The 125,689-nt window shown below is 38.0% G+C and overlaps 7 protein-coding genes across 10 annotated transcripts; 3 read left to right on the top strand and 4 right to left on the bottom strand.

The window, feature by feature from the left end:
• Window positions 1-11,731: 11,731 nt before the first annotated feature.
• On the bottom strand, window positions 11,732-32,212 carry qtrt2 (queuine tRNA-ribosyltransferase accessory subunit 2). 2 transcript variants are annotated; one of them, XM_079805476.1, is made up of 9 exons: window positions 32,116-32,212; window positions 31,592-31,836; window positions 31,169-31,224; window positions 27,997-28,073; window positions 27,562-27,771; window positions 26,469-26,668; window positions 22,844-22,995; window positions 13,951-14,047; window positions 11,732-12,589 (listed from the first exon to the last, which is right to left on the bottom strand). In XM_079805476.1, exons 2-9 carry the CDS (start codon window positions 31,789-31,791, stop codon window positions 12,352-12,354), a joined length of 1,230 nt encoding a protein of 409 aa, XP_079661602.1. In that variant the 5' UTR covers window positions 31,792-31,836; window positions 32,116-32,212; the 3' UTR covers window positions 11,732-12,351. The 2 variants fall into 2 exon arrangements, with proteins under 2 accessions (XP_079661602.1, XP_079661601.1); XM_079805475.1 differs by having other exon boundaries at window positions 22,826-22,995.
• A 748-nt stretch (window positions 32,213-32,960) lies between these two features.
• On the top strand, window positions 32,961-46,313 carry ccdc191 (coiled-coil domain containing 191). The gene is made up of 16 exons (XM_079805486.1): window positions 32,961-33,164; window positions 33,599-33,637; window positions 34,064-34,193; window positions 34,275-34,433; window positions 35,063-35,465; window positions 36,055-36,199; window positions 37,502-37,692; window positions 37,897-38,140; window positions 38,215-38,645; window positions 41,424-41,515; window positions 42,911-42,993; window positions 43,068-43,169; window positions 43,531-43,674; window positions 44,223-44,375; window positions 45,691-45,845; window positions 45,933-46,313. The coding sequence occupies exons 1-16, from the start codon at window positions 33,090-33,092 to the stop codon at window positions 46,102-46,104; spliced, it is 2,718 nt and encodes a 905-aa protein (XP_079661612.1). The 5' UTR covers window positions 32,961-33,089; the 3' UTR covers window positions 46,105-46,313.
• A 929-nt stretch (window positions 46,314-47,242) lies between these two features.
• On the bottom strand, window positions 47,243-55,841 carry zdhhc23b (zDHHC palmitoyltransferase 23b). Its single transcript, XM_079805704.1, has 5 exons — window positions 55,607-55,841; window positions 53,384-53,561; window positions 52,441-53,133; window positions 50,909-51,076; window positions 47,243-47,636 (listed from the first exon to the last, which is right to left on the bottom strand). Exons 2-5 carry the CDS (start codon window positions 53,518-53,520, stop codon window positions 47,363-47,365), a joined length of 1,272 nt encoding a protein of 423 aa, XP_079661830.1. The 5' UTR covers window positions 53,521-53,561; window positions 55,607-55,841; the 3' UTR covers window positions 47,243-47,362.
• Window positions 55,842-57,540: 1,699 nt separating this feature from the next.
• gramd1c (GRAM domain containing 1c) lies at window positions 57,541-74,804 on the bottom strand. The gene is made up of 18 exons (XM_079805549.1): window positions 74,621-74,804; window positions 74,096-74,194; window positions 73,602-73,737; window positions 73,362-73,462; window positions 73,126-73,221; window positions 72,931-73,011; window positions 71,396-71,520; window positions 71,114-71,273; window positions 69,655-69,814; window positions 69,435-69,572; window positions 68,440-68,558; window positions 67,332-67,474; window positions 67,118-67,221; window positions 63,702-63,872; window positions 63,484-63,553; window positions 60,118-60,237; window positions 59,010-59,115; window positions 57,541-58,733 (listed from the first exon to the last, which is right to left on the bottom strand). The coding sequence occupies exons 2-18, from the start codon at window positions 74,183-74,185 to the stop codon at window positions 58,665-58,667; spliced, it is 1,989 nt and encodes a 662-aa protein (XP_079661675.1). The 5' UTR covers window positions 74,186-74,194; window positions 74,621-74,804; the 3' UTR covers window positions 57,541-58,664.
• Window positions 74,805-75,577: 773 nt separating this feature from the next.
• On the bottom strand, window positions 75,578-105,718 carry atp6v1ab (ATPase H+ transporting V1 subunit Ab). The gene is made up of 15 exons (XM_079806620.1): window positions 105,602-105,718; window positions 103,863-103,953; window positions 103,554-103,682; window positions 103,247-103,461; window positions 102,299-102,436; window positions 102,062-102,213; window positions 101,616-101,778; window positions 101,418-101,526; window positions 101,212-101,334; window positions 101,004-101,118; window positions 100,338-100,401; window positions 99,990-100,193; window positions 77,856-77,950; window positions 77,572-77,743; window positions 75,578-77,109 (listed from the first exon to the last, which is right to left on the bottom strand). The coding sequence occupies exons 2-15, from the start codon at window positions 103,942-103,944 to the stop codon at window positions 77,017-77,019; spliced, it is 1,854 nt and encodes a 617-aa protein (XP_079662746.1). The 5' UTR covers window positions 103,945-103,953; window positions 105,602-105,718; the 3' UTR covers window positions 75,578-77,016.
• Window positions 105,719-108,223: 2,505 nt separating this feature from the next.
• On the top strand, window positions 108,224-113,543 carry naa50 (N-alpha-acetyltransferase 50, NatE catalytic subunit). 2 transcript variants are annotated; one of them, XM_079806621.1, is made up of 5 exons: window positions 108,224-108,641; window positions 110,760-110,896; window positions 111,415-111,534; window positions 111,767-111,833; window positions 111,982-113,543. In XM_079806621.1, the coding sequence occupies exons 1-5, from the start codon at window positions 108,634-108,636 to the stop codon at window positions 112,157-112,159; spliced, it is 510 nt and encodes a 169-aa protein (XP_079662747.1). In that variant the 5' UTR covers window positions 108,224-108,633; the 3' UTR covers window positions 112,160-113,543. The 2 variants fall into 2 exon arrangements, with proteins under 2 accessions (XP_079662747.1, XP_079662748.1); XM_079806622.1 differs by having other exon boundaries at window positions 110,763-110,896; window positions 111,982-113,540.
• Window positions 113,544-113,853: 310 nt separating this feature from the next.
• usf3 (upstream transcription factor family member 3) lies at window positions 113,854-123,871 on the top strand. 2 transcript variants are annotated; one of them, XM_079806663.1, is made up of 7 exons: window positions 113,854-113,955; window positions 114,628-114,711; window positions 114,817-114,881; window positions 115,382-115,413; window positions 115,532-115,614; window positions 115,718-115,814; window positions 116,012-123,871. In XM_079806663.1, the coding sequence occupies exons 3-7, from the start codon at window positions 114,835-114,837 to the stop codon at window positions 122,890-122,892; spliced, it is 7,140 nt and encodes a 2,379-aa protein (XP_079662789.1). In that variant the 5' UTR covers window positions 113,854-113,955; window positions 114,628-114,711; window positions 114,817-114,834; the 3' UTR covers window positions 122,893-123,871. The 2 variants fall into 2 exon arrangements, with proteins under 2 accessions (XP_079662789.1, XP_079662790.1); XM_079806664.1 differs by having other exon boundaries at window positions 113,871-113,955; window positions 114,788-114,881.
• The last annotated feature ends 1,818 nt before the right edge of the window (window positions 123,872-125,689 follow it).

Consider the following 125,689-nt stretch of genomic DNA (forward strand, 5'->3'; position numbering starts at 1 on the left):
AGCGCCTACTACCTGTCCTGAAGTCCTACTGCCCAGACCGTCCAAGCTGGCCACTCAAAGCCAGCTGGCTCCTATGCCCGCACCTGGGGCTGGCTCCATCCCAGAGGCAGCTAGGGACAACCTGCTTCGCCGTGTCCTAGGGCCCCCAGGACGGCGCAGTCTCTTGGGCAGTGCCTACAAACATGGACCTAATCACATTGCCAACAGCAGTGTACTCAGCGGAAGTGCTTAAACAAAGACCCTCTAAAGCGAGGGGAGTACAACTTACGTCACCTGCATCGGGGCGGCTGTCTTACTTTCCATGCAGCGGCCAACCTTGATTGCGAGGGCGTCAGCCATTGGCAATGCTCGGGCCTCAGGGGAGCATCCGACCAAACCGTATTGACAGAGGATTATCCGATGTTCAGCTCGACCCGGGCCCTAAAGGAGTTGGAGCAGAGACATAAAGCAAGGGAACAATATCACAGAAATGTGAAATCCACCGGCCGTACCATCCTCCAGGAAAAGGCCGGGGGCCGCCAGCAGATGGCGGCCACCAAGCTCCGAAAGGCGGAAACAGCGGATAAAGTCTAATCGCCACTGGCGCAAAGACGCTTAGTTCCACCCCACGACCACTGGCGAAGTCGCTGTCTCCTGCACCACCTCGTCTGCATTACTTGTGACCCCAGAACGCAGAGAAGGGGGCGGGCCTTGGCCGGACGACTCTGTAACAGAGGAGGCTGAAACAAGGATGCATAAACAACGCCATGTTCTTAAATAAAAAGACAGGCCAGGGGCGAACATCTTCATTAAAAGGGAACGCCCCCATCCTTGACAAAGCCTAGGCCAAGTGGTGCGACATAAGTCCGCACTAGATCTACTCAGGGCCCGGGAAAAAAATATTATCACCTCTAATATTACACAATGAGGCCCCAAAAACCCTTTTCCCAAAGCCCCGCAGAGCTGGGCGCAGATCTCACTACAGCTCGTGCGTTAGTGCATACCCGGTCTTCAGCTACTTCCCACTTTTACGCTAGGAAAAAACACAGCTCACCTCTTACACTACAAGCCCTCTGGCAAGAGCGCGATTCAGTTACCCACATAGTGGGGGAAAACATAGCACGGAGAGGCAGCAGACTCTACTAGCAGAAAGTGAGGTATTCACACACAACCACATAATGTTGCAAAGAAGATCGTTCTTAGCTTACTCACGGGGAGCTGCAGGCCCTGCGAAGATCCAGCGGGGATCCAAATTTCCCCAGAAAAACCTCTCAGGCGAGCGAAGGTATAGGAGTTCTGAAAAACATAGTTTTGAAAATGTTTCACCCTCAGAGAGGGGGACTCACCGATCGCTCCCAGCGGTGCTTCCAGCCAGCCATAAGGCTAGTATCCGCCCGCCATCCTGAGGGGGGCGCTTTCACCAAACAAGCCAGGCGAGCCGGCAGAATCTTACATTTTCTGCTCATCATAGGCCACCGGCCTGATGTAAAAGCGCCCGGGGGAAAAACCAGAGGAAGGGAAAAAAGGCAGCGTTCATCTCCGCGCTCCTCGGGGGGTGGAGTCTGCTGCCTGCGCTGGTTCCGGTTACCAGCCCCGGCTTCCTTCCTCTTCCTGTCGCGGGTGTCCCGCCTCCCCTGCGCCCCAGTCCTCCGCGGCGGGGCGCTCGAGAGGCGACGCTGGCTCGCTATTCCCGTCTCCAGCCCTCAGACTGGGACGGGCCGGGGACACCCGACTGCCTGGGCGCGGTCCCGGACCTCAGCGGAATGCATGTCCTGAATGCCGCCGAGCGCGCCTTCGCCTCTCCGAACTTTCCCACCACCGCCTCTACGGAGGTGCCGAAAAGTTCAGATGGCGAAACCGGGGCATCAGGGAGAAAGGATTTTTTCCTTCTCCCTGATGTCCAAACGGTTTAACCACAGATGTCTCTCCGTGGCCACCCTCGCCGCCATCGGCGCTATCTGTACGGTGGCCCGGAGAGCGAAATCCGCGGTCCGGCGCGACTCGACTACCGCCTCAGGGGGTCCCTCCCCCCTGATCGAGGTCCCTCAGCAGGTCCGCCTGCAACACAGCCTGCAACACAGCTGTGGTGTGCAAAGCCGCTGCAGCGCGACCCACTGACATGTACGCCCTGCCATTCAGGCGTTTAGACCGGCAGGGTGGGAGCCACAGTGTCACCGGCCGCCCAGAGGCGAGATAAACATAACATCTCGTCCACGGGCGGCATCGACACATACCCAGCCAGGCAGTCCCTCGACATCAGCGACATCTAGCTCGCCGATGTCGACAGATGCGGGGCTGAGTATGGTTTCTTCCATTCCCTCGAGATCTGCTGATGGAGATCTGGAAGGAATGGAAGACTCCCAGGAGTTGGGAGGTCATGGGCGGAGAGAAACCGATCGTCCGAACTGTTTGGACGCTCAGCCTTTCTCCTCACGCGCCGCAAAGGCAGCTGCAGTCTACCCGCAGCGTGTTCCATGACTTCCAGCAACTCCCGTACATGGGACAGGATGGTAAGAAAAGCTTCAGCATTTTTAACTGACTCACCCATCCTCTGCTCGAGTGGAAGAGCAGCAGACGAGGAGGAGGAACATAAATCCAGCTCCTTCCTCCGAGGTCCGCCTCTCGCGATCTGGATCATCCTCAAGAACCATAACTGTCTCCAAGCGACGAGCCAGATCCATCTGGGAAGCGCTTTTGGTATTTAGACGCCGCTCAGCCTCAGCTCGAGCGTGGCCGTTCCCAGATGCTGAAACCTCTCCCCTCGAGAAGAGGTCCCACTGAGAGCGGAGCGTTTCCAGAGGACAACGCTCACAAATACTTTCACAAGAGGTTCGCAAACCTCTCATGCATGCTCTTCTCCCAGACAGTAAACGCAAAGTGTGTGTGTATCCAAAGCGCAAGATACACATTCAAAACACACCTGCAGAAGTGGCGTTCTCAGCACACTTCATTGTTATCCTTCTTGTAGACGTTTCACGTGAAGACAGGCAAAACAGTCCCTGAAGACGAAAAGATACTGTCATGTTGGCAAGGTGCCCTTATATACTTCCTGGTCGCACCTTGATGACATCATAGGCTGTCGCCGGTCAATAGGATTGACGTGATTCAATGTGATTTCAGGCACCAGTCACGCTGGAGGCGTTCCCCGTAGCGTCAAACTGACGCAGCGCGAGTTCCCTTTCGAAAGGGAACTAAAGGTGATGATACATGGGGCAACTTTTTTGAGCAATGTTGCTGGGCAATGTTACAAAACAATGTTGCTTGGCCACTTTCCCATTGGGAATGGGCAACAAATTTCTATCTGGATACTTTAGATTGGTCATGGATCCTGTTTCTTACCTGGTTGCCTGCTGACGGCAACAATGCCTAGTAACATGGCAACAATGTACTAAAAACAGACAATCTTCATTCACACGAATCTGCGAAAATGACTAAAAAAAGGCTGTATTATGCATGCCAGGCCAGTAGTTGGAGATGTCGCTTTGTCCACAAACACCCCGCGAACATGTAATACGCATGTGTGAACATGTATGCATGTGCATTATATCACTATTTTCATAGATTTGCGTTTTTGTAGTTTACACGAAGATGATAAGGGTGTGGTTAAAAAAAAGCACTTTGAAACCCGTTTTCAAAAGTCTGCATTTTCCCCAAAACGCTGTTGTCGTGTAAATGAACGGCCAAAGGCAATGTTTCTGGCTTTGTGAAGATGAAATTTACCCAGAAGACAAAGTATTAATACAGTATTATCAAGATTAACATCCTTAGAATGAAAATCGGACCAAAAAAAAGTATACATTATGTAATTTGTGTTTATAGGCATGTGCGTTTGGCTCGAGTGCACTGTAGTAAAGGATCATTTTGATAACATTGTCATCTGTACAAAGAAAAAACATTTCAGTTTTTTTGCACATTGTTGTTGCGTAAACATACTCTAAAGGCCTGTTCACACCAGGACAATTTTCGCGCGCGTTTATCGCTTACGTTTAACGCCTTTTGACTAAACAAAGGGCGCCAATGTGAGTGTGCTCACCATAGACTGTAAAAAAATATGGACGTAGTGTCCGTGACGTCACCCATAGGATTCTGAAGAGCAGTTTTGAAGCACAAAGTAGGGACGAGCTGGCTGTTGCCATCTTGTCAGCGTGTCATCGCGCATCACTCCCGGATAATAGAAAATGGGCAAAAGAGGCGGGACGTGGGTGGAGCTGAGGTGACGCGATGACTAACAGACAGCAGATAAATGACTATCCACCTGTCACTTAAAGTGGCCACGCCCTTAATCATGCAGGACTTTAAGGCTTTATATAATGTAAATGAATGAGTTATAAAAAAAAATTCACCCCCTCACAGTTGTCATGAAGGGCAAAATTAGCCGTATAGAACAAAACCACAATTTGTACCAGGCTGTAAAGGTTTTTTTCTGCAGTAAAGTAGGGCATTTTAACATGGGGCTCAATGAGATTCTGCTCCCTTCTGGAGCCTGTGGAGGCTTCTGTGGAGCCCCTAGTGGCCAGTCGATGAATTGCAGTTTAAGTCACTTCCATATTGGCTTCAACACAAACTGCGGGAGGTTGCCGCTTGGTGTCCACCGACGCGCAAAACGTCATGCGTAAAAGCATAATTTTTTTTGAAAATGCCTTGGGTTCGTTTTTTTGTTTTGACGCAGCGCGTTAAAAACTGGCTGACCAATGAGATCGGTGCTTTAGTTCACGTGTCTGGAGCTGCTGAAGTTAAAACACGACTTGGTGGCGCTCAAGCACAAAACAGTCTTGCCGAGCACACATTGATACGACGAAGAGGAAGAAAGTAGACAAAGAAGAAGATGAACTGCTAATGCTGCCATAGACAGTAAAAGAAATGGACACAGCGACCCCATAGACTTCAACGCAGTAAAGTGAAGTCAATTAGAAGCACTCACTTCCTGATGGCTGAGCGTACTGCAGCCTCAGACTGAGCTTGATGACATAGATGTGACGTGAGCAACCTGTCTGACAGTTGTATGTCTTCTAGTAGCTGTGCAAAATGAAATCTGAATCACCGAATCTTGCAGAAACGGAGAGCGTGATCAGGAGCAACTTTTGGTAAGTATTCTGATTCATTATTTTGTCATTTTGCATAGTATTTATTTATTTAAAAATGTAACGCCAGTACGCAGTAAAAGATTGCCTGCGAGCTTCTCCTCCTGTCTATACGGTAATTTATCTACTGTGCGACAGAGAGTCGCATGGTTATGATGCAATCGTTAGCCTATTTTTACAAAAACGGCTTCTACGGGGCAATAGTGTAAGATACAAGGTAATGGAGCCTTTACATTGCCGTGTTTCTTTAAAAATAAACAATGGTCAAATGGAGTCTTTAAACGCCTCAGATGTCAAGTTATTCGCTGTCAAAGTGACGCCAAAATGAATGGAAGTCAATGGAAGCGCCATCTACTGAATTTGCACGTTCACTCGGCAACTCGCCAGTGAAAATCGCTTGGGTGTGAACACAAAGACGCGACGATAAACGTCTCGAAAAACGCTGGCGATAAGCGCGGTTATTAGGGTTTTTTGCGCACAAAAACTATTCTCGTCACTTTATAAAGTTATTGTAGAACCACTGTAGTGAGATGGACTTTGTAACGACGTCTTTACTACCTTTTATGGGTCTTGAGAGTGTAAAGAGCATTGTGCCAATGGAGGCCTTTCTGAGCCATCGGATTTCAACTAAAATATCTTCATTTGTGTTCCGAAGATGAACGGAGGTCTTACAGGTGTCGAACGACATGAGGGTAAGTAATTAATGACAGAATTTAAATTTTTGGGTGAACTAACCCTTTAAGGGTGCATCTCAATCAGCTACCTTGAGTATTCAGGGCACTGTTCATGGAGTCAGCCACATTCATGTACACAATATACTGATACACAACCTAGGAAGCTGATTGAGACACACCTTAAGTAAACAACTCGGCCACTTAGATATCACCACTTTATGTCAACTTGAAATGGCCTGGAAACATGACCACGGTGGGGGTTTTTAGTGAGCTAGGGGAAATTTCATTTGGGGAAGATTCATCTTGTGTCTGTGACCAGTGTGTACAAGCTTGATGACCGATGAAAATAAGTTGACTATTAAAAAGAAAAGCTGAACATTAGTTCACAAATAATATATATATTGCTTATATTGTTACTGCCTTTAGTTATTTTGGTATAAATGTAAAAATGCATAAAAACACTAACTTGATTAAATTTATACTTGTTTTTAATAAATAGAACATTACATAGTTTGTGCAAAAATACAAAATAGAATAGTATTTGGTCTCTCTTTTTATGTAATGTTCATTTAACCAGGAACATTAAGTATATCAGGGACATAAATTAACATTTGATGTAAAAAAAAAGAGGGAACTTTGCCGCCTCATTTCAAAACACCACCGTATACACCACTGCCCATAATGTAGCGTTTACCAGGACCACACACACACAGTCTTGATTTAATTTTCACTGCTCCCTGTAGTCAATAAGTCTCTCTTGTCTCCCCTCACCCCACTTTACTCTCGCTCTAGATGCGTTAGAGAGGGTTAATGATGCTGGAGCTGAAAATCTCTCCCCTCTTCTGTCCAGGTAATGGAATCTTAGAATTCCAGGCCAGTAAAGGAAATTTACATTAATCTTTCTGTAATACAGGGCTGCAATCTCAGCTGCCAAAGGATATGGAGGTCAGAATGCCTGAGTGAAGCATTCCAAGGATGAAATTACTAGAGCAGGAGGAGGAGATATTGCAGGTATTTAGAAAAAGAAATACTCAAAAGAGAGATTCATAAAGGTTTGTTTACAATGACACTAAATGAATGTGTCACGTTAACACGGCATATTTAATTTGACACAAATGAAAATGTCACTTTGAGGAACCGCTGTGCACCGTTCAATTATATTCAGCCAAAGAATTATTTTGGAATGAAGATGAGAGAGTGCAGAAACGCATACAAAAAGATGCTAATGCAGCAACAAGTCCAACCATACAATGCAATTTTTTCCCACTATATTTCCAACTCGCAACCAAACATTCACCTGCGGCTTTCATTTCAGATTCAGCTCTTGCCTGTCCTTATAAGATTAAGGTAATGAGGTGAGCATCAGCCTGTAGGCAATAAAAGATTTGAGTCTGTCTATCAGCCCGACTCCAAAACAGAACCAATAGTCTGACCTGCTCCAGCTCCAGCTAAGTAACCCCATATAGGCCTACATCACTCATTTCCAAGTTCATGAAAAAGGACAAATCCAACAATAGTGATGAATGAGGAAAATGTTCAGCCCTTCAACCACCAGGGAGACATTCATTAACTAGCAGACTAAACTTAAGACACAGACACGCCACGCTTCACTAGAGGTTTTGCAAAACAATGTATATTTTATATGTCATGTGTGATGAGTGATGAGTGTGAGTGAAATAAGGGACATTAATGCATATTTTCAAATATTAATAAAATTACAGACTCAAGTAATTTAGCAGTTTTCAACTGGACAGTCCACTCCTTTATAGCAAACATATCTTTAAATATGTCTATGTAATCCTGTTTCTGCCACAGAATGAAAAAAAGTTAATTGCGACTCTTTATATCTCACAATTCTGACTTTTTCCTCAAAATTGCAAATTTATATTACAAGATATAAACTCAATTTGAAAAAAGGCAAGAGTTTATATCTCGCAATTCTAACTTTTTGCAGAATTGTGAGACAAACTCGCAATTGAGAGAAAAGGTGTCATAATTGTGAGATAAAAAGTCAAAAAAATGTCTCAAATAAAACATTAAACACACTATAAGCTGAGAGCAACTTGATATATAGCATTTTCTACCAATTTTTTATAAATTAATCAAATGATAAAAAATAAAAAAACATTTCATTATTGAAAATTGTCCAATAAAATTTAAGTTTATAATATAAATTATTTTAATTTTCACACTGCATCATCCCAGTCTCCCAATAAATTATTTGAAATGTATTTTTTACTACAATCTCAAGATATTAAGATTAATATTCAAATGTGAGGGGGGGGGGGAGTCCAAAGCTTTTCCATTATGATACCACAATAGCAGTGACAGAAAGTTACAAGTTTAAACTTTAATTTTCAAAGTCAACCAACCTGTTCGAAAGGTTGGTTGAAATCAGGAAGGAAGAAATGGAAGAAACCAGGAAGATCAGGAAGAAATGTCATAATGGATATTCTCGCGCATGCGTCGTGGAGGCGCACACGGAAGTCGAGAACAAGTTGGATAAAGGTGTTATTTTGATTTTTTTTTGCGCACAAAAACTATTGTCGTCGCATTGTATGATTATTGTAGAGCCACTGTGGTGAGATAGACTTTGTAACGACGTTTTAAGTGCCTTTCATGGATCTTGGAAGTGTCAATGTACTGAATGCCAATGGAGGCCTGTGTGAAGCCTTTCTCAGCCATCAGCTTTCAACTAAAATATCTTCATTTGTGTTCCGAATATGAACGGAGGACTTACGGGTGTCCAACGACATGAGGGTGAGTAATTAATGACAGAATTTTCATTTTTGGGTGAACTAACCCTTTAAATATACATATAGAATTGAATTCCCTCTGACACCACTCCTGATAAAATATGTAGGAATATTTGACAACATATGCGGTGAAGGGAGAACCTGAGCAGTGCTTTAGTAACTGAATTTGCTCTGTGCCATCAATTTGACATATACATGTAACATCATAAGACTTCATATATCATTTAAGAAACAAGCCATGTGGTGAGCCAGGATTTGCACTTAACCGAGCTGTTAAGGAGATCGAAAGGTCAAGTTTTCCCACAAGAATAACCCTTCAGTTTCATTTCAGTCTCTTTGCTATTGAAGAAAATTTGACAAGGAGCTCAACTGCCATTGAACTAAATAAAAATTCATATTATACAGCACAGAGCAAGATTATATATTGAGGCAAACTCTATTCGAACAATGCATTAGATCACGGATACTTGAAAACCGAGTAGGCGCACAGTGAAATTCTCGACTGGAAAGAAGCTCTAACACTCTCACAACCTCTTCATTTATACATTGTACATACTTGAGTGACCCTTAAAAGGGCACAATTTTTCAGGAAATATCACCTTGGGTTCCAACAAAGCCATAGAGAATCCATCGCAATCAAGCAGTAAATCTAAAAAGAAATTGTGTAGGGATTCTCAAGTAAGGTTTCCCAAAGTCATACTAAATGGGTCACAAAGATTATATAAAAAGCATTATTAAAAAAATATCAAAAGGTACAAGTAGACAAGTTTCATCAGGGAGAATGCTAAAAGCAAATCTTAATTTAATGGTTACAATGGTCTAATAAGAGCTAATTACGCAAAGCTTAAAAAGCTGGCTGTCAAGTTTATGATTAATAGGGGAGACTAGTTGTCACACTTTTTACTCCAGTGAGTACTTCCCCATTATCGAAAGTCAATTTTAATATCTTGGCTACATTTTCTTGAACTTTTCCACCATTTTTGCTTATAAAAACACATTTGTGTAATTGACTATTGGCTCAAAACCTGAGTTACTGAGATAAAGCCCTTGTGACGAGTGGAAGCTGGGTTGCTGGGATAAAAGTGAAGTCTAAATCAAGCAGGGACTAGCAGTGGAAAGTAGTCCAGCAGCTCAAACTTTTTTTTAATGATCTCTCCTGACTCTTCGGAAAAGGTAATTGGTTGAAACGTGGGGAGGAACCACCTGCTGGGAAAGTGTCGCTCTGCTTTTAAATGGAAATGCAACATGTTGTCACTCATACGAGCACACACATACACCAGGTTAGATGTTCAAAAGTGAACGCAGGTTGCCAAACATATACAGTGGGTTTTAAAAATATGGAATCATACTGAAAATGTAAATCTGGAAATCAACATTATAAAGTTTTGTAAATAAGACCTTTTGAAATTCATTTTTAAAGAGGATGCCCTTTTACTAAGTCTTGATTTTGTTTTTTGGGGTCTCCTAGAATAGGTTTTCATGCTTGAATGTTCAAAAAATATTATTTACCGGTATATAATTGCAGCATCTCTCTTCCAAGTCTGTCAGTAACGTGCTGGGGTGTGTTTCCGGTACAACGTCATAACTTGCTGCTTAACTACCACAGTGCGGTGCATCGTTGAAGAAATCAACAAGCTCGCAAACTGGTTTCCCGTAACCGTATTGTCACAAATTTGTCGTTCTACCATGTCGTTCTACCAACGATGGCACGCAGGTGGAGGAGTAATAACATTTTTAATTAATCCTTTTAAAGGATTAGCTCACTTTAAAATGAAAATTACCCCATGATTTACTCACCCTCTAGTCTACACATCCTAGGTGTATATGACTTTCTTCTTTCTGAACACAATCAGTTATATTAATAAATATCCTGATGTTTCCCAGCTTTAACAGTGACGGGATCCATTAAGTTTGAAGCTCAAAAAAGTGCATCCATCCCTCATAAACATACTCCACACGGCTCTGGGCGGCTAATAAATGCCTTCTGAAGCAAATCGATGGTTTTTGTAAGAAAAATATCCATATTATTTAAAACTTTATCTATTAAAATATCTAGCTTCCGCCAGACAGCCTTCCATCAACTTATGAAGAAAGTGTAATGCTTCTTGCAGTCATATCATTTTTGATCTTGCAGTTTTTCATTTTAAAGTGAACTAATCCTTTAAGATCGAATAAATGCCAGAAAGCCAGAATATTTTCGCTGTAAAATACAAACATGGCATCTGAGAATTAATTGTAAATTTTCTCTTCTTTTGCTTTTTTTCCCCATATTCAATCATAGACACCTCCTTACGCACTAGAACACTTTAAATTGCACTTTAAATCTCTTGACAAACTAAAAGTAATAAATCTGTTTCTATGAAGACTCTCCTTCCAAAAAGTGCAATGAGCTCTGATTGGTCGGCTGGACCAGTGTGTTGTGATTGGTCAACCGATTCAATTATGTTTGGGAAAAGTTTCAACACGCTACTAAAACATCTCAAACAGGCCTTGTCCCCTTTTTTTATTTTGCTGAAAAAAATGGGGAATATTGTGACATGTTCGTTCCCGGAAGAAAACTCAAGACTACAATTGTAGCGTTTCAGGGAGTTTAAATACAGTTTGCAGACCTTTTTCATTCTCAAACAATAACATTACGCACTAAAGAAAGGTAAAAAATAATAATAGGACCCCTTTAATGCTGATGATATAATTTGCAGTGAGAAAAAAAGTGATCTCAGACTTTTGGGCCCCACTGTTTCTGTATTTGGAGAAAATAGCTTTAACTATATAACATTGCAAACCATTGATTCCCTCTTTGATTTCCAATCTCTGCAGCTTGTACCCAACCCAAGATTTCTCACTTTCGCACTTTAACACACTCTCACACCAACACCCTCTCTCTGAAGTATTTCAAGGAATATCCTGTACTGTTGCTCTTTTACACCTACATCTCAGCACATGACCAACTTCAAAACTTTGTATTGCTCCACTTATGTTACTGTCTCCTTAAGAATCGCTTGTTGCAGAATTCCTTATTAGAAAGGTCTACCAGATGAATAAATGTTACAGTACTCGCTCTCAAAATGCACTTACACATCCTTAATTAGGTCATAAAACTACGATTAAAATCTATAGTTATGAGCCTGGAACCATTTTAGCTGTGCTAAAATATACACAGACATAACATTCAACTTTTATAAAAGCAATAAGGCACTTCAGGATGTGCTCTGTTGTGAATATAGTGACAGCTACAAGGTTTACAGGCACTGCTGTGAATTTATTGCAAAGTTAAAAAAAAATACTTTATGAATAGGAATGTAAAGATTGGAAAAACAAATACAAAAAAGTCAGTAAGCTAGATAAAAAAAAGTTTATAACTTAACAAAAGGGCAAAATGTTAATATGATCTAAACATCACAATTGTATACAACAACAATAATGCATAATAACAAATATTATTATACAATACCATTATTGTAAGAAATGCCGCATTTTCCAATATTAAACGTATAACCCGTCAGAAAAATATGTGCTCGAGTAAACCAGCAGGTGGTCTTTTTCAGGGCTTGTAAAAGTGAGAAACTGAGCAAGTGTTACTCTTTTAAAGAATTAATTTCACCATTATTAATGCTCCTTCTGAGTGAGATTGTTCATTTGATGCAGCAAATAGCAAATTTAAAATCCATACGTGAACTCTGAGATGAGCCATGTGAATTATAAAAGGTTTGCCGTGTTGCTCACAGTAGCCCTTTTTATCTGATATTTTGCATGGCAAGAGCATGTGCATCAGAATCCAGCTTTATATCCATGAAACAACATCAAAGCCCAATGTAGGTGTTCTTTGTTCATTCTTTTTTTGCCTTAAGACCTTCAATCATTTCAATCACCTCCTATGCAATGGAGCACTCTATATTTAAAGTCCTGCAGACGGTCGCTGGCTATTGCCTCCCGCAGTGCTTTGAAAAAGCCTAGGTAATGTGTCATGTTGTGCAGCATGAGTAAAACACCGCCAAGCAGCTCGTTGGTCACCAGTAAATGATGAACATATGCTCTCATATGTTTTTTACAGCAGTAGCAGCCACAGCCCTCCACAAGTGGGCGGAAATCATCGTGATACCTGAAAGTCAAACAAAGTGTTATGGAGATACTTTTCACACCAGGGTATCTGCATGTTAAGGGATTTTAAAGGATCAAAATACATTTAAGGACAAATCTACAATGCAACAAAACATTTTTAAAAAAGTACTGAAATGTACGATTGATGAATATGGCTGGACGATAAAATATTTGTGTCTATTGATGACATTAGATGTTCTTAACACAGAGAGATGTTCTGCCTCTTAAGTGTATTTTTTTATAGGAACCATAATCTGGATGAAACAGCAACTGTTGCAGAGTAGGTTTAAAAATATTTAATGCAAAAACTAAAATGCACCGAAAATCGTATTAAATAATCAAGGCATGCTTTCCACAAAATTAAAGGAAGCGTAAATGTACCAATATACCAATACTTAATTTTTTTTTTTTAAAGTAGTAATATTTATACTTAATACCCGGGGTTCCTTTTATTTAAGACTTGTATGGCTTAATATAACGTAAATGATCTTACTGAAATATGTAGTAGAAAACCCATTAAAGATTTATTTTTATACATACACTATATTGCCAAAAGTATTGGGACACCCCTCCAAATCATTGAATTCAGGTGTTCCAATCACTTCCATTGCCACAGGTGTATAAAATCAAGACTGCAGACTGGTCTTCATGGGATGGGTTTCTATGGCCGAGCAGCTGCATCCAACATTACATCACCAAGTGCAATGCAAAGCGTTGGATGCAGTGGTGTAAAGCACGCCACCACTGGACTCTAGAGCAGTGGAGACGTGTTCTCTGGAGTGATGAATCACCCTTCTCTGGTTTGGCGGTTGTCAGGAAAACGGTTCTTGCCTGACTGCATTGTGCCAAGTGTAAAGTTTGGTGGAGGGTGGATTATGGTGTAGGTTGTTTTTCAGGGGTTGGGCTTGGCCCCTTAGTTCCAGTGAAAGTGAACTCTTATGCCTCAGCATACCAAGACATTTTAGACAATTTCATGCTCCCAACTTTGTGGGAACAGTTTGAGGATGGCCCCTTCCTGTTCCAACATGACTCCGGACCAGTGCACAAAGCAAGGTCCATTAAGACATGGATGAGCGTGCACAACATGCACACTCGCTATAAAGGCAGTGGTTTGAGACACGAGTGTGGGGGTTGGAAAATCCTTTTGTTTAATATCCTTCATCGCTCCTTTGATAATAAAGAGAATAAATTACTGACATATAAAATGTATTTATCCTCATATACAAGCTGAGGAGATTGACATCATGAAAGATGTGAAAGAAAGCATTAGTAGCCTCATCTGATATGAGCAATGAAAACATGCACAGCTGTATGAGGGGTGAAAGGGTATGTCCTTGTCTCCCTACACACACACAGACAGACCTTTTATCTTTGAGGTTCATTTCAAAAGGCGTCATATTTTCATCTCCATTTCCATTCAGATTCTTGACAGCAGGCATCTCTCCATTGACTTCCAGCACTGTGTCAAACATGTACACATGATTAAACATTCATCACAAGACAAAACCCATTACATTTACATTTCATGACCAGATAATGAAAGTAGTGCATTTTTCATGTCTGGTGTGCACATGACAAGGAAACATAATTTTCAAATTGAATGAAATTCTTGAAGTCTAATGGTTTTTATTAAAAGAACACCAGATCTCATTCCCAAAAAATTGCATGGATTATATGCATTTGAATGCACAAGAGCACTTCTCACAAAAAGTTTGGCTAAATTCACAAGTACGTATATGAATTTTGTTCTTAATCTCATTCTGTTAATGAATGTGTTGTATTCTAATTGAGCTATGTTTGTAATTTACATAAAACCCGCCCAAACGTATCCATTTAAGGACTTTCCGCACAACCGTTCATAACTCTCTAAAAACACGCTCTTGCCTAAGAAGCAATGCCAAGTGTGCAATCCTCAAAACATTTTTTAAACAGACAGATAATAGACCGTTCTGCTCCAGTAAGAAGCACATTTTAGTGTTCGTTTACTGTATATATGCATGCATGTATAATGATATATTTATTATGAAAATCTTCTATAAAACTTAATTTTAACATGTTTATAAGGCCACTCAGAGTAGTTTCAGATGTTCCTATAATAAATATATATATATTTGTTTGTTTGTTTTTTATTTATAATTTATTTTAGTATGAAAGATTAATCATGATTTGTTCTTGAAAGCATTTATATGCAGATTTTACAAATTTGTGGATATGCATGGTTAGTGAATTAATTCCATTCGGACCCTGAGTCCATTACAATGTCAGCCCTTTATTTTTTTTACTTCTGGAGCATTTCACCTAGTTTAAAGCCTGCAGTCCATGAGATTGGATGTTTGTCATCCAATCAAATGGCAGTAAAGCTCTGCATTTGGTAATTAAAAAAAGTTTTCTATGATTTATTTAAAAAAATGTGGATATGTTTGCCAGTATTTCATAGTTTTTTATGTAAAATAGAAGGATTGAACTTAAAGTTAAAAATCAATTGTAGAATTGCAAGTTTTAAATCAGGATTTTTTCAAATGTGCATGTACTTTAGAATGTACAGTAGGTTCAAAAGCATGTTACTGAAATAACATGTCCAGTAATGCTGATTGAAAAATCTTTAATAAAAAAAATATACTAATACATTTTTGAAGCTGTTTCATATGCAAAATAACAGTTCTTGAAGTGCTTGAACATGTAGCTGATAAAATATCTAAGATGTTGAATTTATGTGGATTGATGAGGAAGATAGAGTGGAACAATTGGTGAGTGTGTAGAATGAAAATTAGGGATAGTTAATTAAGACTTTTCATACAATTGGATGTCCCTAAATTGATTGAATATTTTTTTATTGGATATACGGTTTCATTTCTTTCATGTAAAAATAAATTACAATATAAAACTTGTATGAAGTTGTTTTATAAGGGACAGTTTTTGCTAATAATTTCAGGGGAGGACCGAGATGAGCCACTACCAGTAGAAGGGGAAGAAATTGAGATTAAGGCAGAGGAAAGTCAAGATCAAGAAGACAGAAGATTATGAGCATGAGGCAGATGTAGAACCAGTACTTGGTGATGATCCTTTTACAAATATCACAAAAAAAAGAGTGATATTCAGTGGCGTCGTCACACCCGCTTTACCCCAGTAGAAACAACTGACGCCCCCAGAGCCACTTACACCATACGGCTACTTCAAACAGTATGTTCCAAGCCAGATGTTTGAGCTAATGAGCACAATGACCAATATATATGCAGAACAAAATGGAGTCGGGGGTATAAACATGCCTCAGCTTCTGAGATTGAAGTCCTTGTCGGTCTGGCAATGGGAGTTCTTGGTCTTCCAAATTATGATACCAAAAAAAAGAAGCAACAAGATGCAAATTGGAAGATTGTTCTGGGAAAACACATGTCTTCTGTGATATGTGCAAGGTGCACTACTGCTTTGTGTCAAAGATGCACAAGAAATGACTCTAACATGACTGCATCGATTGATTCCTAGATTTATTTTGATATGAATAAACAAATGTGTAATCTATAAAGCAAAAACCTTACAATTAAAGTTGAAATGTTATAATGTTCAAGTTTTTGACCTTGAGAAGCTAGAGTATAGATCAACAATTTGTATGTTTATTATTTTAATTTATTTTTTATTATCTGCGCAGTAGCAATCTCAGGACCGGAGTTGCGCAGTAGAGAGCAGGAAGTAGAGGCGCGATTATCAAAAGCCTGCCCACGCTCTCACAGATGCAGAACAAGTCATTATGTTGGTGTGAAATAAACAGTTAAAGAAATGTAGAAATTAAAGCTAAAGCTCCAATCTCCTCCCAAAAATCCAGAAAAGAGTCTGTTAGTGCCTTAGTGACAACTTCACCTGGGGGGGGGGGGGGGGGGGGGATCATCATCCCCCCGTTTTTTTGTATCAAATCACTAACTAAAACTAAACTTATTTAAAAAACGAACACTTGAAATGAAATCATTGTGATAAAAACTGCCTAAAATGACTGCAACCATCTTAGGAAACATGTAATTGAATTGTTTAGTGTGTCTCGCGTCCATTGTAATACATGGAGAAGTGGGGTTTATGAGCTATACTGGGACCAACCACCGTGGGGCGATCGAGGCGCGGAGGCTTCAGTTTCTGAGAGGTGTGCTGCAGGCTTGATCCCGACAGACAAAATCAAGACCCGCTCTACATTTTTTATTGTTCGAGAATCCGTTTCACTTGTATCTACGTCACAATAGGGAAGAAAAAACTAATTGCAACATCCATTTCAAAACTTTTCCAACTTTAAAAAAATCTTATAGTATATCTAAAGCCATACGGCTATACTCATGTGATCTCAACATGGCAGCCCCCATGAGGATACTCGCTTCATGTTTTTAATAGGCTATTAATATGACCAGAATGTGAGTTATTTTAACCATAAGATTTTAACCATTTTTCAGAAGTACTATAGTGCATGAAGTTACTGAGTGCATGTTTAATTGTATATAAAGCAAAGATGTCTTTAATATTCTGTGAACAAATAAAATAATAAAAAATTACCATAAAATATGTAGTGACATGCAAAAAAAATTTATATGTATATATACAGAAGAAAATAAGTGAGTAAAGACACAGGATAGAGAAAAAAGTAAAATGAGGAAAAAGAGACCACAAAGTGGAGGTTTAGAGAACTGTAGAGAGGGTGAGAAAGACAACAAGAGTGGTGTAGATTAAAACTTGTGACCTGCAGTGACAGAAGGTGGCAGATCATGGTGAGGTTATGGACGGTCCCCCTGCAGAGCTCTCTAATTGGCTGAGGGGATATCTCTTTCTTTTCTTCCCTCTGCAAGTTCCTGTCCTGAACTCTATTACCATCCTAACACATCGATTAGGTTCTTCTTAGAACTGACTGCTGCACACCTAACAGCCTAAATCAATTATTTATGCCCTATAGTGAATTTTTTATGTCTCTTTATGTGATCCAGATACTTTTTAGACATACACTTGAGAAGAGATATATTCTCACAGAATATGCTTTTAACTGTAAAAAGCAGCACCAAATTGTGAGAAACCATAATAAAGGTTTGACTTCATGCAGTGAAGGTTTGACACCTGCTGACAATGAGGATGGCAAGACGAATCTCCAGGGCTCCAGTTCTGTTCAAAACGAGCCAAATTTGACTGGAGCCTGAACAAACAAACTCTCTCTCTAAGACTTTATTATGTCAAATCAAACTTAATTATCTGAAACAACTAGCAGAAGCACAGCTCCACTACCAACAAGCCATACTGTGAAAAACAGTTTCTGTTCCTGCTGACACTGATCTGATTCATTATATTGTGCTAAACAGCAGGCACGTGCAGAGGGGGGGGCATTGGGTGCTCGAGCCCCTGCCCTTTTTCAAAATGAATCAAAAGTGCCCCTCTCAGACAAATATCAATGATAATATCGTGGTCAACAAAACTAAATAAATGTGATTATTATAACATGACAATGTATACAATAGTAACGAACGGCTCAAAAGTCGGACAATTTCTGTTGAGGCGTTGCCATAACGCGTTGCTATGGATCGCGTGCGTTTTGATTGACAGCTGATTTTCCTCTGTTCGGAAGCGGCTCTCGAGCCAAATATGGTCCTTTCAGAGAGTGTGTGGCCTTACGGAAAAAAAGTAAACCAATATTTTTTTTCATCCATAATCAGAGCAAATGTGTTGATTTAATTACAAATCTATATATTATATATTTTAAAGTATTACACAATTCACCAATGCCCGTTTGTCATGTATATACACCAACCAATCGTGATCTGGCAAAGCAAGTTCAAATTCCATTGGGCGATGTGAAGTGGAGCGGTAATTTTCTGTTCTTATTCATAAATCGGTTGAAAATTACATGGACAGAAGAACTAACGTTTGTGGAACGATTTCCTGCGGTTTGTCTCATTTTATAAATTGCATCACTGACAAAATGGATTTTAACAGACAACAAACAAATCCCTGCACAAAACCACAGCAGCAGCAGCAGCAAACGTCGCATTAATGGTAAGTGTTAAATTCACTTGTATTTATGTAGCCTATATTGATACACCGTTTACCATTTCATGAAACTATCAAAGTTAACAAAAACCAAGTGCCACCGGCATACAGGCCTATTATGTGAAGATACGTGAAAGGACTTTATTATATTACCATTTTTGAATATTATGCAGCATTATGAAAGTCTCTTATGTTCAACAAGCCTGCATTTATTTGATAAAAAACAGCAATATTGTGAAATATTATTAAAATAATGTTTTTCTATTTTAAAATAATTTAAAATATAATTTATTCCTGTGATCACAGCTGTATTTTCAGCATCATTACTCCACTCTTCAGTGTCACATGATCATTCAGAAATCATTCTAATATGAGGATTTAATGTCAATGATTGAAACTGTGATACTATTTTCAAGATTCTTTGATTAATAAAAAGTTAAAAAGAACATAATGTAATAAAATTTCACAATATTAGGCTACTGTTTTTTTCTGTATTTTTGATTAAATAAATGCAGGCTTGATGAGCATAAGGATATATATATATATATATATATAATATATATTTACATATTGCCCCTTTTTTACATTTGAGCCCCTGCCCCTGAAGAACTCTCTGCACGGCCCTGCTAAACAGCTCCTTTATACATCACAAGAAGAATCTGAAACAGTAGTCTCTTAAAATGTAAGTATCAGTGATAAAATACTTTCTATTCTAGCAACTGGAAAATGCTATAAAATTTGGATTGATTTATTGTCAATTCTCAAACTCAACGTTCTCTAAACCAGAAGTATTTTTGAGAAGTATAATTTCTTATAGATCAGGCTTTTATGCCTCATATAGTATAGATATAGTGATAATATGGATCTCATACTCGAGAATGAAAAAAACACCTACATTTTAATCACTAGCCCAAACAGGGCCAAAATATGCAATTTGGTGCAGTTGGCATTTATATGGCCAAAATGTAAGATGAAATTCTGATAGCTTGTAATGTAAATCAATTGAGATTTTTATAACAGAATAGCAGGCTATTTTCAAAAGTACAAAAATAGGTTGTCACTTTATATCTCCCAAAAATATGTCTTAAACAATTATATGCTAAGGTTTATGCTTTTATACAAAATAGGTTGTCACTCTATATCTCCCAATACTATGTCATGAAATAATATAATTAAAAGCTAATTGCAAAGTTTTATGATCAAAGCTCTGTATTTTTTATTATGGGGGCAAAACATATAATACATACAGTGGGGCAAAAAAAGTATTTAGTCAGCCACCAATTGTGAAAGTTCTCCCACTTAAAAAGATGAGAGAGGCCTGTAATATTCATCATAGGTACACTTCAACTATGAGAGACAGAATGAGAAAAAAAAATCCAGAAAATCATATTGTCTGATTTTTAAAGAATTTATTTGCAAATTATGGTTGAAAATAAGTATTTGGTCAATAACAAAAGTTAATCTCAATACTTTGTTATATACCATTTGTTGGCAATGACAGAGGTCAAACGTTTTCTGCAAGTCTCCACAAGGTTTTTACACACTGTTGCTGGTAGTTTTGGCCCATTCCTCCAAGCAGATCTTCTCTAGAGCAGTGATGTTTTGGGGCTGTCGCTGGGCAACACAGATTTTCAACTCCCTCCAAAGATTTTCTATGGAGTTGAGATCTGGAGACTGGCTTGGCCACTCCAGGACCTTGAAATGCTTCTTACGAAGCCACACCTTTGTTGCCCGGGCGGTGTGTTTGGGATCATTGTCATGCTGAAAGACCCAGCCACGTTTCATCTTCAATGCCCTTGCTGATGGAAGGAGGTTTTTACTCAAAATCTCACGATACATGGCCCCATTCATTCTTTCCTTTACACGGATCAGTCATCCTGGTCCCTTTGCAGAAAAACAGCCCCAAAGCATGATGTTTCCACCCCCATGCTTCACAATAGGTATGGTGTTCTTTGGATGTAACTCAGCATTCTTTCTCCTCCAAACACAACAAGTTGAGTTTTGTACCAAAAGTTATATATTGGTTTCATCTGACCATATGACATTCTCCCAATCCTCTTCTGGATCATCCAAATGCTCTCTAGCAAACTTTAGACGGGCCCGGACATGTACTGTCTTAAGCAGGGCCCCACCTTTGGTCCCAGCTCTCTGCAGGTCATTCACTAGGTCCCCCCGTGTGGTTCTGGGATTTTTGCTCACCGTTCTTGTGATCATTTTGACCCCACGGGGTGAGATCTTGCGTGGAGCCCCAGATCGAGGGAGATTATCAGTGGCCTTGTATGTATTCCATTTTCTAATAATTGCTCCCACAGTTGATTTCTTCACTCCAAGCTGCTTACCTATTGCAGATTCAGTCTTCCCAGCCTGGTGCAGGTCTACAATTTTGTTTCTGGTGTCCTTTGACAGCTCTTTGGTCTTGGCCATAGTGGAGTTTGGAGTCTGACTGTTTGAGGTTGTGGACAGGTCTTTTATACTGATAACGAGTTCAAACAGGTGCCATTAATACAGGTAACAAGTGGAGGACAGAAGAGCCTCTTAAAGAAGTTAAAGGTCTGTGAGAGCCAGAAATCTTGCTTTTTTGTAGGCAACCAAATACTTATTTTCCACAATAATTTGCAAATAAATTCTTTAAAAATCAGACAATGTGATTTTCTGGATTTCTTTTTTCCTCATTCTGTCTCTCATAGTTGAAGTGTGTACCTATGATGAAAATTACAGGCCTCTCTCATCTTTCTAAGTGGGAGAACTTGCACAATTGGTGGCTGAATAAATACTTTTTTGCCCCACTATATAATGCAATGCAATCAGAGCCGGCCCAAGGCATAAGCGAACTAAGCGGCTGCTTAGGGCCCCCTTGGCCACCAGGGGGCCCCCAAGAGCACATGAAATAACTTTTTGCTGCATGTTGTTTTATGATGCTTGAAATCGCGAAATGACTTTAAACAATTATTAAATAAACTGCAAAATGTTAAGTTTTCTAATATATGCACGGATTGATTCTGACAGCACTGCACGAGCTCACGACGCCATCGGCCAGGGTTCAAAGTCCAAAGTGCAAGAAAATCGGCGCTAAAACGTAGGCTAGTACTTGCCAGTTGCCCGGTAACCTTTTTATGAATGAGTGGATTTGAGAATGTGATATGGTTAGGTGCGAATATCTTGTCTGACGTGCTGCATGTTTTGGACGAACTAGCTGTAGCATTGCTTCCAGTTTCTCAGTAAATGTTTTCTACAAGTGCTATATTGTCCCTTTGGAATTATAAGTTGTGTAGCCTACATTTTGGAAGTTTTTATTTAGAAAATAAAAAGGTTCTTTCTACACAGTTGAATGGAATGCATTTTTTTCCCGCCAAAATAAAAGCTCTGTTTAATGTTTGAAAGAAATCAACATTTCTTGTTTTTAAAAGTCTCTTCTGCTCACCAAGGCTGCATTTATTTGATCAAAAATAAAGTAAAACAGCTGTTTTCTATGTGAATATATAGTAAAGTGTAATTTATTCCTGTGATCAAAGCTGAAAAGCAGTGTCATATGACCCTTCACAAATCATTCTCATATGAGGATTTGATGCTCAACAAACATTTCTGATTATCAGTGTTGAAAACAGTTGTGTACAATGTTTATAGGATTTTTTGAAAGCTTTCTATTTCAGAGAAATAGCCTACTGTTCTTTTGAACCTTCTATTCATCAAAGAATCCTGGGGAAAAGTGAGCATATTCAGCATAAGAGACTACTTTAAAAAAAGTACATTTCCCAGTCTGAACTGTAGTACTGTAAGGCTTTAAATATATTAACAACTGACCACTCTTGTGGGTTTGCTATACTGTTACAATTAAAAACCGTATAAGGATAAAAACATGACAGACAGGTGTGCGAATTATCAAGAATTGAATAAAATCCAAATAAAATTCTGCTAAGGGCCCCATAAGGGCTTGGGCCGGCCCTGAATGCAATACAATGATTGCAAGAGACCCGATATATCATATTTGATACTCACATTCGATACAAGTGTATTTCTAAAAATGTATTTATGGATAATTAAGTGAACATCTTGAAATATTACTAACAACATAATAGATTGTGTACAACAGGTTTTTCAGCAAAGTTGATCATGTTGATAATTAAGAGGCCTTAGAAATTAGTGACTCATATGATACAGTAAGCTTTACAGGTTTTAGAAAGTGTAGGAAACCTGTTGTATCTTTTGAACAGTATAACTATGGGCTTCTGCACACCTGTAGGAGCTGATGTACCTGCCGTCTCAGGGTCGGGATCAATGGTGTAGTTGAAGGAGAGAGCGCAGCCACGCTCCGTCACCTGGAAGGGGAAGAAGCTCTCAAACAGGTCGACTCCTGCTTCAGCACAGCTGATGACCTCATCAGGACGGCCAATTCCCAACACAAACCTGAAATGGATGGCAAAAGCTCTTTTTTCCTTTTTTTCAGACTTAAAGTACAATTTATCAGTCAAATACAGTGCTTTTTTGCCTTAATGGGAGTTATTATTAATTAAAGGTTATATAAAGGTTAATTAAAGGTCATAGTTGTCTCTGCATGTTAAGCTGAGATAGGAAAAGGTATTTAAGCATTGAATGCATTACTCACTTCAGCTGTAACAGGTAATTCTAAAGCTTTGGATCTCACAATGCATTGTTTATATTGGTTTGGGAATACTTTTCTCAGTGTTCCTCAGAAGACAGATTATAGTTAACCCCAGTGATAAATCAAAGCCAAGTTCAGCCCAGGGTAAATCATTAAGTATTAATACAAAACATAAAGGTTCAACGGAGATCCAAAAGCTATCTCATAAATACATAGACAAACTCATGCAGTGAAATTATTTTTAGTTTAGTAAGTTTGGGAGTTTGGACAGTTGAACAAACAAATGAGGACCACAAGCGCATCTACAAATAAACACATGCTACCGTTCAGTTTGGGGTCAGTACGTTTTTTTTCTTTTTCTTTTGAAAGAAGTCTCTTAAAATCATCAAGGCTGTATTTATTTGATCAAAAATACAGTAATATTGTGAAATATTTTTTACTTAAATAACTTTAATATTTAAAATGCAATTTTTATTGTGATGACAAAGCTGAATTTTCGCCAGCTATTACTCCAGTCGGTGTCACATGATCTTTCAGAAATCATTATAAAATTATAATATCAGCCTATCATTCTTCTCCGAAATTAATTGCATTTTTGAGGGCCTAAACATGCTCGAAAATTCATTAAACTTTGCACACATGCCAGAAGTGGTGAAAATGTACGTCTGATATGGGTTTCAGAATTAGGTGTGGCAAAATGGCTCAATAGTGCCACCTACAAAATTTCAATTAAGCTCCGTTCGCACTACGTTTCACGTACAAGTATGAAATTTGGTAGACACATGTAATAGCCCAATACCTACAAAAATGTCCCCGGGAGCAAAATCTAAAAACCCAACAGGAAGTGAGATATTTTGAATTTTCTCTGCAAAAATTGTTACCATTTTTTCCATTTCTAGACGTTGTACTTTAACAAACTCCTCCGAGAGATTTAATCAGATCAACATCATATTTGGTCAGTCTAAACTAAAGGCCTTTGCAATGTTAAATTGCGAAGATCTTGAGTTTTCCCTGAAGTACTTGACTGTGGCGGCCTGATAAAGTCTAATGTTTCACCTAATCGCATTTTTGAGGGCCTAAACACGCTCGAAAACTCATGAAACTTTGCAAACGGCAGAAGTGGCGAAAATTTACATTTGATATGGGTTTCAAAATTAGGAGTGGCAAAGTGGCTCTGTAGCGACTGGACCGATCAAACACACAATCTTTACAATTTAATCTCCTTAAGGACCCAGACAGGCTCCGTGATGTCTAGTTGCCCCACTGTGAATTAGCCCCCTGATGCTAATTCACACTTTTCAAAGACACTTGGGCTGAGTTTTCTCAAATGAGAGAACAGTACAACCAACAGACACTCAATCCCCTATAGAAATGGAATTCCATCCACTAATTCTCATTGACAATCTGGTTTAATGAATGAACATGCATTTCCCCAGTACATTTTGTTTATCATTACTGTTTGTATATTGTCTTTTTATATTGTATAGTGTTTTGCATGCTTGATGATAGAATTACTAGTTAATGTTAGCTCATATAGCTAGTGTCTCCTATCAAAACATTCCTCATTTAATGACTCACACTTTGGTGGACATCACTTTCTCATAGAATGCAGTGTGTGTTTATTATATTTATCAGAATATAAATGATCACACGATTTCCAGCTTAGTCCAATCATGCGAATGAGTCAGCCTTTCAAACAAAGGTACTCTCCCGCCTGAGAATTCACATTTCCCATTGGTCAAGCCAAAACTCAAAGGCATGGCCTCCGTGGAACTTAAAAAGCCAACACAAAGTTCCATCCAGTTGTCAGTCGTAGTACAGGCATTCCATTCCCGAACGCTGTTCGTGTGAGACCTCATCCAGCATCGCCGGTCAGCCCCGCACACATAAAGCCATGTGGACCTTCTTCGACCTTAATAGAGTCTCTGCAAGTTCACCATTGTTTCTTCACTCAACAAGGAAGAAACACGATTGCAACTGCAATACCATCAGACTGAACTCCTGCGACTGTATATTTTGAAAAAAAAAAAAAAAAGATCTTGAGTTTTCCCTAAAGGGCGTGTCCGTGGCGGTCTGACAAATGTTGATGTTTCGTCATGAAAGAAGAAGTTGTTGATCTACAATGTCCGATCTACCCCAAACTTCACGTTTTATTACTTCACGAGTCCTGACCTGAAGACATCTACATACCAATATTCAGTTACAGGCATAGCACCACCTGCGGGCAACAGGAAATGGCATGCTTTACACTGTAATTCACTCCCAGAAACACATTTAAATATGCCATGAAGTTCCAAACATGCAACACAATAAATCATGCAACACTCGGCTAAGTGCTAATGTATCCAATTTACACCCCAAAACAGGAAGTTGTTGTAACTCAGGCATACAATGTCCAATCTGCCCCAAACTTCACATGTTTGGTAATAGTCCTGACCTGAAGATATCTCCACAGCAATATTTGGTTATAGTCAAAGCGCCACCTGCTGGCAGCAGGAAGTGTGGCACATCAAAGAGACATTGCCAAATTTCTCCTATATTTACCCACTTAAATGCATGTCACCCACCATTCACTGTTTTCCTGAGGCCACCAGGTGGCAGTGGCCATGGGTGCGAGGGTCCTTTCATCACTGCTTGCAGCTTTAATTATTATTATCACCAATGTTGAAGACAGCTATATCCATGTGTGTGTATGTATGTGTGTGTGTATAAACATCATTGTCCACCAATAGCATAAATACTGCAGCACAGAAACACCTTGTCTTGCTCTAAATCTAAATTATGTATCCTGTCTGCCTCACAACCTTCTCCAGCTCCAGTTATTTGTGACCCAAGATACACCCAAGGGAAATGTAAGTTTCTAACAAGACTGTAAAGCCCAGTGGGAAGCGGCCCTTTTAAGACCCTGCTGAGTTCAAGGATGCTTCCAGATCCACACTGCTTTACTTCCTGCCATTGTCTTGCTGTTTCTGTGTGATTCTGTAACCTCCCAGTTAATCTCCAAGAGAGGGAGATCAGAGAAATCAATCATTACAACACTAGGAACTTAAGATGAAGTTTCTTCCTGAAACCTTTCTAACCCCAGCACTTCCAGCTCCCCAAAATGGATGAGGTGGTTGCTATGGGTTCCTGGTGGGATGGAGTGTTGCTATGGCTGCTGAAAAATCGAGGTGCATAATCAGAGAATGATAAAATGGGGAAGATTTATCCACTCAATCTCCAACTGAAGAAATGTCTGAGCCTGAGAGGCAGAAATTTAAATAGACTCCTTTTTTACCTGGGTTTTTCTTGGGGAAGTTCTGCAGATGTCGTTCTAATCAGCTGAGCCCTCACATCCTGGTCCATGGCAGCAGAATGAAATCCATCCAGGACAAATCCGCCCACAGGACGCTTTGCAGTCTCTCGTGCCGACCGGAGCCTCTCCTCCATGATGTCTCCTCCCTCCACAACCCCAAATATCTCTGCCTGTTTCAATTCCTGTGGACAAAGAGAGCCAGTTTGCAAATAGTTTATATTGTAGTAATTAGCTTTTATTTTTAGTTATGTTCATTTTAGTTTACTTTTTTAGCAATTTCATTATGTGCTTTTGTCACTGTATTATTATTGTTTTAATGCTGCTATTTAGGTTTAATTTATTTTATTTTATTTTATTTCACTTGTACTCTTTACGTTTTTATTTATTTCCAATTAATAATTCTAGTGCTTCAACTTATTTCAGTTTATTAAGGCAAAATTTTGTTTATTAGGTCATTTTTTCAACAAATATTACAATTTTATTTCAGCTTTATTTCAATATATTACATTTTCACAGTTTATTTGCTATAGTTTAGAGAGTAGTAATAAAATATGACAAGATCTCAGAGTTAAACTGTGTCAGAACAAATTCATCTTGATAATATCGGATAACTTTAATAGAAAGGTATGTAATAGATTACAATCAACCAATCAGCTGTTAAATTTATGTACACCATTAGATAATACCAATTTAGGTCAACCAATTACCAAGCAATGCTTAATTTTGTTCTGTGTGTGGTCTAAAAGGTCGCATTAGCAATAAAAAAAAAAAAACACTTAAGCATAACATGGTCAGGTCAAAGTGTCTAAACAATTTTGGTCCCAATTTTATATCAATTTTACTGATGGTCCACTGTTTGAAGAATTTCTGGAACCCCAAAAACGAAGTTTCCCACGGTTGTGTGCCACATATGCAATGTAAAGTCAAATTTAAAATGAATTCTCGTCTGACTTTATTTTGTGGTTCTCTCTGAAATAGTATTGAATATGACTGGTGTAGCATTTGCCAGTTTTATGGCAAACGTATCCTGAAGTCACTGACAGCATTCAGAACTCAGGTGTTTTTGTGTAAAGACCTGAGATTTCTGGTGCAACACCAGACATTCATCCAGATGGGCCAGAGTCCTGTCCACTGCTTTACGGACTCTCTTGCGAGAGGTATTGGCCTGCCAGGTCTCTCCGTCCGCCATGCTCTGATAGCAGTCCGGCTGGACAGCCGCCTGAATCGCCATGAACCGAGCCGCTGTCAGCTCTATCCTTCCACCGCTGCCCCACACAGACACTGTCTGTTAAATAACACAAACCATTAAATCCCTGACAATTAACAATAAAGGGATGGCATAGCTTTAGAGAACACAAAAGCTCTCTCTTTAAGCCAAAATGGGGAAGTTGAAAACCAATGACATTTTACTAAATTGCCCTTTTAGACCATTTATAATGATTTAATGGAAATTCAGTCCATCTCAGTGACAAAAGAGGTTGAAAACAATCATTAGACATAGTTCTCTAACCTTGTTGGTGACGTGGCCGGCAGGGCTGGTGTTAGCAGAATCATGCAGAGAGCAGAAAAGCACAGTATCATGAAGACCTGTGTAGGAAAACCACATTAGAGTAATAGCAGATCAGATGTCTGTTGTAACCAGCACAACTCGAGAAACTACTTCTAATCAAAACAGATGACATGTATCTAAAATTAATCTAAAACGTTTTAACATAAGACTGCAATCTCAAAGATATTATCACTGCCAACACACAAAATATGACGAAATGCAAACTACACTTTTGTTATTCATCCAGTCCTCAGCAGTGATGAAATGCATGAGAACAGTCCATGTAATCAGGCAGAACACTTGTTCATTATGGCAACACTGTTTACTGGCGAAATAAACAACCAAGAGCTCAACTCATTATTCTGAGGAAATAAAAATGCATTTATATGGAGATTAGGACAAATTGGGGCACTGATGAGTGTCATTGATGGCGAAAGTGTACATTTGCATAGCTTGTACAAACTAATTGGCAACTGTAGATTAGGTGAACGTGCACATATACGAAAGGAACATGAGGAGGAATCTAAATTCAGTGGTACTATGTGGAAATGATGGAGGTGAACTTTGGTGACCAATATTATCATGTACAACAATTTTCTTTTTGTAATTATCCAAATGGAGAACTTGCAGCCGCCTCAAGTCACCCTTTGAAATGTCTTCACGGTCACACATCTTAATATTGTGAACGCAATTACCTTTCTCATTTCTGCTTGGATTGCTGAAGGCAGCGACTGAAACAGTGCCCTTCTTTTCGTTACGGTTGCAAAATGAAAACTGAAAACTAATTTTTCAAAAATGCATCTGTTATATGCAACCAATGATGAATACATAATTATTTCTAAACAGTCACTTAGTAGTCAGTGAGAGGAAGAGAATCTGAAAACATGCCTTCAGCATTCAAAATTAAGACAGCAGCCACATTGGTAAGTCTTTGTTAAAAATATTATATAATATAATATTAATTTCATTTTATTATACAATTACTTAGAGTGGATATTGAAGGTGAAGAGTGTAATTTCTGGACCACTAGTGGCACCAAATGGAATTGCAATCTGTTTGAGCAATAGAAGTATGCTTGAAACCTGTTTGAAGCTACTTGTTTGCAATTTTGCTGTATGCTATTTGTGCAGAAATTACACATTTCACCTTCAAGAATAGTTCAACCGTATCTCAAAACTTCTATTACTGTGGGTAACCAATATGTAATTAAACAGTCTTTTTGCATAAAGTCACCATTAAACGAAGTTGCCATAATTTTTCTTCCCCGTTTTGAGGTATATATGGGTGAAACAGCTTCTCAAACAAGCAAAAAAATGTAGGGCGGGGTTTTGTCCATGGGGAATTGATTGGATGGGTTGTGGTATGCTATTGCTACGATCTCATATGAGTGACAGGTTTTCCCGCCCTCTTTCACTTTTCAGAACAGATCTTGAACAGACTACAAAAGTGACCGTATGGGTGATTCTCAATCAGAAAGCTGCGTCCTAGTAAGGCAGAATATCTCTGCCTTACTAGCACGTCATTAAGCTCCGTCAAAGAACATCTCAATTTAAAGGATCCTTTGAAGGCAGTCTTCATTTCAGCCTGTTTTGGAGGATGCATCAAGCGTATCATTTGGATCTTCCAATCACTCACAATCCTTTTGTATCACATTCCAATGCACAAAAAAAGAACTAGGAGAAAATGAATCAGCAATGAGCTAGTTCAATTTCACTACGTAACGCAAGACAAAATAATTTGGGAGATAAAAGGAATCATGTTTTCTTACTAGGATGCAGCCTTCCATTTTAGAAACATCCAATTGTTCCTGGGTAGAATCTGCATTTCTATTCTTCTCAATTGCAGTTGCTGAACCCACTTGAATTATGTGATTTGAAATGTGCCGTCTTTGGCATGGGACCACAAAAGTTTCAGTCAATCGCCTGAGCTGCAAATGCCATGTGACTATTCTCTTTAGAACCACAGGAAACATTATATTGACAACAGTAGGATTAGCTGATGACTCCACAAGAGCCACAAACTACTCATCAACAACTATCCACACAGATGTGGCCTAAAAATAAGTTAATTTCCCACAAGATCCATTCAAGAAAAAAAGAAAAACAAATCAGCCATCTGTACTGAAATATTAGTGATATACAGTACTGTGCAAACGTCTTAGAAATGTTAGTATTTTCACCACCAAAAATAGTTTTAAGCCAGTAATTTAATTATTTTGCTATAGCATGTCAGTAGGAAATAACAGTACATTTCCAAACATTTCTTTTGCCATTAATTGTAATAAAAATTTGAATTTTGTATGCACTGGGAGCCTGACAACAGCCGGTATGCTCCACAGGAATCTCTCCATCATCAAGTCCATCTGGGATTACATGAAGAAACAGAGAAAAGGCTGAAACAGACTAAATCGAGAAGAACTGTGGTAACGTCTCTAAGACGCTTGAAGAAACCTACAGTACCTTGAAAAGTTTTAGTCACTACAGCTGTAAAGTGAGAATGCTTTCAAAAATAATGTCATACAAATAGATTTGATCAATTAACTAATCCCAGACAGTCTCGATGATGGTAAGATCAGATCATACCGGCTGTTGTCAGACCCCTTGTGCATACAAAAATCTCACTGGAGTATTATGATTAATGACAATAGGAATGTGAAGAAAAGCAAACTGATATTTCCATATTTAATGGCCATCAAGGGAGGAAAATGCTTTTAGAACCAGATGGCAAGCAGGGGCTAAAAGAGCCAGATAAAGCAACCAAACCTCGATCTCTTGGTTTACTTGCCTTATAAATGTGAAATGTTTAAAGAAAGACATTATAATTGTTGCCAGCACAAGCTTAGATATAATTACATTTTACAAAATTTAAGATAATTGCAACTTTTTATCTAAAAATTCTGACTGAGTTTATATCTCACAATTCTGAAAAATAAGACTAAAACTCACATATAAACTCACAATAAAGTTCGAATTGCATATAAAAATCGCAATTGAGAAGAAAAAAAAAAGATTGTCAAATGAAGTCACAATTACCTTTTTTATTTTTTATCACAACAAGCTACCAAACAACCCTCCATCTCTCAAACCAAGAGAAAGCATATGACAAAAAGCTAGTAAAAGAGTGAACTGCTAACCTGCAAACTTTCTGACACCCTCTTTGAATTCCTCCAGAACCTCTTGATGCTCTGCACTGAAAAAGAAAAAGTGCTGAAGAACTGAAACTGCAGAAAAACTTCAGAGAACAAATCACACTGCCTCAATGTGTGAAAAACATTTGTAGAACTTAAAGCGATATTCATCCATATGCCAATTTAACAGTTAACAGTAAGTTATTTTTTTAATTATATAGTCTTTTAGAAAGTCAAGGTCGCTTTACAGTGCAATAAAAATCATTAATCTCAAAGTCTTCCATCCAAGTTGTCACAACATCACATTTTGTGAACCAAACCCAGATCTGTCAGCAAAATATGCCATTTTCGACAAGTTTAGCAAAAAAGTAAACTATTTGCCAAATATTCAGTGAATCCCTGACCCTGAATGTATAACCACAATCTTACAGGCTATCCACAGACACTTGTGTGACTGATGGCAGGTCGCTTAAAGTGTGTAATGTGTCCTGGGTCAGATGGGGAACAGTTGCACAGCGAGTGTACAGGAGACAGCCGGGCAACTCTAGTGAGCGCTGCCCTGATTTTCCCAATCCAGTCAAAACCCCCAGGCGACATCCCTGTACCACTCGTGACAGTTCTAGTTTCATCCCACTTGCGGAGCTGTAGCTTCCCAATGTGAAGGTTTCTCAGATCTAGAGAGAGGAAATGACAGCTCGTCAACTGCAGAAACAATACGTTCAACCTCCTTATATTCTCACTTTCCAGAGGGATACAGTGCTTGATGTGCATATATGAATATTTGAATGAAATATATTGAATTAATCATGTTTGAAAGTAATTTCCAATTTAAAAGTAAGGAAGTTCACTACACAGCGACCACAGTACGCCGCGAAAACTTGTTAGCATTGTATACAAAAAATAATGTCATATGAGACAATGAATAAAACGTTGTAACAGCCTCATAAGCTTACCAATTTGCTGTTAGCTGCATCAGAAAGCAGGACATGTGAGAACTTCAAGTCGCAGAAAATTTTCGTAGAGCTTGGACTTGCGTCTCACATTTACGACGTCATAACATTTCTACAGCACATAGCTGTGCATTTGACAGCGGGTAATTCTTTGAATAATGTTTTCTGTTGCATACCTATTGTTTATTGTAGTATACTCTAAGTCCTGCAAGAGAGCTTGAGCAAAGAACGCTAAAAATAAAACTAAATAAATAAAAATGTGTTACTTGAAATAAACGTTAACTGAAATAAAATTTAATAAAATTAAATTAAACAATAATAATAAAATAAAAATAAAAATAATTAAAACCTTCCGCTACAGTGGCCAAGGCAATGTTTTCATTTTTGATGTACTAAAATAACTCAAACTGAAATAAAATTAATAAAAACTATATACATATATTTTAAAAATGTCAAAAACACAATTGCTAAAACGTTGAAAAAATTTGAACACGGAAAAATATACAAAATAAATAACTAAACTTATTGTGGACATTATTGTGGACAGCTTGATTTATTGATATGTTATTATTATAAAGAATAAAATTGCACTTGTCATATAAACATGTGGCAATGAAAATGAACATATAATGTTTAAACCATAGACTGAATAAACCTTTTTTATATATAGTCTATGTAGACACGCTACTTTTGCTTCATTCGTGGGTGTGATAACAGACGTAACAACTGTCTCCATGGTTTTAAAGTAGACGCTTCAGTCCTCATCAGTTCTTGTTGGGATAAGTAGTTCTTTTTAGTCACCGACTCATGCTACGTCACTTTGCCCAAACTACAAATCCCACAATTCCATTGCTGTGTGAAAAGTTTCTCACTGAAGTACATGAATGTTTTGATGAAGCTAACTTTTGCCATACTGTAAATGCGGCTATATATATAATTTGCAAACGTGTAGAAATATATTGTAATATCTTACAACCATGGCATCGCCTATGGACAGAACGGATATTTTTCGTTGGAAAACAACAAAGACTAAAACACCAGGCAGTAATAAGGCGAGTAAAACCTGCTTCGTCTTTGCTCACTCAGTTCTTCACAGGTTTAACTTCTTAGTGATGTTTCCCTTTTTACAATATTCAGCCAGAGGTATTAATCTAAATAAATGTCACACTCGGGTTATCTTTGGTCATGCACATTGGTTATTAGTAATGAATGAATGGATCTGTGGCTTAGCAGAAGGATTTAGCTCAAATGTGCAATGCAAAGCCCTTTAGGTCTATCCGCAATTGAGCCGATTTAAGGTGAGAGACTGCATATTTAGTCAGTGATTAGATGTGTGAGGCCAGTGTGACAAAATATTCAATTTATGTCTACTTCAGGCATCAACGCGACTGGAAACCTCTTGGTTTAAATTCAATGATCAGCTTACATTTTGATGACTCAGTCTATTTTGAATTGGGCAGAGCTGAATTCATATCTCATTTTGCAGGTGCAGCTGAAAGAGAATGACATAAGACAGTGGGTGAAGGTAAGTACGTTTCAATAATTTGAATACATGTCATGCGGAAAATTAATGTGTATGTATGTCATCCCTTGTGAAAAACAAGTTTGCTTAATTATATTGAATGTGGAAAGAAAAAAATGAATCATTTATTCACCCTCAAGTTGTTCCAACCCTGTATGAATTTCTTTCTTCTGCTGCACATGAAAGAAGATATTTTGAAGAATATGGGTAAACCCAAAAAGTTGATGGTCCCCATTGACTTCCATTGTAATAATTTTTTTCCCCTACTATGGAAGTCAATGGGTCTTATAGTATATTATTTCTCTTCTAAGTACTCTTTTTTTAAAGAATGCTAAAGGGTAGTTCTTTTTCACAAGAGATGCAGTGTCTGTGTTTATGTATATAATTTTTATTTCTGTTGTTTTTTTCTGTTGTTCTCATTCTTCTCAGAGGGTGGAGATGGCTTCAGAGTTCGCTGTAGCTGAGGTGTTTTCCATGAAGAAACCACATGGTGGTAAAAACAGTATGGCGCTGCAGAGTGTAGAACAGCTGCAGGATCATGATGATGCATACAGTGAAGGTAGTCTTTAACTAATTCATAATATTACCGATTTTTTAAATCAGAACCATACTGACGTGTCCTTATTCTTGTATTTCACAGCTCAGTCTATTCTAAGTGAATGGATGAACCAGAAGTTACGTCTGGAGCTTGAAATAGATAATGACGAGGAGGAAGACGAGATGAGTTCCAGTAAAAAGGATGATTCGAAATCCAAACAACTTGTTAAGACCACACAACCTAGTTATAATAACTTTGATGGTACAAATGAACAAATTACCTGCCTTGTTTTCCTTGAATTTACCTTAAAGATCCCATAAAATCTAATGCAGTTTTATTTTAGTATTATGTATATACTATTAGAGTGGGGGTTTTTTTGGGGGGGGGGGGGGGGGGGGTGGCTTTTATTTTTACATTTTATATGACTTTTGTCTTTTTTTTTAAATATTTATATATAGCTGTAATTTATTTGTATAATTTTTTTATGATTAATCGCAATTAATCACATCCAAAATAAAAGTTTATGTTTACATCATATATATCCATTCACAATTATTATGTATATAATACATACAAATACATTTGTATATTTAAGAAATATCTGCATGGATATACTTCAGACTTCATAAATATATACATACATGTGTGTATTTATCTATACATAATTATACACAGTACACACACACACATGTAAACACAAACTTTTATTTTGGATGCGATTAATCGCGATTAATCATTTGACAGCACACATTTTTAGTAACATTTCTAATTGTTGTTTGTTTTTGGAGTTTAAGTTTGTCATCTAATATCTGTATTTTATTTTATTTCAGCTTTTTTCATAGTGAATAAGAATTTAATACTAAACTGGAGTATCTCTTTTTGTTTTTTAGACATGTACTTTCACCTAGCGCAGGAAGAGGACAACTCTGTAGTGCATAATTTCCTCCAGGACCTGATGGAAACAGAGGTGTTGGACTTTGGAATAATGGAGAACCTCAAAGTAGACTCTGACCTGTATAAGAAGAACTGGAGGGACCCTAGCATCACTATGGATGTGCGTCACAAGCAGGTAAAAGAGAACCGCATGCGCAAAGATGCAGAGCGTGACAAAATGCGTAAAGAGAAGGAAACGCTAAGGGAGGCGCGAGAGGAAGCGTGGCAACTGGAACAGGAGAAGCAGAGAAATAAGAGACAGCAGGCACGCAGACAGGAAGAACTGATACAGCAGGAGATGATTCGCTTGCGCAGAGAGATGGAAGAGAAGAGGAGTGTGGAGCAGCTTGCACGAAACATGTACAACAATCACAAATGGATTTGACACTCTAGCCACCATTAAAAATGTATGAATGTCAAAATATCAAACAAAGTGGCATCTGCAAACAAATGGTGCTAAACCTTTTCCTACAACTAACTTCATTTCTCATCTTTACTGCTCACGAGGTGATTTTTTTGTGGTTTTATAAAATCAGTTTCCCTTAAGTTCATACCAGGGTCTGATCACTGGACCATGGGGCACAAATGTCCCACTATATCCACTGCCGTTGTTCTATAATATATGCATGATTATTTAATAATTATTTACCTAAGTTGCGATTTTAGGACAAGACCGTTGGTGATCTGGAAGGATCTGTTTGTACATTTAATGATAATACATTTTATATTTCTTACTGCTTGGGGCAGTGTATAGTGAGTCCTATTTATTTTTATTTTTTTTTAGATAAATGTCACTTGGTTTGATATTTTCTTGTTTAATGAAATGACATGAATACATTTTTAAGTGTCCAAATACTTTTTGGGGCCATTGTCTATTATTTCCAATTGAAATGCCATTAAAATTTTTGAAGAGATGATTGCATGACATTTTAATTTCCATCTTACATAGGGAGAGGGAGAAGCTTCAGAAACAAAGGGCCACTAAGAGCTCTGTCATTTCAAAATGCCATAATTCCACACAGAAAAAACAGAACAAGGACCTTCAACTTAAGCTGAAAAACCTGGAAGCCAAAGTTCACCTTCTCAATTTGCAGGTTAGAAGATATTACACTTTAATTATATTGTATGCAATGAACACAAACAATGTTTTTTTTGGGTAGCACTTTATTTTAAAGGCCTGTTCCACATGGACATACTATATAGCAGTGGCGGCTGGTCAATAGAGGGCGCTGGGGCGCCGCCCCCATCAAAATTCCAGAAATATACATGTATACAAAAATTATATAAAAATGAAATAAAAATAAAATACTTTACTCATACGACGTGCCGGCTGTTAGTAAGAGCCTCAGCATTTAATAAAAACTGGCTTTGATAGGTTAACTAATATGTTCTTCAATATGTTTCATGCGGTTTCATGCACGAGGGACGCCGGACAAATGGATGTCTATCTGAGTCCAAAAATATACGGGCAGCATGTGACCTGAAGCTGGTCTCTAATTGGTTTTTAAAGATCCTCCTCCGGACACAGGTCGCTGCATCCCTGGCGAATCAGAATTGGATGCGTGTTATTTTATCCAATCTGATTGGTTCTCGTCACCTGTCATTCAACTTTCCGCTCTTGGCCACTAAAGCGAAAGTGCGCGGGCGACACAGTCACTCCGACTCTGCCAAAACCTTGTTATGATGATGATCACTTATATAGAGATGGCAGCAGTTAAACCAAATTCTTTCACAAGGCGTTTGTTGGAAGATGCCGAACCGGACCAATGCGATTTACAAATCCAGCAGCAGGCCAGTGACAGAGGACACAGCTGCACTCGGAGCTTCACGCGCTTGTTATGAGAAACGTAGGTGGCTGGCTGGATGTGTTGTTAGCAATGCCCTTTATTGCTTTCCCTGTCTTTTATTTCAAAGTGCCGGTACTGACGTTTTGTGGACAACAACGGGGGTAAGAGACCTCAAATATCTGACTGAACAATGGAAACGTCATGACACTACTGAGATGACTGACTTTAATCAGAGAGTCATTGAGAAATTTGCTGGCCAGAAAGAAAGGAGAGCAAAATTTATGGTCAAATAGTCAACATGCTAGTCTGTTGTTGCTGGGGTTTTTTTGTTTTTACTTTCCTCATTCAATTATCTGTGGGAAATGAATGTGTAAAAAGATAAAAGTCCACCCCCCCAACCCCACCACAAAAAAACGGTGAAAATAATTATCACCAGCCGCCACTGCTATATAGTAATTATAATAATTGGGTAATAACTAGGCTCTAACCCTGAACCTACCCCTAAACCTAACCATTTAGTTACCTTATATTGCCCACTACTTTCTAAGTACACTGTAAGTGCACATACTGTAAAATAAAGTTTTTTGACTGATTGCATATGTGTTTTAGTGCATGCACAGGCATTTTACGGCATGGTACTCTGTGATAATGGAGAGGAGAGTGCGCATGGGCAAGGCAGCGGCGCTGTGTGATTGGAGGAGGCAGCTGAGGGCGTGGCGGGCATGGCGGGCTCTTGTTTGGGCCAGAAGAGAGGAAAAAGAGGCTGAAAGGACTGAAGAAGAGCTGAGACAGGAGCACAGGTAGGAGAACTCAATTTATTAAAGTCTGTCACTTTGAACACAGGGCTTGATAAACATTTGAAAGCAAAGCAAAGGCACTTTAACGAAACGATTCGATTAAAAGAGCATGTTAATTGTTTAATTAAAGGTTAATTAAAAGCTTTCATTCATCTTGGCAACACTGGCAGTCAGACTGGTTTTAAGTCCTATCTGGCATTCCCACAGGCGCTGTCAGCAGGCGGTGGAGAGTGACTGCAGGAGGCTTTTGAGGCGCTGCCTCAATGATTGGCTTGTGTGGTGTCAGGTAGAACGTCATCGCAAGGAACTTCTCCAACAACAAGAAGAAACCCGATGTAAAATGGCTGCCTTGATCAGTGCGGCTGCTTCTGGGAAACTAGGGGCAGAAAAATCTCCACCAATTACCAACCCACCTGAAACACTCAGTCTTACAGAACACATTAGCCATCAGGTAAGGACATGCAATGTAATATTTTTTTTTATTCTGATGAAGCTATTCCACAAATTCTCCTCATCCCTTCACAGGAAGTGCCAGCAGCTCCAGAAAGCAGTTTGCCAACTGCACAAGCCACTAAAAGCACAGGCCGTTCAGAGGGCCCGCCCACCCAAGCCTGGCAGGTAACTCGTCGCCATGCCGCTCTCTCATCGGCTGAGCTAAGGCGGGCCCGTCAGGGGCAACAGCAGCAGACCACCCGAAGGGGAAGTGCAGAGCTTAGCGGTGGACAGTTCAAACACGGCCATGTGGCCCTGCAGCAAACCGTAGCAGAGCAGAGGCGCCTTCTGAAAGAGCAACAGGACCAGATTCTTCAGCTGCAAGAGAGACAGAACATTCTGGAACTGAGACACGAGGCAGAGAAATCGGCACTGTTAGCAACAGGTCCTCCTGGAGCTATAAGCACATGCTGTCCACCTAAACCCAACACAAAGACTGCAAGAGGAAGTACTGAAAAACCAAGGTACCCTCATATGTGTGTAGCATATTCCCAAAAACAAAATATATCTGTTTTTGTTTTTTCATAAAGGCAATCAGCCAAACAACCCGATTTAATTAATAATAATTTTCAAATTATTTAAATTAAATAATAAATTACAAATACAGAACAACTGTTTTCAACATTGATAATAAGAAATGTTTCCCGAGCAGCTAATCAGCATATTAGAATGATTTCTGAAGGATCATGTGACACTGAAGACTGGAGTAATGATGCTGAAAATTCAGCTTTGCCATCACAGGAATAAATTGCATTTTAAATTATGTTATTTTCAATTATAATGACATTTCCCAATATTAGTGTTTTCACTGTACACCAGGGGTCTCAAACTCAATTTACCTGGGGGCCGCTGGAGGTAGACTCTGGGTCAGGCTGGGCCGCATCAAGTATTCCACAAAAAAAAGGAGCACAACTGATCCAATCTTCTCAATCTTTATTATTAGCAGTGCTTCAACATGAATGTTTCTTCCGAACATGAACTGTTCCTCTGAATTTGAACATTCCTTTCTGAACATGAACAGTTCTTCAGAACATAGGCTTCTCATGCCTACTACATTTTTTTAAATATAGCCTATAGAAATGAAATCATTATGTAATAATGAAATAATGAATGATTTTAATTTTATTTAAAATAATAGACTAATTCAAAGCAAGGCTGTAACCAGGTCAAACAGAACAATGAAATTGTAGGTCTAATTCTAGTTGGGAAATAATCTTTTTGGGGCTATTTGCAAACAATATTTGCATTAATTTGCGTCAAATATATTATTAGTCCTGAGATTCTTCGCATGAGTGAATAAATACATAGATCCGCTGTTAATAATTGAATTCCCTAGTGGTCTGGTGGTAGAATTTTAGTAAACCATGTCAAAGGTTTCGGGTTCTAATCTGGTCTCCTATATATATATTTTTTTTTTTTCTTCATTAAAATCAAAGATGTTCATCAATGATTGTATATTAAGAGCATGGACACGTTGCATTTTGTGTGCATTTGTGTGTGTGCATTTTGTTTTGTGATTTCACCGGAAAGAATAGAGTCTCTCCGCAACGGCATTAAAGGGTTAGTTCACCCAAAAATGAAAATTCTGTCATTAATTACTTACCCTCATGCCGTTGGACACCCGTCAGACCTCCGTTCATCTTCGGAACAGAAATTAAGATATTTTAGTTTAAATCTGATGTCTCTTAAAGTCCTTCATTGGCTCAATGGTACTCTACACTGTTAAGACGCTTAAAAGGTACTAAAGACGTCGTTACAAAGTCCATCTCACTACAGTGGTTCTAAAATAACTTTATGAATCGGCGACAATAGTTTTTGTGCGCAAAAAAACCCTAAATAATGTCTTACATAGTGATGACGATTTCAAAACAAAGCATCATGAAGCTTCGAAGCGTTATGAATCACTGAGCCGAATGATGATTCGGATCGCGTGTCAAACTGCTGAAATTTGGCAATTCAAACAGCTGAATCGACTCGCTGATTCATAACGCTTCGAAGCTTCATGATGCCGTGTTTTGAAATCGTCATCACTATGTAAGTCGATATTTAGGGTTTTTTTGCGCACAAAAACTATTGTCGCCGATTCATAAAGTTATTTTAGAACCACTGTAGTGAGATGGACTTTGTAACGACGTCTTTAGTACCTTTTAAGGGTCTTGACAGTGTAGAGTACCATTTAGCCAATGGAGGACTTTCAGAGACATCAGATTTCAACTAAAATATCTTAATTTCTGTTCTGAAGATGAACGGAGGTCTGACGGGTGTCGAACGACATGAGGGTAAGTAATTAATGACAGAATTTTCATTTTTAGTTAGTTTTTTTGAACTAACCCTTTAAGTGATAGATTGACGCGCTCGTCTGTGTGTGTGTGTGAAGACAAAAGCCAAAAAAGAATGTAAACCCCGCCTACTTTGATTTGATTTGCCATCTTAATTATTTTGACATTGACAAGCGTTGTTAGACCACATTCGTTTCGACTGTCTGATCAGCCTCAAATTCTGTTCCTGTCAATCACGCGGTGTCAACCAATTATACTGCATGAGGGAGGGGCAAGCTAACTCTCTCTCACACACACGAAGTGAGGCAGCAAGCATGGCAAGCGCGGCACACGCAACGACTCAGCAAAAAGGTGCGGGCCGCACTAACACTAAACTTTGATATCAAGTAGGGGGCCACAAAATGTCATTAATCTTGCGGGCCGCGAGTTTGAGACCCATGCTGTACACTGTACAAATTTTAAGACATCTCTCTCTTTCTATAGTTGTTCTACTAATGTCTATCTCGCGCACCGAGCTCTCTCTCCTCCCACATCATCATGATTGTACACACCCCCTACTGCTGATTGGCTACAAGTGTGTTTTGGTGCTTTGTCTAATACACTTTTCAACAGCGTTTTTCAAAAATCGCTTAAAATAGGCTTGATTTTATTTATGTGAAATATAGTATCTTATTATCTTTAAATTTTGGTATGAAATATGATTCTGACTTTTCTTGACATTTTTGTGAGATTACATGGAGAGGACGGAATAAATATACTGTAAGAAATCTCTCACCTTAGGCACAAGAGTGGATCAGAATATAATATTTCCTTATTTCAAGTGCTCAATGTAATCCCTCTAGATTTTACCAAAGGGTCACTTCCCACTTCTGTTCTATCCGTGTGTGTGTGTGTGTGTGTGTGTGTGGGAGATGTTTGTTAATTACAATTTCACAAAGATATTCATGCCCCTTACAATCCCAGAACAAAGAGTGCCTCAGGGGAAAACGCCAGCAGCCACACCGACCAAAAATCATCTCTGCATCGTTCAGCACTTCCCCATCCTACAGTACAAGGTCAGTCGTACACATACACAATCAAGCAGTTAGGAAAAGCTGTCACTATGGTGGTTCCAAGCATGGAAAATACATTTCATGGCCATGCCCTAGATTTAAACCCTCTCTGATGCTGAATGCATTGAAAACAGATTCACATAATCACTGTACACTCATAATCCACTATGCAAGCCCAGAACAATGCCAAAACCGCACAATAGCTCTTCCATGTGTTAAACCTCAAGTTTCATTGTTTTTGATTGCAAAGTCACGTTTATTCGATAATCAGGGTTGTTCGACAATCTGAGGGAGTTGGTGCACATGTCTGCATGTCTCAGCGGGAGGTTAACATCCCACACAACTCAACATTCTGCTGTGTAAAAGGCCCTACCGACTCTACAACAGCATCCTACATTTATGATATTATTCATCAATCTGTGAGGCGGACTGTAACCAAGTTTTTGGAATGGAAAAACACTTGAAATTAAATCAATTAATACAAATTCATTTATGTACGGGAGGTGGAAAAACCCTCACAGATTGATAAATAAATAAATATTATATGTAGAATATATATATATATATATATATATATATATATATATATATATATATATATATATATATATATATATATATATATATATATATATATATAAAGATTAATTATTAAAAGTAAATAAGAAGTCTATTTAATTTAATTTAATTATGATGATATTCACACTGGTGAGCTTGTATCTTCATAAGTTATGTACGTTTTCCCCATAAAACATTGCATATTTGCCATTTTTAAATTAATAATAAAATAATTAAATTCATTATAAATTACACTAACAGTAGTCTTTTTTATTATTATTATTATAAATATTATAATTTTTTTACATTTAGTTTGTAGTTTTATCATTCTGTGAGCTTGGCATTGTTGAGCTTGCCTTTTTAGAACTTATTTAATATTTTTTCCCCATAAAAACATTATATTAGCTACACAGTGTCTACAGAGGAAGTAAACTGATGACTAGTTAACTCTTCATGACAGCACAGACTATTAAATATTCAACAAACAGGGGAGAGAAAAAGTGGGATATGCTACAAGGGTAATTTCCCCCCTATATTTTCTATATCCAGAACATTTTTGTCAATTTTGTTGGCAGTTTTGCTTCAAGCCCTGATTAATTTCTCATCCTGGTTGCAGTACATGACTTAATCGGTGAGATACTAGAAATGACAGGGAGCAAAGTTGGTTGGTGTTATGGAATGCCGCCTTGAATACAAATGCAGGCAGCACAAACAAACAAACTTGTACCAAAGAACCATGAGATCAGAAGAAGATACTGGAGAGCTTCAGAGTGACCCTTTAATCTCGCCCTTAACTGATGTCTCTGTCACCCCTCAACTCTCCTTTTATGTTTCTTTCAGCCATGGAGGAACGAGCACGCCAGCGCGCCGAGCGCAGGAGGGAGATTGAGGAGCAGAGGAGACAGAAGCAGGACGAGAAACTGGTAAGACTTGCTTCTCTTGAAGGATGGAAATAAGTCAACGCGATGACACAAACCTCTCCTTTTTTGTTCTTTAGGCTCAAATGAAGGCAGCCGAGGAGGAAAGGCTCAGAGCTGAGGAAGAAGAGAAACAAAAGGAGGTGGAGAGGAAGAAGGAAGAGAAAAGGCAGCAGAGGAAGGTCTGTGGCGAAACACATTATCATGGATTTATAGGCTTTCCTTAATTAGATTGTGTTATTATTAGTGGCTATTTTGACGGCTTGTTAAGGAGAGGTGTGTTTGCACTTTTCTAACTAATTCAGCTTTTCCGTATAATGAAATGGGTGAAAAATATCCCAAGCCTTATTTAGGGACCAGAATGCCAGTGTGCAACCACCTGGAACGCCCTAGCAGCTGATTAGCAGTATGCTAAAACCATTCAGAATAACTTGGCAACAACGAGTTTTGCATAAGCAAACACATCTATTTATTCATCATGTTTATGCACGCAGCTTTCAGTTTATATATTTTAAGGAACTCTGTGTGTTTATGTGAATGCAGAGGGAGCTTGAGAAGCAGAAGAGAGCCGAATGGGAACAGGAACTGTCAAAGCGGGCGGCCCAGCACTACCTCAGAACCCTGTTACTGCAACGAGGCCTGGCACCATGGAAACTCCTGCTGAAGCAAAGCCATGCCAACACACAGGTCAGCGGTGCTGCAAACAAACAGTAACAATGCCGGCCATTCGCCTGCTTTCCAGACAAACCCTCACACACTTAATTATTCATCCAAAGAGTTATGGGCCGCTCACACAGAGACAGGAAGACCAGCTGTTCCCTTGCATTAACTCTTGGTCCATTCCCCAAATTTTAATGATGTTTACAGTATACTGTTGCGTTTCCACCTGGCCAACCACCTGTTTTCGAAATAAATGAACAGAGAGCGGATATCTGAGATGCAGGATGGAGCGACTGAGAGGGAGAGATTGACAAGAGAGAGAAACAGATGATGGAATGGCTTTGAATTCAGAATTTGCATTGTTGTTTAGATATTGATACACATCCAGGAGAGTAGAAACCTCAAAGTCCAATTAGTCGCATGGGCGTCTTTATCTTTACAGTACCCACAGGAAGTCAGCAGGGAAAGTTTGCGATGCATATAAACCATCGGAGTGCATGAGGTAATGACACTGTTAATTAAAGCTGACGGTTATTTATGTCCGGGTGCTTTTGCCTTTTTTCGGTCTCCTCCAGAGAGCGGTGGATCATTACACACTGGCTCTGCAGAGAAGCTGCTTGTGCTCTTGGCGGCAGTCTGTGGACGAGGCCCACGCAGAGAGAGAGGCCAGTGCCAGCCAGCTGTATCACCGGATCTTGCTTCAGAGGGCCGTGTGGAGCTGGAAAAGGGTAAAACGCCATTAGAAAAGCTTCAGATTTTGAGAGAACCTAATTTGGTATAGCCACAAGGTGTCTTTATAAATAAATTATTTAATTAAATGATGATAAATAATACATAAATATGGGTAACAATAAGGTTCATTAGTTAACTACATTAGTTAACATGAACTAATGAACTGCATCTTTGTTCATGTTAATTTCAACATTTACTAATGCATTATTAAAATCTTGTTAACATTAGTTAATGCTCTGTGAACTAACATGAACAAACCATGAACAGCTGGATTTTTATTAACTAATTTTAACAACATAGGTATTGTTCATAGTTAGTTCATGTTAACTAATGCATTAACTAATGTTAACAAATACAACCTTATTGTGAACTGTTACCTACAGTATATGTGTATTATGTATTCATAATTTTGATATTAATATGTTTGTTTATTTAAAATTTCTTATCGATTTATTATAAATTAATTAATTAATAATAAATAATTAATAAATGTATTTATTCATTATTTTAATATTAATATTTATTTGTTTGTTTAAAAATAGTCTTAGTACATATACTTTTATAGATATAAACAAACAAATAAATAAATATTTGTTTTTATATAATTAAAATAAATTTGGACATATTATAATGAAATTTGGTATAGCCACAAAGTGTCTTATCGACTTATTAAAAAAATAAACAAACATTTGAATAAAGTTATAATAAATTAAATGCATATTTGTTTATTCATTCTTGAATTATTTTAATATTTATTTGTTTGTTTAAAAAGTCTTATCAATTTAATATAAGTAAATATACAGACATATATTTATTTATATGCATATAAATAATTGTATTATTTATAATAAAATCAATTAAAATATTGAGGCATTTTAATATCTATAATAAAATGTCGTTTAGCCAAAAAGTGTATTATCAACTTGATATATATATTTATAATATATAATATGAATATTTATGAATTATGAATTCAATATTTTAATATTAATATTTGTTTGTTTGTTGTAAATATTTATTTAAATATATTTCTTTATATTGTATTATTAAGGTAATTAAAATGTATTAATGAAATACATAAAATAAAAAAAGTACTATATTTATTTTCTTTACATTTTGTAAAGAAATTATTCCCAGAACTCGCCAACAGGGACTTGCTAATTGGTTACTGGGTGGTTTCTTACTGGCCCAAGCCAAGAGAGCTCACCGCCAATTCATGTGCCTACGTTTAATATTAAGAGTTATTGATATTAATAAACCTCTATCCTTAAGTATGAGTAATTTTCTACCTTTTATTTCAATATTTACCAGTTAAAAGATCTGCGCTGTATACTGGAAGCACGAGCCGAGCGGTTCCACAGGATACACACCCAGAGGAAGGCGTTCACGGCACTGCTAGATCACGCTACAGAGGAGCGAATAACAGCCTGGGACAATGAGCAGCGGGCAGAGGAGCACAACAGCAGGTCAACATATGTCGTATTAGTGAGAATGTTCAGTTTTACTGCACCATAAGGCCAAACCTAAATATGAAGTTTGCTCTGACTTTGTAGGAGAGCTGTCAAGAAGTGTTTTGCTGGCTGGAGGCGTCTTCCCGTTGTCTTGCGAGAAGAGAAAGAAAGAGAGGCACGCAGAGATCAACTCAGACGTAAAGTGGCAGAGATTTTGCCTGACTTCCACGCCTCCCCTTTCGACTCCCTGCGGCGTTCTGTAAATCCTCTTTAAGCAGCACACACAGGCTGCAACTGCCAAGCGTTACATGACATCATTAGATGACATTGAAAACATCTGCAGCTTGATGAGCCACCGTGTTTAATCTTTTTACGCTTGTTTATTTTTCCATGGTACAGTGTAATTGAACAACTTGTAGAATGAAATGCATTACATTATAAAACCGTCTCACATGAAACAAATAAACATCCGGATTTTGAAGTGTTTCTTTATCTGCTTCTGTGCTTAGAAGCCATTTAATGGAACGAAACCAACTTTGATTCAAAAACACTGAAATGTAGCCGGATGGTAAGCTGCATAGATTTATCCCCAATTGAAGCACATGAAAAGAAAATACACACACGCACTCCTAACAACAAACCTGAAGCTCAACATAAAACATTCATACTGAGATGACAGCTTTAAAGCTGTGTGCCGTCTGGATATAGATGCATTGTTGCATAACTTCTTTTAGTCCCAAAAAGGCACTAAATAAGGTTTGACATTGAATGTGCATTCACATACAAGACACACTCTGGAGTTGAAAGATCAAATATTAGACAGTACAATCCATAACTGATCCAACTAGCCGTGGATGTATACCAGAAATTCATATTTGTGGTAACACTTTACAATAAGGTCTCATTTGTTAACATTAGTTAATGCAATGAGCAATATGTTTTTTATAGCATTTATTCGTCTCTGTTAATGTTCGTTCATAAAAATACATTTGTTTATTGTTTGTCAGGTACAGATAACTTTTGATTTTAAAATTGTATTAGTTGAAATTGTAAAATTTTAATTGTAAAAACTAAATACAACTGCAAGTTTCAAATGGTTCCTTCTGAGTGAAATGACAAAAAAAATGACTGATTAAAAGAACAAAATGAATGTATTATTTCTAATGAATGTTTATTATTATTATTATTATTATTAATAAAAACTAAGTATTTAGGGAGAACTTAACATAATATCTGTAATGTCAAGTCATGTGTAAACACTATCCACCGCATAACCACACCTGAGTAATGATGCACACAATGTTGAACTACACTGGTAGAGATGTAACATATACTACAACACTGCCATCTACTGATCCACAACATTCAATAGACTCTGAGACCTTGACCACAATATTTAGAGTCATAAAACTGACTCCGGAATGGATGTTGAAGGCATTAAGAAGCACAACATTATACTTCACTGTAGTATATGAGTGATAATTCACTTTAAAGACAGACTTTTCCATCAGCAGACACACCCAGTTTAGAGTCTACACCAGATCTGATGGTTTATTGTTTGACGGCTCTGAAGCCTTGCTCATGGTCAAGAATTCAGTCCAGTTACTACAGAAATCTTGGGAGTAAACGCCGGTGTCGATGATCAGGCCCCAGAGACGGCTGCGAGCGCTTTTCTCTCTCAGAGCCAGGCGTGCTTCGCGTTCTGTCACATTGCAGCTGACGTTGATAAGCTGTAAGATCAGCAGGTGCAGCAAACCTCCAGTCACGATACTGCTGTACCAGGCACAGGTGAAACACAGAGCAGAGCTGACCAACAGAAAGACCAAGACAAACGGGTTGATTATTAACGTGTTATATTATTAATATCCTAAATACTGAAAACGCTGCTATGAACAGTCACCATGTAATCAAAATGGACAAATCTTGTTTTTTTTTATGGAATACTGCAGTATGTATTATAAATGATTTATCCGTGCCCTCATAATTTTTAATCAAAATAAGTTCCCCACGCTCTTGCAGCGACATCTCTGATGATGGGACAACCTGTCACTCACATGACATCACATTATATAGAGTGCAACAGTCAGGTTCCGGAAATAAACACTCCATTCATTTTCTCCATAGGGAAATTGATTTTTAATGATAACTTATAAATATTTAAAGACTTTGTTGTGAGCTATGAGGTTGTTAATCAATGGTATTTGCTTCTGTTGAAGCCACCAGCCTGCATTTTTCAAATGATTTTTAAATTGCATTTTATAATCGTCATATATATAGCTTTTCATTTCTTAAACAACCACGTAGGAAGACACATCGTGGCCATATTCCAGGATGACAAGATTAATCAGGCTCAAATTGTGAAAGAACGGTTGGGAGGGAGCACGAAGAATCATTTTCACACATGAATTGGCCAAAAATGTATGGACCTCTTGATGGATATAATAAATGTTGTGATGTTATTTCCATCAAGAGGTGCATCAATTTTTGGTCAAGATCTTGAGTTGAGCGTTCTGTAAAAGTCTATTTCAGCAATCAACTTGTTTATTTTTGGACGGACAGAGATATAAAAAATATTTTTACAAATTTTTTTAATCATGTTTTGAATGCACACACATATATACATATATACAGTGAGGAAAATAAGTATTTGAACACCCTGCTATTTTGCAAGTTCTCCCACTTAGAAATCATGGAGGGATCTGAAATTGTCATCGTTTGTGCATGTCCACTGTGAGAGACATAATCTAAAAAAAAAATCCAGAAATCACAATGTATGATTTTTTAACTATTTATTTGTATGATACAGCTGCAAATCAGTATTTGAACACCTGAGAAAATCAGCTAGAATTCTGACCCTCAAAGACCTGTTAGTCTGCCCTTTAAAATGTCCACCTCCACTCCATTTATTATCCTAAATGAGATGCACCTGTTTGAGGTCGTTAGCTGCATAAAGACACCTGTCCACCCCATACAATCAGTAAGAATCCAACTACTAACATGGCCAAGACCAAAGAGCTGTCCAAAGACACTAGAGACAAAATTGTACATCTCCACAAGGCTGGAAAGGGCTACGGGGAAATTGCCAAGCAGCTTGGTGAAAAAAGGTCCACTGTTGGAGCAATCATTAGAAAATGGAAGAAGCTAAACATGACTGTCAATCTCCCTCGGACTGGGGCTCCATGCAAGATCTCACCTTGTGGGCTCTCAATGATCCTAAGAAAGGTGAGAAATCAGCCCAGAACTACACGGGAGGAGCTGGTCAATGACCTGAAAAGAGCTGGGACCACCGTTTCCAAGGTTACTGTTGGTAATACACTAAGACGCCATGGTTTGAAATCATGCATGGCACGGAAGGTTCCCCTGCTTAAACCAGCACATGTCCAAGCCCGTCTTAAGTTTGCCAATGACCATTTGGATGATCCAGAGGGGTCATGGGAGAAAGTCATGTGGTCAGATGAGACCAAAATAGAACTTTTTGGTCATAATTCCACTAAACGTGTTTGGAGGAAGAAGAATGATGAGTACCATCCCAAGAACACCATCCCTACTGTGAAGCATGGGGGTGGTAGCATCATGCTTTGGGGGTGTTTTTCTGCACATGGGACAGGGTGACTGCACTGTATTAAGGAGGATGACCGGGGCCATGTATTGCGAGATTTTGGGGAACAACCTCCTTCCCTCAGTTAGAGCATTGAAGATGGGTCGAGGCTGGGTCTTCCAACATGACAATGACCCGAAGCACACAGCCAGGATAACCAAGGAGTGGCTCTGTAAGAAGCATATCAAGGTTCTGGCATGGCCTAGCCAGTCTCCAGACCTAAACCCAATAGAGAATCTTTGGAGGGAGCTCAAACTCTGTGTTTCTCAGCGACAGGCCAGAAACCTGACTGATCTAGAGAAGATCTGTGTGGAGGAGTGGGCCAAAATCCCTCCTGCAGTGTGTGCAAACCTGGTGAAAAACTACAGGAAACGTTTGACCTCTGTAATTGCAAACAAAGGCTACTGTACCAAATATTAACATTGATTTTCTCAGGTGTTCAAATACTTATTTGCAGCTGTATCATACAAATAAATTGTTAAAAAAATCATACATTGTGATTTCTAGATTTTTTTTTTTTTAGATTATGTCTCTCACAGTGGACATGCACCTACGATGACAATTTCAGACCCCTCCGTGATTTCTAAGTGGGAGAACTTGCAAAATAGCAGGGTGTTCAAATACTTATTTTCCTCACTGTATACACATACATACATACATACATACATATATGTATGTATTATGTATGCATGTGTGTATTATATATATATACACACACACACACACACACACACACACTGTATATAAATTCAAAACATGAGAATTTTTTTTTTTATATTTCTCAATTGCTTTTAATTTAATTATGCTGTTTGCAATGCTTCATGGGATTGTAGTTCTTTCCCTCAGTAAATTTTGCTTTTTTTTAAATTGAGCAGCCCACCACTATTGTTATTGTTAACTATAACTAATCCTAAATTATATTTAAAAAAAATTGTTAATTGTGATGCAATATAAATATTGGATGAAAAACTTAGAAATCTAGAAATTTAGCCTTGGCAACTAACTGAAATAAAATGTCATTAAAAGTTTAAGTTGAGAAGTACTAGAATTACTGACACTGAAATAAATGTATAGCTAAATAGAAATATAAAAAAAAACAATAAAATTATATTAAAACCTAAAACTAAAAACTAAAAACATATTTCTCAAAAAATACTAAAATAACACTGCAGCCCAGAACTTTTGTCTTAGGAATAGCATAAGTCAGGCAAGACTATGTGTTTGTGTGAAGAATGGCAGATGATGTTTGGGAAAGACAGATTTTTGTTCTCTTAATGATTCTGATACATACTGATATGGTGTATTAGGAGCAGTTTATACAAACAGAACGGCAACAAAACTCCATTAAATTTACCATTTAAAGTGACTTTTCTCATGAAGAACTAATGAACTGGAAGGAATAGAGGTGGTGATTAGAAAGGTTTGAATAGAGGGTAAAGCAGCAGAAACATTTGTGTGTGTTTTGCTGTTGAATACACACCTGTACTGCCTGTAGACGTCAGGACAGTAGAGCAGTGCAGTCAGCACACTCTGGTGGGGACACACACTTCGAAGAACCAAATTGATCCCATACAGCGACGTCAGCAGAAAGAATACAAGCGTCAGGAGGAAACTGAGGTGATTGGCCTGTCCCACACAGCTGTTGATCCTATACACAAACCAAAATGACCAACAAGACACTGAACTGAGACCTGGAGATTCATTACACATATCAGTTACACTGAGTAAGAAGAATGCAGAGGGTGAGATCAACTCACTGTCTCCATTACACATATGTTTACATGAAGAACAAGATATTTCACAGCTGTGCTGGACTCTGATGCATATTATTATATTATTATTATTATTATTATATTATCTGATGCCCTATTATATAGGCTATAATATATGTACAGCTGGAATGTTCTGAGATTGCCTGTATACTTGAAATGCTAACTTGTACATTTACATAAAAAATATTGCATGAAAATTGACCATATTTAGCACCATTAACTTGTTGCATTGTGACATTATTTTCATGTCAAATTGAAGTAAAATATTTTATATAAAAATTGTGATTGTATTTGATGAATTGCAAAAATTAATGTAAAATAAAACGTATATTATACGTACACATACATTACATTCAGCATAATTTAAAGGCAGTATTATAAATACATAATAAATACATAATATAAGTAAATAAACAAAATAGAAACTCTGTTAAATTAAATGTACAAATGACTAAATACTTCAAGAGTAAAAAAGCACTTTTAAATATTATATATATATATATATATAATATATATTTATTTATATTAGTGCTGAGCAAAAAATTATCGTGATTAATCGCATCCCCAATAAAAGTTACATAAATATACATAAAATTATTATGTATATATAAATACACACACATGCATGTATATATTTAAGAAAAATATGTTATATTTTTATTTAAAAATTATATTTACATATAAGATAAATTATATATACAGTATATACATGCAAATATTTCTTAAATATATACATGCATGTGTGTGTATTTATATATACATAATAATTATACACAGTACACACACATTTATTATGTAAGCACACACTTTTATTTAGGATACAATTAATTTTTCTAATAAATACATGTATATATATATATATATATATATATATATATATATATATATATATATATATATATATATATATATATATATATATATATATATATATATATATATATATATATATATATATATATATATATATATATATATATATATATATATATATACACACACATTTTTGCTTCAAAATTAGATCTTTTTCACACTGAAATAATGAGAACTTGGAGAGAAAATGTGTTTAATTTTATGTTTGTGTTTAAAATAATTTTACAATGCAAATAATACTAATGGTGCTTTATTTTATTTATGCTTATTATTATTTTTCCTAACCCTAACCCTGCCCCAACATGTTACCTGCTGATGAAATTTACCAGATAATAATGACTGAGACCCTCATGAATAAGGAACCCACCAGACACAGTGGTGGTCCAGACGCAGAATGCACACTCCACAGATCCTGCAGTGTCCAGCTCTTGGGGGACGCACCACTTTGCATACTGTACAAAAGTTCCTCCTCTGAACACTCTCCTGTGCTGTCCCAGATTCATCAGTTTGTTCAGTAGGACCGGCATGATTGGCTATCACCACCTGGTGTCGTTCTCCATTTAGATAATCGGCATCTACATCAGGTGGTGGTTTGTGATAGGTCACTGTACTGTGAGTGCCAGATGGACGAGGCCTGACGTAGCCCGGCCCCCTCTTGGTGATTATGAGAGAAATGACAGTGAGAGCAACACCCGCCGTCACAGCGCCCGACTGAAGATGATTCACATCACCGCGAGGGACGACTTCGGTGATGAAGAGGTAGAACATGTAGAAGAGCGAGAAGAGGGCGAGGCTGAGGAAGAATAAAGTGCGTCCTTTCTTTCGGTGAGTAACAAAGTAGTACCAAAGGACCATGACGGGCACTGCTGTTAGCACTACAATACCCAGAAGGTAGTGTAAAGCTGCAATGTGCAAAAACACAGGAAGCAGAATAAGAGGAGGGATCAACGATAGATCAACTTGATGGGCACCAGATATCCAGGGCACTCGCAGACGATCACTGATGGTGGCAACTACACGAGACAGAGAGCCTGTGTTTTGAGGCTCCTTCTTCATCCATCTGTAAAATAAAATATTCTATTTTATTCTTCATTTAACACATTTTACTATATTTTAAGTGATAGTTATATGTCGTTAGTTTGTGACTGTATCTTTATTCCTTCGGTTTAGATCTGCTGTTAAAAATGACAAAGCAAACCAGGTAGATTTTCTTTTTTAGTACGAAACAAGAGAACCGAACTAAAAGTGTGAAAACACCCAAAGTAGAAATCTATGAATTCAAAGTGCTATTTTAGTGGTCCCTCGCTCACCTGTCACAAGCGTCATCCAAATCCTCACAGTCACAGCAACATGCTGCCATGTGACTGCGCCCGCCGTGACGATCAATGTACTCACAACAGCACAGAGGGTCATCCTGATCTAGTGTTCGACGGGATCTCTTCGTCATGATCTCAACTTAGAAAACATAGGTGAGGGCAGATATCGTTCCTGTGAGTAAACCAAATTTAAAAAAAATTAAAATTTTAGATTGCATGTCTCAATTTATTAGACTTGTATGGCAGACTAATAGGCAGACAAAAATATAAACTGTATTGGTCATTAATTTGGCATATCCTAGAATATCCTCTATGTAAAGGGACAAAGTCCCTAAGGATCCACTATCTGGGACAATGTCTTCTATATGAGGCATCTATAGATTATAGTTTCCCATGCTCGAGTCACATTATGTGAAATGGTATGGGAGAACACTCTCGTTTTGAAGGTGAATCATTAATGGTGCAGGCCATTTGAGACAGGGTTATTCTCCTTAACTAAAAAATTAAAACCATAAAAATTCTAAAATACCTTCAGAGTCAGAGAATATTTGCTGCATGAATATTGAACAGGTATAGTTTAGTTTAATTACAGTTATAACTTATGTTGTCATCTTGCTTTTATGACATGCTATTGCATTTGTGTTACATGTATTGCAATAAAGGTGAAAAGACAGATGCGACAGCTTGAACAGACTCACAAATGTGCTCGACTAGAACTCTTCCTCTTATCTAAAGCAGCCCATCATGGCCTCACCCCCTTTGTTGCGTGTTCCCGGGGGCAGGGTTTATGTCAATTTTAGGGTTTGTGATGTCACAAACCCGGGAAGAAGCTCGTTGTAGTCCCTACCTGATTGTTGTAGTCCTTAAAAAGCGATTTATGTACAAGAAAATATTTCCCTTTGCACTGAACTTTGAGCGTCGTAACTTTGCAGATGCTGTTTAAAGCTCAAACAGCAACATTACACACTAATTAAAGTAAAAAAAAAGTGAAATCATAATCAAGGACCCCTTTATAAAAGTAGCTAATAAAAATGACAAACCACACAACAAAATGACTTAAACTTTGACTAAAATTTTAACTAAAATAAAACAAAATATAAAAATAAATTCAAATTATTAAAAACTACAAATGATAATAAAATAACACTGATTTGAAAACATTCAAACCAGTATGTGCATAATATAATATGATCCTTCATCATTAATAAATAAATAAATAAATAAAATAGAAATAAAATAAAATAAAAACAATTAGGCTACAACTATGCATTTGGAAGACGTGTTTAGTTCTATCCAAAGTGATATACAATGCAAACAAGATTGCACATCTATACAATTGATCTCTCCATGCATTCACTGGGAATCGAACCCATGACCTTGGCGTTGCTGGTTTTTTTACCTTTAATACTTAATTACATAAAAAAAAAATGTATTAGCCTACTTTCTTACTTGTCCTCAAGTAAAACTTTGAATTATTTTTACTTGTGTAAAAGTATACAGTACTACATGTTTTATGTAAATAATTATTAAATGATATTCAATATGAAACGTAGTGCAGTAAAAATTACATTATTATGATTTGGAATGTTGTGAAGTAAAAGTTTTCCAAAAAAAAAAAGCACACTGATAAAGTAAATTTACTTCAAAAATAAAATTACTTAAAAGTAAAAAATATTTCACTACTGTCCGCCTCTGGTTACATACATACATACATACATACATACATACACACACACACACACACACACACACACACACACACACACACACACACACACACACACACACACACACACACACACACACACACACACACACACACACACACACACACACACACACACACAGAAAGAAAGAAAGAAAGAAAGAAAGAAAGAAAGAAAGAAAGAAAGAAAGAAAGAAAGAAAGAAAGAAAGAAAGAAAGAAAGAAAGAAAGAAAGAAAGAAAGAAAGAAAGAAAGAAAGAAAGAAAGAAAGATTTTGGCACCACATTTTTTAAATATTTAAAATATATAGGCCAACATTTAATTTACAATTTTTTTACGCGCAGGTTGCAAGACTGCAAAGTTCTTTGGATTTAAAGCGATGAGGTTCTTCTGATAAACGACATACTGGCCGTCTAGAACAAACAACAAAAGTAGCCACTTACTATAATACGTAAATAAACAAATAGGGACATACCCAACGTAACATGTAGCATGCGATGTTTCATACTTACAGCACAAAACATTCACATTGTTGCAGTAGTTCCTTTAAGAAGTGCTTTCAGCATGAGCGTCAGTCTCATTTTCGGTAACGTTACGTTCTAGTCTGTCGACCACTCTGCTTCATCATAGGTAACTATTACAGAGTCTACGAGGAGCTGTACAAGAAAAACTAAACCGGTCAAAATCTACCAGGAAGTCGCGTAACATAAACAGCAGCCCCGCACAGCACGCGCGCTAGACCGCCCTGTGTACGTGAGTGTCGAATAGACTGTCTTTATGCTGCCTTTATCTTCCTGACGTCAGTGAAAACTAACCCTTTCATTTCCTCTATGACTATAAACTTTACCTAATAAACTGTATTTTTACTTAATGGCCATGGTTTGTTTCAGAGAAAACCGTTTCCAGATGCTTTGTTTCAAACAACAATGTCTGGCTTTTAATTTTAAGTGGATAATGAATTGAAAATACAACGGTTGAAATATAGAATCTTTTGTTAAATGATTTTCAAATTCTTTAAGAACTACTGAGAAAAAGGGCTTTTTGTTAGAAAACTTACACTTATGAATGTAAAATTTGACTAATAAAATGATTAATCATTATACTATTATTATTCATACTGTTTTCATGCTTTAAATATCTAAAAAATTAAATTCAAATTTTAGAGTACCAAATTAAAGAGTACCTTTTAATCAATAGACATAGACACATCATACCATAACTTTTTTTTTATGTGACTACAATGCCAGAAAATGTGGGGTACTGTTTGCAAGTGCGAAGAGCAAAAAGAGCAGCCAACATAAATGTCTTCCTTTAACTTAGGAAATGTCTGACAGGGTAGAATTTGTGTATTATCTTGAAAGAAATGTATTTTATCTTGTTTGTAATTTTTTTTTAAACGTATGAGGTAATAACCAAACACTTTCCCAATCAAGGTCATTAACAAATTTAGTTCAATAAGCAGAGCAAGACTCGGTGACAACCTCCTTTGGAAATAGAGAACAAATAGATTTGTTGTTTCTTTTGGACAGTAAAAAAACTAAAATATTACCACATACTGTATAAGTTGGGTTAATTATGGGCAAACACAATGTAACATATTTCAAATTCCTTGACAGAATCTTTACATCACATGGCGTCATAGAGGACTGAGCATGCACATCTGCCTTTTAAAACAACCAAAAAGTTTATTTTCTGTCATTTTACTCAGCACACATGAAACAAAACAATATGAAGTAAATCAAAATGTGAATGTGTACTTCTAGGGGCATGTTGTCACAGCCTATGGGGTAAGAGAGCATCTGTTTAATGGCACTGTTAAGAGATGGTCATAATGTAATAATGATGTGATATTTGATATCTAAGTCAGGGGTTTTCAAACTGGGGTCCTCCAGAAGGTTCTAAGGGGTCCCCAGAAAATTTCAGAGTATAAAAAGACAAAGCAAAAGTGGATAAAGTCTATACCGAATATTCTAACGGTTTCATTTCGAAATGTTTCTATCCTTTCTTGCCATATACATTCCTGAATTGTATGTTTGCTTTTTATCTTTCTAGTGAGTTTTTCTCACTATAGTCCCCTTTATCTCACTCACTGGGGTTTTAAGGCAGTTTTCTTAACACAGTACGCTGCTTGCATACATTTATTGTGAAAGTTGCTTATACAAGTAATTTTTAATTGGAAATGTTCTTCTTCGGGTTTATACAGCCAACATTAATAGTCAATTTAAGTTGGGAAACAATATGTTGTATTTATGTCACACTTACTATTTATCTAACAGTTTAAATGTTTTTTTCGTACACAAAAATAGATTTTAGGAAGGGGGTCCCTCATAAATTTTCATCATATTTGGGGGTCCTTGGCATCAAAGTTTGAAAACCCCCGATCTAGGTAACCAACAAGCTCATAAACAAAATCTCAATAAAAATTAAATCGATAAAACAGTAAACTTCATTAAACATTTGAATTTTATTTATAAATAGTTCCAGGAGAAACTTTATAAAAAAAAAAAAAAAAAAACCTTCAGAAGAAATATCTCAATATATTATGCAGAAGAAAAAAAATAGACATCTGTACAACATATATTTTTTGGTGAAAGTTTGGAATGCTTGAGGATTACAAATTCTCTTTTGAGATATTACTACACAATTTTTTATTTTCCCACATAAAGCACTTACATGAATGTGTCACAAAAAAATGTTCAGTGACAATACAGTCCCTAAAAGCGGTTGCACAACCAAAAGTGTTTTTTAAAGGCAAGTGTAAACAATTTATAAGTAAAACATCACTCATCATTTACAGTAAATGTCAGAGACTTTATCTTCTCCATATGAACCTGTACCGTTAGACATCATTAACATCCTGTTGAGCATTCAGAACTTCAAACATTATACAATTATAATATGCACAATCATTTGTCAGTGGTGATCCCTGCATTAGTAATGGTTTAAGGTGCAATCATTTACAAATTCTTAGAGGTATCTAAAGACGAGAACATTGTCTAAATCAAGACAAAAAAGGCAGATTCAGGCAGATCTTTAACATGTGAGCTGGAGGCAATGGGCCTGCATTGCCCCCTCCATAATCAAAGTGAAGAACCTGTGCGCAATCCATCACATATCTGAAAATGTTTAGTCTTATAAGGCTTTTGTTGTAGTCCAGAAAAACTGGACATCAAATTAGCATCCGACAGTTCAGAACATGATCGTAAGAACCCTTTGTGTTTCAACTTGCTACATTGCTGTTACTTTGACATCAGCAATACCAACTCTGAAGAATGAGCAAAAGTCACAGTCGCTGTTCTCCTTCAGCTTCAAGGTCAAGTGAGAAAATCCAAGAGGAAACTCGCAAAATTTAGTGTACCAGTGCGAAGATCCCTTCCAAGACAAAAACAGCTTTGACAATTACAAAAAAAAACATCCAACCGCAACAAAAAAAAAAAAAGCCCAGAGAGATGATGAACATGGCTACAAGTCTGCCCTGGGGTGAATGTCCCTATAGCAACCCTCCTCAGCGAGGGCAGGTCTTATGGGAAGAATACCCCTGTGTTGTCAGGTCGCAAAACCCAATGACATTTAAAGCTGAGAGGACGATCTGTTGTAGGCCTGAAAGCTCTGCTGAAGCACCATAAGAGAACTGCGTAGCTGTCGAAGGAAGCAGAAAAAAAGGAATAAATAAATAAATGACACAATAGACCTCTTAGCCAAAGATATTACATATGTAATGGAAGTTAACTCCTGCACATAGCAATAGTTTTGATTAACAACGCCATTTTGATTAAGATCACCATTTCTGGTCAAGAACTGACAAATTAGACATGAAAGAGGTCTCACTGATGGGTAATGGTGAACAACCACAGTTTGTTTTGCATTTACGTGTCATTGGGTGCCATACTGTCTCTTCCCATCTTTCAAACATACTTGTTCAAGAAGGTTAATGGAGTCCTGTAGTACTGCCCTCAGTAGTTGTGCTTCCTCTCGACTTCTGTGTGGCATACCCTGTCTGGGGCCCAGGTCAGGTGCCAAACTACATAAAAACAGTAAATCAGTTTTGTTCATAGAAATGTACCAAAAACTAAACGCAATGGGCCTCATTCATGAAACTTTCGTAAAATATACGAGCAAATTCTGAGTAATTTGCGAGTAAAATGGACATTTACGAAAACTCTTATATTAATGAATTCCAAACATTCGTAAATAGGACGCGCATGCACGCTCATTCATAATTAGCATAATCCTTGCCCATGAGTTACAACTGCAAATTATGTGTGCAGGAACGCTGTGGAATCTTCTGGACTTCTTTCTCAGGTTTGGCTCCAGTATTTTGCATAAATGCTATAGAGACTAATTTTCCATATGCCTAGCAATAAATATTAAATTATCGTGTGTCCATTAAAGCATTTTAGCCAGCTAAAAATGCCTAGTGCTCTTCTGAAAACGGCCAGCTGGTGGCGCTTGAAAGCGCTTTGCAAGGGCAGCATTTTTCCATCTGATATACTTTGATTGCTATGAATATGATACAGAATATTCATGGCAGTAATGTGTTACTAGCATCTCATTTTGAAGAATATTACTGAATATAAATGCAGTAAAAAGCAGTATTAACCATTATTGTTGTTCAGTCGGTGTACAAGTGGGATGACTGGTCGGTGTAGTTTTTGTCCCGCCCCTCCTCCAATGTGATTGGAAGGCCGGGTAAAAAGTGACAGTGACGAGCGCTGTCTATTACCCAATGTCGAACAGTAAAAAAAAAAACAGGGCAAATGAACTCTTGAAATATTATTATGGTACATCAAAATGCAATGTCGTCAGTTTGCCTAAATTAGAACCGAACGTTCCAAAGTTTTACGCACCATTTACATGTGGTACAGGTGTAAATTTCTTTCATAACAACTAACATTTTGAAAATACGAACATTTTCGTGAATCCAAAAATTTACGTCAGAACGGCTTTAAAAACGATTTACACACAAATTCATTCTGCTCGTGTTTCATGAATGAGGCCCAATGTCTTTTGAAAGAGTCTTTACCTGGAATCTACTCTCTCCTTCATTCTGTGCTTGGTGTTTAGATACATTCGGTGAGCGGCATCTTCCATGGCCCAAAGTTTGAAGAACAGACCCAAGTTCAGAACCACCAGAACGAAAAGTCTGAAAGGCAAAACAATGTCACATTCATAAGCACATTACGTATTTGTCATACATAATTCTAAATGGCCATGGTTAAAATTAATAGTTTTTCTTGCATGTTTCACACCGCAGATGTAAGCAGTGCTTATTTATTTTGGCAACCATGTTAACAGGCTGCAGAATTCACACCACAGATTCTCTATTTCTATTTCTGAACTAAGCAGAAAATATGGATAGCATGCCCTGTGAACCTGTTTATCTACAGTATATAATCTTTTGCAATATAGCAATGTAGTGATGTTTATTTATTTTTTTAAGCAATATGTATGAGATACACAGTGAAAGTGTCTGGAAATCTGGGTATCAAACAAACACTGACTGAATCTAAATCGTTTATGCTGTTTATTACTACAGGCTGCAATAAAGTTCTGTTCCATGTAGATTATTTACCATTTAGGTGTAAATGTGGTACCCTTCCTCATGCAAATTAAGTTTGTAATAACTCTCAATAGGCAAATTCTAATAACCATTTTATGATTTGAGATTGATATCAAACTCAATGGGTCTCATTCACTAATAATTGCGTGGATTATTTCGTATCTGTATGCACAGCAGAACTTGTCAGAAAAAATTTCCGCCTGATTCACAAAACGTTCGTACGCACATTAATTTGTTCTTAACCTCGTTCTGATGTTAGTGAATTTGGAGTACTCTAAATGAGCGTCCTTGTGCACAAGGTTAGTATTTGCATAAAACACACCCAAACCATCTCCATATAAGGGCTTTCCGCACACGCTTTCCTTACAGCCTTTCGACACTCTCGTCAAACTTGCTGCTGTTTGCAGACGCGCTCTCGCCCAATCCTCGAGCAATGCCAATTGTGTGATTCTCACCAGTTCTCACCTTTTATAAAGACCCAGATTACAGAGCTCTCATTAGCCAGCTGTACATTCAAAGAAACTCAGCTTTTCTTACTCTTTAACTGTATATGATCGAATGTATTTAAGATGAAATTGAATTGTATTATTTAACTCTTTCTTTATTTAACAATTTCATTATATCATTTGAATATATGGATTGTATAATACAATTAATGCAATATACTTCAATGTAATTACAATCATGTTAGGACGAAATATAACTTCTTAACATGATTATAAAGCCATACAGGGTAAGTTCTTTTTGCATACGTGTGGTTTCAGTTGAGAAAAAGAATTGTTACCGAAATCTTTGGTGAATTGTGATTTGTTCTTAAAATCGTTCGTACGCACATTTCACGCATAAATTTGTGCGTACGCATGCTTAGTGAATGAGACCCAATGTAGTTACTGTTAGTGATAGATCTCTAAATCCCAAAGTATACCTAACTTTACGCATATGCAAGTTGTACACATAGCCTTTCAAAGTATACTCCAATTGACCTTTAGGCGTACACAGGCGGTCAACAAAAAAAAGGCAAAAAATTATTCTGTTTTTTTCCCCAACTACCTTGTGAAACAACGGCCCTGCCTGTGGGGCACTGGAATTTCATAGTCCACATGGTGGCAACAAAGCTGACTAAATTAAATAAAGAAATACATAAAGAAATATACATACAAAAAAAAATTAAAAAAGCAAAAATAGGCTACATAAATATACAAAGAAATGTAAAAATACAAAAAGTACCATATTCATGTATAAATTGTATTTTTTTCTACATTTATTCATTTTTTCCACAGTCAATTAATATTTCCCTAACTGTAGGCCATGTATGTAGGGTTACCACACAGTCTTTATTCCGAACATGGCCGTAAAACAACGTCTGGTCGGGATTTCTAAAATATCTTGGCACAGACACATGAACAGAAACCGCATCTTCAACAGATCTGATAACAGATACTTTGACATGGAAGCACTTAATGTAAATGTGCTGGATGGTGCTGGTAAGAGCTTGCGCTTATTGTCGATGAGACTCGCACACCAGCTCAGAATGCGGAGAGAAACCAGCGCACATTTTCACTGAACAACCCTCCACAAGCATATTGATTAATGCGCTTGAAATACCACTGTAAATACGGTTACATTCGCGTTTCCAAATTTTGCATGCTCAACATGTAACAATTCAAATGCTTAAAATACCACGCTACAGCTAGTGAGACACATGCATAATACGTGAGATACGTGCACAAGAAGCAGCACCTGTCGTGCCCCCACAGTTAAGAGTTAACTGAAGTCACTGTCTTAATGAGTGAATTCAATCATTAATTCAGCCAATTCGTTCAAATATTGATTCATTCAGTAAGAAAACACTACCACATGTTGCTTAGAGGTGCAGTGGTTCTGTGATAATTCCTGTAATATTGATTCCATCGTTTCATATTTCTATATTCAAAATGTTATATTTAAAACATTAATCTCATAACTAATTTTTTTTTAGACTACTGGAAACCTTATTATTATATCTGAATTTATCGATTACAATTACGTACTTGACATAATTTTTACATTAAATGTGATTAAAAGTGGATAATTTCATGTGCTTCCATGTCAAAGTATCTGTTATCAGATCTGTTAAAGATGCGGTTTCTGTTCATGTGTGCCAAAAAATGTTAGAAATCCAGACCAGACGGTTTTACGGCCATGTTCGGAATAAAGAGTAGGTGTGGTAACCCTACATACATACAGTTACGCTGATATTAAATGACTTGAACTGTGATATAAGATTTTTGATATATTGTCCATCTCTAAGTCATTCATTCCCTGTGCAACTTTTTGCAAAGGCCTGCGTTTGGTTTGGTCACACCACAAGGTGTCACTGTGGCCTCAAAGCTTCAGCACTGCCACTCTGAGCTTGATTGCTATGTCTGAGGTAAAACACTCCCCCCTCATTAGCATACAGACAAAGAAATGTATAAATAATTAAATAAAATGTAGACATAAATACATATTTACATAAATAAATGTGAAAATAAATCAAATAAATTAATCATTTATGTATTTTAGTTTTTTTTTACATTTCTTTGTATATTTATTTAAGTGTTTATTTATAATTTAGTCAGCTTGGAATTCCATAGTGGACAAACTAATTAGTGCAAAAAAATCTATGCGCATCTGTGTACGGTTAGAAAAATCAGGCTGCGGGTGTAGAGTGTGTGCATACTGTAATGATACGAAATTTGCGTCATGCACACTGTACACGGACACTAGCATACACGCAAAAAGGGCTTAAGCTTACACACTGCTTATGTATGAGGTGCGAAACAGGCCTCAGAGTAAATTAAGCCTTACATTAAGCTCATCCCAAATACAATTGAAGTGACGTTCCATCTGTGTGGTGTGTTTTTTATATCCATGGCACCTGTAATGAAAAATGCAATGCAAACAAAATTGTTATAAGTCTAAAACACATTATCTTCATGAATAAGCACATCTGATATCTAGTGGGTTTATCAGTATTTTATGGCCAGCAGCAAAGATATTATAAAAAAATAAAGAGATATTTATACCCATGGTGCCGCCTCTCTGCTGATCCAAGTCGGCACTGTACTGCTTCCCCGGATTCATGTGTTCCTGTAGGGTGCGACTGTAGGTTCTTCGCCTCCTGCGCAAACCACTTGTCTTCCCAGCATCTCCGCTTCCTTGAGTCAACTCTGCCTCCTCTTCAAGCAGCTCTGCCTCTAGGATGTGCATTGTGAGGTAAAGATCATTGTAATTGCATTAATATGAGAGCCCAGAGGTCACTGGATTGATTAGGGATCTGGCTTTTGGACTCCATGTAGTTTTGTAATTAAATGGAGAAAATGGATACATTTCAACAATAGGAAACGGACACATCCATGCTGCTAATAGCCCTCCCAAGACACCAAGATCAGGTCACTCATTTTCATTAGTCTTTTGATTCCCTTATCCAACATCCCATGGCAGAGAAGCTATTAGCCAGCTTTCTTTTCCCAGTCGATAAGAAACATATTGTGCAGCCTGCGGTTCTGCTCACTTTAATCTACAGTAGTTTGGGCTGCAGCTTTATGTCATTGTTTTGTGTTAAGCATTTTATATGCCCTTCTGTTTTGATTTGTTCAGTAGTGGAAAACATATATAAGCACTGGCTTTAGAGACTGGACCACTATGACCACTCTTATTGTAGTATCATTGAGATACCATTATTGTTTTTATTAATATTCTGAATTTGATTTTATTTGTATATTTTCTGTTTTTATTTTAGTATTTAAGTTCTAGTAATTTAGTTGTATGTTTTAGTCATTATTATTAAAGGAATATGTCTATATAGTTTTTATTATTTTTATTTCAGTGTTAGTTATTTTAGTACATCAAGAAAATATATATTTTACTGCTTCTTAAAAAAAATTCAGTTAACATCTATTTCAAGTAACCAATGTGTTTTTATGGATTTAGTTTTAAAGTAATAATAATAATAATAAATAAATTTATTTTATACAGCGCCTTTAAAAGTAGCTTTCTCAAAGCGCTTTACAAGCATACATAACAGAGAAAAACAACACACTTTAAAATACAAATACAACAATTAAAAAAAAGTAATCAAGTAAAAGCAATCCTAAAATAGAATGTTTTGAGAAGAGATTTAAAAGTCACTAATGTATTTGCTTCCCTGATATCAGCCGGGAGAGGATTCCAAAGCTTAGGAGCATAGGAAGAAAAAGCTCTATCACCCATAGAACGAAGCCGTGTCTTGGGAACAACCAAGAAACCACTCTGAGAGGAACGCAGATTGCGACATGGTGTGTAAGGCATTAGTAGATCAGACAAGTATTGAGGAGCTAGATTGTGCAAAGCCTTATACACTAACATAAGTACTTTAAAATCAATACGGTACCTGATGGGGAGCCAGTGCAGAGACTCCAAGACAGGGGTAATATGATCACTAGCTCTGACCCCAGACAAAACTCTAGCAGGAGAATTTTGTAAAAATTGAAGTTTGTCAATTGATGATTTGGATACTCCAGCTAGAAGGCCATTACAGTAGTCAACACGTGAAAAGACAACAGAGTTTATCAACCTCCTAGCAACAGAGAACGACAACATAGGACGAAGACGTGCTATATTTCTGAAGTGAAAAAAGGATGTCTTAACCGTATTCAGCACAAAAGGCTCGAATGACAGCATGGCATCAAATATGACACCAAGATTTTTTTATTTGCTTTGAAACTCCAAGGCAACACCATCAACAGACAAAGTAAGAGAACCAGCCTTGCGCAATTGATTAGGAGCATAACTTCCGTTTTAGAGCTGTTTAGAGACAGTAAATTATTAGACATCCAATCCTTGATCTCAGTGATACAGTTCGAAAGATAAACAACGTCCACATGTTGACTTGGTCTTGAATGGATGTAAATCTGCGTATCATCAGCATAAAAGTGATAGTTAAGGTCAAGCGATCTGAGTAATTTACCAAGTGGGTAAATGTACATATTAAAAAGTAAGGGACCCAACACTGAACCCTGTGGGACACCAGTATGAACAGAACCAACCTTGGACCTATGGCCACCCATAAAAACAAATTGACTGCGGTCAGTAAAATAAGATCTGAACCAACTAAGAACTGTCTCAGACAAACCAAATAGATTTTCAAGACGATTAAGTAACAGCATATGATCAATAGTATCAAAGGCTGAACTAAGATCCAAGTGACAGGGAACATTTATCTATTATAACTTTTATGTTGGTTTGGTCGTTTGGCTGTTTCCTTATAAAGGTCCAGAAATTCGTGGGGGTTTTTTGTGTAATTTGTCAAGTTTTTTGCCAGGTGGCTTTTTAATTATATGATGTAATTACGTTGCTGTCTTGACGCCAGCCAATCGCTGCATTGCTGATCGTGGTTTCGAGTATCGATGCATCTGCCCTCTTCAGGGAAAAAAAGAACGCTCAGTAATCTTAGATCATTTAATCCAGATATTTTAATCCAATCCGCAAATTCGTTTGAAGAACCAAATTAGCCAGAGATCAGTTATCACGATTAAAAGATCTGGGATCTGTCAAATCATCTTAGATGTATTAAGCGACGTACGAGGAACGGGCCCCTGGCCAGAGGGGTGTGAGTGTGTTCTGGGGAGACTGAAACTGAATGGGCAGTTTGCACCTCAAAACAATAGAGACAATAAACTGAATGGTAGCTCAGAAGAGAAGGCAATAAACATCAGTTAACATTTTAGAGAAATCTCAAAATAAAATCATATGACATGATCTTGAAAAACATTTAATAAAATTCAGAGTTTTATACTTATCATCTTCAGATTTGAAATATAACATGGTCAGACATGTGGCTTCAGCTGTAGTGCACTTCTACAATTTTATTTTCATAAAGATATTTCATACAAATATATTTCTAATAACTTTACAAAACTTTGAAGCTTATTATAGCTATTTTTGATTATGAAAATAATTATAATTTTGAATTTACAGTAAACTGCCAAGTGTCTGCTTTCAAATGATGCCATACTTATGATTTTAGTGCAAAGGAATCATTAACTGTAAAGGTTTTAGTCTGATTATGCCATTTCTTAGGATTTTTTCAAAAGCGGGGGTGCAGGCTAACAGGTTAATTTCCCGCTTTATAAACCTCAAACCTGCGAGAGTGAGTAAAATTATGCGCAATACCCGTGCCAAAATTCAGACCCTGTATGGTATCGATTTAATATCGGTACTTCGGTATTAGATTGTGGTACCGTACCTAAGCCAAATTTGTGGTATCGGGCCATCCCTACTATATATTACTATAATAACCCTGGTTGACAACATATGAATTTACAGATGGTTTGTCTTAAAGCATATTAAAACACCACACAGACATATAAAGAACAATACAAATGTATTGTTCCTTCGATAGATTTTTTGAAAGAGGGAAAATAGAGGGTTAGGGAGAGTTTAAAAAAATCATTATACCAACCAAGATGTTTAAAGTAGTCTTCAAGGCCACTCCAGGAGTTTTTGGTGATGAAAGATTTAACAAGACCCCAGGGCTGCTTTTTGTATTTGACATCAGTGTAAATCCTGCACAGAGCGATCAAGAGTTCCATTACCAAATGGTTCTCACATAAAGAGATTTCAGTGCCGTAGTCAAAACGAAATAATTAGACGTACAGATATTAAGACCAGCTCACCTGAGTCTGCACTTGTGCTTGGAGTTACGGATGATACAGTAGCGATTCTGAGTGTAGAAGTAGTCATGGTAAGGAACATCATGTGTGTAGACCTCCGCATCTATCATGTAGTATTGACCCTCCCGTGACTCTTTATATAGCGTCTAGAATACACAGAGAACAGAAATCAGAAAATTCCATATACACACAGAGGCTGCATTCACACAGCAGCACAATACAGCTGTCAGTCCTGTTTGGATTTCTGAATATGGTTCTGTTCATTCATGCTTCAGTAAGGAGTGAAATACAATGTCTTTTAAATTTTGGATAAAGTGATCCTTAGATATTTATGACTTACAAATAAATATATTTCCAAATATAAAAATGTAATCTTTAAAATCACCAAACAAAGTCTGTATATTTACTAGCACTATTTGTTACCATGATTACAAGAATTACTAACCATTAGGTCATTAGGCCACTCACTATTATTGCACTAAAACCTGATTGGGATTATTCAATCTAATTGACTGCATCAACTTGACTGCAATCAACTAGATCAAATAATTGGAAGGTAGCTTTTTTTAAATTGCAGCACGCCTATTCATTTTCTTATACAGTAAATGTTAATTGTTGCATAATACAATGGGACCAAAAGCTGTCTATTGTCTATAATTAAGTCTTACACAGATAAAACACTTTCATGTCATTATTATGCCATTATTCTATGCGTCACAGAGCAAGAGCTGAAAACTTGGTGCAGTTGAAATGGCTCTGACAAACTACTCTATAGTTTTAAGTGGAAAACTGACAAAGCACTACAACTAACTTGGATGTGGCGATTTGTCAGATTTGCAAGATAAGTGTAAGTGACAGGTGCTAATAATAATTATAGGACCCATCAGAACTTAACCACAGCTGAAGCTCCTTCCTGCCATCTGTCTAAATATAAATGTGGCATAACCATGTTAACTGACAGTGCAACCAAAGAAACACAGGCTTTCAATAAGGTTGTGACACCATTTGTACCATTTGTTTGACACACAAATCAGTCACTTTTGAGGCTCCTGTGTAGGCAGTAAATAGTGGTACAGCTTTTGTAACAGAGCCATATGGTGGCGAATCTAACCTGGTTCTCTGTGGCAGTGGAGAACTTGCCGACAAGGGGGTTAGAAATGGTGATGGTGTAGTTCAAAGTCCTTTTCATACCGCCAGAGGCTTCCTTTTGCCAAGAGGTAGAGATTGGACCTGTCAGGTGATACGCTTTAGTTACTATAAACAGTATGCCAAAGCAATATGTGCAAAATCCAGTATTGTTATCATTAAAGGTGCACAATGCAGGATTTATAGACTCATAAAAAAATGATGCCTCTCAATCATTACTTATGGCACCCTGTGTGGTGGCGTTTGTATCGATAGAGGCATTGCCCTGTGCCTGTATTTTCATATTTTCTTCTTGAATTGCTGTGCCCAGGACGTTTCTGGGCTGGAACCTTTGGCCAGTGGTTGTGAAGCCCCAACTAATAACGATGCCCAGAGCAGATGAGGGCGGGACTGTAACGTCTGTTTCTGAAGCTCAGAAAGATCTGTTAAGTTGTTCTCAACACAAAAGCAGTTTGCTAATGTTGCTACTGACTACTATCTGTAACTTGAGAGATTACTAGGCATTGTAATTACGTTTTATGATGACATGTAATTAATGTTTATTAGCGAGCTAGACTGAAGATGGCTAAATTTGCTCGCAAATTACAACCAGTCATCTAACTATTAGCATAACTGTTCTTTCATATATTACACAAAGAAAATTATGCATGAGCATTTGAAAAATATTTGCAAAAAAAGTTTCTTGAGTCAGTTGGGCTATGTGTGCAACTGATAAAAAGGGACATGGCTTGTGCTTTTGGTGGATTTGAGCCCAAACGCAAGGAGGGGCAAAGTGTGAATGTGAATTGTGTTTACAAACAGTAACTGAAAATCCTGCATAGTGCACCTTTACCTAAAACTAAGTTTCATTAACTGAAATAACAAAATAAAAATATTAGTTTAAAAACAAACTTTAAAAACTTGTGATAAAAGCACATAAAAAAATTACTAAAAAGGTAAACAAAATTTTAAATGAAGTACCTGTGATCTTCCTGACTTCCATAAACCTCCGCATGAAATTAGAATCAGTGAAAAGCATGTCAAACATCTTCTCAGCACTTATGTGAAAGACCCGGTTCACATACAGCCTTCCCTGAGGCACCGTCTCACATTCTTCCACTACAAGAAATCAATACTGACGTAAACAAAATGCATCAACATAGCCAAGGAATAAGACAAAGTCAACACACACACATCTCACCCTCCTCCAGGCTGTCAGATCTGCTGTTATCAGAGAACTGGTCTTCATTGGCATTTAGATCCAGAGAGAGAGAGGAGCGTTTAGACACTCGTTCAGATGCCGAGCGGTTTAATGACAGATTTGGACTGCGCTGATGGGACGGGGTACTGAGAGTGTCATCCTATTGAGAGTTTAACACAAATATCAACAACCATACATGAGCTCTACTTTAAAGACTTTGCTATAAAATGTACTTTCTTTAAAAGCTAATCAAATGCAGACTACACAGATTTATATTCAACAATTAACAGGTTGACCATTTGGTAGGGTCAGGGATAAAATATAGAATATTGACAATTAGTGGTGTGGCGATACCCACGTCACAATTTGATACATATCATGATACTGAACTCACTATACGATTTTATTGCTATACTTCAAGACACATGGCAAAAGGTTAACAAAAAATGTCCTGTTGATTAAAATGCTAGATTTGGTATTACATTGGGGGTGGACTTGGTGCTGACCCAATGCATATTCATGATTCTGAAACTGAAAATACTAAGAGTAGACAAATATGCTTGCACTCTGTCACTGTCTAGATACATTTAAAATAATGTAGGCCACTTTTTACTGGTAACGCAAGACATTTGGCATTATCATGACCCACAAATGTTCCCCCATTGCATTATTATACATTAAATTCAACATTATATATAGTAGTTTAATGTAGTACTGACACTTAAACTCTGTAAACTTGAATTTCTCCTGCCACAGTAATTTTCATTTTGGGTGAACTATACACAATACATATTGTTGCATTGTTCTATTGTGATATATTGTTACACCCCTATTGACGATGTATTCACAATGACTTTGCTGGCAATATAAAATTAAGCAACATCAAGAATATCAATTATTTTAATGTGTCTTTTATTAGGATATCCCAATTTTTAAAGTCTGTTTCATTAGACAATTTACAGCATGAGCAAGTTACGAATTCAAGTTAAATTAATTTATGTGAATCAGTGCAAAATAGCTCAATACTTCAAAACTTTTTGTTCACATATAAAGTAAAATCTCATTTTACTAAAGTAAAACAGTTAAATATATGCAGGTATGGTAGGTAGGTAATTAAGTAGAAAAGTCTCTTCTCATGTCAAAGGCAGTGATAATTTTTTTAATAAATGACAAAAATAGTTTAATTTAATAGGCCTATTAGATTTAAATGACTTTTTTTTACTATGTATTGTTAATAGAAAATATTCAATATTATTACTTGACATGCTTTGATTATTTTAAACCAAATTTCTGTATTTTAACATATTTTGAATGAGTTAAACTGTTTGGTTGAAAAACAACAAACTATTAAGCTATTCCACAGCAAATCAAAGTATATATCACCCCAGCCACACGGGTCATTAGACAAAGAATTTTATGAAAAATTAATCTGCCAAGGAAACTATATTTATCGACATACCCCTCCATTTGCTGAGAGCATGCTTTGCAGTCCAACTGAAGACTGTGTGTCGTCTCCCTGTGGTGTGGTGGCCTCATAAGAATTCATCTCCCCTTGAGGAAGACGAAGCGATGTGGGCCTTTCTGGCCTCCCGCTGTGATCTTCTCCACGCATATTCAGACTGCAACAAAGAGATGGGACCTGAAAACCAAGTAACTGATCTCTCAGTTGTCTAAACAGCTGTTGACATGTGAAGATGTGATTGGGTGTGTGTGCATGAATGCATGCATGCATGTAGTTAACCTGGGCAGGGTAGGTGTGACAGTATCTATTGATGTTTGAAAGCTTTCCATTTCATCATGACTCAATCCTAAGTCGTTTCCATAATGCAGCTTAACCATCTGCAACAGCTCCAAATTGGTCAGTTTCTGCAAGAGAGGAAAGTTACATTGAGCAACATACACTTACATGTTTCCGGCACTTTTGTTTCTGTTGTATAACAACTGAAACAATTCACTTAAGCCTTTTTCTCTGCAAGTTCCTGTGCTGATATTCATCTAAACCAGCAGATAAAACAGCCCTAACCTGCTCCACACCTCACTGACCAAGGATCAAATCTGTTGGCAGGGCAAATGATAAGCAACAGTGACGTGAAAGATAAAAATTTATGAAGAATATTTCATTTTAATTTATGGTTTCGAAGTAGCAACGATAACTGTAGCAACGCAACCTGTAGCAACGTTTGCCGAAAACTACGGTTACCATGGACATAAGGCGTGGAGACGTTTCAGCGACACATGTAAATAGACTGTATCAGCAGACATAAGCAAGAGTTTGTTCGACAAAAAGCGACAGAAAAACTTCAACAAAAGCCACATGAAAGAGTTTCATATAAAAATCCTTAAATTCTCTGCCGCGTCGTGTGAAAAAAGTTTCCAAACGAAATTCAAAACACTGTTTAAAGGCCGTATGGGCACGGACACATTTACACAACAACCCGAAGAGAAAACATTATATGGATTTATAAACCTCCAAAAACGTCCCCACCTATTTAAAATTACATCACGTGCTCAAAGAAACAGCTAACAAATATAATATTTTCTTAATTATACTCTAAATTATACGGTTAGTAAAGGCTATCCGTAGGGTCACCTACCTGCTGAACGCCAGTAACCTGTGCGCTTCCAGCGAACGACTCTGAAATCAGGAAGCCACGAAAAGCCACAACTGCGCCGCCTAGTGGTGTGCTATTCGTCGACTTTAGTGTGTAACAGTAGGCCTATATCTGCTTTTAGTCGTTTATCATATCTCCATACTAATTTTCCTGTCATTTCAGCACTACAGTTCGGTGTGTTTGATGAGAGGTGTTTTCAGATGAAGAAGCCACGCCTCAATGGGGGTCAATGAACTATTCATAAGCTGCCATGTTAAGTGTACCCTACTGGTTTAGGTTGTTTACACTGGAGCATATCCCTGAACGTAGCCCCATGGGGTATTATTCTGTCTGTTTTCCTCACATGGTATTAATATGCCACATTATTAATCACCCTAGGCTACTAAACACAAATAAATAGTTTGTGTTGGCTATGAAGACTCACTGAACACTAAAATTGAGGGGTTTTGAGAATGTGTTCTTAATTTTTTTTTAAATACCCCAGTCCTATTTTATATGTTTCAGATCATATTTGATAATAGGCAAAAATGGTTCTGAAGAGTAAAAACGTACAGTAATTTACAACCAAAATTAAAGGAATTGTTAGCTAAATAATCTGTCACCGCAAACCATTTTTGAACAATGATAAGTGAGGTTAAAAAGTTTTGAAAAATAAAGAAATTACCTTCTCCATTAGAATATTCTGCCAAAGCCGAAATACACTCTGGTAACTTTTCTCCCTTCCTGGGAATGAGCTGAAGAACAGCTGTGGAAAAATAAATTGTTTCATCAAAAAAAAGAAAAAAGAAAATAACCTATACATGTATCTTCATAAACAAGACAAAATCAAGAATTACACATTTTGATAGTTGATCTTCACCTTCTCTGAAATAGTGCTGATCTGGATAGCATTTGGTATCCATTTCGCTGTCTTCTCTCTTGACATTGAGGTGATATCCTTCATTTTTACCATGATCTAAGTCAAAATCAGGTTTATTGTCATTTTTCGTAGAGCAACGGAATCTATAAAAGAAATTCCTAAAGCGTCTCAGATATGCTCACTATATGTTATATAGGTAATAGCGTGAAAACAACAAATCTTCCTGCACAACTCACTTTTGTGCCACGAAAAACATGACTGTAGAAACAAAAACAATTCTCTGTAAGGTAGATGCGGCCTTGTAACAAGATATCCTTCTGAAGAGCACAGGTGTAGTCTAGGGAAAAGATGGATCATTCAAACAACATAATATGGTTATACAAATATTGTGGCTCTGCAACAAACATTTTGAGTTGATTATATTTTTACATTTTTGGTTAGTTTGTTGTCTCTCTGTCTCCCTCTATCTGTCTTACCTGCAATTAGTTTCTCAGACTCGGGCACCTCTCTGAATAATTTTCGAAACTCTTCACTCCTCTGTTTATAACTCGTGTAAAGCAAAGCTTCAGGCGACTGAGGTGCAGGTATGCACTGTCCACTGACCTCTGGACCCTGTGAGGTAAAATCATAGCAATGAAGTAACTAAATAAAAATGTAAAAAAAATAATAATATTGTAATATTATAATAATAATATTTGTGAATCTGTGTAAATCATTCGCTACTGTAAAAGCAGCAGGCCCCCAAAAGCTTACTAATATCTCACAACATTTATCAATCAATGCCATTTGTGTTGCGTAATCTCATTGTGATACAGTGTCTGTAATCTTTTGCAGGACAAAGTACAGCAAACTGTACAGTATAATTCTGCTAAATATCATATCTATAAATCAAAGGTAATACCGTGCTGCCATGGGACTTCTACCAATGTAATCTGTATAAGTGAAAGCACTGCAGCATGTTCAATCTCACCTCTTTCTCTTCTAAGGTCCATCTGACTTCCCCAGATTGATTGTTCTGTGGGAGCTCGTTGCCTGTCACTTGTTTTGGTATTTCGGTCATGCCTTTCTCCTGGTGTAAAGTAAAGCCTGAAGGTAATGATGTTTTACCAAACCACTTTTTGAATAATACTGGTCATGTTTATCTACACTCACTAAAATATTTTATTTGACTGCAAAACAAATTATTGCATTTTTTAAAACTAATGAAATTGAAAAACAGACTATTGGGAGAAACCTGTTTCTTTTGTAGACATTCTTTTGAAAATAAAGGTTCCAAAAGGAGGTAAAGATCCATTTTAGGTTCCCCAAAGAATCTACTTTCTACTATAAAGAACCTTTTTGTGCAGTGGAAAGTAAATGTTCTTGGAACCATTGATACTCAGAAAGAACCTTTAACTTTAAACGTGTTGACAGAAACTTTACATAACATTAAATGTATAAATAAAAGACTTCACCTCAAATATCAAAGGCTTGTTCTCATATACAAAATACATACCTGAAAGTCGTGTTCAGGTAAGAGTCCAGGTTACATCCAGGTGTTTATAATGGGGTTGTACCATAAGCTATCGTCGCCGATATTCCAAATGCTCTCTCCTCAGCAATGATTAGTGTCCTTGACGTGCAGTGGTGTTGTCTGTCTCGTTTTTGCGACCGTCCTACTCACACCTGGCAACAGGTGTACAGTCAGATTCTACCCGCTCATGAAGCAACGTGCAAGCACGAGCACACTTTTGTATTTGCATATCTTACGTATGACACCCGGGAGACTCCTTTTCTGTGAAGTGGAATTATTTTTGAAGTTTAAATTAAGCATAACGCTTAAACTGGGACTCTCTAAAAATAAATAAAAATAAATGAAAATGTAGACCTTTTTTTGTGTGTGTGTGTGTGTGTGTGTGTGTGTGTGTGTGTGTGTGTGTGTGTGTGTGTGTGTGTGTGTGTGTGTGTGTGTGTGTGTGTGTGTGTGTTCAGTTTAAAATGCATGTTTTGCAGATAAAATTATATATGTTTCAGTTTGAATCATTTTTCTAAAATTCTTTTTTTAATGTAATTTTCACAAAAGCTCACGTTCTAACAAAGTTCGACGGATGAGGTAACCATAGCAGAGCCCTGACCATTTTGACCGCACTTTTTGTTAGCATAGTATCGTCATTTTCGGAAAATCGTAAAGTTAAGCTGAAATAACAGAAATTGGCGTGACATATTTACATGGGTTATGAATGTAAATTAACATTTTATCTTTGCACCGGATGAACAAGCTACATTTTTATTAATTAAAACACCAAATTATATAGAAAGAAATTACATTTGTTTTGAGGTTCGGGCTCTCCGGACTTCTAAGGTAGTGGGTGTATCAGTTTAATAAGGTTAGATTTACCTATTCCATGGCATTTGATATGACATCTAACAAGATAGTAAACTCAAACAAACCTAATCATCACAGAAACAAGTTAGTTGTGGCTGTTTATGTAAAACGTGGAGATAAGACAATAAAGTGTTAAAAGTATATTAAGGCAAGAACTCAGGGCTGGGAACTTGAGTTGCCACATTTCATTTTCAAGATGAGAAAATGCAGTAAGACCAGATATGCAAACTGACATCACTAATGAGCACATGTACTAAAGCAAATATGGCATACAAGCAGACACCTCTGCTTAAACACAATATGTTCAACCTGTGAGAACACACCAAACTTGAAGAGTAAGAAATTGCAAGTGTAACATTGCCATGAAATCTGACCCATCAAGTATTTGTATGTATTGTACAGTTCTTATTTTAAATATTGGCCACATTTGTAATCTAGACGTTAAAATTGAGATTATATAAGTAAACTGTTTATTTTACCCTACAAAATGGAGAATATGGTATTTCATACCACATCATATAAAAATGGTAAGAAGCGCATAGTTCTTGGCTGCACAGTGACTTGCACAAAGCTAGAAATACCTGAGGAACTACTCTCTACAGAGTGATGCAAACACCACCCAATTTATTTTTAAAGTACTATTTACATGGTACATAGCTCAAAACAGGCGTAAAATGATGACTGTCTAAAAACCTTCCATGAATAAGACTGGTGGCAGTGACAAGGAAAACTCCATTTGGAGAAATAGGCAACGAGTTTTACATTTCCACCCCATAATTTCCACATATTTAATTTTCAAAGATTATCACTTCTAGCATGATTATCTGAAAGTTTTGCAAAATGGCTAAAAGGCTTAATTTTCATTAAAAGAAATTACTAAAAGCATTCTAGTTGAACATGCAGGACCCCAAAATGCATCCAGAAAACCTGTAATTCACAATACTTGTAATTTGTAAATTCAATAATATTTATTTATATTTTCCAGGACTCAAACACATTTTCATGTGAGCAATGAAGAGGAATGGTACTGCATCCTCAAAGAAATATACAGGACAATACTGCAATAGACAGCCATACCAAATTTTGTAAACCATTAAAACTGTAAATATACCAGCTTTAAATATAGTGAACCTCTGAAGTCATGTCTTTCAATCTTCTGTACAGATAAAAATAGAACAATAATTACATCAAATTATTTAATAACATCTATATCTATGGAGAGGGTGTTCAAATATAAAGAAGAACTCGGGCAGAGCAGAGGATTTAAAGAGGAAAATACAGATGCACATATACACAAATGCACACACACACACACACACACACACACACACAAATAAAGGTATCTGGCGACACTTCAAGAACACTAGAGCATCTATACCACAACAAGATGAACAAAGCAGTGGAATGTATTACACAGACAAAAGGGACACTGACTGTGGGTGTGTTGTGCGTATGGGGTGGGGTGAGGTGATAGGTGGTTTCTGCCGCCCTGCCCTGAGAATGATGGCTAAGACAAAACTCTTTTTTTATTCTTCCAGTGTACGGAAGGAGTTCTGCATGTCTTCATGGAGCTGGGCGTAATCAGCTTTGATCCTCTCCTCACCCTCTTTCACGGGGTCCTGAAATGCAGTTACAGACTTTAAAAAACATATTGAAAATGGAATATAATGACAATTTTTTTAACAAAAATAAAATTATTTATTTTTTATGTTACTAAATGGTACTGCAAAAATTCTGTTTCAACAGTCCACACCACTAAATGGTTTACTTTTAGTTGAAATGTCAACATGTTACGCTGTAGGATACCAGATACTATATATATTTTTTAATCACACACTTTAGCTTTAAAAAAAATACTAACAGATAATATTCAACCTCTGGCAATGTAATATGATTAAATTGCACTGGCTTGTTCCTGAAACTTGTGAATAATCAGCATAAAAGAGGAACCAAACTATTGACAAACCAAGATAATGGAAGTTCTAATAAATCAAGTGGTACAGAGCCTATTTGGATACAATTATGGCATGATTAATTTAATCTAGGATGACTCAAACACAATCAGTGTTAACATCATGTACCTTAAATTTCATGGCACTGATCCTGTAGAGAATTTCTCCCATGTGCTCCCGGATCATGGACCAGGTGATCTTATTGTCGCTCTGTGCAGTGGTCTCTACAGCATGACGTGCCATATCATAGAATGCAATCATGTTGGACAAGATACCTACTGTCTTATAGAATGGACAGAACCTGAAAATGAAAAAGAATGTTTCAGTTCCCCTTCTACACAATCCCATTCACCTGACTGGGACAAAGCTGAATAATCATCAGCTTATACACATTACAACCATATGTTCACTACCTGTCATAAGGCGTGTATCCATTTTGCTGCAGGAAATCATCCTTGATCAATTTGGCAACTTCCAGTGTGATTTTATCCGTTTCAGCCAATGATGCCTAAAATATAAATAACGTGTTGCACCACTGAGTGAAGAATACCCATAATAATGCTACAAAATCAATTAAAGGGTAACTTCAGTGATTTAGCATTAGGCTTTGTATCAGTAGAAACCCGGTAGTATATTCAAATTATGGTACTTTCCCCCCTCATATCCCCCTGAGACGAGAGAATTATGCATTTTATTTCTGGAAAAATTCCTCAGATGACGCAAAATGACGATATTTGTGTCATCGGAGGATTTTTTTGGCCACAGGCAAAGACTACAGCCACTAGATAGAGCTATTCCACATGTTATCAACATATCTCACGCACAATGTAAGACACAAATGGCCGCACGGACAATCATAATATCGGAGCGCGGTGCAGAGTAAAGTGAGTGTTTCAACTTTTCAATGAATTCCTGTGATAGTTTAGCTTCCATATGTGATCTGAAAACGTGCCAGACTGGCGCTTAACGTTACCTCAGCTCTGCTCAGCTCTTCGTGAGGAATGAAATCTGACACTGCTGCGTCTGTGATGTGACTTTCGTTCGGCTCACTCACACTTTATTGAAAAGACACGTTCAGTTTTTAATTGCAGTGTTTATTCTCTAACTGAACAAAATGATTGTATTACTATGAAGATCAAAACGATGGTGTACGGAGTGGCCTCGTAGGGCAGCGAAGCAAGTGCATTCTGGGAGTTGTTGTCTTTCATCCACATGAGACAAAAATACATTTTCTGTCTTTTCTCAGTCTAGAAGGCACCAAAATCAAAAATAAATATAGCTGCAAGCAGCAATACCGGGGCCAAGCGCAAAGAAGACAAGACATGCCAAAATGGCTGGCAGTGTCAGATCAACTGGAGCAATGAGCAATTAATCACGTTTTAAGATGATTTTAAGCAAAAGGCTGAAAATGCATTGTAGTCTGAGAGTGTCAGACCAACTGCAACAATTAACAATTATACAGTTTAAGAAGATTAGGCAAAATGGCTGAAATATCATATATTGAGTCACTGATAATGTAAGTTAATGGTTTATCACTTTTGACCAATAGGTGGCACAGATACGAAATTGATGTGGTGTGGTCAGAATAAGGGAACAATGACACATGCAAAGTTTGATGCCAATATGTCAAAGCATTGCAGAGATACAGCCTCAAGAGTAATTTTGGCATAATGGCTCAACTTCGTCGCTGCGGTTTACAAAAACGGTTTCATCTATTGATGCAAAATCCCTAACTTTTTGTTGACACAGTCTGAAGATGATACGATTCGATTTTGGTGGAAATTGGACAAACGGTCTAGGATGAGTTTGAAAAAGTAGGTTTTGATCAAATAAGAACATTGAGGACAGGATGTTTGACCAAATATGGAAAAATTAGTATCTCTGTTCTCGGCATGAGCCAATGATTGTATTATGACCAGTTTCATTAAACTAGGCTAATTTAATCAAAAGTTATTAGCATGTTTGTAAATTTTGTTATAACCTCTGACCACAAGGTGGCACTGCCCCAAAACGTTTTGAGTACCTTCAAAGCATGGTGCGGAAGACATGATTTTTGGACAAACAGTTCAAAAGTTATAAGCAAAAATAGCCATTTTTTGTATCTACGGACCAGTAGGTGGCGCTGCGCCGAAACGCTGCATGTTGCTTCAGGTCATGCTTGTGATGACATATACCAAGATTGGTTTGAATACGATAAAGCGTTGTGGAGATATAGGCTTATGAGTGTTTTTGCAACCGCTACGCAAAATTTGTGTGCGCGTTTATCGAAAACGATTTGACAAATCAACTTGATTTGCAAGATTTTTTGTCAGCATGGTCTGAAGATGATCTGGTTCAATTTTCGTGCAAATCGGACAAACCGTCTAGGACGAGTTCGTAAAAGTAGGTTTTTTGGAAAAATAAAAATGGCGGGGAAATTATCATGACCGAAAATGACATCATAGGTTGCAATTGAATCGGCATGAGCCAATGACTCTATTATGACCAGTTTCAATATACTAGGCTAATTTAATCAAAAGTTATTAGCATTTTTGTCAAGTTTGTTATATCTTTTGACCACAAGGTGGCACTGCCCTAAAACTTTTTGAGTACCTTCAGGGCATAGCAAGGAAGTCACATACCGAGTTTAGTAACAATATACTAATGCATTTGTAAAATATAGCATTTTTTGACAAAATTCAAAATGGCCGACAGCCAAAATGGCCGATATGGTAAAATTGAATATCAGACGACTCGGCATGCCGTCTTGAATGTAACGAGACCACTTTTATGATTTTTGGACAAACAGTTCAGAAGTTATAAGCAAAAATAGCAATTTTTCGTATCTCCGGACCAGTAGGTAGCGCTGCGCCGAAACGCTGTATGTTGCCTTAAGTCATGCTTGTGATGACATGTACCAAGTTTGGTTTGAATACGATAAAGCGTTGCGGAGATATTGCCTTAAGAGTGTTTTTGCAACCGCTACGTAAAATTTGTTTGCGCGTTTATCGCAAATGATTTGACGAATCAACTTGATTTGCAAGATTTTTTGTCAGCATGGTCTGAAGATGATCTGGTTCAATTTTCGTGCAAATCGGATGAACCGTCTAGGACGAGTTCGTAAAAGTAGGTTTTTCGGAAAATTCAAAATGGCGGGAAAATTTTTATGACGGAAAATGACGTCATAGGGTGCAATCGAATCGTCTTGATCCAAGGAATCAGAGGAAAAAAGAATTTTGTTTCTAGCCCTTATGGTTCAAAAGTTATTAGCATAAACATGAGTCAAATTTTGGACTGATGGTGGCGCTAGAGGGATTGAGTTTGAGACTCCAAATTTGCTACGGTGACATTTCAGACTGTCCTCTATTAGTGTGCCAAATTTCACAACTTTTTACCATACGGTTCTATGGGCTGCCATAGACTTCGTGGCGGAAGAAGAAGAAGAAGAAGAAGAAGAAGAAGAAGAAGATGAAATATAGCTGCAAGCAGCAATACCGGGGCCAAGCGCAAAGAAGAAGACAAGACATGCCAAAATGGCTGGCAGTGTCAGATCAACTGGAGCAATGAGCAATTAATCACGTTTTAAGATGATTTTAGGCAAAAGGCTGAAAAATGCATTGTAGTCTAAGAGTGTCAGACCAACTGCAACAATTAACAATTATACAGTTTAAGAAGATTAGGCAAAATGGCTGAAATATCATATATAGAGTCACTGATAATGTAAGTTAATGGTTTATCACTTTTGACCAATAGGTGGCACAGATACGAAATTGATGTGGTGTGGTCAGAATAAGGGAACAATGACACATGCAAAGTTTGATGCCAATATGTCAAAGCATTGCAGAGATACAGCCTCAAGAGTCATTTTGGCATCATGGCTCAACTTCGTCACTGCGGTTTACAAAAACGGTTTCATCTATTGATGCAAAATCCCTAACTTTTTGTTGACATAGTCTGAAGATGATACGATTCGATTTTGGTGGAAATTGGATAAACGGTCTAGGATGAGTTTGAAAAAGTAGGTTCTGATCAAATAAGAACATTGAGGACAGGATGTTTGACCAAATATGGCAAAATTAGTATCTATGTTCTCGGCATGAGCCAATAAATGTATTATGACCAGTTTCATTAAACTAGGCTAATTTAATCAAAAGTTATTAGCATGTTTGTAAATTTTGTTATAACCTCTGACCACAAGGTGGCACTGCCCCAAAACTTTTTGAGTACCTTCAAAGCATGGTGCGGAAGACCCATACCAAGTTTCGTAACGATAGACTAATGCGTTTGTAAAATATAGTATTTTAGCACATAATTCAAAATGGCCGAGAGCCAAAATGGCCGATATGGTAAAATTGAATATCAGACAACTCTGAATACCGTCCTGAATCTAACGAGACAACTTTTATGATTTTTGGACAAACAGTTCAAAAGTTATAAGCAAAAATAGCCATTTTTTGTATCTCCGGACCAGTAGGTGGCGCTGCGCCGAAACGCTGCAAGTTGCCTCAAGTCATGCTTGTGATGACATGTACCAAGTTTGGATTGAACACGATAAAGCGTTGTGGAGATATAGGCTTATGAGTGTTTTTGCAACCGCTACGCAAAATTTGTGTGCGCGTTTTTCGAAAACGATTTGACAAATCAACTTGATTTGCAAGATTTTTTGTCAGCATGGTCTGAAGATGATGTGGTTCAATTTCTGTGCAAATCGGACAAACCGTCTAGGACGAGTTCGCAAAAGTAGGTTTTTTGGAAAATTAAAAATGGCGGGAAATTATCATGACCGAAAATGACATCATAGGTTGCAATTGAATCGGCATGAGCCAATGACTCTATTATGACCAGTTTCAATATACTAGGCTAATTTAATCAAAAGTTATTAGCATTTTTGTCAAGTTTGTTATATCTTTTGACCACAAGGTGGCACTGCCCTAAAACTTTTTGAGTACCTTCAGGGCATAGCATGGAAGTCACATACTGAGTTTAGTAACAATATACTCATGCATTTGTAAAATATAGCATTTTTTGACAAAATTCAAAATGGCTCACAGCCAAAATGGCCGATATGGTAAAATTGAATATCAGACGACTTGGCATGCCGTCCTGAATGTAACGAGACCACTTTTATGATTTTTGGACAAACAGTTCAGAAGTTATAATCAAAAATAGCAATTTTTCGTATCTCCGGACCAGTAGGTGGCGCTGCGCCGAAACGCTGTATGTTGCCTCAAGTCATGCTTGTGATGACATGTACCAAGTTTGGTTTGAATACGATAAAGCGTTGCGGAGATATTGCCTTAAGTGTGTTTTTGCAACCGCTACGTAAAATTTGTTTGCGCGTTTATCGCAAATGATTTGACGAATCAACTTGATTTGCAAGATTTTTTGTCAACATTGTCTGAAGATGATCTGGTTCAATTTTCGTGCAAATCGGATGAACCGTCTAGGACGAGTTCGTAAAAGTAGGTTTTTCGGAAAATTCAAAATGGCGGGAAAATTTTTGTGACGGAAAATGACGTCATAGGGTGCCATCGAATCGTCTTGAGCCAAGGAATCAGAGGAAAAAAGAATTTAGTTTCTAGCCCTTATGGTTCAAAAGTTATTAGCATAAACATGAGTCAAATTTTGGACTGATGGTGGCGCTAGAGGGATTGAGTTTGAGACTCCAAATTTGCTACGGTGACATTTCAGACTGTCCTCTATTAGTGTGCCAAATTTCACAACTTTTTACCATACGGTTCTATGGGCTGCCATAGACTTCGTGGCGGAAGAAGAAGAAGAAGAAGAAGAAGAAGAAGATGAATAATAATAATAAGAACGGGAACGGTTTCAATAGGTGCCTTCGCACCTTCGGTGCTTGGCCCCTAAATATAGCTGCAAGCAGCAATACCGGGGCCAAGCGCAAAGAAGAAGACAAGACATGCCAAAATGGCTGGCAGTGTCAGATCAACTGGAGCAATGAGCAATTAATCACGTTTTAAGATGATTTTAAGCAAAAGGCTGAAAATGCATTGTAGTCTGAGAGTGTCAGACCAACTGCAACAATTAACAATTATACAGTTTAAGAAGATTAGGCAAAATGGCTGAAATATCATATATAGAGTCACTGATAATATAAGTTAATGGTTTATCACTTTTGACCAATAGGTGGCACAGATACGAAATTGATGTGGTGTGGTCAGAATAACGGAACAATGACACATGCAAAGTTTGATGCCAATATGTCAAAGCATTGCAGAGATACAGCCTCAAGAGTAATTTTGGCATAATGGCTCAACTTCGTCGCTGCGGTTTACAAAAACGGTTTCATCTATTGATGCAAAATCCCTAACTTTTTGTTGACACAGTCTGAAGATGATACGATTCGATTTTGGTGGAAATTGTGGTCTAGGATGAGTTTGAAAAAGTAGGTTTTGATCAAATAAGAACATTGAGGACAGGATGTTTGACCAAATATGGAAAAATTTGTATCTCTGTTCTCGGCATGAGCCAATGACTGTATTATGACCAGTTTCATTAAACTAGGCTAATTTAATCAAAAGTTATTAGCATGTTTGTAAATTTTGTTATAACCTCTGACCACAAGGTGGCACTGCCCCAAAACGTTTTGAGTACCTTCAAAGCATGGTGCGGAAGACATGATTTTTGGACAAACAGTTCAAAAGTTATAAGCAAAAATAGCCATTTTTTGTATCTCCGGACCAGTAGGTGGCGCTGCGCCGAAACGCTGCATGTTGCTTCAGGTCATGCTTGTGATGACATATACCAAGATTGGTTTGAATACGATAAAGCGTTGTGGAGATATAGGCTTATGAGTGTTTTTGCAACCGCTACGCAAAATTTGTGTGCGCGTTTATCAAAAACGATTTGACAAATCAACTTGATTTGCAAGATTTTTAGTCAGCATGGTCTGAAGATGATCTGGTTCAATTTCTGTGCAAATCGGACAAACCGTCTAGGACGAGTTCGCAAAAGTAGGTTTTTTGGAAAATTAAAAATGGCGGGGAAATTATCATGACCGAAAATGACATCATAGGTTGCAATTGAATCGGCATGAGCCAATGACTCTATTATGACCAGTTTCAATATACTAGGCTAATTTAATCAAAAGTTATTAGCATTTTTGTCAAGTTTGTTATATCTTTTGACCACAAGGTGGCACTGCCCTAAAACTTTTTGAGTACCTTCAAGGCATAGCAAGGAAGTCACATACCGAGTTTAGTAACAATACACTAATGCATTTGTAAAATATAGCATTTTTTGACAAAATTCAAAATGGCCGACAGCCAAAATGGCCGATATGGTAAAATTGAATATCAGACGACTCGGCATGCCGTCCTGAATGTAACGAGACCACTTTTATGATTTTTGGACAAACAGTTCAGAAGTTATAAGCAAAAATAGCAATTTTTCGTATCTCCGGACCAGTAGGTGGCGCTGCGCCGAAACGCTGTATGTTGCCTCAAGTCATGCTTGTGATGACATGTACCATGTTTGGTTTGAATACGATAAAGCGTTGCGGAGATATTGCCTTAAGTGTGTTTTTGCAACCGCTACGTAAAATTTGTTTGCGCGTTTATCGCAAATGATTTGACGAATCAACTTGATTTGCAAGATTTTTTGTCAACATTGTCTGAAGATGATCTGGTTCAATTTTCGTGCAAATCGGATGAACCGTCTAGGACGAGTTCGTAAAAGTAGGTTTTTCGGAAAATTCAAAATGGCGGGAAAATTTTTATGACGGAAAATGATGTCATAGGGTGCCATCGAATCGACTTGAGCCAAGGAATCAGAGGAAAAAAGAATTTTGTTTCTAGCCCTTATGGTTCAAAAGTTATTAGCATAAACATGAGTCAAATTTTGGACTGATGGTGGCGCTAGAGGGATTGAGTTTGAGACTCCAAATTTGCTACGGTGACATTTCAGACTGTCCTCTATTAGTGTGCCAAATTTCACAACTTTTTACCATACGGTTCTATGGGCTGCCATAGACTTCGTGGCGGAAGAAGAAGAAGAAGAAGAAGAAGAAGAAGAAGAAGAAGATGAATAATAATAATAAGAACGGGAACGGTTTCAATAGGTGCCTTCGCACCTTCGGTGCTTGGCCCCTAATAATAATAATAAGAACGGGAACGGTTTCAATAGGTGCCTTCGCACCTTCGGTGCTTGGCCCCTAATAACAAGCAGCAATACCGGGGCCAAGCGCAAAGAAGAAGACAAGACATGCCAAAATGGCTGGCAGTGTCAGATCAACTGGAGCAATGAGCAATTAATCACGTTTTAAGATGATTTTAAGCAAAAGGCTGAAAATGCATTGTAGTCTGAGAGTGTCAGACCAGCTGCAACAATTAACAATTATACAGTTTAAGAAGATTAGGCAAAATGGCTGAAATATCATATATTGAGTCACTGATAATGTAAGTTAATGGTTTATCACTTTTGACCAATAGGTGGCACAGATACGAAATTGATGTGGTGTGGTCAGAATAAGGGAACAATGACACATGCAAAGTTTGATGCCAATATGTCAAAGCATTGCAGAGATACAGCCTCAAGAGTAATTTTGGCATAATGGCTCAACTTCGTCGCTGCGGTTTACAAAAACGGTTTCATCTATTGATGCAAAATCCCTAACTTTTTGTTGACACAGTCTGAAGATGATACGATTCGATTTTGGTGGAAATTGGACAAACGGTCTAGGATGAGTTTGAAAAAGTAGTTTTTGATCAAATAAGAACATTGAGGACAGGATGTTTGACCAAATATGGAAAAATTAGTATCTCTGTTCTCGGCATGAGCCAATGATTGTATTATGACCAGTTTCATTAAACTAGGCTAATTTAATCAAAAGTTATTAGCATGTTTGTAAATTTTGTTATAACCTCTGACCACAAGGTGGCACTGCCCCAAAACGTTTTGAGTACCTTCAAAGCATGGTGCGGAAGACATGATTTTTGGACAAACAGTTCAAAAGTTATTAGCAAAAATAGCCATTTTTTGTATCTCCGGACCAGTAGGTGGCGCTGCGCCGAAACGCTGCATGTTGCTTCAGGTCATGCTTGTGATGACATATACCAAGATTGGTTTGAATACGATAAAGCGTTGTGGAGATATAGGCTTATGAGTGTTTTTGCAACCGCTACGCAAAATTTGTGTGCGCGTTTATCGAAAACGATTTGACAAATCAACTTGATTTGCAAGATTTTTTGTCAGCATGGTCTGAAGATGATCTGGTTCAATTTTCGTGCAAATCGGACAAACCATCTAGGACGAGTTCGTAAAAGTAGGTTTTTTGGAAAAATAAAAATGGCGGGGAAATTATCATGACCGAAAATGACATCATAGGTTGCAATTGAATCGGCATGAGCCAATGACTCTATTATGACCAGTTTCAATATACTAGGCTAATTTAATCAAAAGTTATTCGCATTTTTGTCAAGTTTGTTATATCTTTTGACCACAAGGTGGCACTGCCCTAAAACTTTTTGAGTACCTTCAGGGCATAGCAAGGAAGTCACATACCGAGTTTAGTAACAATATACTAATGCATTTGTAAAATATAGCATTTTTTGACAAAATTCAAAATGGCCGACAGCCAAAATGGCCGATATGGTAAAATTGAATATCAGACGACTCGGCATGCCGTCCTGAATGTAACGAGACCACTTTTATGATTTTTGGACAAACAGTTCAGAAGTTATAAGCAAAAATAGCAATTTTTCGTATCTCCGGACCAGTAGGTGGCGCTGCGCCGAAACGCTGTATGTTGCCTCAAGTCATGCTTGTGATGATATGTACCAAGTTTGGTTTGAATACGATAAAGCGTTGCGGAGATATTGTCTTAAGAGTGTTTTTGCAACCGCTACGTAAAATTTGTTTGCGCGTTTATCGCAAATGATTTGACGAATCAACTTGATTTGCAAGATTTTTTGTCAGCATGGTCTGAAGATGATCTGGTTCAATTTTCGTGCAAATCGGATGAACCGTCTAGGACGAGTTTGTAAAAGTAGGTTTTTCGGAAAATTCAAAATGGCGGGAAAATTTTTATGACGGAAAGTGACGTCATATGGTGCAATCGAATCGTCTTGAGCCAAGGAATCAGAGGAAAAAAGAATTTTGTTTCTAGCCCTTATGGTTCAAAAGTTATTAGCATAAACATGAGTCAAATTTTGGACTGATGGTGGCGCTAGAGGGATTGAGTTTGAGACTCCAAATTTGCTACGGTGACATTTCAGACTGTCCTCTATTAGTGTGCCAAATTTCACAACTTTTTACCATACGGTTCTATGGGCTGCCATAGACTTCGTGGCGGAAGAAGAAGAAGAAGAAGAAGAAGAAGAAGATGAATAATAATAATAAGAACGGGAACGGTTTCAATAGGTGCCTTCGCACCTTCGGTGCTTGGCCCCTAATAATAAATATAGCTGCAAGCAGCAATACCGGGGCCAAGCGCAAAGAAGAAGACAAGACATGCCAAAATGGCTGGCAGTGTCAGATCAACTGGAGCAATGAGCAATTAATCACGTTTTAAGATGATTTTAGGCAAAAGGCTGAAAAATGCATTGTAGTCTGAGAGTGTCAGACCAACTGCAACAATGAACAATTATACAGTTTAAGAAGATTAGGCAAAATGGCTGAAATATCATATACAGAGTCACTGATAATATAAGTTAATGGTTTATCATTTTTGACCAATAGGTGGCACAGTTACGAAATTGATGTGGTGTGGTCAGAATAAGGGAACAATGACACATGCAAAGGTTGATGCCAATATGTCAAAGCATTGCAGAGATACAGCCTCAAGAGTCATTTTGGCATCATGGCTCAACTTCGTCGCTGCGGTTTACAAAAACGGTTTCATCTATTGATGCAAAATCCCTAACTTTTTGTTGACACAGTCTGAAGATGATACAATTCGATTTTGGTGGAAATTGGACAAACGGTCTAGGATGAGTTTGAAAAAGTAGGTTTTGATCAAATAAGAACATTGAGGACAAGATGTTTGACCAAATATGGCAAAATTAGTATCTATATTCTCGGCATGAGCCAATAAATGTATTATGACCAGTTTCAATAAACTAGGCTAATTTAATCAAACGTTATTATTATTTTTGTAAATTTTGTTATAACCTCTGACCACAAGGTGGCACTGCCCCAAAACGTTTTGAGTACCTTCAAAGCATGGTGCGGAAGACATGATTTTTGGACAAACAGTTCAAAAGTTATAAGCAAAAATAGCCATTTTTTGTATCTCCGGACCAGTAGGTGGCGCTGCGCCGAAACGCTGCATGTTGCTTCAGGTCATGCTTGTGATGACATATACCAAGATTGGTTTGAATACGATAAAGCGTTGTGGAGATATAGGCTTATGAGTGTTTTTGCAACCGCTACGCAAAATTTGTGTGCGCGTTTATCGAAAACGATTTGACAAATCAACTTGATTTGCAAGATTTTTTGTCAACATGGTCTGAAGATGATATGGTTCAATTTCTGTGCAAATCGGACAAACCGTCTAGGACGAGTTCGCAAAAGTAGGTTTTTTGGAAAATTAAAAATGGCGGGGAAATTATCATGACCGAAAATGACATCATAGGTTGCAATTGAATCGGCATGAGCCAATGACTCTATTATGACCAGTTTCAATATACTAGGCTAATTTAATCAAAAGTTATTAGCATTTTTGTCAAGTTTGTTATATCTTTTGACCACAAGGGGGCACTGCCCTAAAACTTTTTGAGTACCTTCAGGGCATAGCATGGAAGTCACATACCGAGTTTAGTAACAATATACTAATGCATTTGTAAAAGATAGCATTTTTTGACAAAATTCAAAATGGCCGACAGCCAAAATGGCCGATATGGTAAAATTGAATATCAGACGACTCGGCATGCCGTCCTGAATGTAACGAGACCACTTTTATGATTTTTGGACAAACAGTTCAGAAGTTATAAGCAAAAATAGCAATTTTTCGTATCTCCGGACCAGTAGGTGGCGCTGCGCCGAAACGCTGTATGTTGCCTCAAGTTATGCTTGTGATGACATGTACCAAGTTTGGTTTCAATACGATAAAGCGTTGCGGAGATATTGCCTTAAGTGTGTTTTTGCAACCGCTACGTAAAATTTGTTTGCGAGTTTATCGCAAATGATTTGACGAATCAACTTGATTTGCAAGATTTTTTGTCAGCATGGTCTGAAGATGATCTGGTTCAATTTTCGTGCAAATCGGATGAACCGTCTAGGACGAGTTCGTAAAAGTAGGTTTTTCGGAAAATTCAAAATGGCGGGAAAATTTTTATGACGGAAAATGACGTCATAGGGTGCAATCGAATCGTCTTGAGCCAAGGAATCAGAGGAAAAAATAATTTTGTTTCTAGCCCTTATGGTTCAAAAGTTATTAGCATAAACATGAGTCAAATTTTGGACTGATGGTGGCGCTAGAGGGATTGAGTTTGAGACTCCAAATTTGCTACGGTGACATTTCACACTGTCCTCTATTAGTGTGCCAAATTTCACAACTTTTTACCATACGGTTCTATGGGCTGCCATAGACTTCGTGGCGGAAGAAGAAGAAGAAGAAGAAGAAGAAGAAGAAGAAGAAGAAGATGAACAAGCGCAAAGAAGAAGACAAGACATGCCAAAATGGTTGGCAGTGTCAGATCAACTGGAGCAATGAGCAATTAATCACGTTTTAAGATGATTTGAAGCAAAAGGCTGAAAATGCATTGTCTGAGAGTGTCAGACCAACTGCAACTATGAACAATTATACAGTTTAAGAAGATTAGGCAAAATGGCTAAAATATCATATATAGAGTCACTGATAATATAAGTTAATGGTTTATCACTTTTGACCAATAGGTGGCACAGTTACGAAATTGATGTGGTGTGGTCAGAATAAGGGAACAATGACACATGCAAAGTTTGATGCCAATCTGTCAAAGCATTGCAGAGATACAGCCTCAAGAGTCATTTTGGCATCATGCCTCAACTTCGTCTTTGCGGGTTACAAAAAACGGTTTCATCTATTGATGCAAAATCCATAACTTTTTGTTGACACAGTCTGAAGATGATACGATTCGATTTTGGTGGAAATTGGACAAATGGTCTAGGATCAGTTTGAAAAAGTAGGTTTTAATCAAATAAGAACATTGAGGACAGGATGTTTGACCAAATATGGCAAAATTAGTATCTATGTTCTCGGCATGAGCCAATAAATGTATTATGACCAGTTTCATTAAACTAGGCTAATTTAATCAAAAGTTATTAGCCTTTTTTGTCAATGTTGTTATAACCTTTGACCACAAGGTGGCACTGCCCCAAAACTTTTTGAGTACCTTCAAAGCATGGTGCAGAAGACACTTACCAAGTTTCGTAAAGATAGACTAATGCATTTGTAAAATATAGCATTTTAGCACATAATTCAAAATGGCCGAAAGCCAAAATGGCCGATATGGTAAAATTGAATATCAGACGACTCGGCATGCCATCCTGAATCTAACGAGGCAACTTTTATGATTTTTGGACAAACGGTTCAAAAGTTATACGCAAAAATAGCCATTCTTTGTATCTCCGGACCAGTAGGTGGCACTGTGCTGAAACGCTGCATGTTGCCTCAGGTCATGCTTGTGATGACATGTACCAAGATTGGTTTGAATACGATAAAGCGTTGCGGAGATATTGCCTTATGAGTGTTTTTGCAACCGCTATGCAAAATTTGTGTGCGCGTTTATCAAAAACGATTTGACAAATCAACTTGATTTGCAAGATTTTTTGTCAGCATCGTCTGAAGATGATCTGGTTCAATTTTCTTGCAAATCGGACAAACCGTCTAGGACGAGTTGGTAAAAGTAGGTTTTTTGGAAAATTAAAAATGGCGGGGAAATTATCATGACCGAAAATGACATCATAGGGTGCAATTGAATCGGCATGAGCCAATGAATGTATTATGACCAGTTTCATTAAACTAAGCTAATTTAATCAAAAGTTATTAGCCTTTTTATAAATTTTGTTATAACCTTTGACCACAAGGTGGCACTGCCCCAAAACTTTTTGAGTACCTTCAAAGCATGGTGCGGAAGACACATACCAAGTTTCGAAACGATAGACTAATGAGTTTGTAAAATATAGCATTTTAGCACATAATTCAAAATGGCCGACAGCCAAAATTGGCGATATGGTAAAATTGAATATCAGACGACTCGGCATGCTGTCCTGAATCTAATGAGACCACTTTTATGATTTTTGGACAAACAGTTCAGAAGTTATAAGCAAAAATAGCAATTTTTCGTATATCCGGATCAGTAGGTGGCGCTGCGCCGAAACGCTGTATGTTGCCTCAAGTCATGCTTGTGATGACATGTACCAAGTTTGGTTTGAATACGATAAAGCGTTGCGGAGATATTGCCTTAAGTGTGTTTTTGCAACCGCTATGTAAAATTTGTGTGCGCGTTTATCGAAAACGATTTGACAAATCAACTTGATTTGCAAGATTTTTTGTCAGCATGGTCTGAAGATGATCTGGTTCAATTTTCGTGCAAATCGGACAAACCGTCTAGGACGAGTTCGTAAAAGTAGGTTTTTTGGAAAATTAAAAATGGCGGGGAAATTATCATGACCGAAAATGACATCATAGGTTGCAATTGAATCGGCATGAGCCAATGACTCTATTATGACCAGTTTCAATATACTAGGCTAATTTAATCAAAAGTTATTAGCATTTTTGTCAAGTTTGTTATATCTTTTGACCACAAGGTGGCACTGCCCTAAAACTTTTTGAGTACCTTCAGGGCATTGCAAGGAAGTCACATACCGAGTTTAGTAACAATATACTAATGCATTTGTAAAATATAGCATTTTTTGACAAAATTCAAAATGGCCGACAGCCAAAATGGCCGATATGGTAAAATTGAATATCAGACGACTCGGCATGCCGTCCTGAATGTAACGAGACCACTTTTATGATTTTTGGACAAACAGTTCAGAAGTTATAAGCAAAAATAGCAATTTTTCGTATCTCCGGACCAGTAGGTGGCGCTGCGCCGAAACGCTGTATGTTGCCTCAAGTCATGCTTGTGATGACATGTACCAAGTTTGGTTTGAATACGATAAAGCGTTGCAGAGATATTGCCTTAAGAGTGTTTTTGCAACCGCTACGTAAAATTTGTTTGCGCGTTTATCACAAATGATTTGACAAATCAACTTGATTTGCAAGATTTTTTGTCAGCATGGTCTGAAGATGATCTGGTTCAATTTTCGTGCAAATCGGATGAACCGTCTAGGACGAGTTCGTAAAAGTAGGTTTTTCGGAAAATTAAAAATGGCGGGAAAATTTTTATGACGGAAAATGACGTCATAGGGTGCAATGGAATCGTCTTGAGCCATGGAATCAGAGGAAAAAATAATTTTGTTTCTAGCCCTTATGGTTAAAAAGTTCTTAGCATAAACATGAGTCAAATTTTGGACTGATGGTGGCGCTAGAGGGATTGAGTTTGAGACTCCAAATTTGCTACGGTGACATTTTAGACTGTCCTCTATTAGTGTGCCAAATTTCACAACTTTTTACCATACGGTTCTATGGGCTGCCATAGACTTCGTGGCGGAAGAAGAAGAAGAAGAAGATGAATAATAACAATAAGAACGGGAACGGTTTCAATAGGTGCCTTCGCACCTTCGGTGCTTGGCCCCTAATAAATATAGCTGCAAGCAGCAATACCGGGGCCAAGCGCAAAGAAGAAGACAAGACATGCCAAAATGGCTGGCAGTGTCAGATCAACTCCAGCAATGAGAAATTAATCACGTTTTAAGATGATTTTAGGCAAAAGGCTGAAAATGCATTGTAGTCTGAGAGTGTCAGACCAACTGCAGCAATTAACAATTATACAGTTTAAGAAGATTAGGCAAAATGGCTGAAATATCATATATTGAGTCACTGATAATGTAAGTTAATGGTTTATCACTTTTGACCAATAGGTGGCACAGATACGAAATGTATGTGGTGTGGTCAGAATAAGGGAACAATGACACATGCAAAGTTTGATGCCAATATGTCAAAGCATTGCAGAGATACAGCCTCAAGAGTCATTTTGGCATCATGGCTCAACTTCGTCACTGCGGTTTACAAAAACTATTTAAAAAAACTATAAAAACTATGCGGTTTCATCTATTGATGCAAAATTCCTAACTTTTTGTTGACACAGTCTGAAGATGATACGATTCGATTTTGGTGGAAATTGGACAAACAGTCTAAGATGAGTTTGAAAAAGTAGGTTTTGATCAAATAAGAACATTGAGGACAGGATGTTTGACCAAATATGGCAAAATTAGTATCTATGTTCTCGGCATGAGCCAATGACTGTATTATGACCAGTTTCATTAAACTAGGCTAATTTAATCAAAAGTTATTAGCATGTTTGTAAATTTTGTTATAACCTCTGACCACAAGGTGGCACTGCCCCAAAACTTTTTGAGTACCTTCAAAGCATGGTGCGGAAGACATGAATTTTGGACAAACAGTTCAAAAGTTATAAGCAAAAATAGCCATTTTTTTTTATCTCCGGACCAGTAGGTGGTGCTGCGCCGAAACGCTGCATGTTGCCTCAGGTCATGCTTGTGATGACATATACCAAGATTGGTTTGAATACGATAAAGCGTTGTGGAGATATAGGCTTATGAGTGTTTTTGCAACCGCTACGCAAAATTTGTGTGCGCGTTTATCCAAAACGATTTGACAAATCAACTTGATTTGCAAGATTTTTTGTCAGCATGGTCTGAAGATGATCTGGTTCAATTTTCGTGCAAATCGGACAAACCGTCTAGGACGAGTTCGCAAAAGTAGGTTTTTTGGAAAATTAAATATGGCGGGAAAATTGTCATGACCGAAAATGACGTCATAGGGTGCAATTGAATCGGCATGAGCCAATGAATGTATTATGACCAGTTTCATTATACTAAGCTAATTAAATCAAAAGTTATTCGCATTTTTGTCAAGTTTGTTATAACTTTTGACCACAAGGTGGCACTGCCCCAAAACTTTTTGAGTACCTTCAGGGCATGGAGTGGAAGTCACATACCGAGTTTAGTAACAATACACTAATGCATTTGTAAAATATAGCATTTTAGCACATAATTCAAAATGGCCGACAGCCAAAATGGCTGATATGGTAAAATTGAATATCAGATGACTCGGCATGCCGTCCTGAATGTAACGAGACCACTTTTATGATTTTTGGACAAACGGTTCAAAAGTTATAAGCAAAAACAGCCATTTTTTGTATCTCCGGACCAGTAGGTGGCGCTGCGCCGAAACACTGCATGTCGCCTCAAGTCATGCTTGTGATGACATGTACCAAGTTTGGTTTGAATACGATAAAGCGTTGCGGAGATATTGCCTTAAGAGTGCTTTTGCAACCGCTACGTAAAATTTGTTTGCGTGTTTATCGCAAATGATTTGACGAATCAACTTGATTTGCAAGATTTTTTGTCAGCATGGTCTGAAGATTATCTGGTTCAATTTTCGTGCAAATCGGATGAACCGTCTAGGACGAGTTCGCAAAAGTAGGTTTTTCGGTTAATTAAAAATGGCGGGAAAATCATTATGACGGAAAATGACGTCATAGGGTGCAATCGAATTGTCTTCAGCCAAGGAATCAGAGGAAAAAAGAATTTCGTTTCTAGCCCTTATGGTTCAAAAGTTATTAGCATAAACATGAGTCTAATTTTGGACTGATGGTGGCGCTAGAGGGATTGAGTTAGAGACTCAAAATTTGCTATGGTGACATTTCAGACTGTCCTCTATTAGTGTGCCAAATTTCACAACTTTTTACCAAACGGTTCTATGGGCTGCCATAGACTTCGTGGCGGAAGAAGAAGAAGAAGAAGAAGAAGAAGAAGAAGATGAAATATAGCTGCAAGCAGCAATACCGGGGCCAAGCGCAAAGAAGAAGACAAGACATGCCAAAATGGCTGGCAGTGTCAGATCAACTGGAGCAATGAGCAATTAATCACGTTTTAAGATGATTTTAAGCAAAAGGCTGAAAATGCATTGTAGTCTGAGAGTGTCAGACCAACTGCAACAATGAACAATTATACAGTTTAAGAAGATTAGGCAAAATGGCTGAAATATCATATATTGAGTCACTGATAATGTAAGTTAATGGTTTATCACTTTTGACCAATAGGTGGCACAGATACGAAATTGATGTGGTGTGGTCAGAATAAGGGAACAATGACACATGCAAAGTTTGATGCCAATATGTCAAAGCATTGCAGAGATACAGCCTCAAGAGTAATTTTGGCATAATGGCTCAACTTCGTCACTGCGGTTTACAAAAACGGTTTCATCTATTGATGCAAAATCCCTAACTTTTTGTTGACACAGTCTGAAGATGATACGATTCGATTTTGGTGGAAATTGGACAAACGGTCTAGGATGAGTTTGAAAAAGTAGGTTTTGATCAAATAAGAACATTGAGGACAGGATGTTTGACCAAATATGGAAAAATTAGTATCTCTGTTCTCGGCATGAGCCAATGACTGTATTATGACCAGTTTCATTAAACTAGGCTAATTTAATCAAAAGTTATTAGCATGTTTGTAAATTTTGTTATAACCTCTGACCACAAGGTGGCACTGCCCCAAAACGTTTTGAGTACCTTCAAAGCATGGTGCGGAAGACATGATTTTTGGACAAACAGTTCAAAAGTTATAAGCAAAAATAGCCATTTTTTGTATCTCCGGACCAGTAGGTGGCGCTGCGCCGAAACGCTGCATGTTGCTTCAGGTCATGCTTGTGATGACATATACCAAGATTGGTTTGAATACGATAAAGCGTTGTGGAGATATAGGCTTATGAGTGTTTTTGCAACCGCTACGCAAAATTTGTGTGCGCGTTTATCGAAAACGATTTGACAAATGAACTTGATTTGCAAGATTTTTTGTCAGCATGGTCTGAAGATGATCTGGTTTAATTTTCGTGCAAATCGGACAAACCGTCTAGGACGAGTTCGTAAAAGTAGGTTTTTTGGAAAATTAAAAATGGCGGGGAAATTATCATGACCGAAAATGACATCATAGGTTGCAATTGAATCGGCATGAGCCAATGACTCTATTATGACCAGTTTCAATATACTAGGCTAATTTAATCAAAAGTTATTAGCATTTTTGTCAAGTTTGTTATATCTTTTGACCACAAGGTGGCACTGCCCTAAAACTTTTTGAGTACCTTCAGGGCATGGCATGGAAGTCACATACCGAGTTTAGTAACAATACACTAATGCATTTGTAAAATATAGCATTTTTTGACAAAATTCAAAATGGCCGACAAGCAAAATGGCCGATATGGTAAAATTGAATATCAGACGACTCGGCATGCCGTCCTGAATGTAACGAGACCACTTTTATGATTTTTGGACAAACAGTTCAGAAGTTATAAGCAAAAATTGCAATTTTTCGGATCTCCGGACCAGTAGGTGGCGCTGCGCCGAAACGCTGTATGTTGCCTCAAGTCATGCTTGTGATGACATGTACCATGTTTGGTTTGAATACGATAAAGCGTTGCGGAGATATTGCCTTAAGTGTGTTTTTGCAACCGCTACATAAAATTTGTTTGCGCGTTTATCGCAAATGATTTGACGAATCAACTTGATTTGCAAGATTTTTTGTCAACATTGTCTGAAGATGATCTGGTTCAATTTTCGTGCAAATCGGATGAACCGTCTAGGACGAGTTCGTAAAAGTAGGTTTTTCGGAAAATTCAAAATGGCGGGAAAATTTTTATGACGGAAAATGATGTCATAGGGTGCCATCGAATCGACTTGAGCCAAGGAATCAGAGGAAAAAAGAATTTTGTTTCTAGCCCTTATGGTTCAAAAGTTATTAGCATAAACATGAGTCAAATTTTGGACTGATGGTGGCGCTAGAGGGATTGAGTTTGAGACTCCAAATTTGCTACGGTGACATTTCAGACTGTCCTCTATTAGTGTGCCAAATTTCACAACTTTTTACCATACGGTTCTATGGGCTGCCATAGACTTCGTGGCGGAAGAAGAAGAAGAAGATGAATAAATATAGCTGCAAGCAGCAATACCGGGGCCAAGCGCAAAGAAGAAGACAAGACCTGCCAAAATGGCTGGCAGTGTCAGATCAACTGCAGCAATGAGAAATTAATCACGTTTTAAGATGATTTTAGGCAAAAGGCTGAAAATGCATTGTAGTCTGAGAGTGTCAGACCAACTGCAGCAATGAACAATTATACAGTTTAAGAAGATTAGGCAAAATGGCTGAAATATCATATATAGAGTCACTGATAATATAAGTTAATGGTTTATCACTTTTGACCAATAGGTGGCACAGTTACGAAATGTATGTGGTGTGGTCAGAATAAGAGAACAATGACACATGCAAAGTTTGATGCCAATATGTCAAAGCATTGCAGAGATACAGCCTCAAGAGTCATTTTGGTATCATGGCTCAACTTCGTCACTGCGGTTTACAAAAACGGTTTCATCTATTGATGCAAAATTCCTAACTTTTTGTTGACACAGTCTGAAGATGATACGATTCGATTTTGGTGGAAATTGGACAAACGGTCTAGGATGAGTTTGAAAAAGTAGGTTTTGATCAAATAAGAACATTGAGGACATGATGTTTGACCAAATATGGCAAAATTAGTATCTATGTTCTCGGCATGAGCCAATGACTGTATTATGACCAGTTTCATTAAACTAGGCTAATTTAATCAAAAGTTATTAGCATGTTTGTAAATTTTGTTATAACCTCTGACCACAAGGTGGCACTGCCCCAAAACTTTTTGAGTACCTTCAAAGCATGGTGCGGAAGACATGAATTTTGGACAAACAGTTCATAAGTTATAAGCAAAAATAGCAATTTTTTGTATCTCCGGACCAGTAGGTGGCGCTGCGCCGAAACGCTGCATGTTGCCTCAGGTCATGCTTGTGATGACATGTACCAAGATTGGTTTGAATACGATAAAGCGTTGTGGAGATATAGGCTTATGAGTGTTTTTGCAACCGCTACGCAAAATTTGTGTGCGCGTTTTTCGAAAACGATTTGACAAATCAACTTGATTTGCAAGATTTTTTGTCAGCATGGTCTGAAGATGATATGGTTCAATTTCTGTGCAAATCGGACAAACCGTCTAGGACGAGTTCGCAAAAGTAGGTTTTTTGGAAAATTAAAAATGTCTGGGAAATTATCATGACCGAAAATGACATCATAGGTTGCAATTGAATCGGCATGAGCCAATGACTCTATTATGACCAGTTTCAATATACTAGGCTAATTTAATCAAAAGTTATTAGCATTTTTATCAAGTTTGTTATATCTTTTGACCACAAGGTGGCACTGCCCTAAAACTTTTTGAGTACCTTCAGGGCATAGCATGGAAGTCACATACCGAGTTTAGTAACAATATACTAATGCATTTGTAAAATATAGCATTTTTTGACAAAATTCAAAATGGCCGACAGCCAAAATGGCCGATATGGTAAAATTGAATATCAGACGACTCGGCATGCCGTCCTGAATGTAACGAGGCCACTTTTATGATTTTTGGACAAACAGTTCAGAAGTTATAAGCAAAAATAGCAATTTTTCGTATCTCCGGACCAGTAGGTGGCGCTGCGCCGAAACGCTGTATGTTGCCTCAAGTCATGCTTGTGATGACATGTACCAAGTTTGGTTTGAATACAATAAAGCGTTGCGGAGATATTGCCTTAAGAGTGTTTTTGCAACCGCTACGTAAAATTTGTTTGCGCGTTTATCGCAAATGATTTGACGAATCAACTTGATTTGCAAGATTTTTTGTCAGCATGGTCTGAAGATGATCTGGTTCAATTTTCGTGCAAATCGGATGAACCGTCTAGGACGAGTTCGTAAAAGTAGGTTTTTCGGAAAATTCAAAATGGCGGGAAAATTTTTATGACGGAAAATGACGTCATATGGTGTAATCGAATCGTCTTGAGCAAAGGAATCAGAGGAAAAAAGAATTTTCAAAAGTTATTAGCATAAACATGAGTCACATTTTGGACTGATGGTGGCGCTAGAGGGATTGAGTTTGAGACTCCAAATTTGCTACGGTGACATTTCAGACTGTCCTCTATTAGTGTGCCAAATTTCACAACTTTTTACCATACGGTTCTATGGGCTGCCATAGACTTCGTGGCGGAAGAAGAAGAAGAAGAAGAAGAAGAAGATGAATAATAATAATAAGAACGGGAACGGTTTCAATAGGTGCCTTCGCACCTTCGGTGCTTGGCCCCTAATAATAAGAACGGGAACGGTTTCAATAGGTGCCTTCGCACCTTCGGTGCTTGGCCCCTAATAAGAACGGGAACGGTTTCAATAGGTGCCTTCGCACCTTCGGTGCTTGGCCCCTAATAATAAGAACGGGAACGGTTTCAATAGGTGCCTTCGCACCTTCGGTGCTTGGCCCCTAATCACATTTCTACAGCATAAATGACACAGTTTAAATACAAAGCTTAATGCTAAATCACTGAAGTTACCCTTTAAGTGATGTGTACACGCAGTAAACACGCATGAACCCACAAACTCACCTTCCCCACAAGCTGCACAATCTCAGCCAAGTCCTCCTCTTCCTGCAGGATCTCTTTGGCTTTGGTACGCAGTGGCACAAATTCAGGGAAGTGCTTGTCGTAGTACTCATCCAGAGCTCTTGTGTACTTACTGTAACTAATGAGCCAGTTCACTGAGGGGAAGTGCTTTCTCTGAGCCAGCTTTTTATCCAGACCCCAAAACACCTGAAAGACAGAAACAGAGATAGTATTATCTTTGAGACCTCAAAGATCTGAGACCTAGAAGAGAAAACAGAATAGTTTTTTCCCCCCGTCATAAGCAAGTGTGTTAAAACAGCAATGAGAAGAAAATCTAGAATCTTCACTTACTTGTACAATACCAAGCGTAGCAGAAGTCACAGGATCTGAGAAATCTCCACCAGGGGGAGACACACTGCAATTAAAACAAATGCTTCACTGAGCCAGCATATGATGCACATTAGCAGTAACAACTGTCATATGTTGAAAGATTTATTAAAAATACACAGATCAGGTATAACATTATGACCTAATCCTAATATCCTAATATTGTGTTGGTCCCCCTTTTACTGCCAAAACAGCCCTGACCTGTCAAGGCATGGACTCCACTAGACCCCTAAAGGTGTGCTGTGGTCTCTGGCACCAATATATTAGCAGCAGACCCTTTAAGTCCTGTAAGTTGCGAGGTGGGACCTCCAAGGATCGGACTTGTTTGTTCAGCACATCCCACCAGGGAATACAGTTTCCATGAAAGGGTGTACAAACTCGCTCAAATCCTTACGCTTGCCCATTTTTCCTGCTTCTAACACATCAACTTTGAGGACAAAAAATTTCACTTGCTTCCTAATATATCCCACCCACTAACAGGTGACATGATGAAGAGATGATCAGTGTTATTCACTTCACCTCATAATGTTCTGATCGGTGTATATAATAAACAAAACTTTTCTAATGCAAAAAAGCAAATGGCATCTGAAGAAGAAAAAATATGGAATCAAGTCTGACAGATCTACTTACGCTCCCACAATGCTCACACTACCCTCTCTCTCCGGGTTACCAAGACATTTAACTCGGCCCGCACGCTCATAAAACGAGGCCAGACGTGCTCCGAGATAGGCAGGATAACCGCTATCTGTGAATGAGAGCACACGCAAACACAATTTAGTTTAGAATTTGCAGTTTATTATATTTCCAGTGGTGGCCAAGATGGTCACAGCACACGTACCAGCAGGCATCTCAGCCAGACGACCAGAGATCTCCCTCAGAGCCTCTGCCCATCGAGAGGTGGAGTCCGCCATCATGCTCACATTGTAGCCCATGTCTCTGAAATACTCAGACAGCGTGATTCCTAGATGGAATAAACATCCATAATTGATAACACCGCTAGATTTAAAGTGCACACATTATTTCTATATCAAATGTTCTACAAACCTGTGTAAATAGAAGCTTCTCTGGCAGCCACGGGCATGTTGGATGTGTTGGCAACCAAGCCGGTTCTCTTCATGATGCTCTCCACCTTACCGTCAACCTCCATGGTTAACTACAGGACAAGAGAACTGTCAATCACCCTACTGAACCTTCTATTACAGTTTATGTGCCATTGGTTCCATGATAACTGATGCTACTCACCTCAGGGAAATCTCGGAGTACTTCAGACATTTCATTACCACGCTCTCCACAGCCCACGTAGATGATGACATCACTGTTGGAGTACTTAGACAGGGACTGAGAGATCACAGTTTTACCACATCCGAAAGCACCAGGGATGGCTGTGGTTCCTCCCTGCACACACCTGTCGAATCAAACAGTGAAAACTAATCTTTTGAACTACCAGACATTTACACTATCAAACTTCTACTGTATTTACATTTTTTTATAATCATTTAATCCAATTATTTAACCACTCCCATTACCATTGATTGACATTTATGAAAAAATTAATTGGGTAAATTGGGCTTTAGAAATCCATGATTTGTCCATTATTTGTCATTTGAAAATTGAGTCTATTATTTTGTAAAATCACTTTTGGAATTATGTAAATATTAACATTTATTATTTTATACAACATGACTCACGGAAAAAGGGCGTCCAGTACTCGCTGACCAGTCAGCAGAGGGTGATTTGCAGGAAGCTTCTCAGTGACAGGCCTGACCTGACGCACGGGCCACACCTGCACCATGGTGAACTTCTCTTTCACCCCCTCAAACTCCAACTCCAACACGACATCCTGACAATCAAACACATGCACATTGACTTCCATACCCAAATAATTCACATTTTACTTCACAAATGTAACATGTTACTAGGCTCACCGAGACGTCATAGTTTCCAGGCGGAGCCACATACGAGACAGTTCCTCTGCTTTTTGGCGGTAACATTATTTTGTGTTTAATGAGAGAGTTTTCATACACCATACCATAGATATCACCTCCTGTGATGTGACTGCCCACCTGTAATGGACACAAACATTTGAAATGATTGATCACCTGACACCATGTTGGAGCACTTTTAAAGTGGTCATATCATGCATTTTTGATTATTACTGCAATTATTTTCTTTGAGGTCCACTAATAATGTTAGTAAAGTATATTTGCTTTTCATTTTGCACATCATAATGTTGTGATGGCCCATAATTCAGTACCTTAAAGGGATAGTTCACCCAAAAATTAAAATTAGCCCATGATTTACTCACCCTCAAGCCATCCTAGGTGTATATGTATATACAATCAGAGTTATATTAATACATTATTAATCTGTATGTCATTCAGATTAATAAATATCCTGGCTCTTCCAAGCACAATAATGGCAACAACAAAAAAACGTAACTGGCGCAACGATGGTGTCGGACATGGCATAAGCGTTTTGAACAACAAAAGGCCTTACACTTTTTTCGTAAGTTGAATACAGAAGGTGGTCTGCCAAAAACTAGATATTTTACTTTATAGCACGTTAAATATGGATATTTTTCTTACCGAAACCCATCGATTCACTTCAGAAGGCCTTTATTAAACCCCCGGAACCGTTTGGATTACTTTTATAATGGATGGATGCACTTTTTTGTGCTTCAAATTTTGGGCAGCCATTTACTGCCATTTTAATGCTTGGATTAGCCAGGATATTTATTAATATAACTTTGTTTGTATTCGTCTGAAAGAAGAATGTCATATACACCTAGAATGGCTTGAGGGCGAGTAAATTATGGGATAATTTTCATTTTTGAGTAAACTATCCCTTTAACGCAAAACTAATCATTCACTTACACGCAAGCTCTTGGATGGAGTGAACTCCCATTTCAGATCACGGTTAAGTGCACCGATGTTGACTCCTCTGGGAATGTAGATACTTTGAGTGAGGTCATTGATGTCTTTGAGGGGACGCTGAATACCATCAAAGATTGAACCCATGATTCCTGGTCCTAACTCCACAGAGAGCGGTTTCCCTGTGCGTAGGACAGGGTCACCAACGGACACACCAGCTGATGACAGTTCAGGAAAACTACAAAACTATTTAAAAGATTCTACACACTGCATAACAGCAAGTGTAGACAGTGTGGTAAGAATAGGATACATGTCTCTTCATAGACCTGAATGGTGGCCATGTCACCCTCCAGCCTGATGATCTCTCCCACAAGCTCACAGTGACCCACTCGCACCAGCTCGTACATGGCCGCTCCTGCCATACAGGTGGCCGTCACCACTAAAAAACAATTTGTGAGTCAGTAACAATAAATGGAATCTTCAAAATGACTTATGGACCGTTTAACAAAAGCTGGGTGACATAATAGTTAAAAAAATAAAACACATTAGAATAAACACACAAAAAGCTCTGGTAAATAGTGACACAAAAAAATCTAAATATGTAAGAATTTCTACTAACCAGGTCCAGATACACCATGCACATATCCAAATTCTCCTTCCTGCTCCTCATCTTGGATCTTGGGCAGCTTGGAAAAATCCATTTTAAATGTCTGACACAAAAAAATGGGGAGGGGGAAATACAATATATATAAATACATTTTTTTAATCAGTCATAATAGCGATTAAGTCAAGTCAACCTTAATTTATATAGCGCTTTTTTACAATACAGATTGTTTCAAAGCAGAAGAAGAAGAAGAAAAAAATTATTGTCCAGCTAAAGTAAGTTTTTGGTTGAAAAAACACTAGTTATTTACTTTGGGGCCACTTACACGACACCCTTTTCAACTAAAATAGAAAACTTTTAATGCGTTCTGGCCGTTCATTTGCATGGCAACAGTGTTTGGTGTCTTGAGAACGCAAACTTTGAAATAGGTTTTGAAAGAATACCATTTTCATCTTCGTGTAAACTTCAAAAAACGTGAAATTACAACGTGGATAACTTTATAATTTTTTTTTACATATTTATATCATTATAATTTGCAGTATTTATGTTATCCAGGACGGTGTAAAAATGTGTAAAAGGCCCATTATACAAGCAACATTTACATAGGCATATTTGTGAGACGAAACATGGAACAGCATCACATGACCAAAGGCACATGACAGTGACTGTAAAAAAGAAACCATGAGAGGAAGTGGGGAAAATAGACAGTTGAGCAAATCTGGAAAAATTGTTTAGTTCAAATAAAAAGAATTTCTTCAAAAATTGCCAGGACAAAACACCCCAAATGGTCTGTGAAAACAATGCATTAAACGGACACATTTATTCACAGAGAAAGCCATCTATTCTTGTTATGAAAAGGAACCAGTCGAACTTCCAGGTTTTTGTGAATTTATAATCACATGATGTTCCTATGACATCTGGGATTTTTGGGGACGAAGGATCAATTTAGAATCTGTTCTCTAGATCATTCACAGCATATATGAGCCCTACATTGAGGGTTCAGCTGGAGCCGACTTAAAATATAATAATAATAGTAATAGTGTCAGTACAGAAAATTCCTCAAGGACATATGTGGTCTGCAAACCTAGCATGTTGTTGTTGACAGGAGAGAGAACAGCAAACAGAGGTTGTGTCTCAGTATATAATATGGGCCTCAAATTTCATAGTGCTCAATTACAAAAATCCCTGAAGAGATAAAGATTAAATATTAAAGGATATCACTATTCTATCAATCTTGTAATGTTTGTAGCTTATGTATATTTTGCACTGGAAATCGAGCTGCGAAGAGATGATGCTGCATGATCACATGATCCCGATGCTGCTGATAGAATTTGACCTTTACTGAAAATCTGAGCTATTTTTTTTTCTCCCAAAGCGATACAAAATCGTAATATTCAGAATCTCATGTGTTCGTGAACACCTAAAATCTTTATACAGATAATATTGAAAGTCTCCAGCAATTTGTTTAGCATCCAAGTGGGCTATTCCCAGTGCTGCATGGAAAATAAACATGTAACGTTAACGAGACAGGATGAGCTGCGTGCAGATGCGCAGCGTACAATGATTCGGCGACACAGTGTACACAACCGTACAATAAGCTGTTATATGATCATTATGAAAGAATAAATCAACTACATAGAAAATCTAACAAAATAATTATTATAATCATATTTTCAGCTCGATTAACCTAATAAGTAAGGTATAATGTGGTCTCAGCACAAAAAAACGATATGATAATAATTTCCCCAAAATACCTCAGATAATGAGACGGTCCTACGTCCAGATCCTTTGGCGAGAGATGAGACGTGAGAAACGAGAAAAGTCAGCTGACTTCATTCAGATGCGAGCTGACGTCACAGCCCGTTCTCCCTCTGCTGAGGGAAAGAGTGTTTGCAGCAAATCTCATATCGCCCCCTACTGTGTGCGGCGTTCTCTGGGTCACAAAATATAAAATATATATATATTATATAAATATTTCTAAGGAATTCTTCACTTGGATCCAGCAACCGTAGTAAACAAAGCGGTTTTCCTTAATAATTAATTTCTCTGGCAGATTATCAATGTTTTTGAGGCTAATCAGAAACTAAAACAATAGCCTAGTGTTCAAGCAAAATGTTAAATCTTTTCACAGTGATTTTTTGTGGCAAAAATCTTTACCTGAAACATAGAGCAGAGGTTCTCAACTCTCTCTACTTCTCAATGTCTAATGTTCTGCAGAGTTTTGTTCCAAAACTAATCCTACACAGTATAGATTAGGCTACTTACAAACTATCATCCATTACTGAATACAAATAAGCCTACATGATGAAATGTACAGTTCGTAATGTACAGTATCTATTACATGACACATTTAATATGTGTAATAATATCTGGGGGTTTTTAATAACTTTTCACCTAACTCATTTATCATATTGTTTTGAATAGAATAATCTCATAGCATATTGATATAAAAATGCAAAGGGAAAGAAAATGCATTTGACTCTTTGTTTTTAAAGACATGAAGTGCATTAAACATATGCCAAAGGGTTCGTAAACTGTTGAAAAGCTAAAAATTAATTAAATGTTAAATTAAAAGAAATATGTTTTTAAATAAAAACAATCAAAATAAAACTTTATTTAATATAAACTCTGTTTATGCAGTTTATTTTTTGCTCTGGGTTTTGTCTAGACCTCAAAGAAGAATTATTTGGGGGGGAAAAATAAGTCTTGACTCTTGTAAGTCTCAAAATAACAAAAATATAAAATATAAATGTGTACTACACATTCAATAAAATCAGTCATAATGATTATGGAGTTTTGCGCAACAATGCAGTTATAACACACAAAAACTTCTACACTTCGACTGGAGTTACCCTTTGGCAATTTCAATTGAATGGACATGATTTTTGAAAGGCACACACACAACACACTTTTTAACAAAAGGAGGAGCATAAACCAAGCCATGAGGTCAAAGGAAAAGCTGAGAGAAAAAGAGCAGGGGAAAAAATACGAAAAAACATTGCTGCACACAAAGTTCACATAAGCATGTAGTCGCCACAATATTTAATGGAAGATAAATTGATTCGATGCAAAGAGTTAAATTCTTCTGTAAAGCAGCTCTAAAAAGACAATATGTCATTGTTCAGCTGAAGTCAGTTCAGTGATTCAATTCCATTCAATAACTGTGTAAAGATCATCAATATTAAACACAGTGGCAAGGAACCCAAACTCCATCGGTGACAGAATGGAGAAACTTGAGAGAAACCAGGCTCAGTTGGAGGACCAGTTCTCATGGCCAAACGAACCAACATGGTGTGGTTAGTTTTCCAGGCTGCATTACAAGTCAGATTGTGGATTGGTATTATTCAGAATATTTCATCCAGTTCCTTCTGCTTGAAGATTGGAATACATCACATGAGCATATGATGGGGAGGAGTCGAAGCTGGCCATAACGCTCTGTGCAGAGGACTTGGTTCTTGTGTGTCTTTGCTGATGAGGATCCTGTATTTGAATCACATTGCTACATAACTAATAAACTTGCAGTTTACATGCTTTAATTTGTGGCTATGCTGTGGTATGTTCTCTCCCTATAAATCAAGTTAGTTTCAACAATAAATGATTCATATTATGACCACTTTATTGACCATGTATTGAAAGCAATAACAAATCACACTGAAGACAATAATTGTAGGAAGCTACCATAAGGTGCTATTAAATAAGCCAGTCGCACACTGCAAGGGTTGTCACCTAAAGTTTTCAGTCTGTGACTACTCTGCAAAAAGAAACGGCAGTGCCTGGTTAACCTTGATCTCTTTTAAAGACATTTTAAACAAAAAAACTATGCTAAAGTTAAAAAAAAAAAAATGTGATGTAAACCTATAAGAATGCTCACAGTCCCAAGCCCTTTACTCACAACTATCCTCCTGATGGCCATAAATAGAGAAGGATATGTTCTTTCTTTGCACCAAGAGGGTGTAGTTATGGCATCTAAGAGCAGGGCTAACAGGACCAGCCAAACCTTGACCCCTTGGATGTATGAGATAGTTTTAACATACACTTAAGTAGCAATGTGGCTACTGTGTAAAATTGTAAAATGTAAAAAATATTTTAAATGTAAAAGTCACCTTGACTAGAGCTCTAAAATATAAACAGTGAAATGTTTCCTTCAATTTAATTTTTGTTAACTCATAATCGTATTAGCCTACAGCGGTTTTTCCTCAATCATGACATCAAAGTGACTTATCGATTTACATAATACTAAATCTTTTTTTCTTGTTAATATACATTTTATTTCGTCTATAAAATTATTTTATGTGTATTAAAAAAATAGGGCGGGACTTGTATTTTCAAAGCACAAAATTTCCTAAACGTAATTTCCCGTTGTTCTGTTTCCTGTTGCTTGTTGTCAGTGGTGAAGGTTGACAGCAGCAGCCTCCCAGAACTAGCGTTGCCAAATCCTTTGTTTTCGACTGATGTGAGATTGTAAATGGATGTCCATGGATTAAATGTGTTCTCATATCTATCTAAATTACATTAACTGTTATAGTAAATTAGCAGTATTTCAAAACAACTATAAAATATTTTAATTTGTTTCTCGTCCTGACTTAAGTTATTAGCGGGGATTTAATCGAAAAGATCTGGCAACCTTCGGCCACAGCACAGAGGCAAATGCGGACTGCTTAGCTAGTGTGCTAGCAGCATACATGTGGAGGGGATCACATCCCAAACTCTGCCCAAATTCCCCTTTAGACTGCCAAATACCGCCAACTGCCCCTGTATCCCTTACAACAAACGTGTTTTCTTCAACATGAAAGGGTGAGTAAACAACCAAGAAGAGTCTATTCATTTCAAGTAAAGTTTTCCCCTCTCTATTCTCTCTTTTTTCCAGTAGGGGGGCAGTGGAGTTGGTCTAATGCTAGCTGCTAGCTCTGTGCGCGCTTAATGTGGACGAGAAACATTTGCGCCGCATTTTCACACCCAGTCTTTAGTCATTGCCTTACCTTTTTTCACCAGTTGTCCGAAAACGCCTCAAAAATCCCTTATATAATCTAGCGTCAGATTAAACCAAATGCCAGCACAAATGGCACGAGTTAAATCCGTGCCAAACTGGATCGTGTGTCGAATCTAAATTCGAAAATGTTGAGTCAGTCTTGAAGTTGCTATCTTGGTTAGCCAGCCACGCTTATATTCCTCTGAAATGACCCCTCATGGATCCCGAAGCCGTTATTTTGACATTAAAGCTTGTTGCTGTCATGTTGATTTTTTCATATATGTGAATATTTTGATGTCAAATTTGAGATGTGACACACGTGATGGAGTGAGCTTAGCCGCATAGCATATCCTCTTTGAAACTGACAGACCAAGTTTAAAGGGGTTTAAGACACTTAATGGAGGTTGTTACTTGAAGTTTAGTGGATGAAATGATTGTAATAAATATAAAGTATAATATATAATCAATTAAGTGATTATGCTTTGATCATGTATAAAGAAAAATCTTTCTAATTCTCTCTAAATACCTTTCATCTTAAGTGTCATATTTCAATTTTTAAATGCTCATCTTCAACACAGTGGTACCCAACCCTGTTCTTGGAAGGCCTCCAACAGTGCACACAAAAATGACACACCCATTACAGGTCTCTGCTATGGAGCTGATGAGAATCAGGTGTGTTTGATTAGAGAAACACCCCAAAATTTGTATATTTAGGGAGACAAGGTTGGGGCGGTTTGATAGTAGTTTGTATGAACTGTCATTCTTGCTTTTACGTCAAAATTGGAGACTTTATCTTCATTCAAACGTATCTGAAACTGGTGCAATTTGATGTGATTTTTGAGAATCACAAGGTTTTATGTGATCGTAATGGTCATCCACCAGTATGAGGTGAAAGGAGAAAAACATGGTTACATATTTAGTGTCCGTGTATTTAGTGTCCATGTTTTTCTCCTGTCACTTCATAGTGGTTGTTCAAGTGGCAGCGGTAAGCATGTGACCAGCAGCTGTTGTGTTGGTGTTGTGCTTCAGCATGCTGCCCTCCTATAAATACCTGCTTTACGCACTGCTGGTTTACTGTGATCATACATTGACCCAATACATTTTGTTTGGATGGCACCAATTTATAAAAAAAATTATAATAATTAAATGGGTACACTGATACTTAGGGTGCTTTTACACTGGCAGTTTAGTTCAAAACCGCTGTCATGTGAACCTGGGAGTGAACCTGAGACAACCTGAAGGAGGTGATCTCAGTTCAGTTAGACTGGAACAATTTGCATGAATGTGAAAGCAATTCAGACTCTGCTGCACCCTTATTCAGGAAGTTATTCTATTCTTTTTTCTTTTCTTTGCTTAAAATTAAATACTAAAAACAAATCCGTTGCTTTAGCCATCACATCATGATAGAGTATGAAAAATGCATAAGGTATTTTGAGATTTGTTGATCACATTTAACACTATTATTGGTGGTTTAAATTGTTGGTGGCTAAGTGGGTAGCACTGTCGCCATACAGCAAGAAGGTCCCCGGTTCGTGCTTTCTGTGCGGAGTTTGCATGTTCTCCCCATGTCAGCGTGGGTTTCTTCCGGGTGGTTTCCCCTGAACAGTCCAAAGACATGCAGGTTAGGTGGATTGGATGTGCCAAATCCAATATGTCTGCACGGATAATATATATATATATGTGTGTGTGTGTGTTTTAAATTTAAGTGATCGTTACATGACAGAAATGACAATCTTAATGTACTGTAATAATAAGGAAAATAATATATACATAAATAGCTTCTATTTGTATGTGCATACATCAACTATTTTGTGCATTCCTAATGGTAAAGCTATAATACAAACATTTGTAGAGACGGTAGGCTCCTGAAATGTAGACAGGTGGAGCTTCTTCTTCTTTTTTTTTTGGTGTACAGCTAGTTGACCATTCTGCTTTTGTTCTAGTAGCCGGATCGAGTTGGGGGACGTTACACCCCACAACATTAAACAGTTGAAGCGTCTGAACCAAGTGATCTTCCCTGTCAGCTACAATGACAAGTTCTACAAAGATGTTCTTGAAGTAGGAGAGCTCGCCAAGCTAGGTAAGAAACAAAGCTTCTGGGACTTCATAATGACGCCTTTGTCATATGTAAACTACCATTCTAAAGTTTATGATGCTTTTTTAATTTTATTTATGTTTTTGGAAGAAGATTCTGCTGCTCAACAAGGCTGTAATTATTTAATTGCATTTCATTAAAACGTTATTATTGTGATGTATTATGACAATTTGAAAACTCTTTTCTATTTGAATACTGAATTTTCAGCATCATTACTCCAGTCTTCAGTGTCACATGATCCTTCAGAAATCATTCTAATAGGATGATTTGCTGCTCAAGAAACAGCTGTACACCTTAATATATATTTGTGGAATCCGTGACACTTTTTCAGGATTCAATGATGAATAGAAAGTTCAAATCAAAAGAACAGAATTTCTATGAATTTTTGTAACATTTATTAATGTCTTCAGTTTATCCTTGCTAAATTAAATAATTAATTTCTAAAACCTTATTGATTCAAACTTTTAAACTGTAGTATAACTAACCATTTAAATCTTTTCCAGCGTATTTCAACGACATCGCAGTTGGTGCCGTGTGCTGTAGAGTGGATCACTCTCAGAACCAGAAGCGACTTTACATCATGACACTGGGTTGTCTAGCACCTTACCGCAGACTTGGCATAGGTAAGATTAGTTTTCTGGCCGTTTTTAGTTGCTTGTGTGTCCTCATTTATTTCAAAGGGCATTCAGGGGTCAGATTCCCTGGGATTGAATGCATGGTTGCATAATCAGATTATTTTCTTTGCCCAATGCCTGCCATGAAGACTTGTGTAAACCGCTAGAGAAGTGATGTTTAAATTTTGTTATTTGCACATTTTCCAGCCACTGATATTTATCTTGCCATGTCTGTTTGAAGGAACAAAAATGCTGAACCATGTGTTGAACATTTGTGAGAAGGATGGCACTTTTGACAACATTTACCTGTGAGTCTGAAGACGGTCTTGTGCTTTATTTGTTGTGAAACATCCATCTGTGTCTCATTCATATAATGTTTAATGTTGATTCTTGAGTACTTGAGTCTTCCACATGCTAAAGTAACATGGTTTCGGTTTCTCTTTCATGTCTTCACAGTCACGTGCAGATCAGCAATGAGTCTGCAATTGACTTCTACCAGAAATTTGGCTTTGAGATCATTGAGACAAAAAAGAACTATTACAAGAGGATAGAGCCAGCAGATGCCCACGTTCTTCAGAAAAGCCTGCGCAGCCCATGTGCGCCCCCAGCAGGAGAGCTGCAGAAAGCCGACTAGGGGTCGAAGCGACACCAGATTGGTTTCTTCCCCAAATGGAACTGTAACAGATGCCCCAGGGTTGACACACTCACCACTTTCTTCAGAGGACATTTTAGACAGAAAAAAAAAATCAATGACGTATTTGCTGCATTTATTGTGCAAAAACTTTAGTCCCCCCCTCTGTTTTTTTTTTTTTTTTTTTTTTTGCTCATCGTTTAGAGAGTTGAAATTACATGGAGGTTTTCAAGCAGAATCCATAAGTGCTCCAAAAAGCTGCTGACTTCTTATTGATCTGACATGGTGAAGGTTTTTTTCAAAGCATACTGTTTGCATTTTTTTTTTTTTTTAGATTTGTTTAAGGTAAGGGGACATCGCTTTGCTTGGACAAAACAATAGAACAAAAGAGGTAAAGTCTTTTTAAAATATGACTCGATACACCCCAGCTGGCAACCTTGGAGTGATTGTTTGAAGCATCTTAGGGGCACTTGGAATCCGCAGAACTCCATCACCCCTCCATCTGAGCCCTCGGACACACGCGGCAAGGGAATCTGCTGGTAGCTGAGACCTCCTGTTTCACCATACAGGCAATATGCAATGTCGGAGGGTTGCATGCGATGCAATGTCTCCTTGTGATGTCAGCCGCATCAGTCTGTGTTGAGGCTAACCCAGTGAGGAAATGGAGCATAGAGCCCCCTCGAACAAGAGAGTGGTACAACTGTTTTAGTATGGGGGAGGTTAAGAGGAGTAAACTCCACTTGTTTGTGAATGTTTTGTTTTTTCAGCCCATTATTTAATATGCCCATCTTTTTTCTTTCTTTTTTTTTAATTTGTGGATTGAGTCTGGGCTTTTTCTGGGGTTTGCAGTAATGTTGCTGGTGAGATGTTAAGGCTTCAGATAGCAAGATTTGGCTTTTTATGGGCCTTTGCCGTTGCGTTGTTTATGGTGGATGTGGTTCTCTAATCATTTTTAGTCCACCAGGACTTAAGTTAGAGTTAGTTTTTGTTTTGTTTTTTATGTGAAAGAAGTTTCCTTCTCCCCCACCCATTACCTGACTGACTGTTTCTAAATTTGAATTCTAACTTCTCACTTGTTAACGCAGCAGAAATAAATCCTCCCACAATGCAACAGTTACATTTCAGTGATGTTCACTGACCACCACCTATTTCCCATATACAATGTGGGGGTGTAAATGGTTAGTTCTACAAGTTATTGTATAGGACTTGCGGAACCAGATCCCAGGAAAAGCCTTGACTCAGTGCATGCCAAGGGAGACATGCCCTCTTCATTGTAGTAAAAGCATGTTTTTGTTCCTCCTTTCTTTGGAAAATTTTATCTTTTTCTGGAGCTCTATATTGTATGACTTTTAAACCTCTAAATAAAAAAAATACTATTTGCATTATTTTTCGTTTTTCATTATTTTTGTGGACAACTGGATATACCATTAATGTTATTCGGTATGCAGTGTTTAATTTAAAAAATACTTTTTTATTTTTAGAATATTTCTTAAGCTTTACTTGTTTCTTTTCTTTTACATGGTTATAAAGTCCACAAGACTGGGACAACAAACATTCACGTCTCCTGCGTTGTGTGCGTTTTCAGATGACCTCATCAACAACAACGCCCCTTCAGCACGGACTCGTGATCTGATTGGATACAAGCTCATTCGTCTACACTGTGATTGGACGAAACGGAAAACCCGCCTCACTGTTTTGTGACTGCCAGTTTTATGCTAGGTCAGAGATGGAGTAAATTGTTCAGGATTAACAAAGTTTTGACGGGGTTATCGTCAGCTCAAAGAATGAACAAGCAATCGGTAGGTCCTTGACATGTGACAGAACTGCTGACATGATGTGTTAAAGAGATTAGTGATGAATTTAGTAAACGAAAACCATGGTGATGTGTTAGCTGTCGTGTTAGCTCACTGCCAGTTAACCACTCAAGCCATCATTGTGCCTTAAGGGCATACAAAAGGAGACACTTAGAAGAGTTGCACCGTGATGTGTGTACAGCCAGCTATATTTTCATCAGTCTGTGTCTGTTTATTTTAGTTATTCAGGCCCAGAGCTCAATACAGATTGTATAGGTTTCAAAGCTAACAAGCTAAGTCTGTTAGCCAAGTGTTAAAGAGCTTCACATGCTAGTGGTGACAGGCGAGTCAAACGGGCTTACTTTTACTGTATTTACATTGCATTTGAGATTTAATACACAAGATCAGCTGGCTACAATCTGTAGATGATGTCTGTATTGCTTACCTCTGACATGAGTCAGATTCCTCCTTACTGCTTTGATGACTTGCAAGTAAATACAATGTCCATTTAATTTAATCTTAATGCGACTAACCTTTCAGAAGTGTCAGTGAAACTGTACATTATATAGAGAACAAGAAGTTCAATGACAATGCCTTACAATAATGTAATAGTGGTTGGTGTAAAGTTATGTCATAATTTAGTATTTAAAAAAATATTTTTCCTATTCTTTACTTCAGTTTTTCATGGAGTACAGGGGTGCCTGGATCTATGGTCTTCATTGTTGAGCTCTTCATTGATAGCTGCATGCTTAGTGCTGAAAGGTAATATTGCATTTGTCTCCAACCACATCATATCCCCTTACATATCATAGCATGAGTTACATTTTTTTCAAATAAGATTTTGTTAATGTGTTTTGGTATTAACAGGCTGTACAGTGTGCCAGGATGCCGGAGATAGTACAGAATCAAACAAGTAACACAAAACCACCACGGTACTGATCAATTCCTGCTTAAAGAGTATATTGAAAGTCATAGAAGTTCTGACTGAACCCAATTGTTCTGTCGTTAAATGTATCATTTTTGGGCTATGTTTGTTTTATAGGTGACACTTTACAATAAGGTTCTATATTTTAAGATCAATTAATGCAATAGGTAACCATGAACAATACTTTATAACATTCCTTATTCTAGATTAATATTATTGCTGTATAAATTGAATGTAGTAAATGCATAACGAATGAACAGTTAACACATTTATACATTAAATTTAAACTAGATTAATAAATACTGGAATAAATTATTCTGTTTATTGTTAGTTCGTGATACCTAGTGCATTAAAAAATTTACCCTTATAGGAAAGTATTACCATTTTATGTTTAATATACTCAGATTTAATTATACATATTTGTTATTTCATAAACTTTGTGTAATGCGTTATTTCTTATGAGATGAATTTCTTATGACCAATTTATTATTTTCTATGAAATGTTAGGCGGAAGAAAAACAAGGAGATTCATAATGCAGGTGAGAATGTATTATGGTAAAAACAAAGTATGAGTGTAACAGTTTTTATTTTAATATGTAATAAATATTTCATAAGTAATATTTTTGTATGCTATTCTTTATTTCCTTTACACATTAGTGGAAAGACATCGTAAAGAGAAAATCAATTCTGGTATAAATCGGATTGGAGAGCTTTTGCCTTGCTCTCAGGCCTTGAAACAGGTAAACATGTGTAATAAAAGTATAAACTAAGCACAGTTTTAAAAGCGGTGTTTTGTTGTTCCTACAGAGTTCTTAGGCTGTAATATTTTGCTTTTCCTTATAGAGTAAAAATATGATTCTGGCGGAGGCTTTTCGTTACATCACTGATCTAAAGAAACAAAATGATGAAATGCTGCTCAATGGAGGAGACAAAGTCAAAGGTGAGCCGGGATCTCATTACAAAATCTAATTGAATATCGCGTGCATTTACATATGATACATTAATATTTTACTTGCACCTTATGGGACATTAGTTTTATTCAGATATAAGTATTGAATTAATTTTCTGCCAATGCATTCTTTGTAGGCTTATGTGCGGTCATTCATTTTGACATCTATGTTAAATATGTTTCTACAGCAGAGGAGATAAAGCGCTTACGGCTCCAGCTGGAGGACCTACGCAAGGAAAGCGCTCATTATATTGAGCTCCTCAAAGCTAATGGCATCAATTTCCTCGATGACCCCACTATACACTGGAAAGGGAAGCAGCGCTGTGCAAAAGTAGCCAAAGTCACGCCAACGCACTTGATGTCAAAGGGAATAATCGTCTACTCCAATGGCAACAACTCCTGTCCCACAAGCAAAATCTCTATTCCACAAAATTCAGTTGCTCATCTTGATAAACAACCGGCAAATGCTGTATCAGTCCAACCATCATGTGATATTACATTAGGCACGGGCCAGACTGTTGGTATTCTGAATGGAGCACCAGTCAACAAAGTTGTAGTCACCTCTGCATCTTCCCACATACCTGTAGCAACTCTTATTCCTGCTGTATCCAAGCCATGTCTTACAGTCGTGGAACAATATTCTCCTCTGGCACCTACGACTCCATTAAACCCTCCTATGAATTATATTACAGTTCAAGGTTTATGTCCCCAGTCTGCTGTCAGCACCCCGCTCCCTCCACAACTTCAACCAGATAACCCAACCCCCAGTCTCACTACTGCTACCTGTCCGGCAACGCCTCTCAGACTTCAGCATATGCTAAACATATCTTCTCTGCCTCAAGTTGTGATCAGTAACTCGGTGGTTCCTGTTGCTGCAGCCTCCACCCTGCTCTCACAGAATTCTGAAATCCAATCTGTTAGCACTATATTACCAGCAAGCTCTACCCTTCTTAGAACCAGTCCAACTAGTAGCACACAGACTACATGGACAACACTACAACTTACGGGAAATACAGTGCAACCTGTCTCCCAGGCACTCATCACAGATGGTGCCAGCTTTTCACATAACCCTCAGCAACTTTCTGTATGTTCAGTGGGGACAAAACTCCTTGAGGAACCCACTTCTATCCATTTGCAACCACAGGCTCCTGTTCAACTGCAAGCCCCAACATCAACATGCGTTCCTGTTCAGCCATCTGGGCCAAGACCTCCTCAGATATATTCAGCAGTTGTACCATGCCCTCAGACAGCCATAGCCCAACAGTCCTCAATTTTATCGGTGCCAGCCATTGTATCCCAAGCTGTAGTGGTCCATCAGCCATCTGTTGAAACACAGACAGCACAGTTGACCCATCCACAATCATCTGTTCGGGTGCAACCTGCATTATTACCAAAACCTCAACTCAGCTCCGCTCTAATGACCACCTGCAACCCCACCCTACAACCTAAAACTCCAGTTCAAACTGCTCTGCCATGCCAGCCTCATTCCCTACCGACAGTGGTGCCCCAAGCCCAGTCTGCCGTTGTGCCTCAACTGCATCTCAGTGTGGTGCCTCAAGCTCAACCAATCATAAATCCACCAACTCAGCCTGCCCTTGTGCCTCAACCACAAGCTGCCGCACTGCCAGTGTTACAGACAATGCAGTTATTGCAGGTGAATTCTGATGAAACACCAGTTGCTGTGACATCCTCTCCTCCAAGTAACTCACACGTTGTTATTCTGCAACAGGGAAGTTCATGTTCAGCACCACAAGTTCTCAGAGAAGATGTCACTAGTCAGACACCCTGCCAGCACATTGTCATAATTCAGGCACCTACATTGACACCTGCACCACAGAGTCATCACACTGCCATTGTGTCAGCTGCAACCCCAGCTTTATCCAGTCAAACAACCACTTCGAACCCTACCTGTACAGCTAGCATGCAGGCCGCTGGGACAAAGCAGTTGGTACATATTCTTCCACGTCCTTCAACCCAATTGCAAGCACAAGCACAAGCACCTCAGACTATCACTGTGAATGGACAAGTGTATGTTTTGCAGCCTGCAACGTCACCAGATAAGGGAGACTCTCAGTCTGGACAAAGTGTAACTCAGATCCTTCAGCCCACCTGTGAGGAACCCACCGCAAATGTTGCCATGAATTGTTTAGGTGCTTTAACTAGTCTTAGTCAGAGCATTTCAAAGGTCTCGAGTCAAAGCAATGTGCAGATATACACCATTACTCCATCTTCCCTCAGTACTGTGCAACCTCTTCCAACGTGTGGTTCAGAAGTCAGCACTCCTACTGAAAATGTTCTTTCCTCCTCTGTTCCTGTACCATCAACTGCTGCTGGCAGTGCAGTCAAAATTCTGCCAAAGAAAGGTTGTGGGACCTCTGGAAATCAAACCAGACAAAACTCAGTCAGGAGAACCAGACTGGTTAAACGAAAGGAACCTAAACCTGGGCGAGGTTTGCGTAGAATTGCTGTCAAGAGTAAGGCTCTTGTTGCAGTTGATACTTGTTCTGAGTTATCAACTGAAGCAACGGGTGTTAATTCTGTAAATTCTTTAAATAAAGATACAGTTAGTCATGAAGTTAATACGCAGAGTACACCTGCCTCCAATAGTGTTATTTCCACATGCAGTAGTCCTGCAATCATTAGTGTCAGTTCCTCCAGTCAAAAATCAGCAGAGAGTTCTGTCACGGCTTCAGATAATGGATCCATTGTCAAGTCCCCATTGGCTGGTGGAGAAATTTCAAAGACTAAAGCAAAATCTATGGATGATGTCAGCTTGCATAACAATGAAACCGTTAGCAGTGTCAGTTCAGTAAGTTCCACTCAGGGTAACGTGGTTGTTTCTACAAATTGTGGCAGGTTGAGTAAAGAAATCTTTACTCCAGATTTTGGCCCCCAGCATAATTGTTCAGCGGTTAGTGCTGGTCTCTCGTCACAGTGTAGCTCTGTGGATACTGTTGTAACTTTGTCAGTTGCATCATCAGAAGTTCATGTTAACTCTTCATGCAGTGTTACATTTTGTAATGGAACTACTGGTCAGAACAAGGCGAGTAGCAATAATGTTTGCACCAGTAACGAAGGCAGATTAACAGAATCAAGACCCAGTTTTACAGAGAGTTCTACTCCGCTGACCACTGTAACCTCCATCCAAAATTCAAAAGTTAAATCTGTTAATTCGCCCCCAGTACCAAGTCATATATCCACACTAAGTCGACCGTTGGGCATCATTGCTAATTCAGCAGAGAGTGGGCCAATGGTTTCCATCATGCCGAGTCGGGCCATTTCACAAACACAAGATAAGTTTGCTAGAAGAGAAGAGTTGACCAACTCTCCTCAAATTCAGGCATCATTTAGTGTGCCCTCAACATCAACTCCTAGCTCAGACACCTCGATGTCAACTCAACCAGATACTTCCAGGATTTCAGACCCTTTCAAGTCCCTAAAACGACCATCCTCAATGAATTTATCAATGGCAACCAATAACCAAGGGAATTGTACAGACTTCAAACTGCCTGAATCAAATATGAACACACAACCTGGCAAGGATGGACAGTCTGCTGGTGCCACAGAAAAGAGTGTGACAGAAGTAGCTGCTTTTGCTCAGAAAGAAACAGTTCCTCCACAACAAGTATGTACATTGGAAAATGATTCTTTTGAGCCTCCACTGGGAACTATTAGACAGACCGATTCACCTATGGCAGGAGGTTCAGGCGGGAGAGGGTTTTCTGTTGCATCATTGCTTCCAGCAGGCCACAACATCAGTGCATCTTCAAGTGCATTTGGTGCATTCTCCTTTACTTCCGAGCAGGCAGAAATATTAGCAATGGCTGCAAGAGCCATATTTGAACAGGACAGCCCAGGCAAGAGGGCTGCTGGATGCAGTGTTGACAACCCAACAAGTACTGCTGCCACAGGGTGGGACCTTCCAAAAATGCAGCCAACTCCTTCTAACAAGGAGAGTATGACTGACCAGCTGGTGAAACTGACAAAGCAGGCTGATTTACCCATGTCAAAACCTTCATCTCAGGTCTCTACCCGAGTTCCTCCAGGTGAGCCTTTAGCCAGTAGCACTACTGGCATCAGACTTCCTCAGAGCATAGCTTACTCACAGTCTCAGCCTAGTTCTGTTACCAGCCTTAATGTTAATAACCTCATCAGACCAAGCTCCAACCAACCTTATCCAGGATCGCCCAATCTTGCACAGCAGGTCTCCGCTCCCTCGTCAGGAGTGCCTGCCGTAATGGTGTCTCAGTCTTCCTCACAAGTTCCCCCAACCTGTTCTGGCCCTGCTCAGTCTAATGAATATGCGCCTTTAAAGAATGTCCTGATGCGAACCCAAATTGGTGTTGGAATGGTTGACCGTCATCAGAAGGATATGCCAAAAAGGTCTGCCCAAGATGACCTTATAATTCCAAATAAGCGATCAAAACCGTGCCCAGCAGGGAATGTTTCAAGAGTAGACATTAAGGCTACAGATCACGTGCAAATGATGGTTAATCAGATGCCCTCAAGTACTTCTGCAGTTATGCCAAGGAATCACTCTGATGGTGTTGGGGCTTTGTTTTCTGGTAATACATTCATGAGCACTGTGCTCCGCCCTACTGAAGGACACTGCTCTGTTCAGGTGCCAACACATGAACAAACTCAGCCAAGTGTGGTGCACCTGCAGCAAGGACACATACAACATAATGCTCCACAGTCTGGGCAGAATTTGGGTGGAAACCCCTACCTCAAACATCAACAACAGCAAGAACAAAGACACCTTTACCAGCTTCAGCATCACTTAACGCAAACTGAATCTCAGATCCACGGCATTCATCAGAGGAACTTGCTACAAGACCAGCATGTGCAAAAAAAGAGAGGTGTGGTGCGTGGGGGGCAGACAGGACCAAATGTTGGTTTGCAGAAGCAACATCATTTGGAAAAGAGTGGAGTGCAGCATCAGCAACAACAGCCTCCTCAACAACAACAACACCAACAACAACAGCAACAGCAGCATCCACAACAATCCCAGCAGCATCAACAACAGCAGCACCATCAACAGCAGCAATCACAACAACAGCAGCAAAAAGCACAACAGATTCAACAGCAGCAACAGTCACACCAACAACAGCAGCAGATGCCACCGCAGAATTCGCATTCACGTCATCAGCATCTCCAGCAGCAGATTCAGCAGCAGCACTTTGGGGCTAGACAGGACAAAAACTGTGAGGCTCAACAGGCAGGTCAGAGGGTACATCAAAACAATCATTTGGGTCAGCCGGAGCGTCCACCTGGACAGGATCATGGGGCTATGCAAAGACTAATGGGATCTCGTTCAATGGAGCAGCAGTTGACCTCTCAGGCTAGCAATTCTGTTTCTCGTTCCTCAGATCTTGCTTGCACTTCATCACGTCAGGATCGCCACCGTCTCTCTAGTTACTCTGCAGAAGCTCTGATAGGGAAGACTCCTGCTACTGGTGAACAACGTATGGGTGTGCACCTGCAAGCACCTCGAAACAATGCACAGGACCAGTCGGACTTGCGAGGCTATGTAGACTCATCACGTGGTAAAGGTAACATTGCTCATAATTCTCAGAGCAGGCTACCGCCTGACCATTCTAATACCACAGACACCCAAAGAATGCCAGATTGTGGACCTTTCAAGGCTTTGGTTAGTGGGCATCAGCTAAGCAACTTCGAAGTGCAAGTGTCTCGAAGTGGTGACATGTCCAGTAAGTCTGTACCTCAAATCCAGAGAGGTCCTCAGCAGCAAACAGGATTCAGAATGGGTGCAGGGCCTCCAGGGGATGTGCGTTCTCGTGGGACATATTCAAGTCCGCATCCTGTTGCGCAAGGCGTGCACATTGGAGCAGGATTGACAAGAGAACAGGAGGGATGTCACCAGAGCTTTATGCAAAGTCTTTTGGCACCTCATATTCCTGAACAAAATGGGCACCAAAGGGCAGCCCAGGGCTGTACCCCAGTGAGTATAGAATACAACTGTGTTCCCGGGACCTCTGCTGGAGAACTTCAAGCTAAATCTTCTAGTCCTAATTTGCACCCTGCGCAGAAAGCTGCTCCCCTACGTCTAGGGGACAGCAACAAAGGCCATATTTCTCAGATCAGTGCAAATTTGCATGGTCCACCTGTGAGAACAGGGCCACCCCATCCCCCAACACCACACAGCAGTTCAGACACAGGACGCACTCAAGGCTCAACCAGGTCACTCTCTGTTAGTCAACGACCCCATCATATTGGACCAGATCCACATAACACAAAGATTCGACCAGGAGATCGACCGCGGTCAGGCAACTTGAGACCTGGAAATCCCTTTGAACCAGAAAGCTCTTTACCTCTTCCATCAGGTGGAGGAGTGATACTTGGCCGTTCACAAACAGGAAGTGAAGCTAGACGAAGTAGCATTGTGCGTTTCATGGCTGATGGTGCACAGGTCAGCAGTGACAACAATTTGGTGTCTGATCGCTGTGCTGTGTCCGATCTCACCCAGAACTTTGGCTTTCCTTTCATTGCTGAAGGAGGAATGAATCCACCACCTCCCATTAATGCCAACGCATCCTTCATCCCACCGGTCTCGCAGCCCAGTTCCTCTCGTACCCCAGCCCTCCTTCCTGTGGAACCTCAGAACACTCTGCCTTCCTTTTACCCCTCATATTCCCCTGCAGCTCATCCTAGCCTTCCAAGTGATATTCCTTTACAGTATTTCCCTAACCAGATGTTTACAAGTCCAAGCACTGACAAGAGTGGCGGTGCACCACTGAACAATCGCTTCGGTTCTATTCTTTCTCCCCCTCGACCTGTGGGCTTTGCACAGGCCAGCTTCCCGCTTCTGACAGATATGCCAATGCCAATTGCAAACTCTTCAGGCATCACACCTCATTTATCCAACTTCAACCTGACCTCTTTGTTCCCTGAAATTGCCACAGCAATGCCTCCGGATGGCTCCTCTATGCCAATGTCACCTTTATTGTCTCTTGCCAACACAACTTCCTCAGACTCAAATAAACAATCTAATCGTCCAGCTCACAACATCAGTCATATCCTGGGACATGATGGGACCTCTGCTGTTTAAGATTACAAAAATGAAACATTTTGAGTATTTCTGAGAATTGTATTAACCGTGACATTGGCGTAGATTTTGCACGGGATGGACATGGTGTTAAGGCTTTTTATTCAAAAGAAAAATAAAGTGTGGAATGTTCTCAGGTCCCAAGTCAGGATCACTCTGGAACTATGGGAGGAAAGTAAAATGTTGCATTATGTCGGTTAGACTTTGGTAGGTTTCCTTTGCTTGGGTTTTTTTGCTGATAGTTTGGGCTGTCATGGTTCTACATGATGTATAACTTGTCTTTATTTCTCTTAAGAACAGTTCCTGTTGTTTAATAGTTTTTACTCTGTAGCAACAATAATAAAATGTTACAGCAAAAAAAGTTTATAATTTTGCATTTAATGCAACAGTAGGTATATCTGAGCTGTTTTGTAAAGTATCAGTTGTTTTTCAAATGTTTATAAATATTTTTCCTTCTTAAAAATAATTCTCCTGCAGAATATCATTCCAGAAGAATTTTTGCTTATTTATGAAAATGGATGTGTGGTCTGTAGATATTTGTAAAAAGGAAAAGCTATTAAAGTTTCTATCTAATCTAAGAAATTGAGATGTTTTTTTTCTGACTGACTTTTGTGATTGTCATTGATTTGGAGGTATTTTTTTCCCTCTTGTTTTAGCATGGTAAATCCACCAGATGTCAGTGCATTTCAAAGATTTTGTCATTACCTTTGATTTTAGGCTCAAATAAATATTCCTTTGTGTCAGTTAGATCTAAACTGCTGCTTTTAAATGCTAGCAAATGCTTAAAATTCACTAAAACAAAATAGATTAAGATATTTCTGCACCGTTAACATCAAAAGAATCAGTTTCTTTAACTATATACTGTGGCTCCAAAAAGGCACTGGACACTTAAGCTACTTTATGCATTGTTATTATGATGAAATAAATGCTTCTAGTTATTCTACTTCTGTGAATTTGAAAGGTGCCTGACCTTGAGACCAGCTGATTTAAAAAAAAAAAAAAAAAAAGTGATGAAAAGTTAATCATAGATATCAACTACTTTCGTTAACGTGAACTAATGAAAAATACTTTTACAGTATTTATTAATGTTAATCTAAACATTTACTAATTCATTATTCAAAAGTATTTCTTAACATAAGTTAATGCACTGTAAACTAACTTGAACAAACAATGAACAACTATTTTTAATTAACTAACTAACAAAGATTAATAAACACTACAACAAATGTACTGCTCATTGTTAATTAATACATTAAGTAATGTTAATAAATTAGACCTTATTGTAAAGTGTTACTTATAGTTTTAATATCTAATGCAGTTCAGACATTACATGCCTTTCTATTTTTTGGACTAGCCTTTGATATTTAGGAACGAGCTACATACACTGAACAAAATTATAAGCGTTTTTGTTTTTGCCCCCATTTTTCATGAGCTGGGGCCCGTTTCAATAAGGAGGTTCAACCAACTCTGAGTTTAAACCTGAACTCTGAGTTGACTAACTCTGAGATTGGAAACTCTGAGTTTTGGGTTTCAGAACAGCTGAATTGAGGTAGTTCAATCAACTCTGAGTAGACTGACTCTGAGTTAAGCACATGCACTCCAACTATGAAAAGCCACGATCAATGGAGCTCAGAAATTATGATTCACCATGGCAACAGCACCCAACAAAAAGATGTTTGCATACTTCCGGGTCAATATGTAAGTTTAATTCTTAATTATTTTAATTAAGTTTAATTTCCATGGTATCCAAAAGGCAAAAAAAGTATGTGGCAGCAGCTAAACATGAAAAATAAAAACATCATTCAATCAGGTAAAGCTTTAAGCATGAAATGTTCATGGGTGTAGGTTTAATGACTTTACAAACATTTGACATATTAATTAAATATTATTCAGTGTCCAATGTGCAGCAGCTTTTCCCACATAGACCCTTTTCACAGACTGTGATGACGCGTCTTAATGGTCATCAATATCGTAAATCCTGCAACGTTTTTTGTATTTTCATTTTTATTTTTTATGTATGTACATTTATAATACTAATACTTTGTATTATATTACTTTTGCATCAAATTACAAAAAAACAAGTGACCGCTGTTGTGAGGGTGTTTCTAATAACGCGTCTATGGAAGTGATGGTGAAAAATAATATATTTCTCTCTTTTCACTTCCATCATCAATCTCATTCCATTTTTTCCCTCTTTTTGAAAGTTGTGAAATCACTATTTTGGAGTTTTTCTTTTGCTATTTGAGCAAATGGGGACACAAAAAAATATATTTAATGTATTCTCTCATTCACAGCTATACGAGTTAACCCAACTATGACGACTTCAGCTTCAGAAACCCAGAAATGTGAAAAGGGTCTATGCTCTTTTCACAGAATGAAATGTTCTCTAATCCCACCTGTTACATTTATTAATGAGGGTAATGACATTAATATTTTACTTCTACTCAGGCCAGCCAAACACCAGCACCACTGACAGATGAAGAGGAGATGGAGGAAGAATATTAACATCCAACAGGAAAAAGAATGGAGTTTTTGTAGGAAATAAATGTGACCCAAAAAATTGGTCAGCTGTGGTGGTAGTTACGGCATATATCTCGTACTACCATCTGGCAGCATCCTTCCATTCCATACAGTAATCCGTTTTCAGAAAGTGTGATGATGGGAATATGAGTGTCATCAATGCGTCCAACTACTGGAAATCCTAAAGGAAATTCAAATTATTAGGTTACTTCTAGAGGTTTATCAAGTGAACGTCAGGATCCTGTATAAAAGGACATGCCATTTTTGTCACTTTGACAGT

This window comes from Gobio gobio (genome assembly GCF_949357685.1).
Source record: "Gobio gobio genome assembly, chromosome: 23".
Taxonomy (NCBI): domain Eukaryota; kingdom Metazoa; phylum Chordata; class Actinopteri; order Cypriniformes; family Gobionidae; genus Gobio; species Gobio gobio.

What these genes read in the sequence shown, in the direction of transcription:
- qtrt2 (XM_079805475.1), bottom strand. Translation starts at nt 31,791, where the DNA reads ATGAAACTAGAACTGTCACGAGTGGTACAGGGATGTCGCCTGGGGGTT. An exon ending in GGGTGTCAGAAAGTTTGCAG is followed by an intron (nt 28,074 to 31,168) that starts GTTAGCAGTTCA and finishes TTTCCTACACAG; the next exon opens with GTCTTCATGATACTGTGCTT. An exon ending in TGTTGCACCAGAAATCTCAG is followed by an intron (nt 26,669 to 27,561) that starts GTCTTTACACAA and finishes CTTTGTCCACAG; the next exon opens with GAATTGAAACAGGCAGAGAT.
- ccdc191 (XM_079805486.1), top strand. Translation starts at nt 33,090, where the DNA reads ATGGCATCGCCTATGGACAGAACGGATATTTTTCGTTGGAAAACAACA. An exon ending in AAACACCAGGCAGTAATAAG is followed by an intron (nt 33,165 to 33,598) that starts GCGAGTAAAACC and finishes CTCATTTTGCAG; the next exon opens with GTGCAGCTGAAAGAGAATGA. An exon ending in AGAAGCAGGACGAGAAACTG is followed by an intron (nt 42,994 to 43,067) that starts GTAAGACTTGCT and finishes TTTGTTCTTTAG; the next exon opens with GCTCAAATGAAGGCAGCCGA.
- zdhhc23b (XM_079805704.1), bottom strand. Translation starts at nt 53,520, where the DNA reads ATGACGAAGAGATCCCGTCGAACACTAGATCAGGATGACCCTCTGTGC. An exon ending in TTGGATGACGCTTGTGACAG is followed by an intron (nt 53,134 to 53,383) that starts GTGAGCGAGGGA and finishes TTTATTTTACAG; the next exon opens with ATGGATGAAGAAGGAGCCTC. An exon ending in GACGTCTACAGGCAGTACAG is followed by an intron (nt 47,637 to 50,908) that starts GTGTGTATTCAA and finishes TCTGTTGGTCAG; the next exon opens with CTCTGCTCTGTGTTTCACCT.
- gramd1c (XM_079805549.1), bottom strand. Translation starts at nt 74,185, where the DNA reads ATGACCGAAATACCAAAACAAGTGACAGGCAACGAGCTCCCACAGAAC. An exon ending in GTCTGAGAAACTAATTGCAG is followed by an intron (nt 73,463 to 73,601) that starts GTAAGACAGATA and finishes TCTTTTCCCTAG; the next exon opens with ACTACACCTGTGCTCTTCAG. An exon ending in AGACTACTTTAAACATCTTG is followed by an intron (nt 63,873 to 67,117) that starts GTTGGTATAATG and finishes TGCACATCCTAG; the next exon opens with AGGCAGAGCTGCTTGAAGAG.
- atp6v1ab (XM_079806620.1), bottom strand. Translation starts at nt 103,944, where the DNA reads ATGGATTTTTCCAAGCTGCCCAAGATCCAAGATGAGGAGCAGGAAGGA. An exon ending in TCTGGCTGAGATGCCTGCTG is followed by an intron (nt 101,119 to 101,211) that starts GTACGTGTGCTG and finishes TCTCATTCACAG; the next exon opens with ATAGCGGTTATCCTGCCTAT. An exon ending in TTGTGCAGCTTGTGGGGAAG is followed by an intron (nt 77,951 to 99,989) that starts GTGAGTTTGTGG and finishes TTTATATTTTAG; the next exon opens with GCATCATTGGCTGAAACGGA.
- naa50 (XM_079806621.1), top strand. An exon ending in AGGAGAGCTCGCCAAGCTAG is followed by an intron (nt 110,897 to 111,414) that starts GTAAGAAACAAA and finishes AATCTTTTCCAG; the next exon opens with CGTATTTCAACGACATCGCA. An exon ending in ACTTTTGACAACATTTACCT is followed by an intron (nt 111,834 to 111,981) that starts GTGAGTCTGAAG and finishes ATGTCTTCACAG; the next exon opens with TCACGTGCAGATCAGCAATG.
- usf3 (XM_079806663.1), top strand. Translation starts at nt 114,835, where the DNA reads ATGCCGGAGATAGTACAGAATCAAACAAGTAACACAAAACCACCACG. An exon ending in AGTAACACAAAACCACCACG is followed by an intron (nt 114,882 to 115,381) that starts GTACTGATCAAT and finishes ATGAAATGTTAG; the next exon opens with GCGGAAGAAAAACAAGGAGA. An exon ending in TGGAGGAGACAAAGTCAAAG is followed by an intron (nt 115,815 to 116,011) that starts GTGAGCCGGGAT and finishes ATGTTTCTACAG; the next exon opens with CAGAGGAGATAAAGCGCTTA.